The sequence below is a fragment of the Muscardinus avellanarius genome (assembly GCF_963383645.1).
Source record: "Muscardinus avellanarius genome assembly, chromosome: X".
Taxonomy (NCBI): Eukaryota; Metazoa; Chordata; class Mammalia; order Rodentia; family Gliridae; genus Muscardinus; species Muscardinus avellanarius.
Window position 1 is genome coordinate 54,020,336 of NC_137792.1, and position 144,179 is coordinate 54,164,514.

A 144,179-nucleotide genomic window follows, 5' to 3' on the forward strand; every position below is an offset into this window, starting at 1 on the left:
GCTTTGAAAAGGTGTTAGGATTTTCCAGAATCTCCTCTTTGCTCCTCTCTTCTGATTGCCATGTGGACATTGTAGTTTTCTTGTAATATGTATTCTAGAAGGCACATATTCAAGAGTTTAAGATAATGTTAATTTAAGTTCTACATGGAGACAACTATTTTAATCTAACTTTGTACAAATGCCCCAAATGAAAGTCAATGATTTCCTTTCGTTGGAGCTGCAATGCAATGTCAGGGCTCCAGTCAGAAGTGAGTCTGCACATGGGGCATCAGCTGTGAAGGGCTGGACGGCGAAGTCGGAGCATCAGCAAGCTTGGCAGAGTTGGCGAGCTGCAGTTCCTCCAGGCGCTTTATGTAATCATCACGCAAGGCCAGGAGCTCCATGTAGCGCTGCTCCACTGGATTTGGCTGCTGGACAGAACCACAGACATGCATTATGTGCTGGGCCAGCCATATCACAGGACTCATCTGCCACATCTGCCACAGCCACTGCCTTCTGAGTAAGCCTTTTCATCAAGGGCTAACATACACATGTACCTGCCTTAGATACTCTGCACCACTAACACACATGTAAGAGTACTCAGAATCCTCAAACACCTATCCATTTAACACCAAGAGATATTTAGTTACATAGAGCCTCATACACGCCATCTTTCAAAACTGATCAGTTGAGACACAGCTCTGGTCTCCTGTAACACCTGTCCCAGGCACATTGTCCTTTTTTGCTCTGATTAACAACTCTTTTCATATGGCATATGGTCTTTCTTCCTGTGCAGATTTTTGATACTTTTTGTATAGGCATGTATCCAGAGACAAAATATATCTTGTTAAAGTTTACATCACTGGTATTGTTGTGTATTTGTCATCTTTCAACCTGATTGTGTAGTGATTGTGTGTGTGTGTGTGTGTGTGTGTGACTTGTGTGTGTGTGACTTGGGATTTAAGCCAAGGGTGCTCTACCACTGAGCTACACCCCAAGCCCTTTTTATTTTGAAACAAGGTCTTTTTAAGTTGCTAAGGCTAACCTCATACCTGTGATTCTCCTGTTTGTTTCCTGAGTAGCTGGGATTATAGGCATGCACCATTGTGCACAGCAGTAGTACTGTGGTTTTTTAATTTGATCTTCGCTGAGTCCTATTGAAGGAATATACCAGTTGATCCATCTATTCCCACATGGAGGATAACCAGTGATTTTCAGGTATCCTCTGAATAACATGTGACACACATATGCAAACATTTCTTTAAGGAATCTTCCTAGGTGTGGGATCGCTGAGAAGTAGGGTATTGTCTTTCTGATTTGACCTCTCTGATTTTACCTCCCTCATAGTGGGGATATCACTTCATGCTCTTGCCAATGATACTAGGCAGTTCCTATGGCTCCCATATTTACCAGAACTTGGAAACCTTTTTGGTACCAACTTGAGGGCTATCCCATTATATGTCATGGTTTGCTCTGACATGCTATCTTTCCATGCACTTTCTGCCCACATTAACACATGACAGAGAACAGCAGCTCTGATACTCTGGCTTGGATGTGAATCTTGGTTTACTCCTTACCAGCTGTATAACTTAGTCTGTGTGCCTCTGCCAACCTGTGTATAAAATGGGAATGAAAGTGCCTTGACTTTAGTGTCATTGTGAGAGTTAAGTTAGTCAATATAGCCTGTTTTGCTATGATTCCTTTCATGGGGAAGTAGGAGATTGAGACCAGTATAAAGGCAGAAATTATGGTGAAGCGTGTACTAGTATTGGGAAGAAGTTTCAAAATGTATTAATGTACCAGTATTGGGAAAGATTTCCAATTTTGAAAATATATTGTTTGTGAAAGGCCGACTCCCCACGAATAAAGGCATGCGTATCATCATATCAGACTCCTGTGTGTATCTGTGTGCCAATGGGACCCGCCGCATTTTATTTTTTACAGTTTGTACTAAAGAAAGCCAGGAGTGTCAGGAAGAAGGGTCTTCTTACATTTCTAAAGAAAAGAAAGCCAGGAGCCAGAGAAAGGCCTCTTTACATTTCTAAAGAGAGACAAACTGCCCCAGGGATGGGAGGAAGTCCCAGATCCTGGAGAAGCAACTTAACACATCTTGGGAGGGTAATAAAAGGTGTGGAGGTCTGTGCTCCGAGACAGGGCTGCCCCCACTACCTCCAAGGACAGATCCAGCTGGGATGGAGACAGCAGAAAACTTGGCTAGAGATAGGGCAACATATCTACATATAAAAGGACCTGCTGCAGACTTGGTTGAGGATAAGAACATTCAGCATGCAGGGGTCTTTTGTGTGTATTTACTCGAGTTGCCCCCCACCCTCATGCCAGAATGGCATGGAGCTGTAACTGTCTTCTGTATTTGTTTTTAATAAACTTTTTAAAATCTTCAGCAACTGTCAGAGCTATGTATATTTATCCTTAGCTCAGGACAAATCCCCTCATATACTGAACATATTTCACCGTTGAACAGAGTGTAATGTAACTTTCCCTAGAATGTGCATTTTTTAAACTTTGGTTCTGAGATTTAAATCACAGAGAGTGTATGAATCTTACAACTGTTCAGCACAATGCATATCTACAGAAGTATGCACTTAGATAATCCATGTCCAGGTCAAGATATACAACTGAAGAACTCCATGGACAATTGATGTTTCAGAACAATCAGAACAAGCTTTCTAGAAGGCTGGAGCAACATATAAAAACATCAAGAAAAATCCGAAATGTCTACAAAAGTGGCTTTTTTTTGGCACATGTAGTGGCATCCAGAACTGTTTTGTTTTCCACTGCATTAAATTATCTGCCCAAGCTATAATCATCAAAAAGAAAACTATGAAAATAAGGTAATGATGAGGAAGGATAGAGCCATTTTTTGTGGTACTGGGAATTGGACTCAGGGACATTTTACTTCTGAGGCATACCCCAAATTAAAAATTTTATAATTTTTATTATATCTCACTAATTTACTGAAGTTGGCCTCAGATTTGCGATCCGCCTGTCTCAGCCTTCCAAGTATGAGATTATAGGTGTGATGCACTGTAGCCCATCTTAGATACAATTTTTTTTTGTGGGTTTGGGGATGGAACTCAGGGGCATTTGACCTCCGAGATACACCCCCTGCCCTATTTTTTTTTTATTCTTTATTTTGAAACCAGGTCTCACTGAATTGCAGAGGGCCTAAGTAGCTGAGGCTGTCCACAAATCTCTCAGCCTCCCGAATGCTGGGATTACAACCCAGCTTAGATCCAATTTTTAATGCTGAGAAGAATGGTCTCTATTAGAAACAGACACCCTCTAAGATATGCATCACAGAGGAGCAACGGTGAGCCCTGGGGATTAAGATTTGTATTCATTTACTGTCTCTTCCTTAAAAAATTGATACAAACTTGGGTGGCTTAAAACAACAGAAGTTTATTTTCTCATTGCTTTGCAGGGTAAGTGCCAAAACTTCATGTATCAGCAGGGCCATGTGTGCTCTAGAGGAGAATCCTACCTTGCCTAATCTAGCTTCTGATGGTTGCAGGTGTTCCCTGGCTCTAGTTTCTGCCTGTCTTTACATGGTCTTCTAACCTTTGTGTACTTGTGTCTCAAACACCCCCTTCTTTGTCTTACAGGGACATGCATCATTGAGTTTAGGGCTCACTTGAAATCCAGGATGTATCTCATTTGGAGATTTTAGACTTAAGCAGAACTGCAAATACCCTTTCCCCAAATAAGGTCATATTCATAGTATTTGGGTGGCTATAACTTCATCAGGGTTAGGTACCATTCAATCCACTACAGGTTGCCACGGAGGGAACAAGCTAAGTCCAGGTGCAAATATAACTGCATCCACATTTCTACTGGGATTGTTGCCTCTACTAGTCCTCTGGTTCAGAGGGCCATAGGTATGCAGAGGTCTTCTAATCCTATTTTTTTTTTTGTGGTTCTGGGGATGGAACCTGGGGGCATTAGACCTCTGAGCTACATGCCCTGCTCTGTTTTTTATTCTTTATTTTGAAACAGGGTCTCACTAAATAACGAAGGGCCTCACTAAGTACCTGAGGTTGGCCGCAAACTGCCATCCTCAGGTGTCAGCCTCCCAAATGCTGGGATTACAAGCGTGCACCACCACACCCGGCTTTCTAATCCTATTATTAACAGTAGTTACAGCCACGTTGGGTGTGGGAGTTTATAGTGTGAGGTTTGGGGAAAAGCATATGTGACATTGAAGCAGGAATGCTCAGTGCAGCACCTCACACCCAGTCAATGTTGCCCACTTCTCTCTCCATTCAGCTGTGGGCCAGACTCAAGGATTAGAGTTCATTTTCATAGCATTTGTCTTCCAGCAGGGGGAGACAAATAACAAACATCATCCTGTTAGTTACATATACAGAATGTTGGCAGGTGATAGGGAAAAGAAGAGCAGGGTAAGAGTAGGAAAGCATTGGAGTGCTGGTTACATTCTAAATTGGGTGTGTGGAGTGAGCCACACTGAAGAAGTTAAGGAAAGGAGCTGAGCAGATTTTTGAGTCTTTGCAGAAAAGCGGAGGCTACTGTGACTGAAGCTGAGTGAGAAAGTGTTGATATTATAGATGTGGTGTTGCATGCCTATAATCTCGGTATTTGGGCAACTGAGACAGGAAGATCACAGGTTTGAGTCCAGCCTCACCAACTTAGCAAGGACCTCACCAACTTAGTGAGACCCTGTTTCTAAATAAAAATGAAAAATAGGGCTTGGGGTGTAGTTCAGAGGATTCAATTTCTAGTATCCTCCCCCAACACATAAAGAAAGGGGAAATATTCCTGAGAAGTCCAAGTATAAGAGAGGTAAGGAGTAGGGTGATAGGTGTCACATACGGCATCAGAGGCCACTGTAAGGACTTGGGCCTTTACTCTGGGTGAGTTGAATAGTTGCCTGGGCAGTAGAGGAATGCTGCGATGTGATGTCTACTTAACACAGACTGTTTTGGCTTCTGTACTGTGAATAGACTCAGAGGAAGTAAGAGTAGCCTCAGGGAGTCCAGCTAGGTCACTGCCAGCCTGCAGCAGGGTGGTGATAGGGCTTGCTGAGAAGTGTTGGAACTCTGTACATATGGAGTGAGAGATAGAAACGAGACAAACATTTCCCTGAGGGTTTTAGCTAGAACACTTAGATGGAGTTTGCTGTGAACTGAAATGGGTAAGGAAAATACTAGGAGGAGGTTTTGGGGGCCCTTTTATGTGGATACATTAAAGTTTGATTTGCAGTCCCAACATCATTTACTGAATGACCAGTTTGTTCTTTCTCCTGAACATTACAGTGCCACCTTCTTATTATATCAAATCTTCAATCTACATGGGTCTATTTCTGTGCTCTGTTCTATATAAGTCTCCATGTTAATAGGGCAATATTCTCCATATTCTTCTTCACAATTCCTCTCAATAGTCTTCTCCCCAATTTTTTCAGTTATTTAAAAATCTCTTTCTATATGAATATTAGAATTTAGACCTGGAATTCAGAATCAGTTTGAATATTAGAATCTGTATGTGACAAATAATTAGATGAGAAAAATAAATGAGGTAACACAATCATTTTTGCAGATGGCATGACTGAATAATTAGACAACTTGAGAGAGTAAGCAGGAAAACATTTAGAAATAAAAATACAGCTCGGTGTGGTGCTGAGACCGGAGGCTCGTGGTTCGCGGACAGCTTCAGCTACTTAGTGAGGCACTCCATAACTTAGTGAGACCCTGTTTCAAAATAAAGAATAAAAAACAGGGTAGCGGGTGTAGCTCGGAGGTAGAATCCCCCTGGGTTTCATCCCCAGACCCGCAAAAAAAGAAATAAAAATACAATTCAGTTAGGTAACTCAGGTAATGAGTTCAAAATATATAAATGTTATTAACCTCTAGATGAACAAAAAAACCCCACTGAATATAAAAGAAGAGTCTATTTGTGTTAGAATACCAAGACAAAACCAGAAGTGCAATTTAAAGTCAAATGATTTAAAATATCTTATCTCAGATGCTTACCTGGGTATTGAGCTTTAAAGTATGCCAACTCAGCATGGTATGGGAGACAAGCAACCAGCTAGCTACAGAAGCAATTTAGGCTTCAAGCAATTTTCATATTCCTTTTAAATTCAATATGCCTTTAAACTTTTCTATCAGAAATGGCCTACTTACAATATAGGTCAGCCTATTAATATCTATTATCATCCTTTTGTTACCACTACAAAAAATTTGAACACGAGCCAGGCACAATGGTCCATACCTGTAATCCAGTATTTAGGAAGCTGAATCAGGAGGATAGCAGGTTCAAGGCCATCCTTAGCAACTTAATGAGATCCTGTTTCAAAATAAACCAATGAAAAGATCTGGGGTAATGAAAAGGTCTGGAGTATAGCTCAGTGGCAGACTGCCTCTGGGCTCAGTCCACAATACTACAAAAATTGAACATGTCCAATGGAACCCTGAATAATAGCTACATGGAAGGCAGTGGTTCCTAAAGTACAGTATGAGGCTCACTGGCAGCCCAAGTTTCAACTGTGGTATACAATGTGGCTAATTTATACTTTTGCTTTTGTCATGAATAATTTTCTCATATTAAAAGTATCAAATCTGCTTACCAATATCTCCTAGAGTGTAAGCATTGGTCTTTTCATAAGCACTGTTGAGTTTCATGTCATAGCAAGGGTTGGTGGCCTTTCCTTTTAAGGACACACTAATTCTGCCTTCACCAGGGTTTACAGTTCAACAATGGAAAAGGGTTGTATATACCTTTGGTTCTCTCAACACTTATAATACACTACTGTGTTGTGAATACTGTAGGTACTCAGTAATTGCATACCTCCTGCTTCACACAGATGAATAACAATTTAACTTTTTAGTGGTTAAGTGCATTCTTTTAGGTTTCCCATTATATATTTTAAAGGTCTTTTGTGATTCACTTTACTTCTGTATAAACTAATGTTCTACACATGCAGATCTCTAAGATACACCAACGTACTTAATTCAGATGTCTATTATCAGATTCATTCCTGTGCATTGTAATTACTGGCTTAAGTTCCTGGATTCCCCTCCTAACCTGGAGACTGCTGCTGACACCACCTCTTCATAACCTCCAATCTATCCTCCCCAGTGCCTGACACATAGGAATATTCAATATTCAGAAGACAAAAACAGTAAGTACCCAAATATATTAAGATGTGTATAGGATACTTCACATTCAGAAAATCTACATAGAGGACAAGATATTTTCATTTTGAGTAAATGCCAATGGATAATAACATAGAGCAATTATGTCACAAAGCAAAAACCTCTGCCAGAGAATGAGCATTCCTATCTTGCTTGGCTCCATTTTTCTATATCCTACGAGAATAGAGGAGATAAATGTATTATAGGATGGTCTTCTAATAATATGCCTTCAAATGTAACCCACCAGAAGGAAAAATACCCCCAAAATAAATTTGGCTTGTCACACAATCATCACTATTACCTTCATGTATGCAGAAATGCACTGCTCTAAATTACATGAATTTCAAAAATTTCTTCAGGTACAAGTGGGTGAGAAGAGATTGTAAAATTTGTACAGAAACTGACAAGAATTTCTAACTGCCAATAGTTAAAAAAACATTTTATAGGACAAACACAGTGCTCATTTATGTATTTTAATTAGAAAAGGAACATATAACAGCAGTTAAAACCCTGGAAAGATTCCCATTTATTCTTGCTATTCTAAATGCCAGAGCTACTTACTGCTAAGTAATATACTTCTCAAATCCCAAACCAAACAAGAGAATGCTCTTAAGCCCTGGAACCTGTCACTTTCCTGAAGTCTCAACCATTACTGAATTACAAAAAACATTCATGTAAGCAGCAGAGACCTTGAAATGAGGGTGCCAGCTTGAGATGGCATTTCCCCAATAAGAAGGGAGAGCACAGGCTGGCCTATGGCCAGTGCAATCTGAGATACAGACTGCAGCAGCCACAGGCTCCTGCCACTGCTGGCCCAATGCTAGTGGGAGTAAAGCTAGAATTCAGAATAGGATGAACTGTGAGAACAAGTAGTCGGCCATCCAAACTTCAGACAAATATGAAAACCTTTATTTATAATGCTTAGGAAAAATCCATAAGTGAAAGTACTTCTGAGCCTTTGCAAACAAGCTGTTTTCTTCTTCAGATTTTGGAAGGAGTGGGGATGAAAGAATGGAAAGCCCAAGTATCTTTAATAAAATTGGTATCTTTCACTTTAAAAATCTTTGTTTCTATTTTATGACTGATATATGGCCCATTGAATTTCTATCCATTGACAGATCCAGTATCTTTATTTTAGAAAGACAGACCCTCAGTAAAAGAGCATTCTGGTGTTAGCTGACCTGTGTATACCTCTGAACTAGAGTATAAAATCTTTTTTTTTTACTATGAAAGCATGACCTTAGTCATTTATTTTTTTAATTTAATATTTGTACTGGGGATTGACCCAATGAGTGCTCTATCTCTGAGCTACACTCCCAGCCCTTTCTCTAGTTTTTATTTTCAACAGGGTCATGCTAGGTTGCCAAGAGTCTCACTAAGTTGCGGATGCAGTCCTCGAGCCTATGATCCTCCTGACTCAGCCTCCCAAGTACTGGGATGATAGACATGAGACACCACACCTGGCTTATATCTAGTCAATTTAAAGAACTTTCTAATCACACATGCATATACAATGCAGAACTACTTCAAGTGATTAAATGAAACTCCCCAGCTATGAAATTTTCTAGAGCTTTAAATCAACTTATATTGTAATAAAAAAAAAATGCTAGCATTTCCACTGGCAGAGAAATTTAACTTTGAAATACATGGCTTTAGTAATTAATAACAATTTTAAAGTTAAAGCTGTTTTTAAAAAAAACAAGTATTTTGAGTCTGATGTTTTCCCCATACAATGCTTAGAAAAATACCAAATAACATTATCTAAGCCCAGAATCAACAGCCAGTTGTGACTTCACTTACTTGTTGCTTGATTCTGGGGTTCCATCTAATGTAGTAATTCACCCAGAGTTCCAAGTGACGCATACTTGCAACTGGATATAAAACTCGATTGATTTCTTTCGTATAGAAGGGGTTTTTGAATTTGTTTTTATTGACGTTGATCAATGACCATAATGAAACTGTTCTTTCTGTAACTTTCTGGAGAGAGAGAGAGAGAGAGAGAGAGAGAGAGAGAGAGAGAGAGAGAGAAAGGAAGGAAGAAGAAGAAGAAGAAGGAGGAGGAGGAGGAGGAGGAGGAGGAGGAGGAGGAGGAAGAGGGAGGGAAGAGAAAAAGTAAAAATCCTAAGTAAACACACAGACAAACCATCTTGCAGTCTGTAACAATGTAGTTCAGCATTAACTCCAGTCATACATTTACATTATCCCCATAATAGCTCAAAAAGCATCAAGGGCCAGTGAGTGCTCACAGCCACTTATGGATATTTGCATAGAAAATGGTCTAGCTAGAGAGCTGCTATTTCTGCCAGAAGACACAGGATGCTGCACCATTAAGTGCAATTCAATGACCTAAGAAGACTATTCCTGGCTAGGTAAAACATTTATAAGCTGAAGGACAGTACTCTCCTTTTAATTCAACAAAAAGAAAAATGATCGTAATATCCCACTAACTTTAAATTTTTGTTAGAACTATGAAATCTTCACTACTTGGCAGCAGACATTTGAACAGTTATTTTAATCTACCACCCAGATGTTTCTCTACATATCAGCATATCAGCATGCAGATATTTGAAAACATCTGGATAAATGACTGCACTGAGTCTTTACTTTTTTAACTTGGTATCCATTATCATAAAATTATTCCCATTTTCATTGTTTTTTATTACAGCTTTTAACCAAATTTTGACCATAAACTCTAGAAAAGCTGAAGCTGGAAAGTAAAAATTAAACAATCAAAATGACAAATGGTGAGATTTGAAACTGTTCCTAGTAATAACTTTAGTAAGGAAAGAACAATACCTTAAAACTGAAAGCTAAAAAGAGTATCTTCAAAACAAATGACTGAAGAAATTTATCTTTTTTTGGCATCTAAAAAACTTTTATTAGTACACTGTAATTATAAGTCATAGTGAGATTCAAACTGATATAACCATACATGAACACAGCACTTGGTATGTTTCCCTCCACATCCCACCCTGCTCTGGCTCTGTCTCTACCCATACATGTTAGTGAGATTGGTAGCAGTACCTTTATATTTTGCTATAGCATTATTTGCACTGTTCCCTACTTTTTTATAACTTATTAGTACATTGCAATTACACATCATAGTGTAAGTCCACATGTTAAAAACACCACACTGGATGTTTGCAATCCCGGCGCTTGGGAGGCAGAGACAGGAGGATCACGCAGGTTTGAAGCCAGCCGTGCTGGCTTAGGAGACCCTGTTTCCAAGTAAAAAAAAATATAAAAAATATAGGTCTGGGAGTGTAGCCCAGAGGTAAAAGGGCTTCCAGGAACCCCAGTACCACCAAAAAACAAAAGAAAACAAAACAAAACAACATACAGGCACACAGCTCTTTGCATATTTCCCTCTACAATTCACCTCACTCCCCTTCCTCAATTCCCGCATGAGTTAGTGAGATTGGTAATATAACATATTCACATATTAATGTAGTATTGTTTGAACTGTCTCCTTCCCCGGCCCTCACTTTTTTGTCCATACTGCTTGCCTCTAATCCTCTTCAATTAAATTTATTTAATATACGTATTTTGTTAATGTGAATGATGATAATGACAGTGTCATTATGCCTGCATTTGAATCTACTTAAAAGTTTATTTCTACCTTTCTGTTGCCCAAATTTATATTGAATCATGTTTATTTGCATATTATTTTGTTCTTAATTTATATATGTGCACAGAGTTTAAAAAGCAAATAGTTTGGAGAGTGTTGTTATGAATAAAAACAGTCTCTCACCTCTCACTAGAAGCAATTGTTTGCTTTTTACCAGCTTTATTACAAGGAAGGTCTTGCTAAGTTACTGCAAGCTGGCTCCAAACCTGCGATCCTCCTGTCTCAGCCTTTCAAGTACTGGGATTACAGATGTGCAGCACTGGGCCTGGCCAGATATTTTCCACCTTTATTGAAGTATGACTGACAAATACAAATTGTATTTATTTAAGGTACATGGCATAATTTGTAAGGTTGGCTTTTAAATTTTTAAACATTTATTGATTTTTTTTTAGATAGGTTCTCACTATGTTGCCCAGCCTGTCTCTGAACTCCTACACCCAGGAGATTTTCTTCCCTTAGCTCCTGTGTAGCTGAAACTAGTGACACATACCACAGTGCCCAGCCAACATGATGTTTTGCTATATGTATACATTGTGAAATAACCACAATCAATCCAATTAACACAAGTTACCATTTTTTGTGGTAAAAACACTTGAAATCAACCTTCTTAACATTTCTAGAATATAATACATTATTATTAACTACAGTTACCATGCTGTATATTACAGTACTTATTCATCTTTAACTGAAGTTTTGTACTTTTTGACCACTATATCATATTTTCCCCTACTAAGTCCTGGTACTATTCTGTTTAGATTTTACTCCTAAGTAAGATCATAAGTATTTGGCTTTCTTTCATTTAGTGCAATGTTCTCCAAGCTCTTTCATGCTACTGAACACCGTAAAATACCACAGTCATGAAATTCTTCAGCTTTTAGTCCAGTCACAGTATCATGGAGCTACCACTTCTATCAAGTGGTAAAACGTTTTCTATTGCCCCCAAATGGAAAAAACATACCCATAAAACAGGCACTCCCCATTCTCCCCTGCCTCTAAGCCCCTGGCACACAATCTGCTTTCTGTCCAGATGGATTTGTATATACATGGACTCATACCGTGCATGGCCTTTTGTGTTGGCTTCTTTTACTGAGAATAATGATTTCAAGGTTCATTCAAATAGTGACATGTGTCAGTGCTCCCTTCCTTTTTATGGCCAAATAACATTCCATCATATGTATTGACTGCATTTTGTTTATCAGTCCTCTAAGAAACATCTGGATTATTCCCATCTTTTGTTTATTATGATATATACAGTGAAAGTTTTTGTTTCAACCCTTATTTTCAGGTGCGTTTTTCTAGTACATACCTACAAGTGACATTTATTTGTGGGTCACATGATAATTTTATATCTTACTTTTTGAGGAATCACCAAACTACTTCCAAAAGCTGCTGAAACAATTTCTACCCTCATTAGTAATTTAGGAGAGCTTCATTTTCTCCCTGCCCTCACCAACAGAAGTTCCTTTGTGCTTCCACCTGGATGCAAGGGCCTGGTTCCAGATCACTGGGAGAGAACTGAGTTGTCACAGGGCAGCACTTCTCCATTAGCTTCCTTCTGGGAGAAAACCTCTGCTGGAGTCCTTAGGTCCAGACAGGAATGGAGGGAATCTGGGTAGCATATTCTAAACAGACCTTCAACTTAACCTTTTGTCCCAGACACCTACCTGGTAGAGCTCATCATGGAGTCATCCAGGGTTCCTGCAGTGTGGAATGGTTCCTTGCTTCTCTACTGCTGGTTTGAGATCTGGTTTTCTTTAGCTAAATTATTTACCACTTACCTCCTAGATTTACAGCTTCTAAAAATGTATTGCTATGTCTCCCTTCACCATTTCCCTATTCTTCTAGATTTATGCTCTTTCAATAATTGCCCCTTATTGGCATTTTTATGAGGTCTCAAGAGGAAGAACTTTAAATATATTCCCACACCTTGAGGGCAAAGTCAGTATCTTACAAACTATCATCTTCATCTTGTTTTGGTACCTCTGAGCTATACCCCCAGCACCTTTTCTTTTCAAATTTTGAAACAGGGACCCACTAAGTTGCTGAGGGTCTGGCTAAGTTGCTGAGGCTGGCCTCATACTTGCAATGATACTCCTCCTTAGCTTCCCAAGTACTGGGAAAGAGGTGTGTGCTACCATGCCTAGTTATATTTTTATTACATGCCAGATTAGATACGCTTTGGTAAGTCTTTACAGAAAAGATTAGTATTTTGTTCTTTTTGTTTTTTGTTGAACCCAGGGACATTTGACCTCTGAACTACATGCCCAGTATTATTTTATTTTTATTTGAAAACAGGGTTTCTCTAGGTTGATGAGTCTCACTGCTTGCTGAGGCTGTCCTTAAACTTTCAATCCTCCTGTCTCAGCCTCCCAAGCACTGGGATTAGGGGAATGCACTACCATGCCCGGCTAGGATTAGTAGTTTGACTCACCTGTCTTTCTCGAGCAGATTCACAATTGAAGAGAAAAGTACCAAATCGGCAACTATACAGATGATCCAAAATTGTAATCAAAAACCGCTCATTGAATTCAAAGGCTGTAGGGAACTGGACAAAAACAAGCAAAGCATGACAACTTGAAACCAATCTTTTACAACTAACTAGTTGCTGCCATAATGCCAGGCTTTAAGGAAGTATATCGCGGCTGCAATCTGCACACGTGTACTCTTGAGTTCATTTTTGGCACTTTACATAGGACCAAGAAGTTTAAATAAGTGTCGAGTATAGGAATAAAGAGGAATAGGTGGTCAAGAGGTTGATTTTCTGGGGTATGTTATTCAGAGTTAGTAGATAGCCCTATATACAAGTGCCACTGTAGAATGCATGTGAAAGACAACATTGATCTTCACTTAGTAGAGATAATGTATTTAAAATATAATTTTTGTGTGGTACTGGGGATTTAACCCAGGGTTGTTCTACCTCTAAGTTACACCCCAGTCTATTTATTCTATTTCATTTATTTCGAGACAGGGTCTTGCTATGTTGCTGATATTGGCCTCAAACCTGCAATCCTCCTATCTGAGCCTCCCAAATTGTAGGAAGACAGGTGTGTGCCACTTCATCTAGTAAAACTTCATTTTGAAACCTGCACTATGGAGAATTCCAGATTACATAAATAGCAACAGCAATAAAAAAGTGAGCCTTCTGTGTCCCAAATTTGGATTCAATATTTATTCATGCACAGTCAATTATGTTTCACCTATATCTCTGCCCTGCATTATTTTGAGGGCTACACCTAGATACTATTTAATAAAATAGTTAAAACATTAAGATGAGGCTGGGCGTGGTGGCACATGCTTATAATCCCCGTGCTTGGGAGGTGGAGACAGGATGATCGCGCGGGTTCAAAGCCAGCCGCACTGGCTTAAGAGACCCTGTTTCCAATTAAAAACGTCTAAAAATAGGTCTGGGAGCGGTAGAAGGGTTTCCAGGAACCCCAGTACCACCAAAAAACAAACAAACAACAACAAAAAACCAAAAAACAACAAGAAAAAAAATCATTAAGATGAATGCATTTTCTTTTCTTTCTTTTCTTTTTTATTTATTTTTATTTATTTATTTTTATTGGTGCACTTTATTCATACATCATAATGGGATAAAAAAAAAAAACTTTTGTAGACATACATGCACACATCACCCAGTTAGCCCCTACCCAATCCCCACCCCGTTCCTCCCCATCCCTCCTTCCCAAGCTTGGCTTAGTGGTTGACATCTAATAGTATAGCAATTTATCCAAAATTAACAATGATAATCTCACATAAGTTTCATTTGTCTGATATCAAGCTTTTGATGACTTTCCTTACCTGTTTTGACATCTGCCACACACAATCAATAAACTGGAGAAAAATAGGAGATCGGTCAGCATCAGCGTGGTTTTTGTCACCATGACCTATTCTCTGAAATGAATTAGTGAAGATGATTGGTTATGTTTCATGGGTATAAAACTGAGAAATCATGCCGGGCATGGTGGCGCACACTTGTAATCCCCGCGCTTGGGAGGCAGAGAGAGGAAGATTGTGCTGGTTCGGAGCCAGCCTCACTGGCTTAAGAGACCTGTTTCAAAATATAAAATAGGTCTGGGAGTGTAGCCTGGAGGTATAAGGGCTTCCAGGAGCCCCAGTACCACCATAAATAAATAAATAAATAAATAAATAAATAAATAAATAAATAAACAAACTGAGAAATCATATAACCCACAAAATGTAGTAATTGAACTCAGTAAAATGCCTTCTAAATGCAAAACAAAATTAACAGTAGATATTTCCAAGGAAATATAGGTAAATAATAAAATGTTTCATAATAATAAAAATTAAGTATATAACTTTTGTAAAATACTGCTAAATGCTGGGCATGGTGGTGCACGCTTGTAATGCCCACACATGGGACGTGAAGACAGGAGGATCGTGCAGGTTCGAAGCCAGCCTTGCTGGCTTAAGAAACCCTGTTTTCAAATAAAAATATAAAATAGGTCTGGGAGTGTAGCCTGAAGGTATAAAGGTTCCACCCCCAATACCAAAAAAATAAAAAAAATACTGCTAAAAGTTGGCAGATCATAGCTGGGTGCAGTGGTACATGCCTGTAATCCCAGTACTTGGAAGTCTAAGACCAGAGAATCACAGATTCAAGGTCAGCCTCAGCAATTTAATGAGTTTCTGAGAAATCTAGTGCAAATCTGTTTCAAAAACAAAAACTAAGAAATGGCTGAAGTATAGATCAGAGGTAAAATGCTTCTGGGTTCAATCCCCAGGACCCACCCCCCATACACAAAATTATTTGATACAATCATAGTTTTGTACCAATCCTGGACAGCTACAGATAGAATGGACTGGATTTTTCTGCACAGTATGGTACAATCATGTAAACCAGTTCTTTCAGTTTTGAAGGAACTAACCCCAATTTCAAGACTTGAAATCATGTGCCAAAAGTATGATTATTAGAAGTTCTTTCTTTCTTAAAAACAAGTCAAAACCAACAACCTTACAATGTATTCATTAGCTAAACAATGATTATTTCTACTTGAAAATGTTATTCATACTATTTATGAAATTTGGATGAAGGCTAAAAGCAACATTGCGGTGTTTCTAAAAGTGTAATCTATGGATTCCCTTTATGAGAATCAGTGAGGAGCTGAGAAAAATGCAAGAGAGAAAATAGGCAATAAAAGGGAATTCAGATAAATGAGGAGAGAGATCAGTAACATAGTGGAAAGGGATTGGGAGAAGGAGATGAGGACGGGAAAAGGGAGGCCTGGAGAAGGAAATAGTTCAAATAATGCTATGTCCATATATGAAGATATTATCGATCTCACTAATACGTATGGGGAGGTAGGAGGGAGAAGCAGGGTAGGATGTGGCAGGAAACATACTAAGTGCTATGTGCATGTATGAATATATCACATTGAATCTCACTATGATGTATAATTACAATGCACCAATAAAAGTGTTTCAAAGGGTACTTGGAAACAAGACCTGAGGATATGAACTTTAATAGGTTCTTTTGATGATTTAAAAATATATATATCAGGAAATAATAATAAAAAGTCTCAACTAAAAGCCTGGCATTTCTTTAAAATATATTTGGCCTTTGTAGTAGCTGTATTAGTTTAGAGAAAAGTATCATCCTATCATCCCTTTTGTGAAATGTCAATTTAAACATTTCTATGCAGAATCTCCATATTACTTTCAAGTGAAACTCTATAAGAGTGCAGGTGGAAAAACATGTCTCCTACAAAGACATAACAAACCTATCTACTAAAAACACCCAAGGTAGCCAGGTGTGGTGGCACATGCTTGTAATCTCTGCGCTTGGGAGGCTGAGACAGGAGGACTGTGCAGGTTCAAAGCCAGCCTCAGGTACTTAGTGAGGCTCTCAGCAACTTAGTGAGACCCTGTTTTCAAATAAAATATAAAATAGGGCTGGGAGTATAGCCCGGAGGTAGAAAGCCTCTGGGTTCCACCCCCAGTACCACAATAAATAAATAAATAAATAAATAAATAATTAAGAAAAATAAAAACACCCAAGGCACCACCTATTTTCAAATCTCTAAAGTGGTTTTTATGTACATTCCTCAGATTTTTATTTTAGTTCTGAATGTGTGGTTTAGCAACTAATGCTTCAATCCCAAATGACAGTCATCTGACACTTCTTAAAACTTAGCTTGTTTACTTACAGATGCAAATTTATGTCCAAAGCTTATCCATTCTTTTTGTATCAATATTTCAAAGCCTTCAATGCTCCTGTAGAAGCTATCCAACATCAGCATGGCCAGGGATGTCAGCTGAGCGGTCCTGTCCCATCCGTCACTGCAGTGTACAAGAACTGAGCTCTTCCCTGAAGAAACTTTGTCTGCCACTTGAATGGCTCCTGTCAGCACGAGCTGGCAGAGAAAAATATGCGAGTCAGTAGGGAGCGCTAACATATTGCATAAATTTAAAAGTATAATTTTTAACTTCAGTTGAAATCCTGCTTTAAAATTATCCATCAACAGAACAGAAAGAAATAGGAGAATAGACTACCACGAATGGAGGGATCTGTTGATCTTCCTCTGCCTACAAAGACTATGTTTGGGTGTGCCAAGATGTTAAAAAGCAAAGCTGAACTGCATTTCAATTATGTTCTCATGGATATAACGGTAATAGTTTGCTGGGACTGTCATAAGAAAGTACTGAAAACTGTGTGGCTTAAACCACAGAATCTGATTGTCTAACAGTTCTGCAGGCTCAAAGTCTGAGGTGTCATCAGGATCAGGCTAGTCTCTGCAGGAGTCCGTAATCAACAACTCTCCTAACATTGAGTTTGTGGGCCTGGGGCAACCAATCTCCAATCTTCACAAGGCACTCACCCTGCCTGCATGCCTATGTACAAATTTTCCCTCTTTATAAAGACATCAGTCATACTGAAGTAGAGGCTTACTTTATAAACCTCATCTTAACTCATTATATCTGTAAAGACCTTATCTCCAAATAACATGATGATTCAAGGTACTGGGGGTCAGGACTTCAACATATCAATGGAAGGACAACATTGAACACTTAACCGTGATTATATTCTGGATCTCATTGGCCAAACAGTAGGTCTAGTCTAGATCTTATAGGACTGTCACAATGGAAGTTACTTCTTGGCCATTAAATTGACAAAATATGGACTCTTATTTGGTTCATGAACAGCAGAATATTTATCCTACAGATAAAGAAATAGACTTCTAGTAAAAAGTTAAGACTGAGAAGCACCACTAAATTTATGGATACAAATTATGGCTATGGCATTATTTTTGATGATATAAGTATTGACAGAGGTATATTTCACAAACCATAGAATTTACCCATGATAAATGAGAAGTTCAAGAAAATTTAATAAACTTATACAACTGTGCAATAATCACCATACTCCATTTGTAGAATGCTCTATTACCCAAAAAGTTTCCTTGTGTCATCTGAGGTCAACCCTCAGCACCAAGCAACCACTGAATTGCTTTCTGTCTCTAGTTTTGCTTTAATAGGCATTTTATATACATGGAATCACAAAATATGCAGCCTTTCATGTCTGGCTCCTTTTCCTTAGCATAATTATCTTTATAAGCCTCATCCATTGTGTAGAATGGATCAGTAATTCATTCCTTTTTATGGTCTATAGCATTCTACTCTATAGACAAACCACATGTTATTTATCCATGCATCAACCAATAGACATTTGACTGTTTCTAACATTTTTTGTAGTACTTGGGATAGAACCCAGGGCCATTCTACTTCCTAGCTACACCCCTAGCCCTATTTTTATAGTTTTTAATTTGGAAACAGGGTCTCTTAAGCCAGTGTGGCTGGCTTCAAACCTGCGCGATCCTCCTGTCTCTGCCTCCCAAGCACGGGGATTACAAGTATACACCACCACGCCCAGCTTAGTCTTTATATTTTTTTAAAACAGGGACTCACTGAGTTGCAAAAAGCCTCGCTAAGTAGCTGAGACTGTCTGTGAACCACGATCCTCCGGTCTCTGCCTCCTGAATGCTGGGATTACAAGTGTGGCCACCATGGCAGGCCTATTCTTTGTTTTGAAACAATGTTTCACTAAGTTGCAAAGGGCCTCACAAAGTAGCTGAGACTGTCTGAGAACCCATGATCCTCCTTATTCAGCCTCCTCAGTACTGAGATTACAGTGTGTGCTACCACACCTGGCTTAGCATTTTTGTTTTTATAAATAATGATGCTTTGAACTTTGGCAAAAGTATTGCTGAAGGGACAACACATTTTCATTCATCTAGGGTATACTGCTAGTAGTGAAATGGTTAGATCACATGGTAAATGAATAACTTTTAAAGGAACTGATAAATTGTTTTCAAAATGGTTGTACCATTTCTTTTTTTTTCCTTTTTAATTTTTTTTATTGGTGCATTGTAGTCATACATATTAATCGGGTACAAGATGGTGGAGGCATACATGCACACATCACCCACTTAGCCTTTACCCAATTCCTGCCTCATTCCCTTCCCCTCCCTCCTCCTCAAGTTGGCTTAGTGATTGACATTGATATGCTTGTTAATGTACATCATATACATTAGAGAATTTCCCTCTTCCCTCCTCTCATCCCCTCAGTTAGGTCACCTTATTTGCTCATTTATCATATCTTATATCTTTTTCTTTGTCTAGAGTTCCTCCTATGACCCATTTTCTCCCTAGCTTCTGCATATGAAGAATAACCTATTTCTTATTTTTGTGACTGACTAATCTCACTTAGTGTAATGTTCTCCAGTTCCATCCATTTCCCTGTAAATGACATAACTGTGTTTTCCTTTATGGCTGAGTAAAATTCCATATATATATACACATGTACATATCCCATAGTTTTGTAATCCATTCATCTGTTGATGGACATTTTGGCTTGTTCCATAGTTTGGCAATGGTGAATTGTACAGCTATGAACCTAGGTACACATGAATTAGTTTGGGAGTCTGGTTTCCATTCTCTTGGGTAGATACCCAGAAGTGAAATTGCTGGATCATATGGTAGGTTCATTCCCATTCTTCTGAGGATCCTCCATATTGTTTTCTAAAGTGGTAGCACTAATTTGCAATCCCACGAATAATGTATTAGAGCTCCCAATTCTCCACATCTTCACCAGCATTTGTTGTTATTTGTGGTTTGAATTACTGCCATTTTAGTTGGAGTTAGGTGAAATCTCAGGGTAGTATTGATTTGCATCTCTCTGTTTGTTAATGATGTTGAACATTTTTTCATGCATTTATTGGCCACTTGGATTTCTTTTTCCATGAAGTGCCTATTTAGTTCACTTGCCCATTTTTTGATTCGATCATTTGTTTTGTTAGTGTTGAGTTTCTTGAGTTCTCTGTATCTTCTAGATATTAGTCCTTTATTGGAGGAGTAGGTGGCAAAATTTTTCACCCATTCTGTTGGCTCTTGCTTGAGATTCTTGACAGTTTTCTTTGCTGTACAGAAGCTCTTCAGCTCCATGCAATCCCACGTATTGATCTGCCTTTTAGTTCCTTGTGCCTTTGGGGTCTTGTTGAGAAAAATTTTACCTGTGCCTATATGTTATAGTGTTGGACCTATGCCCTCTTCAAGAAGCCTCAAAGTCTCTGGTCTAGTTTCCAAGTCTTTGATCCATCTTGAATTGACTCTTGTGCAGGGTGAGAAAATGAGGTTTACTTTCATTTTTCTGCGTATTGTTAACCAGGTGTGCCAACACTATTTGCTGAACAGGCTATATTTTTTCCAGTTTATGGGTTTTTTTATTTTTTTGGTGGTACTGGGGGTGGAACCCAGAGGCTTTCTACCTCCGGGCTATACTCCCAGACCTTTTTTATATTTTATTTGGAAACAGGGTCTCGCTAAGTTGCTGAAAGCCTCACTAAGTATCTGAGGCTGGCTTTGAAACTGTGCTATCCTCCTGTCTCAGCCTCCCAAGCGCGGGGATTACAAGCGTGCGCCACCATGCCTGGCCTCCAGTTTATGTTTTGGCCCCTTGGTCAAGATTAAATTGGCTATAAGTGTGTGGATTTGTTTTTGCGTCTTCTATTCTGCTCCACTGGTCTATGTATCTGTTTTTGTGCCAGTACCATGCTGTTTATATTACTATGGCTTTGTAGTATACTTTAAATTCAGGTATGTGATTCCTCATGCACGACTTTTGTTGCTGAGAACAACTTTGGCTATTCTGGGTTTTTTGTTGTTTCAAATAAATTTTATTTTGTTTTTGTTTTTTTTTTGGTACTGGGGATGGAACCCAGGGTATTCTACCTCTGTGCTACACTCCCAGCCCAACTTTTTATTCTTTATTTTGAAACAAGGTCTCACTGAGTTGCAAAGGGCCTCACTAGTAGCTGAGGCTGTCCATGAACCTGGATCGTCCTGTCTCAGCCTCCCAAATGCTGAGATTACAAGCGTGCACCACCACGTCCAGCTTGTTCCAAATACATTTAATAACTGATTTTTCTATGTCTGTAAGAAATGACCTTGGTCATTTAATGGGTATTGCACTGAATCTGTAGATCACTTTTGGAAGTGGTGGTTGTACCATTTCTCATTCCACTGGTTTTATATGAAGGTACCGTTCTTTTCATGTGCTTTTAAGCCATTTGTATATACTTATTCATTTTGTGTTTATTTATACTGAGGATTGAACACACAACACTCTACTACTGAGCTACTACTCTCAGCACATTTTTAAGATTTTGAGTGGAGGTCTTGCTGAGTTGTCCAAGCTGGCCTTGAAATTGTGAACCTCCTGCTTCAGCCTCCTGAGTAGCTGGGATTAACAAAACTGAACCACTGTGCCCAGCTTGAGTTGAATTCTGAAAAAAATCTTAGCCAGGCGTGGTGGCATACGCTTGTACTTCCAGCATTCATGTGGCTGAAAACTGGAGGATCACAGTTTGCAGACAGACTCAGCTACTTGGTGAGGCCCTTTGCAACTCAGTGAGACCCTATTTCAAAAAAATAAAAAGACTAAAAAATAGGGTTGGGGGTGTAGCTCGGAGGTAAAATGCCCCTGGATTCCATTCCCAGTACTACAAAAAAAGAAAATCTTATTGCATAGAGCCAGGCGTGGTGGTGCATGCTTGTAATCTCAGCATTTTGGAGGCTAAAACAGGAGGATTGTGGTTCTCAGACAGCCTCAGCTACTACTCATTGAAGCCCTTTGCAACTCAGTGAGACCCTGCTTCAAAATAAAGAATAAAAAATAAAGCTGGGGGTGTAGCTCGGAGGTAAAATGCCCCGGGTTCCATCCCCAGTACCGAAAAAAAGAAAAATTCTTATTGCAAGGAGCTCCCAAAATTCTATCAATCATACTTAGTCATGTATTGTGGTCATTTTAACTAATGCAAGGGAAATGAAATACTCATTTATCATTTTTTGGTACTGGGGATTGAACCCAGGGTCATTCTACCTCCAGGCTCTAACCCTAGCCCTTTTTTATTTCTTATTTTAAAACAGGATCTCACTAAGTTGCCAAGGCTGGCCTTGAACTTTAGATCCTCTATCTCTGCTTCCCAAGTTTTGGCATATATCACTATGCTTGGGTTGAAATACTCATTTGTTTAAATTAATTCAGGGAAAACTCAGACCATGTGAAAGCTCTGACCAAATTTTAAATGAAATGTAGCATAATTTTTATATAAATAGTAACAAGAGATAAGTGGACAAAGTGGTGCTGAGAAGGAAAGGTTAGTTAACCTGAGTATGACAGGCCATTAATTATCTATACAAAACTCACTGCTCCTAAAAGGACTAGTGTACTTTATTTTAAGCATCTTAAGTATTCTCCTTGTAATCCTGTTTGCAGCTTTAATTTGAGGTACTTCTGAAAAAAAGGCCATTGAGAAGTAGTGGCAATATACTTTATCACTTGAGTCTATGTTAACGAAGTTGTGGTTCTAATGCATTTTACAGAGGGCAACTCTTACCCCAGATACTTCTCTCCCAATAAAAAGGATGCAATCTCAGTCAATTATTTTAAAAAAGCTTATTAGAATTTTTCAATTAAACATGAATTTCCAGAATCATTTCTGACAGGAACAGTTATAATTATCTAATGAAACTAAATCAGTCTTTTAAAACCATTATCACTGAACATTTTAATAATCTGATCGCCTTGTGACTTGTAGGAAGAAATGACAACAAGCAGTATACTTGATGGTAATGATTAAGAGCACTGGCTCTACATCCAAAGGGCTGGGTTAAAAACCTCATTCCACGACTCTGGATATCTCTCCCCTTAGGTCTACTACACAGTCATGGTTTCTTTCTCTTTAATGCAGGGGAAGGAATGGCACCTCTGCACATTTGCTTCATACTAAAACACAATCCACCCAAAGTGTCCACATTGTGCCTAGTCACTAGTAGCTGCCCAACAGTGTTCATCCAAACAGCTAAGTAACATACCACATTGAAGTAAGAATGAGGAGCCGGGCGTGGTGGCGCACGCTTGTAATCCCAGCACTTGGGAGGCTGAGACAGGAGGATTAGGCAGGTTTGAAGCTGAGACAGGAGGATTACGCAGGTTTGAAGCCAGCCTCAGCTATTGAGTGAGGCTCTCAGCAACTTAGTGAGAACCTATTTCCAAATAAATTATAAAATAGGGCTGGGAGTATAGCCCGGAGGTAGAAAGCCTCTGAGTTCCATCCCCAGTACCACCAAAATAAATGAATAAATAAATGAATAAATGAATAAATAAATGAATAAATGAATGAATAAATAAATACAGTGTTAGTTCCTTCAAATTGCTTCAAGTTCTATTAAGAATAGATTATTTTTTCAGGGCTAGGCGAGTAACTCAGTGACAGGGCACTGCATTGTGAGACCCTAGGTTCCATCCCAAGCACCATAAGAAAAAGGAGTAGAGAACTTTTGATGCTTCTGTCAAGATAAAAGAATGAACATATAATAACACAAAACTCATTCCATAACTTTACTCAATTTGAGATTAATTTCAACCACCTCTATCAATGTTCATGGGGGTCATACCCAGTAATTGCTAGACAATTAATTGGCTCTTCCTAACTAAACCTGCATGAACAACTGGAGTGGAGTATTTACCACTGACAAGACTGAAAGAGACACTTCTAAAAACTCTAAAAATGCTGGGTGTGGTGGCGCACGCTTGTAATCCCAGTGCTTGGGAGGCAGAGACAGGAGGATTGCGCAGGTTTGAAGCCAGCCGTGCTGGTGTAAGAAACCCTGTTTCCAAATAAAGAAGAAGTATAAAATAGGTCTGGGAGTGTAGCCAGAGGTAAAAGGGCTTCCAGGAACCCCAGTACCACCAAAACAAAATAAAACAAAAACTCTAAAAATAAGCTGGGGGAGATGTGAAATCTTTAATTTAGTAAAGCAAATAAAAAAGAAATATAAAGCTCTCCAATGTAGAGTCTTCTACTACCAACAGTTTCTCTTTCAGCATTTGATTATAAATGCTTATGGAAAAAATCCTGTTTTATTAACAATGCTTTATGTTATATATACAAATTTAAAATATACTTGCCTTGATATGTTCTAACCAATGAGTAGACTCTAAACTGGACAACCAGTGTGATTCTTCTACATTTGGATAAACAATGTCTTTCACTTTTTTTAAAGATTCCCGCATAACATGAATGTTGTGAATGTCTAAGAAAGACAGCTCTGCATTATGATATGCATCATCACTTTCATATCCTCCTCCTGTTGCCTAAGAGCAATAAGACAGTTAGTTGAGTTTTATATATAATCAGTTACTTACCCAAATAGTTCAAAAGTTATTTGTCTTCCAAATTTCAACCCTAACTCAAACTGAAATAAATAATACAGGTGACTTGCCTTCCTCTGAAATACTGAGCCCCAACATTAACCAGACTTTTGTTTTTAATGGTATTGGAGATTGAACCCAAAGGTTTTTTAAATCTGAGCTATACCCTCAGACATTATATTATCTTTTGTTTTGAAAAACCAAACAAAAAGTTGCTGAAAGTCTTGCTATGGTGAGGAGGTTGTACTGTAATTCTCCTATCTCAGCCTTCCCAAGTACTAAGATATGACAGTTGTCATACCGCCACAACTGGCACATTAGTCATACTCTGAACTAGATGAAAAGATGGAAGGCAGGTAATGTCCTGGAGGCAAAAATCCTTTTCAAAATTCTCTGAAATCGCTGATTTTCTGGATCTGGAAAGGCAAAAGCAGGCTCTCAAAGGCCCTAGGCCTCCATCATTTTTGTAGCTATTCTTCAGGTGGGATGGAGGCAGCCAAACTGAGGGGGCAGCAGGTACTCCTAGCTTCATAACAGCAGGAAGAACAAAAAGGCTTGGAATTAGACAGACCTAGGCCAAAAGCTCAACTTCAGCCTCTCCTCACTGTGTGATCTGGGGGCAAGGTACTTAATGTCTCTGAGCCCCTCCTTTAAAATGCAGGAAAAACACTCTCTGAGATTCATAGGATTAAAAGATCCATGCTCTATCAGAACAGCTAACACCAGCCCATTTAATGAGCCCCTAAGATGTCTCAGGTATTATGATTCTTATTTTATAAAATTTTATCTCATATAGCTTCAAGAAAGGCATTACTATATTCATTTTGTAAACAAGAAAACAGAAACTCAGAGATGCTGCTTAACCATCCTTGAAGGTAATGGATGACATTTAAGACTAATCAGCCTTCAAAACCTCAACCTTTTTTACCACATCACTGACTACCTCTCTTCTATGTGAACATCAAGGGTGGGGCAAGTAGCAGGCTTTGGAAGACTACGAGGGGACACAATGTCTACCACCTTACTGCTGCACCTGTGAGGGTTACCTTGTCAGGTCAGCCTGCCACAGTATGGTGTAGAGTACTTTTTCCACATTGAAAACAGAAACATTTTATGGGTTTTGGTTGGGAATTTGGTGGCGTTCTGCTTAAATGTTTTGAAGTTCTATAAAACACATCGCTTCTGGGCCTTTAAGAAAAAGTTAAAAACAGTTCTGAGACTTGCAAAGAAAGAATCATTATTCTAAGTTCCCAACGGCTGTAGGAAGAGGACTGGGAAACACCTGCCTGGGACTGAAGAGGAAAGCGGAAGTCCTCATACAAATGTACCTTCATTACAATATGCCTCTTTTCTTTTCCTTTATAACAATGGAAAGAATATAAGCAAGGCATCAGAGTTAGCAGGGCCAAAGCAACCCAAGGATTTTTCTGGCGTTAGTCATAGAGGTTTCCTGCAGTAGAAGTAAGGCTACCAATTGAACTTCAAACCTAGAGACCAAAGTGGCAATCTAGATGTCTGCATCTCCAAGGATTCTAGGTGATAAAACATATGTAGGCAAAAAATATTTCTTTAGAGCTTGCTCTAATTAGCAACCAGGACACAGCAAACATTTGCTTTGCTGTTTTTTTCTTTTGTTTTACTGGGGATAGAACCTAAGGTCATTATAGCTCTCAACTAAACCTCTGGTCTTATTTTTATCATTTTGTTTATTTTGAAACAGGGTCTCACAAAGTTACTGAGGCTGGCTGTGAATCTTAAATCCTCCCGTTTGAGCCTCCCAAGTACTGGGATTATATGCTTGCACCACCACATCTGGCCTCTTTGCTGTTTTTAAAGAGCTATGAGTCAACAAATAACCAGATAAATGGACCATCTTCCTGTCTTCCCTGTTCTCTGTGCCTCTGTGAAGAAGCCAGAAATGTTCCTGTGTCCTGGTAGTCACTTTTGCAAACTGGAGGTACAGGACTGGGAGGAAAGGGCCAGCCTACGTGTTGCCTATCTGCAAGCCCCAAATGCAATGACACGTCACCCTCCCACAGACAGATGACCTGCTTCTCTGCCACATGTGGCTTTTAAATAATTATGGTTATTTTCAAAGAGGTCCTTGACACTGGAGGTCCTTTCATAAATAACTGAACATGATATGTGAAAAATAACAGGAAAAATACAATTTTTACTCACTGCCAAAATTTCTGGCAAAAACAGACATTAATGTGCTTCCACTTTAATTCATCACCATGTACTGTCATAAAAATAGAAGTAGCTTGGTGCTGGATGTTAGTGACCCCTGGGTTTTGTTTATTTAATTTAAAATGAGGTGATGTTGTGGGTTATACCTGGGGTTGCTGATTTCTAAATATGCATGAAGGAGGAACAATTAGGGCCAAAGAGAGTAGAGGTCAGAAAGGGTAAAAATCAATTAGTCAAGCACAGTTGGATTTCCTTAAATTCAAATTCTCCAACTCTGGTTACTTTTGAAGTCTTCTCTTTGGTTTTCCTTCTGTTAACAGAAAGGAACAACCCAAATTATCTAGTACAATGATGTAAAGAGCCAAGGGCCTGTTGCTATGGATTTAGACAACTAGTAGAGAGATACAGCCAGGTGGAGGGGAGCCCAATAGTTGTTTTGAAAAATAACCTCAGAGTTCTTTTAAGACTTAGGCTTTTCTCCCTTAATATTTTGCTTCCCTTCATTCCTACAAGGACTAGAAACAGAGGTTTATTTCCTAGAGTGTTAAAAATGCATTTTAACACTACTGCTATAATGAGCTTAAGATTAATATAATTAAGGCATTCATTTCAAACATTTCAATTTTTTAAAATATTTTCTCTAAACATTTCACTTTAATTTCACATCATTATTCAGGCTAACTTTATGTGGAAATATAGCATGGATACGGGTATTGACTGAATTCTATATGAAGTCTATATGAAGGATAGAAAGAAGATATTTATGTTTAATTCATTAAATATTTTACTTATAATTCTTAATTGAATTATCATTTTCATTTCCTAACTGTTTTACAAATAAGTTCAAAATTGTTGATAAACAAAAACCCAGTGTGGTAACAAACAGCTAGTTTAAGAGCATGTATGTGATGGTGGGGACTTCCTGGGATTAAGTGTATAGGACAGATGATTCAGGTGCAAATAATGCAGAGCTGAGCTCCACACTTGCCTACAGTCTGACACACTCATTCAGGAAGCTGCTCTAGCTCTCTGGGCTGATCAAGGGCTTGCTTTGCTTTCAAGTCCATGTTGTGTGTTCTGAATAACTGAAGATGTCATATAAATGACTTTGGGCTAGGCAAAGTATTAAAGATGATAAAATTTAAGCCTACAGCTGATGAGAAACAATAAATCTGAATGGCAGAACAAGAGTGAGCAACTCAGGCCAGGTCCACTGTGAGCATTTGGAGGTGAGAGCTGGCTATGATAGGAGAAGCAAGACTAGGAAAAGGAAAAAATCAAAGGAAAAAGGCCTACCAATTCAGGGCCATTTAGTGCCAGGCAAACAGCTATCCAACTAGCAACAGTTTGAGGAAACCATACAGTCACTGATATTTCAGGGATCACTCTTACCAGCTGCAATCACATTTGGCATAGTCTTTTTTTGGGGGGTATTGGGGATTGAACCCAGGGGCATTCTACCTCTGAGCTATACCCCAGCCCTATTTCATTTTTTATTTGGAAACAGGATCTTGTTAAGTTTTTGAGGCTGGCTTCAAACCTGCGATCCTCCTGTTTCAGCCTCCCAAATACTGGGATTATAGGTGTATACTACCACACCTGGCACATTCTGCTTAAGAAGAAAAAAAAGACAACAGAGACAAGCTTCTTTGAAAGCATTAAACCTTTGTTTTTGTGTGTGTCTGGAAAATATGTAAATATGGATCTATTCATTTCTTGAGTTATTTTATATAAATGTGAATTTACATTTATAAATATATATGGGTATGGAGGAGTGAGTCTACATACTGAATATTTTAATAAATTCAGCTTTCCACAATTCCTTAGAGATGCATTATTAATCCACAGCCAGAAGAGCTCCAAAGAGATTCTAACTTCTGCCTATAATTCTGGATAAAATCCAAGTTCACTACAGTTTAGACATGCCAATTTACCTAAAGTTTATTTTCACTGGATTTTAATGTGTTATTTTTTAATTAAAGCTACTATTTAAGAAAATTAGTTTTTTCAACTATTTATTCAAACCCTCATGACTCTAGTTCCAGCTATTAAGGAGGATGGACAGGAGAATTATTTGGGCCTGTGAGTTCAAGACTGGCTTGGACAACATGGTGATATCCTATTTCAAAATGAATAAATAAATAAAAAATCAAAATAAACCCATGTATTGATGAACCATTCAACAACATTCATAGGAACCATTGTGTTCCAGAGGTAGTAAGCTAGGTTTCTGTCATGTCATCAAATGCACTCACCTTGTTGGCAACTGCATTTACACTGGGTCTTGCATCAAATATGGTGAGTTTAGATATTTGTCTGTTAGTCTCCCTGATTACGTCGAGATACTTCTCATCATCCTTATTTCGTTTACCACTCATACCAACAAGAGGCTGACTGCATCGCACAATGACCGTCTTGTTTTCTGGATGAATCCATGACAGCACCTATGGTTGGTTTGGAAAGTTTAAGCTATCAAGAAAATAAGTCGCAAGAAAATAATTAAAACTAAAAAGTACAACTCTAAAACTCATGAAGAAGTGAGTCTGATTGCACTGAAAGAGAACACTTATCACTGGCAATTTCACTGCGTGCCCAGAAACACAGTTAACACTTAGGATTACCCACAAACAATCAGAACAACTAATTGCTTTACTGGTCTCTTCTTAATTAGCACCACTGCTAACAGAAGTTAGATGCTTACCTCAAGATAGTTTTATCACTTTAAAGAAAATAGGAAGCTTCTGGTATGATTTTCATTCCCTAGCTTGTGCTAGATTTGTTTTATGGGAATGACATTAGCAAAACTTGAGAGGTAAAGAAAATCTCTGATATAATGTCCTGTTCATAGTAATTCACAACTGCAGGTCATTTCCCCAACAGTTTCAATTCTAGAACTTAACACCGGTGTAAGAAAACCCAAGGGACTGGACTGTTTTGGACTTAGCTGTTTTGTACTGCCAGTCTCCATGGGTGAAGCTTGGGTCCTTGATGCCAGAGAGAGTTGGTCAAACCCTTCCTCAAAATCAGTCTGCTCCGATTTATTAATAAGTTTAGCCCATGTGATGCCTAGCTCCCCAGCTCACAGCACAGGCAGAATTATATATATATAAAAGGTAGATCATAACATAATATTCTGAAAACTACGAAATTGTACCCCTGTGATGAGAATCACTCAGAATGTGAAGTAAATATCAATAAAGCTATTGAAAACAGAGGGAGAGACCTACCTTCTATGTTGTCTAGCATAGTGGGAATACTAGGGAAAACAACAATTAAATTGAATATTTCAAAGTAGCTGCTAGAGAGGATTCCAAAGGTCTCTAACACAAAGAAATGATAAAAGTCTGAGGTGACAGATATACCAATTAGTCTGATCTTGTCAGTATACACTGTATACGTATATTAAAATGCTGCAGTATGTTCTATAATATGAACAATTACTGTGTCAATTTAAAAAGAAATGAAGTGTGTGTGTGTGTGTGTGTGTGTGTGTGTGTGTGTGTGTGTGTAAATGGGGAACTGTAAAAGTGTGGCACAGAGGGATGACAATGTGTGTTTTGGGGTCAGGTGACAGCTCTGATGTGGCTTTCACCTCATTTAAATCCTGGCCTCTCTGGCTTCCCTTTCTTCTTTGATCAAATGGGGAGAAAAACAATGACCTCAAATGGCTACTGGGAGGACTGAAGGAAGCCAAATAAATGCAGGCTGCCACCAGTTTCCAGAGGCAGACCCAGTAGTCCATAAAGTCAGGTCCAAACACGATGAGATAGATGCATATATGACAAAGAAGCATAACCATATAGAAGACCAAATACTCTCATGTCTCTGAAGTCGCCCCCTTCATGACGGCAAGTGACAAACATGGATATTTATAAAAGCTGATGTTTATTATAATGGCAATGAGCATCAGAAGCAAAATCATTCTAACTCCTTGCACTATGATAGAGACCATTTAAACATTAATGTAGCCCTGTCCAAGAGTGCAAAGGCTTGGGACTAGGAAGTCTGCCTTATACCTCCACACCAAACCTATGGAGCAGCACAACACCCACCCCACTTGCCTCCTTTGGCCCTTGTAGCAAGAAAGATGAAGGACATGAGGTCACTTTTAAAAAAGCAAATTTTGCACATACTAGACATTTTCTATCTAAGAAAGAAGAACCTTGTCAGATCTTAAATTCAAATTGGGTCAAAGGGACCTCCAGAAAGATGGCGACCAAGAAAAGCAGCATTTACAAGTCCTACTAAAACTCGATCTCTATTGCCACAAAATCAGTGCTTTTCATAGCCAGAAAACACGAGCAACAGAGAGAAAAAAATGTAAACACAAGAGACAGAGAAAAAAAGACTAGAAGAACAACCAGAGACCAGGAAAGAAATTAAGCCCACAATGCTGCGGCAGAGCCACAAGGGCACCATCTTCCCTCACTGCACCAGACTCCAGAGAGGAAAGGTAAACAAGGAGCTGACGTGAGCAGCTGCGGATTATTCAAGTGTAATTCAGCAGTTCTTTCAGCGCAAAGAACGCCTAAAACCCCCAGTGGCCAAGCTCATCACGCCTTCCAGGGACTCAGATTGGAGCTCAAAACCAGAAAAGAAATATGCCAGCTTCATGGCCGAGGGCATGGCAGTGACCCCATATTGCCAGCAGCGACAGTGAGTTCACCACGCCCCTCGACAGCTCCTGATCAGCATGCACAATAACCGTGAGAGAAATTATGGCCCCTAAAGGAGAAATCCCTGTACTGCACTCCCAGGGACTTGTGCAGCTTTGATAATATCCTTGGGTCTGAGATTTTGCTGTCTAACCCAGTGAAGGAGCAGTGGTGGCAGAGATACCACACCCTAGTTGCAGCTCCCCGTGGGAAAACGCCCAGCCTGGCACCCCCACGGTCTCACGGAGCCTTGATTAACTCCCTGGGTCTGAGACTTTGCGATACAACCCGGTAAAGGAGTAGTGGTGGCTGAGATTACCACAAACTCGAGATCCAGAGCACCCTAAGTGAAGTCATAGTGACCCAGGGAAGGCACAAATTCTGAAATCATGGGAAAGAGGAACAACAATAGAGCAATAAACACCCACAACTCCATATTATCAAAACCTGATAACACAGAAATTCAGAGATCGCCAGAAGATCAAATCAGGAATATAACTGTAGAAATAATACAGGACCTGCGAAAAGAATTTAGAGAGAGTCTATAAGAAACAAAGGATGAATTCATTGAGGTAAAGGCCTCAAATCAAAGTATAAACAATCAATTAGACCACATGGAGAATAGAATCTCGCTCCTAGAATATGATTACTCCAAAAATGAACGCATAATTTATAACTTAGAAAAAAAAATCCAACAGCAGAAATCTGACAATGAAGAAATATGGGCCCATTTTAAGAGAGCTAACCTAAGAATAATTGGAATAGAGAAGGAAAAGAAGGTGAAACCAAAGGGATCAATAATATCTTCAAGAAATAATAGCAGAAACTTTTCCAAACACAGAGCAAGAGGTCGATACACAGGTCCAGGAAACTTATAGAACTCACTTTAGACAGTATCAGAGAAGAGGTTCCCCATGCCACATAATTGTCAAAATGACTAATGTGGAAGCTAAGGAGAGAATCTTAAAGGCAACAAAAACAAAGGGCCAAGTGACATTCAGAGGCAAACCAATTAGAATCACTCCAGACTTCCCAAACCAAGTCATGAAAGCCAGAAGGGCTTGGAGTAACATATTCCAAACTCTGAAAGAAAACAACTTCCATCCAAAAATTTCCTACCCAGCAAAACTATCAAAGAAGAAATAGGTAATACACACCAGAACCAGAGAAACAAGATTTTCCATCCAGCAGACAACTAAGATTGGTTATCTTTGGAGATTCATTATTTATTTTAGTCTTTTATCTATTTCTAAATTGTATTGTTTGCTTTTATTGTTCCTAATTTTTAGGATTTCTATTTGGAATATTAATATATTTTCAGATATAGCATTTGGAACTATTTCATCCCATTCTATCAGTAACTTTTAACTCTGTTTACATTGTCTTTGGATGTACAATATAATTTTTTATTTTTTAGGAAGTTTGTTTATTCTTTTGTTGCCTGTGCCTTTGAAATCAAATCCAAGAAATCACTGCCGATTTCAATGTTGTGAAGTTTTATGACACAGGTTTTCTTCTAAAAGTTTATAGTCTTAAGATTTACATTTAGGTCTTTTATCTATTTTGAGTTAATATTTGTATATGGTGTTAGGTAAGGGTCCAACTTCATTCTTTTTCATGTAATTATTATTTTTCAACAATATTTATTGAAAAGATTATTATTTCCTTCACCAAATGTTCTTGGAAACCTTGTCAAAAATAACTTGATCGTATCTGGAAGAATTTATTTCTAGGCTTTTCATTTTACTACACTGGTTTATATATCTGCCTTTAGAGCAGTACTACACTGTTTCAATTATTGTAGCTTTATAAGGTTTGAAATCAGAAAATGTACATCTTCTAGCTTTGTTCTTTTTCGAGATTGTTTTGGCTATTTCGAGTTCATATTTCATGTTAGATTTTTTCTGAAAAATAGATAAATAAATGTATGATAGTTTCACCTTAAAAAAAGAAAAAAATATCCTCTGGTAAGAAAGAAAGCAGAAAGAAATATTGAAATGTTATCTATAAGTGATCAAAAGCTTGATAACAGACAAATGAATCTGTTATGTGAAATTATCATTAATTTTGGATATATTACTATAATATTAGATGGCAACCACTAAGCCAAACATGGGAAGGAGGGATGGAGAGGGAATGGGTTGGGGATTGGGTAGGGGCTAACTGGGCTATGTGTGCATATATGTCTACACAAGTTTTTTTTATCCCATTATGATGTAGGCATACAGTGCACCAATAAAAAATAAAAAATAATAACTGCCCCCAAAAAAAACCCAAATTGGGTCAAAGGCAAGATAATGCTCTCTGCCAATGTCCTACCTTCCTTACTATTCTTCTTTCTGCAGCATCATGCTAAGAAATGCCACTCTTAAAAGTTGTTTTAGGCAGGCATGGTGATGTACACTTGTAATCCCCGTATTTGGCAGGCTGAGGAGGAGGATCACAGGTTTCAGGACAGCTTCAGCAAATAGTGAGACTCTCACTAATCTAGCAAGACCCTGTCTCAAAATAAAACTTAAAAAATAGGTCTGGGGATGTAGCTTGGAGGTAGAATGCGCCTAGGTTCAATCCAATTACCATATGCACACAAAAGAGTTCTGACTACTTTTTATGTTGTATTGGGGATTGAAAGCAGGGAAATTACACCTCCAAGTTACACTCCCAACCCTATTTTATTTTAAAATTTCAAAACAATGTCAGGCTAAGTTGCTAAGGGTCTCACTAATTTGCTGAGGCTGACCTCAAACCTGTGCCCAGCTGATTAACTTTTTAAAAGAATGCTTGTTGGAGACCTGGATAGGCACAAATAATGTTCATTTAGCAGTATCAACTATTGAGTCCTCTAAAAGTATATGGTACTGTGTTGTTATTCTTTTTGTGTGTATGTGGTACTGAGGATTGAACCCAAGGATGCTTTATACCTGAGTTACATCCCCACACCCATTTTATTTTTAATATTTTGTGACTTTTTTGTGGCATTGGGGATGGAATCCAGGGACATTCTACCTCCAAGTTATACCCCCAACCCTATTTTTTTATATTTTAAGTAGGGTCTAAGTTATCAAGGGTTGACCTCCAACCTGCAATCCTTCTGTCTCAGCCTCCCAAGTACTGGGATTACAGGCATGTGCCACCAAGCCTGGCTACTTATACATTAAGGACTTGCATAAAACTAAGACTAACATGTTTGAAAACAAAGGAATACACATCCATTAAAAGAAACATTAATGCATATGTATTAACTCATTACTCAGTTATATTTTATTATAGTTTGTATCTAATTTATGTGCAAAATAGCAAGCTATTTCTCACAATTCTTTGTATTTTTATATGCACTTTGTAAAGTACTGAAATCTGATGATACAAATTTTATTTTTTTAATTTGTATTGGTGCATCATACTAATACATCTTAATGGGCTACAAGATGGTGGAAGCATACATGTACACATTACCAAATACTAAAATTCCAAATTAAAGCCACATACATTTTCTGGGTGAAAGCTAAGAGATTGACATTTAATATTACAGGCTTAATAACATCTAATAGCATATCATTTTAAATATATAGAGGTACTGAACAGCTTAGTCTTAAGTATTTTCTTTTAGGAAAAGTAAGGTGGTAGCTACCACAAAGTATGAAGGATCAATAAAATGGCTAGATAAAAAGTTAGAAAATTCTATTTGCTCTAGAGTGGACTCTAATTCATTGAGAATAATAGGGACTGTGGAGTGAAGATGGAGGCTGACCACAGTGTGTTAGGCACAGTTGCCTCATTTCCTCTCCTGCTCCACCTCCTGTGAAATTCACACAATGCATGCACATAAATCTTTGACACAGAAGATTTTCAATAAGTAATGAATAAATAATTGACAAAACCAATCCAGTTTATATTAGCAAGATAGTAGGATATAATAGGGATGCAGTTCACAGCTCCGGCACAGAAAACTGCAGAGCACAAGAGAACTAAATTTGTAACCTTTGCTTTATGAGCACTAAGTGTTAACAAAATGAACTGAAGAACATACTTTCAATTATAACATGTATTGTGAAGATATGAACAAACACCAATAATTTGAGAAGCCAGAGAATTTTAAAAGTTATAACTCATGTTAGGCTGGCGGTATACCAAAATTTCCCACAAATATCCTTTTAAGGACAAGAACTTCTAGACTTGGAAGTTAAAGGTGAGATGAGATTAAATCTGAATTTCTCCAATCCTTGCTTTTAAAAATCAACTACTTTGAAACAAAATCCAATGTACTTATTATGACAGACTCTATTAACAGGGATTATAAAAAACCTCTGAATTTTTAATCAACAAAATTTATGTAGAGTACAGGGTGTGACATATCCATAAATATTTGAATACTAAAAGGGTACTCTGTGAATAAGATTCAGTGACATGGTAGTCACGATGTCTGAAATAATATGTACTTGACTCCAGTTTGACAGGGTTACTGAAGTAGCCTGCAAATGGGATGATGACAAGCTCATAGTAATATTAGAGAGGGGATAGAAAACTGGTCCTTATATACTCTGTGACATAAGATAGTGTGTTCTTTCTGGCCTGATTCATCTGACACCTATTGAGAGCCTATGGCATATTAGGTATTGTGCCACAAAGAAGAAACCCACAAGGAGCCTCTCTGTCCTTACTTCCTGACTAATTTACGGATGCTTAGCCTATGCAAATTTGACCAGCCAAGGCAGATCAAGTCAGCCACTTTGGCTAGGAAATAGTCTGGCCTGGTCCCAGACTCGGGCAAACATGGAGAGCCCAGCACAGGAATCTTGTTTCCCAGCCTGTTGATCACCAGAGATTGCCTTACCTGAGTTCTTCCTCTGCCCTTGATTATAAGCTCCTGGAAAGCAAAGTGTGGTCTTACTTCTTTTCCTGTTTGACCCAGTGCTTTCTTTGTACCTGAAGGAACTTGATAGTTATTCATTGGAATGAAATTCCCAAAAGTAGTATTTCTCTGAATTACTTGAGAGAAATGTTCACTAAGTACTCACTGGAATTCGATTTCGGGATCGAAAAGCTGCAACTCTCCTGAGGTCATCATCAGAGGCACGATAAGGCACCACCAAAAGAGCAGGGTACGTGTCACAGAGCTCGTAGCATTTATTAATAAAAGTTATTCTCCAATGGTGATTGGGCAAGCCCTGAAGGAGAAAAGAAAGTCCAAGTCAGTGTGGCATGACTTCACCTCTGGCTTTAGCCTTGGGCCTCTTTTCTCCTTCCTAGCATGATTTGCACATGTTTCTTTGAGCACAGAGTAATGATAGCCTACCTATTTGTAATAATGATGCCAGATCAATAATCCAGATAATATAAGAACATGAGACAAACCACTGGTGCTTTCCACAATTCAAAACTAACTGTTGTAGATGCAGCTTCTCCTGAATTTGAGATCTTCCTTTATTTTGCATCAATATAGTTTTTACTACTTGTACAACATAGATGAATCCAAGTGCATCCCCAACCATGCGCTCCCCGCACCCCAAAGGAAAGTACCATGTGTAATCTTAATCTGTGTCTCATGTAGGTCAGGCAATGAACCCTCTCTGCTTGAAACAGAGTGAATGTTTCAGTCTGCTCCCAAGAGGAAAGAGGCTAGGCTAACAAAGAAAATCACAGAGGGGAGGAAAAGGAAAACCCCTCTGGGGAGGCTCATTTCGCCACCTCCGATGAGATTTTTAAATCAAGTTATTGGGGATTGATGATTGCCCTAAAGAGGTTGTGTGACAGTACAGTCAACTGCATTTTAAGCAGACTGCTGATGTGACAGAGAGACATAGAAGACACCTCCCAACCTACTGTCCACCCACAGAATTGTATCTAGTATGGACAAGATGCAGAGGTGGTGGAATATTCTCTCCCCATATTCACAAATGCACAAATACACACATGAAAGTGATCTAGGTGGGTGTTTGCTTTGGGGACAGACAATGTACCTTTTCTTTAGGTCTGGCCCTATGTACCACGGACCAAACAGATGTTGATTCTGATGCTGAGTCCAATTAGAGAGTTTTAAGTCCCATCAGAAAGTTACAAGAGAAAGAGATTGAATGTAATGGCAGTCTAGAACAAATTACCTTCATTGGTTCATATATGCATGCAATATTAAAAACAGGAACTGTTTTGTTTCAAGCTAGACATTTTTAACTAAAGAAAAGTCTTAATAGTGCCAATCACACTCCAGAAATAAAGCAAAATATTTTAAGACAATTTTATAGAGGTCTCCAAAACATGCAGACTGTTATAATAATGATCATTCTTCCATCTCAGTAGCTGATCCACAACAGAGGTTATTCAAATAAGAGGTGTACACAACCTCTGAAAATTTAAGTCTAAACCTGCTTTATGGAACTGATAAGACACACAACCTCACATGTATTCTAGAGCAAAACTCCTGCACCCAAATTCTAGAGCATCTAATCTGTTTATGAATGTTTTAAGCACTGAATATTAGGTATTGGAAAAAAAACAAGTTCATGGTGGGAAAGTAGTGGCTAGAAGATTCTCAAACCTATGGTCTTATGATTTTACTTTATGTTCATACAAAGTATCTGAGCTTGATCTGATTCTCAGAGCTTATTCAATGAAATTTTCCAATTATGTAACGTGTTTTGTAGAAAAATTATGAAAAATTTCATTTTCAAAGTCCTAGCCATTCAACAGATTTGGTCAGATTGTGGCTCTTGTTAAGTAATATGCCCTTCATGGTATTCACAAAAATCCTGTGAGAGTTGTACCTGAATAGCAACATTATACCAAGCCTCTTACCTTTATGATCGCAAGTAAACATTAACATAGGCAAGGTTTACATAAGAGAGCATTAAAGGCAGTTATGATATATACTTATCTAAGCTTTCATAGAAAAGATATCATTATAGGAAAACAGTTCTAATTTATTTTAATCTGCCATTCAGAATGAATATAATTTAAATATAATGGCCAGTGACAGTTAATCTCATAATAACATTAGCTTCTAAAATGTAACATATAGAGATTTGACTTTTCTACCCCCTAAGTATTTGATTCATTTAATAAATAACACAAAATTGATGTTCTTAATTTGGGAATGAAATGAAATTTAGCCCTCCAGCTTTCCATGCAGCTGGAATATGGCTATGGTACAAGCTCATAAGTGTCATAGTAATACAATGAACTATAGTTTACAAAATGTGGCTAATACCACTTGTCATTAAAATTATATTTAACAAAAGACATTATTGGTTCTCAGAGAGTATGACCAATGACATATTGTCACTGTGCATGATTGAGACTGAACATTTATTAGACAACAGTATCTATCAACTTACCTGCCTTCTGTATTCTTCGACTGGATTATAAATGGACCACCCATCAACATTAAACTTCTCTTCATTCAAAAATGCAAATAATGGCTAGAAAAGGCAAAAAAAAAAAAACCTAAATTTAAGGTTTAATGTGAAGGAATAGTCTTTAATAGCATAATCTTTGACTTTTTGCTAAATCTTACCAGTCTGCTGACGATGAAATTATAGCCCAAACTGAGACTTGTAACAAAGAAACAACCATAGCAAATTTAGTAGAGACATAATATTTCTATCTTGAGTAATGATTATTTTTAAAATCTCAATTTTCTATGGCTATAAACATTCATTTTTTCTTTGTATGTAGTACTGGAGATTGAACCTAGGGGTCCTCTATCACTGAGCTACATCCCCAGTCCTTTTACTTTTTATTTATTTTGAGAAAGGGTCTAGCAAAATTGCCCAGGCTGGCTTCAAACTTGTGATCCTTCTGCCTCAGCCTCTCTAGTCATTAGAATTATAGGCACAGTTCACACTACCTGGCTCAAACATCTATTTTTTAAATAATGCTCCAGAAAAAAAATCAATTTTTAGGCTAAAAAAGTCCAACCAGTTTTCAAGAACATTAACTGATCAGGTAAGAGATTAAAAAAAAAAAGAAAACAAATTCAGGAATTAAACAGTACAAGTATCTCAAGAGTACATTGGCACATTTATTTATCTGGAGACAAAACATTAGAAAAAACACTTAATTAACTGCTCTCTGAATTCCAAATCAACGTGCTGACTTCTATAAAAAGACAGACTTCAGACCTCTCATTCCCCTCTCTCAAGGCACTATTGATAGACTTTCTAGCTTCAAATACCATCTGGATCCTAGTGACCACCAAGTATCTAACACTCTGTAGCACTCCCCTGAACTCCAGACATGAAAATCCTAGCACTGACTCTACTGCCCCCATTCTAGGCCACTTGGAAGGCATCGCAGGCCTCTTAAGTTAACACACTACAGCTAAACCCTGACCCAACCTCATCAGTTCTGCTCTCCCCCATTTTGGCCAACGGCAGTTACATCCTTCTCCTTGACTAAACCCGAACCTTGTCACCAACCACTTGGCTACACCCTGGTATGAGCCTCCATCATTGCTCACTCAGTTTCTAACAATAACTTCTAGCTGCTCTCCTGTTTTTGTCTTTACACCTCTAAAGCCAGAGCAACAATGTCACTATATAAGGCAGATCATGTTGTTTCTCTGCCAAAATCCTCCAGTGGCTTTCCATCTGGCCTGAAAGAAAAGTGGAAGTCCTTCTAATGGTCAATGTGGCTGTCTGCAATCTGGCCACGTCCCCTTCCTCACATATTTGCTAATTGCCCTGCCCACTCTACTCCAGCAGCACTGGCTTCCTGTGCCACCCCTTCAAAGTACCGAACATGCACCAGTCTCAGGGCCTTTGCACCTAGTTTCCTCTTTCTGGAATCCTTTTCACCTGTACCTGCCATTGTTCACATTTCTGATAAAAAATAACCTTAATAAGTCTTTCCGATAGCTTATAAAAACTAATATGCTATCCTTACAAGATGACCCCCTAGTGTCCTTCCTGTTTTACTTCCCCTTATTACTTATGATCATTTGACATGTATTCTGTGTGTGTGTGTGTGTGTGTGTGTGTGTGTGTGTGTGTGTTTGGGGATAGAACCCAGAGGCATTTGACCTCTGAGCTACACCCCCTGCCCAATTTTTTATTCTTTATTTTGAAACAGGGTCTCCCTGAGTTGCAGAGGGCTTCACTAAGTAGCTGAAGCTGTCTGCGAACTGCAATCCTCCGGTCTCAGCTTTTTGAATGTTGGGATTACAAGCGTGCATTACCACGCCCAGCTTGACATGTATTCTTGCTAACTACTTCACTGTCCCCTTCCTAGAATTTGTGCTCTATGCATGCAGATACTTGCTTTGAATCTCCCATGCCTAGTAATGAGGACACTGCCAGGCCCATAGGTATAGTAGGCAGCATGTGTATCTGTTGACTGAATGATAATATGCAGCCATTTATCTGAAGGTGCTAGGTCTGGGCACATTTCCTCTAGGCATTTTCCTCCCTACATATTTTCCTCTGTTTTCCTATCTCTTTGAATACAAATATTCCTTGCCCCTACATTAAGGGGAATTTCTGGAAAAGCATCAGTTAGCAGCAAGGATTTTCTGTATGTGAATGACAAGAAGTTTAAGATAAAGACTGTTAAGAACATGCTGGAGTATACTTTCTTGAACTTTCCCTAGCATGCTGCACCCTCTGCAGGTCTCCTCTCTGGCAATGGTAGGCCTAAGTGCTATGTGTTTCACAATGAAAAACACACTGATTACACATTAATAATGACAATAACCTAACTAAGCAATTCAATGAGGCCCTAGCCTGACATTGAGTTCACAGTGATGCTCAATTATTCACTACCACTGTGAAAAAGAAATGATTCCTGCTAGCTGAAGTTAACTAGGACAGAGAGATGTGGGGGGAAATAGCACTAAAACATTAAGTATACTTTTTATGATAATACACAGAATCTACAGGACATACTTAAGCACTCTCTTGCTAATATATCACTTTGAACATCTGATACTACATTGGTCAGTACCTGGTACAGGTTAAAGTTCAATGTTGCTGAATGCTGTGCTGCTAATATATTTGTAGATGGCAGATGGTCTGAGGCAGAAGGGTAGAATCATAGACTTTAGAAGAGAACCTAGTCCTTGACCTCAATATGATTTTTGTTCTTTTGCTTTGGTAATTTACATCTTTCCCATGAAACTCAAGAGAATATCGCAACTTTTAAAACAAAAAAATCATATTCCTAAATCAATAGCCCAAATAAAGCTTTTTCTCCAGAAAACCCATCAAGTATAGTAGTGTTATCAGTGGTTTTTGACTTGCCAGCAGCATTTTCAAGGTAAATTACTATTTCTCAATTGCTAATATTAGAGTACCATTGTTTGCCTCAAGCATTTTTCTAGTATCATATCTGAAAATTATCAATAAGTATAGTTTACACATTTTTATCAGAATATGAAAGTCATATGGGCAAATACAAAATTATCTCCACACTTTCCTTAATATGCTTAAGACAAGTTCAACATCAGCAGAATCAAATTGTTTTGTCATCAGTGTAAGAATGACACGAGGGCTGCATAGTAGCTATGTATCAGGTGTTATGAATGACTTCTAGACAATGACACTTTCCACTGTGAATGAGGTGCAGAAGGAGGCAAAGAACTAGTATCCTTTACACCTGAAACATGCCCATGACATCTTGGTGACAGAAATAGCATCCGTTTTACTCTTGATGATAAGAGCCAGGTTTAAATATAACTATTTCTCAAAAATTTATAAATCACCTTCCAGATACTTCTCATCATGAAATGAGATAGCAACACATCTACTATTACATCAAAGCTTAGGATGGAAAATTCTAGGTGCTGAACATAATATCTTCTCCATCCAAATAAATTCACTTACAATGATAGGACAGGAAAAAATTAAAAAAGCTTTTCAGATATTTTAATACTTTTGTTTTCCTTAAAGATTCATAAAAGAGAACAAAGCAAGATTTTTAAAATGTAAGCTCTTAGTGGAGTAATATAAATGCAGATTCTCACAATAATAAAAATAAACATTAAACATTAAAAAACCCCATTCATCTGTATCTCATTATTATAAAGAGTGCAAAGTTCCCTACAAGCAGTAACTTGTTACAAGCTTAATTAAAGCTACTGTTGGAAAACTATTCAAACCAGAAGCTAATGAGCTGCATGGCTTGAGGTTTTTAGCTGTCATTTGTCTTCCAAACACTACATTTTTTAAGTCTTTGAGTTTTTTATTACTTTATAAGTGCATATTTCAACACTTGTTCCTAAATAACCTTAGGCAGGTCAATTCTGACCCTCAATTTAGGAAATGGAAGTCACATGGACAGAACTTGTTCTAGAGCATCTGCCATTATAGACAGCAAGCAAGGGACCTTGTTTGACAAACAGGGAATAACAGAGTTGATTCTATGAACTGCCTAAGCTCCCAATTAATTTCTTTGCCTATGGAAAACTCAAGAATATTTTGGCCCCAATCTAGTAAAGTCTTAGGGCAGAGGGTGTTTTTCTGAGTATTGATGGTCAGTTGATATTCAGCGTACCTTATTAGGCTTCCTTCTGGGGCGTGGGCTTTCCAGAGTGCCCATAACTGGGCCTGTCTGGGCTAGGGCAGGGTTTCAACATGCCGGTGGAGAGCTGGGCATGGTGGCTATAATTCCATTGCTTGGGAAGCTGAGACAAGAGGATTGTGGGTTCAAGGCTAGTGCACAGTAACTTAGTGAGATCCATTTTCAAAATACAAAAAGCTGGGGATATAGTTAAAAGGTAGAACACCTTTGGGTTCAATCCCCAGTACTACACACAAAAAAGATGTTAATACTGAATAGAATTTCTAGGGGGTGAATTATCTCCTGCTCTGGTCCTGTATGGGCCACCTGGGATACACAAGAACACTAAGGAATCTGCAGTCAAGTTATATGGGGGCTTCATTTCCTCCTATTTAAAGCTATTTTGAAATAATCATAAAAATAAAAAATTAAAAAAGGAATAATCACAGATTGACAGGAAGTTGCAAAGAAATGTATAGAGAGAAACTGTGTACCCTTCAGCTTGCTTCTCTCAATGTAAACTTCTTTTATAATTGGAGTACAAGCAGACAACTAACATCAGAAAATATACACTCAAATGCCCAGTTCTGGATTCCTTAAGTGAGCAGGTCTTCCTTTATTTTGCTCTATATTAATATTTTTGCATTTCATCAATTCTTTTCCTGACTAGTCAAGAGATAGCATGCACAGAGACAAAAAAAAGCAATCGTGCAATTTTTCTAGATTAAAAATAGCATGATGTAACATTTGAAAAATGTTAAAGGACAAAGTTGAGATGAAAATCTCTAATTTCACACTGGGGATAAAAACAGCTTTGACATAGGAAAAATAACTTGTCATTTTAATTTAGCTACATTTAGCATTGTTGTGTCTTGTGGGTGAAACACTCTGAAATGACAACAGATTTCAACTTTCAATTAATTAGGCATTATTTTTAAATGGCATCTATATAAAAATGTACCAATTTTATTGAAATATCTAGACTGGAATTTTAAAATTTCAATCATGGTTCAACCATAAATGTTGAAAAATTTATGAGTTTCATATGAGGAGGGAGAGCAGTTTGTCACTGACTCAGCACTCCTCCACTTCATACAGCCCCTTCCTCAAAAATGTGGTGACTCAGCCGGGCGTGGTTGTGCATACTTGTAATCCCAGCGCTAGGGAGGCTGAGACAGGAGGACTACACAGGTTCGAAGCTAGCCTCAGCCTCACTCAGTAGTGAGGCTCTCAGCAACAAAGCGAGACCCTGTTTCCAAATTAAAAAAATATATAAAATAGGTCTGGGAGTGTTGTCCGGAGGTAGAAAGCCCTGGGATACATCTGCAGTACCACAAAAAATGTGGTGGCACAGAACTGGATGTCTGAGAGCCAGACTGGTAAAAATTCAATATCCAATGGGAGATAGTTACCAAAGAACATCATTTTCACAGTATTCAGAAGAATAAATTGATAAGCTACATACATTTTTTGTGGTACTACGAGTGGAATCCAGGGACCTTCTACTTATGGGCTGTATCCCTAGCCCTATTTTATTTTTATTTGGATATAGGGACTCACTAGGTTGATGAAAGTCTCATTACTTGTTGAGGCTGTCCTAAAATCTGTGATCCTCCTGTCTCAGCCTCCCAAGTACTGGGATTATAAATGTTTGCCACCATGCCCAGATAGCTATGTGCATCTAGAAGTGCTTTCAAATAATATTCTTTGCACACAATAGCATACTCATAAATAGGACTTTCAGAAAGATCAGAGCCTTCTTATGTAGCAAAGAATCCTATGCCTTTGAATACCTAACCTTAAAATTTCAGGGAATGACTCCTTCCCTCCCTTCTCTTCCTCCCTTTAAGCTACAACCTAAGTTCTATTTTTCTATTTTGAAACAGTCTCCCTAAGTTGCTAATGTTGGCCTAGAACCTGCAATCTTTCTGTCTCAGCCACCCAAGTATTGGGATTACAGGTATATGCCACCATGCACAGCCTCTTTCCTTTCCTTTTTTTTTTTTTCTTGTGGCACTGAGGATTGAGCCCAGAATATTCTAACTCCACACTATACCCAACACTATTTTTAAAATTTGGAAACAGGGTCTCAATACTTGCGGAGGCTGTCTTTGAACCAGTGATCCTCCTGTTTCAGTCTCCCAAGTACTGATATTACAGGTGTGTGCCACTGTGCCCAGCTAAGTGCTTCTTTTCTGAGCTTTGTTGACATTTGAACAGGAATTTAAGTGAACATTTTTATCACTAATTTTTGAAATTGAAGACATTCATACCTTTTTAAAGTTTCCATCTACCACTTAAGGGTACAGCAATGTACAATAATGTCATTTTCATCTTTTAGATTGTGCTTAAGTAACAAGACCCTCTCATGTAAGAAAAATGATTTCATTAAAGTTTGGAGGGGAGACCTAAAATTTTAAACAACCATAGGATGTACTGAAATGTGGCGAACTCTATAATTCTAAACCTTAATGCAAGATAATGCTGTCAGAGTATTTCGCAGGACTTCATATAGTATGTTCCTTTAAATAAGTTGGTCACAGTTATTGCAAAAACCTGACAAAGGTTTCATAGGTCCAAAATGGCTACTGCATAAATTATCATTTATACTTATGTTTGCATAAATGATTATCCTAATCTATTTCTATCGTTGACTAAAATCTATAACCCCCAAGAAAAGTAGCTTATTACTCTTGCTCATGGTTACTTTTATATATAAATATATTTATTTATTTATTCACAAAAGGACCATGAAAGTATATTTGAAATGCCATTTAAAACCATTCTAGAAAAAGATCACTCTTTACAACTCATCCACAATCATAATCTAAGGCTGACATTTCTCAAAGTCCACCTGCTGCACCTCTTTTCACTGCAATTCTCTCTTGGAAATGTTGGCTAAATCTAAGAAAATGCAAACGATCATATCCAGGCCTACCAAATAAAGTTCTGCCCAGCCCAGAGTCTAGCATCTATGGAATCACCTCCCTCCTAGATTCCTACACCTGGTTGTCTCAGATACACTTGTGACTCAGCAGATTGCCACCTCTTCATTGTATACCCTTTCTCAATCACTGACCCCCACCATCAGCCTGGTTGTCCACACTGGACACTTCCCTCACTTCCCTTCATAACTATATTCGATCACCAAATTCTACTGATCTTATCCTCTAGATTTTTCTGAAATATCCCTTGCTGTCCCTTCTCTGCCTCATTTTATCACAGCCCAAGGTGACTAATGGAGATACCCAGAAAAGCTGTCCTACCTTTTTTCGTGCCCCCCCTCACCTACCTACTGTGCTCCCTAAGTCATCTTTTTGAAATAGAAATTATCATTACACGGTCCTGTTTGAAACCCTTACATGGCTCACTCACTTTCAGATAAAAGCAATACTTCTAGATGAGGCAGGATAGACTCTTCTGGGTTTAGCCAGGGATTGCCCAGCAGCACTCTCTCCTGCTGCTCCCCCTCACCACACATACACACTGTGGCCTGGACACCAAATCCCAAATAGGTCCAGTCTGTTCACATTCATACACACTTCTCCTTCAGTTTGGCATGTCCTCTTCTTCCTGATGAATGCTCCTGCTCATTTTTCAGGATTTGGCTCCTTTCAGAAACCTTCCTCTAATGCCCCCAAGATGTCCCATGTAGCATTGTACTATATGCATTATGTTTTTACACCACCCAGGAAAATGCCATTCCCTGGGTTCTATCCAGTGGGTATCTGTTCTGGATCCATGAGCCTCATTATAAAGTAGGCATTCTGTAATCCTACTTCTAATAATTTAGTCTAAGATATATATTAATACATATAAAGTTATATGTACATAAGGCTACTCACTACAATATTTATATAACAGTAAGAGAATGAAAAATATCTAAATATCTATCAATAGAGGGCTTAATAAATTATGGCAAGGTCAATGGCATACTTTATAGTCAGAAACAAAGTGAAGAAGTCCATTGGTTAGGCAATCTCTACTGGTGAGTTAAAAAAGTAAGGTATAACATAGTGCATATAGCATGTTACCATTAGAGTCAACATGGGAAAGATTATAAATAAGTTGCTTGATCAGGTGGAACATCTCTAATTTCAAAATCCCCAAAGCCCCCAAATCTGAAACTTTTGAGTGCCATTTTGACATCCACAAAATTTCAGATACTGGAGCAATTCAGATTTCAGATTTTTAGATTATGAATGCTCAACTTGTAAAGTCTATGCAAATGTTCCTAAATCCCAAAATAGATCCAATCTGAAACATTTCTGGTCTCAAGGGCATTGGATAAGTGGTCCTCAATGTATATACGTCTAAACTATCACCATGTGGCCACACAACAGATTGAATGAAGACACTAGTTCTCTTATCTGAAATTTCAATCAGAGGCATATAATAGCTATTTAAAAATTAAATTAAAAGCAAATGATTATTGAATACATTTTCTATATAGCATATTTTTTGATGGCTTGGTTGCTAATGGTTCCTATTTACTATTTACATTAGGGTATTAACTTCATCAGTAGTTAGTGAAGGTCCACTATTAACAAGGTATTGATGGAGAAAGAGGAGAAAGGCATAGCCACTGTCATTAGGGAGTAAGAAATTCTTCAAAGGAAAGAGGGCACGACCATGAGTGACATTGAGGAAGGCAGTACATGTCTCAAGTGTGAGAGATAAAACATAGTGGGGCTTCAGAGAATGCCACAGTTTACATTTGAGGGACACTGATGGCATTTGTGGTACCTTGGTAGGATAAGATGACTTAGATAGGATCACAATGATAACCAAAAGACACAAGTGGAATGCCCCTCTCACAAACTTGAGAATACAGGGCCATGAGCAATATCTCAATTTCAACACAGGAGGATAGGATGGGAAAAAAACACAAAATATCATAGAGGTGGGGTCACCCTAGGGAAGAGACAGAGGTTTGTGTTCATGCCAAAAGAGAGGGAGAAAATGTGCGGCAAGGGATGGAGATAATCAAGGCTGTATCCCAGGAAGCTGACAGAAGCATGTGTCAGGGTGAAGAGAAAACAGAATGGAGGTAGGAAAACCAGCTAAAACATCCTTCAGAACACAGGGCATTGAGTCCTGAAAAAAAACATGCCAGAAGCCCTTAGAAGCTGGGTGTGGTAGTACACACCTGTAATCCCTGTACTTAGGAGGCTTAAACATGAGGATCCTTTTGAGGTTAGCCTTAACTACTTAGCAAGATCCTGTTTCAAAATAAAAAGTAAAATAAGGGCTGGAGGTGTAGCTTGGAGGTAAAATGTCCCTGGATTCAATCCCCAGTACCAAAATAGTAATAATGAGAAGAACGCTTTGAACTTAGTAAACCTTAGGAGTATAGAAAACCCTTATGTCTTTGATTTCAAATGCCAGTGTAGAAAAGAAAGAGTGACTTAAGGAACACAGAAGTGTAGATTTGGGGGGAATATTAGAGAGTCATTTAAAATAAGCATTGAGGTGTCACCTAAAGTTATGTAGTAGCTATGGAGAAATATGAAACTATAGACTTGGAAATCATGCTCAGAAAGGTGATGCTGGTAGACATGAATAAGTTTGCCAAGGGCATAGCATAAAGTAAGTGCAAAGACAGACTTTTCTAGAAAACTCATTTAGACGGGAGAAGGAAGGAGAAAAAAAAGTGAAAGGTAGAAAGAGCGATCTAAATGTAAAGTTTAAGAAAAAATAGAGGGAAAAGTGTCTGAGAATGTGATATCTAGATGGCTTTATAAGATTTCTTCTGAACACATCTAAAAATGCTGGATACAACAGAAACATTTCTTAAATGCATTAATGAGCCCGTGAGGGAAGAATAAGTACTCAGAGGCCAGTAACTAACCATAAACAGGAATGCAGAGAGCAAGATAACACACAGGCTTTCTGTTTCAGAAGGGCAGCCACACAACTGGTTTCCATGGTCTCTCAGGGTACTGGAGATGGGACATGAAATCCTGGGCCTCCTCAAGATGGAATCAGATGGGAAGCCTGGCCTCCTGAGTGCCAACACTCAGGAAAAGGACAAGTGGGAAATAAACACACTGGATTAAGATTACTGAGGATGAGTAAGGGAGGAGGCCAATCTCTCCCACAGTCTGCCACTAAGATTTTGTAGTCACAAGCCAGCCCTTCAGTAGCCTGTAGCTAAAGTTATAAAAGCTGGATGGTCCCCTCAACATCAAGTGGAGAATTAATTTATAACTCTCCCAAACTGGTAGTGACATAAAATGCCTAATAGATGGAAATGCCAATCTTCTTTCAATAAAGCCTCTTTAAACGTGGCCTAGGATTATTCCACAGACAAAGTCCCAAGAAACAGGAATTTCTATGTTATATTCAAACAACATATCAGGAAACTGAGTGTCACTATTGTAGAAAAAGGCCACAAAGACTTTGGGTACTTGTAATGGTAAGATGCCTGCTTTATACTCTGCTTAATGTGCTTATGAACATAAAAGAAGGGATAGAAAATCTGTGTTGAGATGAAGAGATTATAAATAATGGCCAGAGCCAGGCATGGGGGCACACACTTATAATCCCAGCATTTGAGAGGCTGAGACAGGAAGATTGCAGTTCATGGCCAGCCTCAGCTACTTAGGCCCTCTGCAACTCAGTGAGATCCTGTTTCAAAATGAAGAATAAAAAATAGGGCTGGAAGTGTAGCTCTGCGGTAGAATGCTCCTGTTTTCCATCCCCAGTACGGCAAAATAAATAAATAAATGCCAAACATATTTGAAAAAATCAAACAGAACTTTTAACACTGACGAATATAATAATACAAGCTCAGCAAATAAATCTCAGCAGATTAGGCATAAGTGCAGAAGACAAAACAGACAAAATTAACCAGCATGCATGACAGGAATCAAAGAGATGCTCCATCAATCAATATTATCCTATTTTACATGTGTTTTATAAATATTCTTCAATATCTATTAAATAGTAAAATGATACAACTTTGAAAGGAAGAAGCAGTTAGAGTCAAATGGTGGTACAACTGAAGAGGAAAAGGTAAAGAAACCATCAGGTTTTATAACTTGTAAGGTACTGAGTCACTTTCAGAATAGTTCCACTCAAGCAGTAGGGCCGGAAGCCTGGATGCAATGACTTTTGGTGTGAGTAGACGCTATGCAGGTGGAGGTGGGCAGGGAATTCGATTCTTCCAAAGCAAGCAGCATATCTGGGGGAGTCCAGATAGAATAAAAACTCTAGGGGATGGACGATGGGTAGAAGAAACAAACATTCAGAGTCTCAGAAGGACATGGCAGAGGAGAGAGAGGGATCAAAGAGAATGGAGGGCGAAGTTTCCGATGAGGCAGGAATATTTAAAAGCATGATTAGTTCCTCGATTAGCCAAGTTTGCTGCTTATTCAAGAAAAGTCCTGGCTCAAAAATATATAAACTAAGACATACTCTAGTCCTGGTCACATCTAGGCTGAAAACAAGAAAGGGTATGCAGGCACTTTGCATTTCCATTCCTATGTGAAAAGAGGTTATTTTTTATCTTTAATTCTATGCTCAGCCTAGAATGCCAGGGTTTACTAAATCTCAATCTCATCTAAAACTTCAAATGCAGTTAAGTTTTTTTTTACATTTATGAGCTGAAAAGCAAAGGCACTTCTGCGGTCAAAGACACTGCTTCCATTTTTTGAATGTAGCATATGGCATGATGCCATCAGTCTATGCAGGGTTACTTTCCAAAGCCTGGTTCTTGCAACTCATTTGCTTCTCTCCTGAAATTACAGCTAACAAGTACAAATCCCCTCAGCTGTGCCTATCTTGATCAATGCAAAAGAGTCAAATGAACCAATCAAAACCAAAACCTGCAACTATATGACTGATAATTGCCTCAGAGAATAACACACAAGGAATACTGCAATGCTAAAGAGCTTAATCCAGAATGTCTCAGAAAAATGCAAAGTGTAGAAATGCAAACGTGAATGGTACCTGTTCCCCTGAAAGCAGTAAGCTTGATCAGGCGTCAAAGACAGAAAGAAAAAAAAATGGAAAATTACTTCAGAACAATTCATTCACTATATGATTCTGGTTCCTGTATTCTCAACTTCTAGTTGTGATGCTTTCTGGATTTCATATTGTGAAATTGCAGCCTTTTCAAGAAAACCTTTCTCAAAGTACAGCCCATAATTTGTTATTAATATTACTAATTTTTACACAGCATCTTTCTTTTTAAAGGGCTAATGGTGTTGCACATATTATCACAATTACTTTGCTAATAGTCTTCGGGGAAAGTGTGTTGGGGTAATCGTCCTTATTTCTTACACCTGCTGGGAAAATGGTGCACTAATAACAAAACAGCTGACATTTATTGGGCACTTAGCACATGCCATGCAGTGTTGTAAACACTTTACATTTAATCCTTGCAAAAACCCTATGGGGTAAGGACTGTTATTATCCCCATTACAGATGAGAACACCGAAGCACATAAATATTATGTGACTTCCAAGGTTCCCAATCAGGAATATGACTGCGTCAGATTCAGACATGGGCCACTGGACTCCATGGCCTATGCTAGTAACCACATCCTGGAAGGACTCTGCAAACAAGTCTCCTCCTGAGTCCCTCAGTCAGTGACTGCTGTGAGCCTGGCATCTGGGTCTTGGACTTCATTTCTTAGCTCTAGACTTCCCTTATGTGAGTTTGCATCCCACTGATATACTGATATTCACTTTGACTTAAGAATCCCATGTAGGTATATAGCTGTAAAGATAGATTTGAGTTTATTAATGCTGAAAATAACTTATAATGCATTTTATTTTACATATACTACTACTATCTAAAATAGTGGCTATCAAATCTTTTTGACTATAATTAACAGTAAATAATTCACTTTAACATCATGACTCAAAAGCCAGGCATGATGGTGCACACCTATAATACCATTACTTGGAAGGTTGAGATAGGAGGATTGCAGATTTGAGGCCAATGCATAACTTAACAAGACCTTGCTCCAAAAAAAAAAAATTTAAACGGCTGGGAGTGTAGGTCAGAGGTAGACTGCCCCTAGGTTCAATCCCCAGGCTCCCCACAAAGAGAAATCATAATCCAGTACACATACACATTATACACACACTTGAAAGAAATTATTCACAAAACTATACTTAACCATCTTGTGTTATGCTCTTCACATTCTCTATTGTATTTCATTTAATAGTGCTGGTTACAACCTAGTAGACTGATTTTATGACTTACTAATAGTTTGTGTTAGACAAGTTAACATATCCTTATCTAAATTTTATATCTGATTGCAAAATGGGAAGATAATAAAGGAAATCAATGAAAGAACTCTGACACTGAACATATCACCTCAATGAACTATTTTTTGTAGTGCTATCAGGTTGTGTTCCTATGAATACATTTTTGTTTTCTGCCTCTAAAAACAACTGCCATAATATCAAAAGGATTGTAACATTTCTTACAAAAATGAATCTTTTACCTACAATGAGTATTGAATTAACATGCAATTGTTGAGAATTCAGTACAATTTCTAGTGTCTGGAAAGCAACATAAAGATAAAATAAGAAAATAAATGCTTTGGCTCAAATAGCCAATATTATCTGAAAAACCTGCACATTATACTGATCAACATAAAACAGAAACAATCAAGTTAATGGTTTGGGGTGGACTCTGTGTTGCTAAATAGCTCAAGTCCAATTTGAAGTTTAAGTCCAAACTTGAACACATTGAGCGTCAAAAATACTAATGGGAAAGGAGGCTAGAGAGAGAGAGCCAAAGGTCTGAAATAAGAAAGTCCACTCATAGTCCATTCATTCCACGGCTAGATTTGGAGTCCAGCTTTCTTGGCCTCCAGACACCATTTCATGGATAGAAGAGCAAGTTTACTTCTGACTTCAAATGGCAACAAAAATCATTGCAATAATCTGCAGCAGGTCTAAGAGTTTCAATATTAACAGAATGATATTTTCAAGTGGGGGCTTTCATATTGTTCAATGCAATCAGGTGTAGATTATGCTTCCAGGGAATCTCTTTTTGGCACACTCTCACATTCCCCACTGTGGCAGTTTGGAAACTTTTCTTTTTCGCCTGTCTCAGAGAAATAATTTCCTTTCTAAAAACTGCCCTACAAATGTCACTTGATTCCATTCCCCTCTGCTTTCTCCAGGACCCTGTTCTAGAAAGGATCCATTTTCTCTCTTGCATTGAAAAGTAGAAAGATTTCTTTCCCTGATCAGAAATGTATTCATTCACCTTTTCTCAAATGCTAACGAAGAAAACTTTCATTAATAAGCATCTTTTATTGAACCAGTTATTTTCCCTTTAAGGCTCTGCAAACCAGCTTCTGTCCCACCCACTCTGAGACTCTTTCCTGGATACATCGAAGTTGAACAAACTTAAACCAGGCATTGGGCTTGGCACTGGGGAGATGCAGATAACAAAAGAAGGTTCCTCTTCTCTTCCCCTCTTCACCTGTTTCCTGCAATGACATCATTTTCTGACTTCCTTATTCTGTCAACAATACCCTACCCTTCTCACCATTTGAGCTCCAAACCTGGGAACCAAGGCAGATTTAATCCTCTTCCTTGACCTCTCTTCTGATAAACCTGCTGTCCAAGTCTGTGGTGTCCCTTATCCCACCCCTTTCCATCCATATGCTGCTTCAGGCCCCATAGATCTGCCATCTAGATCTCCAATGCATCTTCCCCTCTTATCTGATCAGCCCATCAATTGCTTCTGTGCTTTCAATAGGTCCCCATTATTTCCTGAAACACAAGTTCACCACCACAGCTTCACCAGATGACCTCAGATCTCTTTCCCCATTCCAGCCAAACACCACTGACTTTCTTCTTAAACACCGTGCAATACTGCCAGCTCTCTCTCCTCTATGCTGTGTGTAAGGTCTCTGTCTGAAATTCTACTTCCTCCACTGTCCTTGCCTACTGGAAATTATATCCATCCTTCAAGGACCAACACTAACTACAATCAAGTCCATGCAAGCTTTTCCAGTCTCCTTCTTGTGAACTCCCAGTGGACTTCCTCTGTACTTTTCTTCTACAATTGAATGGAAATGATCCTATGCTGGGGCTATATGCATTTGTCATATCACTTCTGTTAGACTGTCACTTCTCTGAGTGAAACTAGGTATCATTCATCCTGCACTGCTTCTCCTCAACTTCTCTCATTACTTCATGACACGGCCCAGTACAGGACTCTAAAGTGAACTCAACTTGGGAAACATCTACACCTGCTGCTTTCATATCAGGGACTTGGATTTTGAAAGCAGCATCCACAGCTGATTGTGTCAAGCTGCATCTTGTATAATGTTGGTGACTGATTTAAAGTTTTTAAAGGATGACCTACCTTTCTCTTGTCCTTCCTTCCTTTGTTTCCTTTCCTTTTCTTTTTGTCTATGTGTGATACTAGGACCTGAACCTGGGGCCTCATGCATGCTGAACAAGTGCTCTACCACAGAGCTACATCCTCAAATCTATGGATGATTTTCAGTGGTTAAAACTTAAAAAAATGCAATTTCCAAAGTTCAGTTAATTTCCTTTCTTTAGTGTGTTACTTTATTGACCTCGTAAAGGAAGACTCAGGGATTCTTAGCACAGATGCACAAGCTATAGCCAAGTACCACAGCCTTGAGACATGAAACCCTCTGTGGAAGACTCCAATGACAGCAACACAGAGTGATCAGTTCTGGTACTAAGTCCATAGTATTCAGAAGCATTCATTTTGCTTGTTTCCATATAATGATTTTCCCATTACTTTCACTAAACTTGAATAATTAAAAAGCTATCATTATAAAACTCTCATGCAGGGAATGGGAATATAGTTCACTGGTAGGGTACCTGCTTAGCACACACTAGGTTTCGTCCCCAACACTGCAAAACAAAAAGAGAGACAACAAAGAAAACCTTCCCATAAAGAAGTCATTCTGCTGAGGCTAGAGAGGTTGATAAATGTGATCACTGCCTTGATAAGCTTACAGGGTAGGGGGATGAGAGGAGTTAATGACAGCAGACAATTGCAACATAATTAGCACAGACGGCAAACCCGAGATAAGTGCTGTAACAGAGGGTCTAAAAAGTGAGAGGTAAGATGAGCCCTCAAAGGAAGTACACAAACAAAAGGAAAAGGACCTCAGACTGAACAAGATGTTGAAGGGTGGCTATGTGGAGGATGGACATTAAAGAGACAAGAGGGTTACAGGTAAAGGTGATTGCAAAATTCAAACCGAGACAAAACTGTATGCAGAGGACGGTAGGGCAGACCATTAACAGTTGTAGTGTACTGTATGAGTCATGAAGCATCACTATGGGGTTTTTTTCTGTGAGAGAAGAGTGACACAGTGACACAACTGTATATTAAGTTAAAAACAAAAACAAATAAAAACAAGAACAAAAAAGACTGGTAACATTGTACAGGATGAGTTGAAAAAGGTAGTAACTGTAAGAAGGGAAGCCAGATTGGAAGCATGGGCAAATTAGTAAGCACAAGTGAAAATGGGAAGAAACAGTTCTTACTATGAAGTAGAACTTTCAGGAGTTAGAATACATGTGCCTGGATGCAAGGCAGGGGGAGAAAAAAGGTGACTGAGTGAATGACATCCTTAAATTTGCATGGACTTCCTGAGGAAGATATTTGAGGGCTGGATTAGATTCACTCAAGGACAATATCAAGGCTAGATAGAAGTCATCTGCTCAGTGTTGACAAATTAAGTTGGGAGCAAATGAAATCATCCAAGTAAAGTGGGTAACATGGAAAACAGACTAAGAGTGGAACACTGCTAAGAAGTATACACTGAAGGAAAAGGCAGAGGCAGTGGGAACTGGGAAAGAACAGTCCAGATGGGCCAGAAGCATAGAGGCCAAGACTTTTCAAGAGGGTGGTCAGAACTGGTAAATGCGGAGTAAAGATCAAACATAATGAAGATGGAAATGGGCCACTAGTTTTGGCCAGTAAGAAGTCTCAAGGTACAAAGCTACCAGCAATAGAGTTGGGTGCTGGAACAGGCTGGAGGAAGAAATGAACTGGAGATGAGGACAGGCTAGAATATTCTTTTCAGAAATTCGGCACTGAAGTGAGAGATGGGATAGCAGTTTAAGGAGAAAGGCTAACCTAATAACTGTCTCTTTAGAGGAATAAATCCTAAAAGAGATGGGAGGTACCAGGGAAAGAAGATGGCCAATGGCATAAGATCATGTAGAAGACAGACTGGGGCCTCAGCTCCTTCAAACATGCTGTGACAGCTATTCTTTAAATTTCTGATAATGCAGGGCCAGACATGCATCAACTAAGATAGAACATATTTCCTAACTGAACTTTCATATATTTCATTCTCACTTTTGTAATAATGTAGATATGTTCCTCTAAAACTTTCATCCTAATACAGTTAAAAACATTCAATATTGAAATATTTTACTTAGTTTTATTTAAAGTATTTTTATTATTTTTACTCTATTAGTAAAGTTGTATATTAATAAAATATAATATCTTTGATGTTTACTGATATGCTAGATACTGTGCTTAGCCTGTTTCATAATTGATCTCCTACCATCATGAGTCAAAGTTATCACATTCATTTCCCAAATAGTGAAGTTGGAGAAATACAAGGACATTGACAAAAGTTATGTAGCAGCTAAGAGTCATATCTGAGATGTGAAATTACTCTTACCCACCACAATATTTTTAAATCACACAATATTTTAAATCACACAGTATTTTTAAATCAGAAACTTAGAAAAAGCTGAAAATGAATTCAACAATATGATAGTAAGTGGATTTGTTTCCAAGCATTACATTTTCACTTGCAATCAGCACAAGTCTCATGACGAGTATTTCATATCTTACTAATCTCTATAGCCTCTGCAAAATGCTCATCCTGCCCACCAATCATGAACTTCCTGTGACTGAAAATCGCTGGTAAAACTCAGGGAGAGAGAGACCTTGTCTCACTGGGAAAAAAACCTCTCAAACTTCTGTTGCCAAAAACACAACATCTCAAACTGAAAAATCTCCAAACATATTCTTTTAATGTCTTTTACAGATGTCTTTTACAGCTATAGGAAGAACTGCTGTAATACACAGTAGATCTACTGCTTGGCTTCTCTCATCACCTGCAATTTAGTCAGCAGTATAATTATCCCCTACTTGAACTAAAAGTGTTTATATATTCTTTTAAGAATAAATTCCTTGCTCTCCTCCTAGCCAGAATTCACCTGAGTTATTTTAGAGTCCACCACACGAAGAGAGGAGTAAACAGAAGCAATCAAGGAATGACAGAAAAAAGGAAGCCAAGACCAAGGCAACATATAAAGGATTGTTTGAAGAGCGAGGCTCATCAAAAGGTTTAGCTCAGAGCTGGGCGTGGTGGCACACGCTTATACTCCCAGCATTCCAGAGGCTGAAACCAGAGGATTGCAGTTCTTGAACAGCCTTGGGTATTTAGTGACGCCCTTCGCAACTCAGTGAGACCTTGTTTCAAAAATAAAAAGACTAAAAAATAGGGCTGGGGATTTAGCTTGGAGGTACAATGCCCCTGGGTTCCATCCCTAGTACCACACACACACACACAAAAAAAAGGTTTAACTCAGTTATGTGGTCAAAGTAATCTTACTCCAACTTTTTGGTGCAGAAGAAGGAAGTTTTAGGTACACATAATATTGGATTTCTATTCTGGCTTGGCTCTGGAGTGTCTTCCAGTGGCTCTTGTGTTGAAAGCTTCATCCCTGAGGCAGCAGTGTTCAGAGGTGGAGCTTTGGGGAAGTGACTGGATCATGAGGGCTCTGACCTATCAGTGGATTGATCTATTATTGTATAATTGGAGGCAGGGCCTATTTGAAGGAGTGAGTCCTTAGGGGTGTGCCCTTGGGAACTATTATCTTGTCCCTGTATCCCCTCTTGCTCTGCTTCCTGCCTGCCATGAGCTGAGTAGCTTTCTTCTGCCATGCCCTTCTGTCATGTTTGGCCTCACATCAGGCCCAGAGCAACAGAGTCGGCTAACTAGGAACTGAAACCTCTGAAACTGTGAGCAGAAATAGATCTTTTTCCTTTAAGTTGTTTATGTCAAAATATAAAAATATTTAAAAATTTATTAAATCCATTATTAATTTTTTAAATCTGTATTTCTTTTTTTGTCATTTGTGGTCAAAGTGACAAAAGGCTGACCAACACACTGGATTAACTTTTGGGCTAGGTCATATACTAAATGTTATCAAATGACATTTGAAATGCCACTTTCGAACAAAATAAATCTTCTCTATTCACTACTGGCTGTAGTACCTATATAAAACATCTGTATTTTAGGAGCACCTTTGCTTAAATGGCTTTTGGGCCCAGAAGATCCATTCCCATTTATAACTGGATTTATCATGCATTATGTAACATGCATTACCTGTTAGCATCAAAGCGAAGAACAATGAAGTCCAGGAGCTGACCTCACAGTCTTGGGCTAAACCACCCCATCCTCTTGCTATCTCCTGCATTTGAAAGGGCATGCTCAGGGGCACACTCAGTGCTGGAGAAGAGTCACTCCAGGTGAAGCTCCCAGACCTACCATGAGTCTCCAGATGAGGATCAGTCACCTGGGGCAATCCATCTCACTCCGACTAGCAGAACAGAGACTCTCTCCCTCTCAATGTGATTAAGTCATATTTAATAAACGCCCCCACATGCACATCACACCAGGAAATGCAATGCAGTGAGTAAAAGAGAATCTCAGCCCACAGGCAGTTTATGCAGAGGAGGCAGTTGAGAACCTTCTGATGTTTAGCAGAGCCCTGGAATTTACCAGACTGTGGGCCAGAGGAAAGGCGTATCTTGTGAGGATCTCAAACATATCTCTTCTGCTGTGGCCTTCCTGTTTCAATGCAAACCTCAGGTTTCTCATATCCTAGGGGGCAAAAGAGAAATTTAACAGTTTAATCTACAAACAAAATCATGCTCATTAGCAAAAAGAGGTCCCATTCAATAAAGAAAGTAGAATATTCACTTACCTAAAAGGGCAATTTATCTAAACTATTAAGAAAATTAATTTGTTTTATATGGTATTTTGAAATATCCAGTTTAAGAAAACCTGAAAATATTTCCATTGTAGCCATGAAAGTAAAGACAAGACAAAGCAATATGTACCAAAAAGAAGAGACTGCTAAGTATCACTTTATTAAAAAAAGAAATCAAACTTTGCCTTGTATATTATCTATCATGTCTACATTCCATGGTTTCCAAGGCACTTATCAAACAATTTTATTCATGCAACTTTTCAAAAGAGTACCTGCTATCAAGCACAATCTCAACATTGTTAGACATGTCATTGAAATACAGAAGTTCTCTCCCCAAATGACTGTCATTTTAAGCTCCAGTACCAGTAATGTACATAATTTTTACATTGTACATATTTTCACTTTCAGAGTTTGCATATAAACCATGTTATAGAACCTCATATTAGCAGTAACTTTACTTTCAGAAATTATTGATCAAAACCAGATTGTAAAAGCAGCTTCCCACTATTATGTATAATTATAATGCATCAATAAAAATATAATAAAGTTAGCTTCCAATAGAGATCTCCTTAATAGGCAGGAAAAGTTTTTTTTTAATATTTTATTTTTTGCCGGTCTAGGGATGAAACCCAGGGGCATTCAACCTCTGAGCTACGCCCCCTGCCCTATTTTTATTCTTTATTTTGAAAATAAAATTAGGGTCTCACTGAGTTGCGGAGAGCCTCACTAAGTAGCTGAGGCTGTCCGCGAATCGTGATCCTCCAGTCTCTAAGCCTCCTGAATGCTGGGATTGCAAGCGTGCACCACCATGCCTGGCTGGGAAAACCTTTTAAACTGAATCAAAAGGAAATAAGCTTCTTTACATGTCAATTTATATTATATATAAAATATAAACGTCTATGTTATTGTCAAGGCTAAAGTATATTTTTAGACTGTCTCTTTTTAATTTTTTTGTAGTGGGGATTGAACCCAGGGACATTCTACCTCCAAGCTACACCTCCCACTGTATTTTCTTTTTATTTTGAAACAGGGTCTCTATGTTGCCAAGGTTGTCCTTAAACCTGTGGTCCTCCTGCCTCAGTCTCCCAAGTATTAGAATTACAAGTACCTGACTTAGACTGTCTCTTTAAAACAACTAATTCTGGTACTGTGATTGATTGGCTAAGCACTGAAAACATACACTTCAACAATTGGACTTTTAATTATTCTTTCAGAAAAATTAGCACTGTGCCAGACCCTCTAGCTACCTCAAGAACAAGATAGACCCAGTCCCCGCTCTCTTAGATATCACAATATTTATATTGTTCAAAGTGCTTTTTCATTTATTATCTTAAGAGTAATCTTAACATTTCATAAGCCTTTGATCTGAAAGGTTTTGCCATATACAAGACATCCCAAAGGGAAACAAACTGTTTGCTAGCTCTAAAACCTCTAATGAGTGACCTGAGATTGGTTGTGCTGTGTACAGATGGCATCTACTGGTCTTTACCAACTCCAGGATTCTGTGACTTTTTTCTGGTGCTAGGGATTTAACCCAGGGTCTTGCACACACTGGGCAAATGCTCTTCCCCTGAGTCACACCCCATGCCATGCTTTTATCTTTAGAGGCATATAACAAAGCAAACTCCAACAAACAATTTATACCACATCCCAAGAATATTGAGGCATTAGTTGTTGGTTCATGATACAAAGCAGTAATCAGGTGAAGGGAAAATCATTTCAAAGGGATGAGACATGCTAAAAGGGTTGACAACCAGTTATAGGCACAACATCAGATAGCTGTGGACTCTTAAGGTCAAGGACCTATGACGAACTTTTTTCCTAAGAGCCATAGGTCAATGGTAATTCTGTAACATGAGTTTCTTAAACACCTGGCCAGAAATTAGACTATACCTAAGTTAAAGATCATTCAGATCCATCAGTAGTTGAAACAAATTCTTTTCATATGTCCAAGTACAAGTGATTCAAGCCACTTCTTTCTGCCATCTGATTCAGATGCAGTTCAAGGCAGAATGATTATCCACCGAGAAAACTGGAGTGGAAAAGCCAAATGACTCACAGGTGGCAGATCACAAAATCTCTAAGAGGTAGGAGCAAATACTGACTGGTAAGTCTCACCTGGTTTCCTCAGAGTTTTACTCATCAGGGAAGAGTACCTGGGAAAGATCCTTGTGGCCCTAGAGGTTCCAGGTCTAATCCTCAACCTATTTATTAGATTCCTCTTATGGTGATGTTCAAGTGATGATTATACTGAAACACCATTTCTATAAAGCATTTCTAAAGAAACAACACATATCACTGCCAAATTCAACATACCACACTGTCTTTTAAACCAAGTAAACGAGAATTAGGGGGCAGGAGAAAGAAGGATTTGGACAGTACTGATTTGCTGTGTGTGTGTGTGTGTGTGTGTGTGTGTGTGTGTGTGTGTGGCATTGGGAACTGAGCCCATTACCTCTGAGCTACACTACACCCTCAACATTAATTTACTTTTTAAATTAAAAAACAAGATCTCCATAGGTTGATGAGAGTCTCACTACTTGCTGAGGCTATCCTCAAACCTGCAATTATCTTGTCACAGCCTCCCAAGTACCAAGATTACAGGTATTCACCATGCCTAGCTTTTTTTTTTAATTTGGCACTGAGAATTGAATCCAGGGGAATCCTACATCTGAGATCCACCCCCATCCCTTTTATTTTTTTATTTTAAATTAGAGTCTTGCTAAATTGCTGAGTGCCTGAGTTCCTGAGGCTGGCCTCAAACATGTGATTCTCCTGTTTCTGCCTCCCAAGTACTGGGATGGCAGGCTTATGCCATCATCCCTGGCTGCTTTGCTTTTTATATTTTTTTTAGACTCCAAGTGGTTTGAAGTACTGTTATGCAGCCAGCAGAGTAAGAATTCCTTTATTCAGAGCTTCCTTCTCCCCCAATGATGAACAAGCTACCTGGCACTTATATCCACATGAGAACATCATCATGAGCAAGCAGAACCCCATGTGCACATCTGGGATGGCCAAATGTGTCAGGGTTGTTACTCCTTCTTTGAGGACAGAAAGTCAGTTGTATTATGATCACTGACTGCAGGTGAAAAGTAACCTATGAGAGAAAGGATAACTAGTATTTAATCCCACTGCAGCAGATTCTCTGTATATCAAATCGGGTATGTTATACTGAGAAAATGGAATATGATTCTTATGACTTTGTGTATCCCAGGAGATAATTTAGCTAACAGGTTGTGTTAAAACATTTTCTAGGCCAACATCTTTGGGCACAGGGTAATTCCAAGAAATATACATATGTACCATTTGAGAATTATGCCGGGTGAGTTGCTCCTAAGGCTTCTGTTCTTATAAAAACCAGTCAAAAGGTAAGAATGTGCTCTGTCTTACTAATTTGGTGTATTGATATTTAAGTAAAAGTTTGCATTTTGATAAGGCAGTAAATAGGATTTAAAAAAAACGGTACATTGGAGGGACTCCAGACAAAGGAGGAGAAATCTTAGATGAGTAAAGAAGGCAACCTGAGGAAGATGGGAGGAGAAAAAAAGGTAACACCTCAATGGACATGATGTGCATACACAAGCTTATCAAAGTTAACCACTATACTGAGCACAGGAAAGAGGAAAGGGGGAGGGAATAGGGTGGGAACAGGGGAAGAAGGCTAAATGAGTGCTATGTGCATGTATGATTACAATGCACCAATTGAGCTTATGAGTTGGGTGTGGTGGCACATGCTTGTAATCCTAGCACTTGGGAGGCTGAGACAGGAGGATCGCACAGGTTCCAAGCCAGCCTCAGCTACTTAGTGATACCCTGTTTCCAAATAAAGTATAAAACAGGTCTGGGAATATAGCCCAGAGGCAGAAAAGCCCCTAGGTTCCACCCCCAGTACCACAAAAAAAAGCTTATTAGAATGAAAGTCAATTAAAAATCATGGAAATATCAACCACATTATCCCTTGGTTTAAAGAAGTACTCTGAGCTACTCCCCCAACCCCTATTTTTTTTTATTTTGAAACAGTCTTGCTAAGTTGCTGAAGGTCTCACTAAGTTGCTTAGGCTGGCAGAAAGCCTGTGATCCTCCTGTATCAGCCTCCCAAATACTGAGATTACAGTGGTAATATGCTACGGATTGGGAGAATATGGTTTGGGAACCATATTCTAGGGTCATACCATTTACTGAAGGTCTATTTCCCTATTAATAGAGTGAAGGATGTGGACTGGCCAGGGGGTCAGCAAACTTCATATGCTAGGGTCCCAGACACACTTACCCCCAACCCATAACAACCCAAAATGACCCCAAACAGAAAAATACATGGATTCTTGTCCTAAGCTAAGACTAAATATGCATAGCTTGGACAGTTGCTGAAGATTTAAAGAAGTTTATTAAAAAGATAGAAATACAAGACATAGTTACAGCCCTGTGCCCGAAAGCGGGCGGTGGGGGGGCAATTTGAATGAAAATGCCAAAGAACTCTAGTTTACTTAGTGTTTTTATCCCGCCCAAGTCCAAGGCAGGTCCTTTGATCTGTAGATATGCTACCTTATCTCTAGCCCTGGCTCTGCTGTCTCCAGGTGGATTTGCCCCAGAATGGGGGGGGGGGGCGGCCCCATCTCTGACCACCTTTTGTTCCATTTCCCAAGATGTGTGAAATTGTTTCTCCAGGATCTGGGACTTCCTCCCATCTCTGGATCCAGCTTTCTTTCCTTTTCTTTAGAAATGTAAATTACAAGTCCCTCCTTTCTGCTAGTCCTGACCTTCTTAGTAGAAAGGATATATTTTTAAAATTGGAAATCTTTCCCAATACTGATACACTAATACATTTTAAAACCTCTTCCCAATACTAGCACAGTAATCTACTATATTTTTGTTTTGAACTGAACTACCTTCATACCTTATCTGTTTTTTCAGCTACTATCTACCCTCTGAAGCTTAAAAGTATGGAGATTTTCTTTGAATGATTTTTGCGTTTTGCATAAAATAATTCATGGGAGTAGAGCATTTCATTAAATCACAAAAAATTAAAATATCAACCTCATTATCCCTTGGGTGCTTTAATCCAAACATAATCCTCAACTTAGAGGAGGGTGGCTTTTTAAATCATAGATCATGAGGTTAGACAAAGGAGAAAGGGTTCTAATTCTGACTGGCTCCTTGGATAGTCCAGGTAAATCATGCCATTTACTGAAGGTCTATTTCCCTATTAATAGAGTGAAGGATGTGGACTGGCCAGGGGGTCAGCAAACTTCAGCCCAGATCACTTTGCACAGTTCTCAAACCAAGAATGTTGTTTTACATTTTAAAGGGGTTGAAAACCCTACGTGGCTTATAAAACCTAAAATATTCCCTACCTGGCTCTTTATGGAAAAAAGTTTGCTGATCCCTGCACTGGAGTGATGGGTCACAGTCACCTGAGAAACTTGGAAGCATCCCAACCTCCTGTGTTATGGCTTTGATAGATTATCTTACTGTGGGATCTAAGGTAGAACTCAAAGATCTATATTTTAAAAAGTTCCCCAGTTTATCTTGTTATAGATCTAGGTTTAAGAACTACTGGGACAAATGACCTCCAAATCCCTCCCAGCTCTTTCTAGAATTGGGCATTATGCTACAAATGATAGTCTTTTGATACCTAATACCTGAAAAGTGGGTTTTCCTTGCCAGAAGGCTCAGTCTATTGTTTACAAAATGATTACCTCACTGTACTTGCAGACTAGCTTTGCTATTTGTCAGAGAATCTCATAAGTTACCTAATGCTTCTGAGCCTCAGGTTTGACAACTATAGTCCTTTTCTGAGGGCTGTGTTGAGAATTTAATGCAAACAACCTAACATGTGTTTGGATGGACATAGCTGATCAACAAACCATTATTACTGGTTATATTTTATTACCATTAAATTGTTTGCACTTACCACCCCAAAACAAAATATTTGATCCTACATTGGAAAACCAAGCAAAAATTACAAAAGATTTTATGGGTAACAATATATCCTGTTCATAGAGTGAAAAGTCCCTTCTATTCCTTTTCCTTTTATGGTATGCAGTTATCTAAGATGGTAACACATGATATAAAGGGCCACCCAGAACAGACTGGAGCAAAAACTAAAAAGATTTCAGAAATTTTATCTATAAAATTCTACTCAGAGAAACAGATCAACTGACCAGTTCCTCTCTAATCCTCATGCTTGATGACCACAGAGGATCTCTTGAATAGGAAGTCTCTCCAGGGACTTGTGAAAATCTCAAATCATAAGAGAAGAACCATTTCTAGAATGTCATATGAACAAGAGATTTTGATATTTTTAAGCTCATGTTAACTTTCTACTATCATACAATGCCAATACATCTTTTTCTTTGTGTAAGAAAGTACTGAATCTCTTACTTTACAAGTAATATCTAGACCATACGAATTTTCTCCTCTACTTGTTGCGCCTCCCATTTTTTCAATTCTTGAGATCACACCCAAGGGAACATCAAGTATTAGAGCAGAATCCTGTAATGGACAAAAATACAAAAGTCAGTATTTCTGTTGATATAATTATAAAATTAAAAACATGCACGAATAACCATAAGCTTACAAGGTGTTTTTTACACAAACTTGGCCCTTTTACCCCTTTAAAAAGCAAAAACATGATATAGCTCACACATGAAAGAGCAAGCATTTAAATAGTCAAGTATAGATTCAAAATGCATCCCCAAATGTTTTCCACTGTGCACTGCCTACCTGACAGTGACAAAACTAGACATGTATTTCTAGGACTCGTGATGTCACTTGCAGCCTCTCTCTCGGCAGTTTCTCTACCATAACATTCTGCCAGCTATGTGAGCTCTGTCCCCATTCTTCACTCTTTTTCTAAAATCAGGCCATGTGCTATGCTCAAGGTGCTCCCTTTGTCTAGGATGATCTATCTTTCCCAACTACAAGAACTCTCCCCATAGCTGAAGCTCTGGCTCAGCAAACATCATCTCTAATAAAGCCTTGCTTTCCAAGTCAATCTGGCAGAATTAACCACTTTCTCCTCCACACTTCCACAAGATTTGAGTCAGACTCCTGTTATGTCACTTGCTTCACTTTGCCTTGTAGCCAAGAAATGTACCTGTCTCTATTTCCCCATTAGAACCCAAGCACCTGGAAGTAGTGCTTGTCTCAAACATGGACACACTTCCCAAAGTAGAAGAGCTTGAATGCATGGCAATGCTTTTGCAGTGTTTGTTGGCCATAAGACTGCTAGCATGATGGAATCATGTGAGTGAAGGAAGGTGGTAATCATCATGGCAATCAGAATAGTCAGTATATACAAGGACCTTGACTGTGCCAAGTACTTCCACGGGTTTGTGCACACAGTCTCATTTTATCCTCACAAGCTATCTAGCTCAAAGGTTAAGTAACCATGTTTCCTGATGTAGTGACCACATCAGGAAAACAAAAAAAGCTTCAGTAACTTGCCTAGTAAATATGGGGCAGGGTTGAAATTCAAATAAAGGCCCGGGAACATAACCAAAGAACCATAAAAATAATCCTTTACTTTGACCCAATCATTTCATTCCTAAGAATGTATAGCTAGCATTCAGTAAGAGGGATAAAAAGATGTGTGCATGAATGTTCTGTGGAGCTAGAGAAGGCTCTAGGATGAGGAATATTAGTTAACTCGATGGAAGAGGTATGCAGCTATTCAAACAATTGTGGTATGTGAGAAAATAAGTTCAAGTAAAGTAAAGCAGCATACAAATACACTGTGACTACAATAACAGAAAATATATATTCATACTGATAAAGGCATGAAGGGCTGCAAAATTTATAATCTAAATTTTTCTTTAATATTATGTCTAGGTGAATTTTACAATAAAAAAATTAAATGTTTGAATTTTGAATTTTGATTATTTAAACTACACTGCATCAATAAAAATTTTTTTAAAAAGTCCTTTTGAGGGATACAAAGAAAATGCTTCTTTCATTTTAATCCTCTTTAAAAGATGATATGGAGATGAAGCATTTCTTCATAAAATATATGTATAGCTCATAGATTACCTAGAAATTCAAAAAGTTTTAAGACCGTGTGTGATACATGCATACACAGAATACTACTCAGCAACAAAATGATATGAATGAAAGATATATGCTGCCCAGAAGAGCCTTAGGAGCACCATGCTAAATGGATAAAGACAATCTCAAAAGGTCAAGTTCTGTATGTTTCTATTTAGGTCACATTCTTGAAATGATAAAATTGTAGAGATGAGCATAGAAAAGTGGCCGCCAGGGATTGAGGGGTGGAAAGATGTGTGTTACTGTAGAGTTCTTTTGTGGTGATGTACTGGCTTCATATCTTAGTTGTTCATGGTGATCATTTGGGAACAAGTGTCACAGAATTGTGCATAAAACCATACAAAAAGAGGATATGTTTATAAAAACTAGTAAAATTCAAGTATTATCTGAGTCTGGTTAACTGTACTGTGCAAAACAATTTCATAATCTAATAAAACAGCACAGTGATTATGGGGAACTGGGCAATAGGTGGGCATGACTTCTCTATAGTATTTCTGCAAGTCCTTGTCAGTTTGTAATTATTTCAAAATAAAATGTAAAAAATGTGTTATATAGTTAGTTACTATGTAGAGGAAAGAGTATAAGCTCTTAACATGGATATAACTAGTTCAAATCTGAGTTTTGACATTTATTTATTTATTTATTTATTTACTTATTTATTTATTGGTGGTACTGGGACTCCTGGAAGCCCTTCTACCTCTGGGCTACACTCCCAGACCTAGTTTTACATTTTTATTTGGAAACAGGGTCTCCTAAGCCAGCGCGCGCGGCTGGCTTCGAACCTGCGCAATCCTCCTGTCTCTGCCTCCAAAGCGTGGGGATTACAAGCATGTGCCACCACGCCCAGCAAGTTTTGACATTTATTAGCCAGATGATACTAGCACTATGATCTCTCATCCATATTTACCTGTAAAGTAGGAGTGATTAAAGATAATAGATTCAAAGTACCTGGCACAGTATCTGTTAATGTGGCCAGAAAACAATGCAAGTTGTTCTTATTATTATCATAATAATAATATCAAAGAACATCTTATTATCGGGAAAGCATAACTGTGCTCTGGAAATATAGCAGATTGGTATGCTCCAGCAAGCATCTAACAGATCTGTTTGTTCCTATAAGGAAACATTTTTTAGCTGTTGCCATGAGGTGAGACATTTCACTACATGACTAAAGTTGAAATGTTCCATAAGAAAAAAAAATAGTAACAGTGTACATATACAGCTACATATTGTAATGTACTTCCTTTTCACTACATCTGGTTATTAAAAAACATACCTTCAGGCAGTCTGTTATTACTCTCAGATTATATTGAGACTTATGAGTATCAGTTAACTATATTCCCAATTGCATGTGTATAGCTAAGTTTGACAAACTTACAGATAAAATAGACTAGACACTAAATAAAAGTCTCATATTCTAATCAACATGGAAGCAAGAATGGTTTTATAAAAGCAGGAGAATTAAAACTGAGAGAAGACCTTGATGCTCTGTTCTTGTACAGAGGAAATTCTGTCGCTCTGACTGCCCCAGGCAAATACAAAGCAGAAAACAGGCCAGTGAAAAGAACCAGCCAGCTTCTGTCTAAAGTCTAATGAGGCTACTTGCCATGTTCTCCCTGAATGACACTTTCAAGATCTGATAGCTCAGCAGGCCAAACAGGAAGATCCAGGAATAGGAAAATCAGCCCAACTCTCTGGAAACCTGACTCATCACTATCTAAATATCATTAAATATTGAAGGAGACTCAAAGGTCCAGTCTAACTGAAAATTCTGTGCCTCTGTAACTCTAAGCATCTAAAAGAGTTGAAAAATATATATGACAAACAATCCAAAACAATGCATTAATTTCCTTCCTCTCTCCCTCTCTCATGTATGCTGAGGAAGAGAAACTGTACATAGCACTGGGGTCCATGAAGGTAAGTTGTACATTTGCCCTCATGGAACTCAGAGCCTACCTCTCCGTGATAAGGCACATGGACCCAAGTAGCTACAATGCCAGGTTGCACGTACCAAAAGCCACAACAAGTACACACACGCACACACACACACACACACACACACACACACACACAGTGTCCAAACAAAACAGAAGGGGAATTCAGTAAAGGGCAAGGTGGTATCTTATTCATCAGATCCCATGAATGTTCTGTGGTGACAGCATTAAAAATGGTCCCTTCGCAAGTTCTAGGCCAGCCTGGGCAACTTAGTGAGACTCTGTCTCAAAACATAAAGCAAAGAGGATGCACATATACACACAAAGATGAGCCTTAAATTACAGAAAACAGTGGTTGGGGATTGGCCTTCTAGAAAAAAAGTTAACAGTCATGTCAGCTGGACAAGAGGGAAAGCATGGAGATTTTGTAAAAGCACAAGTGGCCCAGGCTTCGGAGCTGGATATGGGGATTCCCTGAGGATTATGGCAGGGATAGGATCATGGTAGATGAGATCTCTAGAATATTTTTTCAAAAGAGAAATACCCTGATTAATTGGTGCTTTCTGGGGCAGAATCAAGATGACTCGGATTTAGGCCCAGATATCTGGGATGGATGCTAGTGGCCCCACTGAAAGAAGTGAAGAAAACAGGAAGGGGTAGCAGAAAGATGAACATAGATTTAGACACACTTGGTTTGGAATTATTATAAATTAATCAAATCAAGATATTCACGAGGCAGCTAGAAATAGAGAACTAGAAGAGATCTCAAGGATACCTCCCACTCAAAATGTCCATAACCACATGCATGATTTTCCTCTCTCCAAAAGAGGCTTGGAGAAAATTCTTCCCAGGTTTCCTACTTTGGTGACAGATACTCCACACCCATCCTAGTTTCCAAAGCTACAAATCTGGGAGTAATCTTGACATAACTTTCTCTGCTCCCCTTGACACAACATTGCTTGTCTGTCTTGTATCACTGTCAAATCTGTCAACCTCTCTCCAACTCCACCAGCAACTTCTCTGTAGTGGTCTCTTTGTACTACTGATCCTCTTCTAATCTGCTTGGAAGTTATCATTCCTCTACTTATGCCCCTTCAAAAGCTTCTCATTAGCCAGGTGCAATGGTACACACATGCATTCCCAGTACTTGGGGAAATGAGACAGGAGGATCACAGGCTCAAAGCCAGCCTCAGCAACTTAGCAAGGCCTTGTTTCAAACTAAAATATAAAATGGCTAGGGTTGTAGCTTGGAGGTAGAATGCCCCTGGGGGGGGTTTCAGCCAGGCATGGTGGAACATGCTTATAATCCAAGTACTTGAGAGGCTGAGGTGGGGAGGGGTCGTAGGTTTGGGGACAGCTTGAGCAAGTAGTGAAACTCTCATCAACCTAGTGAGACCCTATTTCAAAATAAGAATAAAATAGGGCTGGAGGTATATCTCAGAGGCAGAACACTCTTGGGTTCAATCCCTAGCACCAAAAAACAAAACAAAACTAAACAAAAACAAAAAGAAAGCTTCTCATTGTTTAATCCTAAAAACCTAAACCCTATGTGTTTGTGGAATGGGGGTATGGGGTGAGAACTTGGCCAAAGGATAGAAAAGTTCAATTAGGTAGGAAGAATAAGTTTAAAAGATGTAATGCACAGCATAGTGATGATAGTTAATAACAATGTGTTGTATTCTCGAGAAATTGCTGAGAGTAGATGTTGTGTCCTCACCACAAAAAAAGTGTGTGAGGCAATGCATATGTAAATTGGTTTGAGTCATTTCATAATGTATACCTATTTCAAAACATATTGCGTGTGATAACATGCAATTTTTTCAATTTAAAAATTAATTAAATAAGAGTAAAAAAGGAGAAACCCCAGTCCTTTAAGAGAGTTTGCAACACCTAGGTAACCGCCCTCACTATTATCCCCCAGTCTCACTGTACTCCTATTTCCATGTGTCCTCTTGTATCAGGTCTTGTTGAAGACTGCTCTCTCTGCTCCTTGTCTCCCCAGCCCCTGCCTTGCATTTAGGCAACTCACATTCAGTCTTCAGACCACAGGTCAAATGTAATTTTCTCTGGACAACTTCCCAGGCTCTTCAAACACTCATACTTCTGTTTTATTACTCCCATGCAGCCCAAGCACATCCTGTTATCAGGTGTTGCTGTGATCACTTGAATAACATCCATTAATCCCATTGGAACCGGAAACACTGGGAGGGAGAAGCCATGTCTGCCGTGCTACCCACTCTATCCTAGTCTTGGGTATGTTGTTGATATGCAGGAGACTCTCAAAAATTCCGTAAGTTAAGAATGGAAGGCTGGGACTGGAGTTATAGAACTGGGATACAACTGAGGAAAGAGAAAAAAGAGAGTGAGGACAGGGGAAAACAGAAATTTGGGAGGTAGGAAGGGAAAACAGAACTGCATAGAAGGCCAATGTCAGAAGTGTGAGAACAACTAAGCATGAATGGAGAAAAGGACAAGAAATGAATGAGAAATGAACAGTATCGAGCTCTACAGAGAAGACGTCAAGGACTTAACCAAGGCCTTTATAATTGGTCAGGGACCCATAAGCTTCAATAGGAATAGGGAGCAGAAGTCAGATCATGAGACAATTGAGAGTCAATAGTCCAAAAGTGGAAGCAAAGAAGGAAAATAGACACTTCAGCAGATCTGCAGAGTCAAGGAGACCAAAAATGATGAAACCCAAAAACATAAGACACATAACAACTGATGGGGCACTAAGGTCCAGAGAAGGGAAAAAGGAGTGGTAGGGTATAGCTCAGTGGTAGAGCACTTGCCTAGCAAGTGTGAGGCCTTGGATTCTAACACAAGCATGACCAAAAATAAATAAATAAATAAAAGAAAGAAAGAAAGAAAAAGAAAGAAAAAAAGGAAAAATAAGAAAGGGAATTTGCTGTGAAAAGACTTCTTGTTCTATCCTCACAAAAATACATAATTAGGTGGTAAGAAAGGAATTTATGGGAGCTTGGAAACTGATTTAACTAAACAACAGCACAATAGACAAGGTTAACTAAAGAGCATATGTCAGCAGGGTGTGGTGGAGCATGCCCATAATCCCAGTACTTGGGAGGCTGAGGAAGGAGTATTGCAGGTTTGAGGCCAGCCTCAGCAACTTAGCAAGACCTTGTTTCAAATTTAAAAAAAAAAAGCCTGGGAGTGTAGCTCAGGGATAGAATGCCCCTGGGCTCAATCCCTAGTACCATAAAACAAGCAGACAAACAATATTTGTCACTGAAATTGATGGGGATGTAAGAAGTCAATTCCGAGGTTAAAAGAATTATCAAAGCAGTGATGATACCCTTTCTGAGGTCTTAAAACCTGACTTGTAGTAGAAGTAATAAATTACACTGATTATATGATTTTCAACACCAGGGCTCAGTATACCACAAACTCTCAACTTGGCATTAGCATAGGAACAAGGGGCAAAGAAATCCATGGTATTAATGAGAATTTTCTTAAACTTTAAACTACCATTAATGTTGTAGCAGCAATATAAGTGGATAATTTAAGATTACAAACTTAAACGAATACCTATTGTGGTTGAGTGCCCCAATGCAACATGCTTGGGACCAAAAATGTTTCAGATTTTGGAGTTTATTCAATTTTGGAAGACTGGCATTAGTCCATACTGGTTTATTATCCCTAATCTGAAAATCTAGAATTTTAAATGCTCTAACACCTGACTTTTTGAACATCATGTCAGATTTCAAAGCATTTCAGATCTTGGCTTTGGAATGCTCCAACTGCACTAGGGATCCTATGTTCCAAAGTGATGTTCCCACTTTCACTAGGATGTTTTATTACTATAGTCTACTTATGCATAGGCCTAATATCCAGAATATACAAAGAGCTCTAAAGACTACACTAGCAAAATAAATAACCCAATTAAGAAATGGGCAACTGAACTGAATAGACACTTCACAAAAGAAGAGATACAAATGGCCAATAGATAAATGAAAAGATGTTCTACATCATTAGCCATCAGGGAGATGCAAATCAAAGTAAGCCGAGATTCCATCTAACCCCAATCAGAGTGGCAAGTATAAAGAAATCAAATAACAACAAATGCTGGCGAGGATGTGGGGAAAGAGGAACTCTTTTACACTGTTGGTGGGAGTGCAGACTAGTTCAGCCACTATGGAGATCAGTGTGGAGATTCCTTAGAAAACTGAGAATAGACCCACCATATGATCCGGCTATACCAATCCTGGGTATTTGTCGAAAGGGGTTTAAATCATAGAGCTACAGTAACATCTGCATACCCATGTTCGTAGCAGTACAATTCATAATAGCCAAAATATGGAAACAACCTAGGTCTCCATCAACAGGTGAACAGATTGCAAAATTATAGGAAATACACACAATGGAATTCTATTCAGCTATAAAGAAGAACAAGATCATGTCATTCGCAAGAAGACGGAAAGACCTGGAGAATATTATGTTAAGTGAGATCAGCCAAACACAGAAAGAGAAGGGACATGTGTTTTCTCTAATATTCCCAACCTAGGGAGTATTAGGAATACCAGAGGGACTCCAGATAATGGAAGGGAAATCTCAGCAAAGCTAAAATGGAAGGATAGGAGAGGAATAAAGCTGAGGTTGATTAATGGAGGTGCTACCTCCAAATATGTGTAAAGAATATAGCATCGTTAACCTGGACACTCATTGTTGGAAGAGGGGGAGGGGAACTGGGCGGGGCTGGGGAGAGGGCACCAAGCACAGTCTGAATGTATGTCATTTTCAATATGTTCCACATAATAATTAAAAATTAAAAAAGAAGAGATGAAGCTTGTAGAATAAAACATGATAGATTCTATAATAAAGTTGTATATAAGATAAATAAATAAAAAGCAGTACCAAATGCACTAGACAGAAGGACCTACAAAGGGCAATATTGAAAAGTTCCCAACATATTCTTGAAGAGAAAAATCCTTTTTGCATGTGCTTATAATGAAGCTGGTCGGCCTTCCCTTTGGGAAGGATGTAGGCTTGGCTTTGAAATACTTATAGTGTAAGTTTGGTAAACTTTGCTTCCACTTCTGGGTTTCCCAGGGCATCCAGCTCCAGTAGTAGCCAGTAATATAGGTGAAGGAAACATAGTGCAGCTGTACTTGTTAAGTGGCATGGTACCAACTTTCGGGTGACAATCATTTCAAGAGAAAAGGGAGCAGAAGAATTTCTTCAGCTGGGTAGTAGGTGTCTATAAGTATCCCATTTAAATATTTCTGTATTAGTAATTTTATTTTTAAGTGTGAAACAGGGTCTTGCTAAATTGCTGAAGGTTTCTCTAAGTTGCTGATGCTGGCCTCAAACATATTATTCTACTGTCTCTGTCTCACAATTATGTAAATGTTTCAAAATAAAATTTAAAGGGGTATAGGAGGAGTCAGTGGTAAAGATGGGTTGGATGGTGAGCTTGTGTTCCAGGTGGAAAAAATGGCCTAAAAAATTACACAGACATGAGAAAGCATAGGGAGGAAACCTAAGCAAGACACAGGAAAGAGGCACATTGGAAAGACTGGTCAGGAGCAGCTCATAGGGGACATGGATCCTCCTAAGTCTCTCATGGCTCTTTCTTCTTTTCTATCTCCATCAGAATTGCATTAGGCCCTTCTCACTTATCTGGAACACTAAAACAACTTTCTAGTGAGTCTTCCTGCCTCCAGCCATTCCCTCCTTTAATCCATCATCCACACCGCAGCCAGAATTCTCTTTCTGGCATGCACATCTGGTATGTCATTCTCCTTGCAAGATGAATGCTGCTTAACTGTGACTTATGAGGGTCTTGAGGCTGCTCCTTCTTCAAGCCTCATCAACTTCTGTCTCCCACTACCACTTCCACTCCCACAATTATGTCTTCCACAGAGCACCTGTCCCTCTCTATAGCATGAATGTCTATAGAGCAATATGGAAAAATACCTTGTGCATACAAAAACCAGCTGCCGAGCTGGGCATTGTGGTGCATGCTTGTAATTCCAGCGCTTGGGAGGCTGAGACAGGAGGATCGCACAGGTTCCAAGCCAGCCTCAGCTACTTAGTGAGGCTTTCAGCAACTTAGTGAGACCCTGTTTCCAAATAAAGTATAAATTAGGTCTGGGAGTGTAGCCCGGAGGAAGAAAAGCCCCTGGGTTCCACCCCAGTACCACCAAACACAAAACAAACAAAATACAAAAACAAAAACAAAACAAAAACAAAGAAACCTGCTGCCTACTAAGTTCCTCCCTTTCCCCTGCCTGACTACTACCATTTTTCAGCATCTCAGTTCAAATATCACCTCCTCTACAAAGCTTTCTATGACTCATTGCACTCTGTTAATCATCTTCTCTCTTGTGTCAGCATTACGTGCACCACTGTGGGCTGTGTCGTATTTCACCACAATTACTCATCTCTATAGCCTGTGAGGCGATGTTGGCTTTAACATATACTGTTATTTAACTGTCATAGTATTTGATTTGCCACGGTGCAAAGTGAATGTTTCTGGTGGAAGGCAAGAGTGCGTGAACGGACAAGGGCTACACTATCTTTCTCATCTCCCACAGTGCCTGAACCCAATGTCCTCTGCTAAACAGGAATCTGGAAGCAGTCTTCTTCATCCTAGCCCACCAGATTAAAGGATATCACGTGTCCACAGAAGCCCCTTCTGGGGTGGGGGGGGTCAATATTTTAAGCCAAAGCTAGGTACTTTGGCTTCCCAAGGTCAAAAGTTGGCTATGGGATTTTTCGACTCCAGAGGCAATGCTGGTAAGTGAGATGCCACAACTTAGTAGGTCAACACTATGGTCAACTCCATGACCAGGTCTTTACAAACCTTACAGAAGCACTGACAACACAAGGGCCGGGTCCCTCCTCAGTTCAATCACTGAGCACCTGCTCTCTGCTGGACACTGCAGTAGCTAGGCAGGGAGGACCAAAAGAACTCAGCATTTCACGACATGGCAGCAAGCAAATGAGATGGGCAGAATTCATTCATTCAACACACACTGAGTGAGCCTCAACTAAGAATGGAGAGAACACCAATAAACAAATAGAAAAGCATCCCTGTCCTCAAACAGACAATACACAGGACAAGCCAGAGAAATGTAAAAGAGGAGATAGCAACAAGTGCTCAGGAGAACAAGTGAATGTGGATGAGGGGTATGAGAGAGTGAGCTATAGAGGGTTTCACAGTGATGAGTGTTAGTAGAGAGGCATGAAGAAAGGGCTGCAGGGAGATGAAGAGGGAATCCTTCAAGGAGAACTGGAGAAGGCTCCAGAGAGGATTTGACTTTTGAGGTACATTTCAAGCACAAAGAACTGCTTTTGAAAGGGACAGAGTATGAGGCATCTGGGTTTAGTGAGAACAGCACACACACGATGGGAAAACAGAAGGAGTTTTGCAGAGTTTGAGAACAGGGTTGTTGGGGAGGAGGGATGTGAGTCAAAGCTAGAGAAGTGAGAAGGATTTTATACCATACAAAATAAAATAGCTTGTATTCTGTGGGAAACAGGGAGCCAATGATAGTTTTAGAACTGAAAAGCTATCTGGTGAGACTGGCTTTTAGGAAAACCACTCTGGAGGCACTGTGCAGGGCAGACTAATGCAAGGAAGGCCAAAAAGAAGGCAGCCGCCATGACAATCTAAGGATGCGACCACCATTTCTGGACTTCACTGGAGAATGGGAGGCAGAGAATCTGCCCTTTACATATGCCATATACATCTTTCAAAATAGGAGAGCTGACTCTGAAATCAGAAAGCACACATCTAGACTCCATTTCAGTGTTTACATAACTGAAACAAACAGGTGTCCACTTCAAAATGCCAATGAGATGACAGCTCTTTGTCAAACACACAAAAAAGTTTTAACATTTTGCAGCAGAATCCATAATTAATGTTCTTTTTTAGGACTTTAAGTGAAAAAAACACTATGATGACTTTTTTTGTGGTACTGAGGTTCCTAGAAACCCATCTACCTCTGGGGTACACTCCCAGGCCTATTTTATATTTTTATTTGGAAACAGGGTCTCTTAAGCGAGCAAGGCTGGCTTCAAACCTACGCGATCCTCCTGTCTCCACCTCCCCAAGCACGGGGATTATAAGTGTGCACCACTATGCCCAGCTATGATGACTCTTTTTAGGTTCCTGAGTAACCATTTAAATAGCATTCTTTACATGTTTTCTGCTATTAGCCACTTCCTTTTGAACTTGCACTAAATATTGTGGCCAGTTGCTTAAAATGTTTGGTATGCAAAACTTCATGGAAGAAGAAATAAGTTAGTACTCATTGTCAGAAGGGCATTGTATTTAAACACTCGATGCTAATCCCCATTCTGTGGGGTGACATATGAAAACAAATTAAACAAAACTTTGCTATGTGTTTCCATAGCTATAAAAGTAATATATGTTCATTCTACATATTTGAAAACTATTGACACGTGAAAAGAAAACAAAGCATGCATAATTCTACTCTATATATCTCAAGTGCAAAAATGTTTGGCATATTTCATACTTCTAGGCTCTTTTCTAGAGACATTTTTATTCATGTTATGTAGTTGAGATTATACTATCTACATGATGATCTTGTTACATCATCGTAATTAGAATAATTTTCTCAGTTCATTACCAGTGATAAAATAGAACAGAACCAGGCACACGTGCCTCAGCAATAAGCCAAGAGTTTCCATGGTGAAAAGGATGGTGATATTTACTTTATTTCTAATTTTCAACCATTCTCATATATATTAGCATAAAATTTTCTATCCCGATTGGGCCCTTGGGAGCTGTACAGAACAAGTCTAATCCTTACTCCACAGAAAGCCACTTCAAATATTCAAGGACAGCCATCATGCTTCTCTTTACTCTTTCTTTGCAAAAAGATCAACATTGATTTCAATCACTGCTCCCTTCTCTACCTTGGATAGTTTGTTAATGTCCATCTAAAAATGTGGCACCTAGATTTGAAACCATCACTTCGAATGAGGCTACCATTTCATTTTATCCAACTGTTATACTTCTGTTAAATGTCCTAAAGGTATATTAGCTGTTAAATCAGTCAGGTCCAATTACTGGTTCAAAAAACATTTTAGTCCTCTGTTAAAACAACCCTCCATATTTTAATGATACAATTGATTTTTACTGAGTAAATGCTATCTATAATAATTTTATATGTTTTCTCTAATGTCCTAGCCAATTCATATAATTTCAAACCCCATTTCTGTCATCTACCACTTGGTATAGTTTAATGCTTCTGACATATGGGCAATGATTTGTGTTAGACATGTTGGAAATGAAAGGCCCCACAAAGAAAGATGTTAGTGACCACTTTGTGGCTGATACTGAGCCTTATTAATAAAGTCTATCACTCCATTTACGTGCACCTACCACACTACTCAGCCCACATCTATACTGGTGATTGCCTTGATCTATACTGGTCTGTGCCTTGATTCTATCAAGATAATATGTCAATAACACTCCCATGGGTTCTTTCTTTTCTAGGACCCTAAGCCAACTATTTAAAGTGATCACTTGTAGAGCATTTGCCAGTTGTTGCCAAGGGTTGACATCCAGCTCCCTCCTTCTCATTTCCAGAATCTTTCCCATTTGGAAAATGAAAATATTTACTCATTTCCAGTCTTGCTTAGAAGTCTGAATCAATTCACAAAAATAAAGTGCCCTATCTCAGGCTACTGTGCCCTGATCTGTGTCTATATCCCTATGAGCATCGTGTAAAAAGTTGTAGTAGCTATACAAGTAAGGTCCCATGGCAAAGGAAACAAGGATCATAAGTAGCATCTTTCAGAATTCAGACATGATAAAAGTATCAAAAGATACAAAATATTCTAAATTAAAACACTCTGAAAGAAATGGGGAACTAAGAGCATAAAACGACAGTCTCAACGTCTCTTACATATAGCCACTTTTCTTTTCTTCAAGTACTCTGGACATGCTCACTCTTAGTCCATCCCATGAAAATATACCTGCCCCTTCAGGATGATGTGAGCAAAGAAAACCTATCCCATCTACCAGAAGTTTTGTGACAGCAAAAGCAGCTACACATTCCCACTGCCCCTTCTGCTTCATGTCCCCATTCCATCAGTGGAACATTCCGTGAAACTTCATGGCCATGAGTTGAAAAGGCAGAGTTGCAGTGAACCATACCACAGTCATCCTAGTTCTAGACTGCTACTTACTGCTTTGTAACTGAACACCTTGAAAGTTCTAGTGGGGTGGAACTTAACCAGGGATTTACATCGGCATACTCCTCTGTGCTTAGACATTCTGATGCAGTAAATCTGGGGCACCTGTCTCACTTGTTAAGCTCAACAAGTGTTTTTCATCTGCTACAACCTCTCCTCACTGTTATAGAGATAAAACTTAACTTATTGGGGATAGAAAATAAAATCTATTGAGCACCTACTACACATTGGACATGTTAGGCATTTTCACACACATTTTCCTATGAAGTAGGTACTATCTACATTTTAGAGATGAGGAAATTAAGACAGAGATTGAAAACTTGTCTATAAAACTCGTTTTTAAAATGTATTTTATCCCCTACATAAACAGGTGTTAGTGTTAAATGAATTTTGCATAAGCAAAAATTACAAATTGAGAAGCAAATATATTCCCCATGTTAATCTGACCCACAGTCAATCTTGCAAGGGAGAAGAGAAACAGTTTAGCATAATCTTTAACAGTTAGGGTCATCTGTATGGTCTTATATTCTACTTACCATTTCCAAACTTCTTAAATAAAGACGGTAATTTGTGATGTAAACTCTTCCCTTAATGGGGCCATTGAAAGGACATATGTAAATAACTTCTTTGTCTAGTAAGATAAAAAAAGGACCCTAAAATAATGGAAATATATACCAAAATACACAACAAATGGCACTAATTTAATATATTTGGCTAAGAATAACTATAATGAAAAAAATTGACTGAAAAGGTTGACAGCGAGCACCGGCAATGTTTCCATGTTACGGTGCTAGGTCAAGTCAGGGCAGTTGGGGAACCTGCAGGTCCTAGTAGTGCTTCTCTGAGCTTGCCCACCATGCTGTCACTCTTTGGGGTAAGGTGACAATAGCTGGAAAGCAAAATGAATGAGAATGCTGCTGCTGCTACCACCCTCAATGGTTGTAAAATAACTATGAGAACTATTTCAACCATGGGATGGCAATTCATGTAGGACAGTCTTGTGGATTAACTGCTAGATTGGGTATTGAGGTTTGCCAGCCTCTGACCATGTAAACATTATGGTATTTTTAGCAGTAGAAATCTGGCTATAGTCTATTTTTCCCTTTTAATAATCCAGAGAAGTGTAGCTAGACTCATATCAAACATGTAAGTGATAAAAACAAATGGCTAAAAGAATAATACATCTTTGGAAGATGATGTACTCTAGGGAAAACTAAATGCCAATCTTTAGGAGAAAATAAATCAGAATAGTCAATTAATTATAACAGAAATAGGTTTTCTCTTATCTTTTGAGGATGTCCTTGAATGTATTTGTGGCTTTTATTTTTTTAATGATTTAAAAATCCCTTTTTCCCTAAATGCTACATGAAAAATACCCAGTAAGACTACTTCATGCCGGTTCAGTTAGTTATTACTCTGGTTAAGTTTTGGGCACTGATATCCAGCACCAAAATTTCACATATAAAGACTACCAAAAGTAAACTATATTCTTTGCTCTTATCCAGAAATGAGAATGGAACTATCCCATTGGTTTTTGTTTCAAGAACAGAATTATGTGTGCAAATCTGTGGCTATGGAATAATTTCCCATGATACATGACTAAATAATTCACAAAGGTATTGTGTCTATGGTTCTCAACTAGCTAGCACCATGTTTTAGCCATTTAAGTTAAAAATCTATATCTCAGTCAATAAACTGAAAGGTTTTCTAAAGCAATGGTAACCCATCAGCTCCAATGCAAGAGGAGGGTGTTAACCCTAATATAAAATTTAAATGCCCACAACATTAGTACTTGGCTCAAAAGCTGTCAGATGCTTTTGTACTCGTAAGTCAGAATGATCTGGCCTTCCCAAAGTAGACATTTTCATCTTAATATGAATTTATCATGAAAAAATAGCATGTCAAAATGTTACCCCAATATTATTTTCTGACAAACAAAAGATATTTTAAAACAATATGATCTTCTATTATCTCCAAAGACAATACTTAAGCCTTTAAGCTTATCACTTGAAGGATATATCAAAGACCAGAAAACATAATATCATTTTGTTTTTATAACCTTCAACCATGTGAGCCTATGTCTCCAGTAACAGACTTTTATGAGATAATCCACTATTTTTTCCTAAATCATTCTGGATCTTTGGTACACAGACAAGAATATAACTATCCTTATAAGCATAAAGCTTTTGAAAGAACTGCCTGATTAAGAAAGGAATGCAGAGTTCTCTGTGTTATTGCTTCTAAACAAAACTAGCCTATTTGTCTCTCTGCCTTATAGAGAGTAAGGGAGCCTAAATCCACCTGATCCTGCCATGCTCTCATTTAGTTATGCAATCTTAGTGTCAGAGGGTCCTTACCAGTAATTAGCGTTTCTCCTGGGAGTCCAGGAACATTCTCGCTGAGATCCTGATTGACTCCATCTTGAGATGTCTGGGAATGAAGCAGAGGCATTAGAGGTCGTGGCATTACCTTTGTACAGGGTCTTAAATCAGCCGGGAATGCAGCAACTAGACATATGCTTTATTTTTTCCTCCTGTGGTACTGGGAATTGAACCCAGGGACATTCTACCTCTAAGCTATAACTTAAGTCATTTTTACTTTTTGTTTGGAATTTTTTGTTTGTCTGAGGTTTCTCAAAGCTTTGCTAAGTTGCTGAGGCTGGCCACAAACCTGTGATCCTCCTGTCTCAGCCTCTTAGGTACTGGGGTATACAGATGTATACCACAACACCCTGCTTTAGACATTTGCTTTTACAAAGAAAAAATCAGAGACTGAGGATTTGAGAAAATTGGCACAGAAAATTCAAACTGAAAAATATAATCTGGGCTAGGAGTGTGGCTTAATGATGGAGCACTTCCTTAACAAGAATTAGGTCCTGTGTTCCATCACCAACACCGCAAACAAAATGAAAAGAAAGGAATCTGGCAACCACATTAATTAGATGTGTTTATTTCTAGTAGGCATTTAAACCATGTTAGCATCTTTTGAATGTTAATTTTTAAGTTAACATTTTCAGGGAAATGATAAAATATAAATATGAAGCATAGTCTATAGATACACATATACTACAGTGACTTTCTTTTCTCATACTGCATATTCACTCATCCTTGGTCACCCAGCTAGCTCAGTTGTAACCATGAGACTCAAGGAGTCAGTCAACTTTTGTGAAGAGTAGGAATTAAAACTTCAGCTCCAAGGTGCCTTAACTGAACAACAGTAGAATAATTGGTCAGAACCTTCTTATTATGCCAGAAAATAAGTGTCACAACATACTTTGATTCTTATTTTATTAAGCTCCTTCCTTCCTTCCTTCCTTCCTTCCTTCCTTCCTTCCTTCATCTTTGCTAAGAGACTTGTCCTCTGTAATAGAGAGTAATGGTCTGTCAAGAACTTTTGAGCTGGCAAGGGCCTTCTGAAGCATTTGTAACTTCTCCAATTAGTTTGCCACTTCTCTGGACCTTCCTTTCGGAGGTATTCCCAGGCATGTGCCCCATTCAATCACTTCAGCAGCTCCCCAGGCAGGCAAAGTATTAAACACAAAAGCTCATAGTCCAATTCTGAAGATCCAGTTTGCCAAGGAAGACATCCACTGTGACCTGGTTACCCAGTAAAAACATCTTTCCAGTTGTTCAGCCACCCTAGTCTATTGATACTAATGTTGCATCACATATTATTGGTTTTGTGACATATGAGGCATATCTCTGATCTCTGGAAAAAAGTTGTTTTCAGCAGTATTTTTCTTTTAATTTTTTGTCTAGTAGTTTTCTAGAACTACATGGCAATCATTTAGTGTATAAAGTTAGAAATGTTTCCCTCAGAGGGTTTTGCAAATATCAAGTAAAATAAAATGTACCAGCAAATCTTTGTGAATTATTAGGAGCTATGCAAGGATTAATTATGAAACAAGAGAAATGTGAATTGTATATTTAAGTGAGGTCTAAGCTGTTAAAGTGGAGTGCTTTCCTAGGCACAATGGCACATGCCTGTAATCACAGTACTTGGGAAATTGAGACACAAATTCAAAGCCAGCCTTGGCAATTTTTGGAGGCCCTGTCCTAAAATTAAAAAATATAGAGGTTGGAGATATTGCTTAGTGGTAGAGCACCCTTGAGTGCTCTACCACTAAGCAACATTTAGCTCTGATACCAAAAACATTTAGCTCTGATACCACTAAGCACATTTAGCTCTGATACCACAAAAAAGTGAGAGATTTACTGGATCTTTAAAAGTTTTGTCTTTTTTTATTCAGACACAGAATTAAAATTGCTAGCCAGTTTTGAACCGTTTTTCGTGTTTGTAAGTTATGTATTTTAACTGGGGTGTGGCAAGGCCAACTGTTCTCAGCCAGGAATATCTTCCTCAACAAGAAACAAAACCACACACCTTATATAAATGCTAAGACTGAAAAGAAATCATTAACCTTTAGTGCTGCCTCTTACTAACTACAAACAAATATAAGGGGCAAAAGTCATATTCAGCATGCCATATTTTTTTTTAACAACAGTTAAGGCTCAGGAGGAGAAAGCATAATCCAAGCCCCAAATAAGAAGGGGAAGGTTTAATTAACACAGGATAATATGGAATTAATATAGGATATACTTTATATCAGAGCAGCATTACACAAAGATTTATAATTATATTTTGGAAGACACTGGAGATTGAACCCAGGAGTATTTTATCACTGAGCTATACTCCCAGGCACTTTTATTTTTATTTTGAAATAGGGTCTTCCTAAATTATCATGCACTGGCCTTGAACCTGTGAGCCTCCTGTCTCGGCCTGCCAAATATTGGGATTACAGGCATGGACCACTGTACCTGGATGTTAATTAAATGCTTTAAGTTACTTTCATGTTTAGAACTGATTCTTGTACCATAAAAACACTAAGAGAAAGTAAACTTATATAATCTTGGGAATGAAGGATGTCCTTGGACATACTCAAAGCAAAAACCTAAAAGGCTGATCAATGTAATTACATAAAACCTTTGAGGCATGTTCCTCATGGGCTGTAGGGGGCATGCACTGTGCGGACCTTGGCACCTCAGGGGGCCTGTGTAGTGTGATGTGGCTGGGATACATGGAGAAAGAAGGCCAATCTGCGGGGCAGCCCTGAGCCTTCAGGTCCAGGTCCCTCTGCCAGTGAGCCTCCCTCTTGCCAGGCTCTCTGTGTTCAAGTGTCCTGTGGCCGGGCCCCATTAGTGGAATGGTTGCCAAAGCCCAGAGTATTGGGCTCCCATACACCCTGTGAAGGAAACTGGCGCACCCCCCCCCATCCCGTGCATAAAGCCCCACTTTGCCAGGAGCAGCTGTAGTCACTGGCAACCAAGATCGACATCTGTGGTCACAGACTTGCGGAACTTTTTTCTCTCTCTCACTGATCTAGGACAATGTGCAATACCAACAGGTCTGTGTCTCCCAATGGAGCTGTAAGCACCTCATAGATTCTAGCATCAGAACAAGAAACCCTGGTTAGACCAAAGCCATTGCTCCTGAAGTTATTTAAGTCTGTTGGAGCACAGAAAGACACACTATGAAAGAAGTTATATTTTATCTTTGCCAGTGTATTATGATAAAACGATTATATGATGAAAGGCAACACCATATAGTCACCATTTGAACAATAATTCAAATGATTTTCTAGGAGCTTTGTTTGGAGTGCCAAGCTTCTCTGTGAAAGACCACAGGAAGATATATACAATGGTCTACAGAAACTTGGTGGTAGTCAATCAACAAGAATCATCAGATTCCAGTGTATCTGTGAGTGAAAACAGGTGTCAACTTGAAGGTGGGAGTGATCAGAACGATCCTGTGCAAGAGCTACAGGAAGAGAAGCCTTCATCTTCCAATTTGATTTCTAAACCATCTACCTCATCCAGGAGAAGAATTAGTGAAACAGAAGAAAATTCAGATGAATTATCTGGTGAACAACAAAAAAAGTGCCACAAATCGGTAGTTTCTCACTTTCCTTTGATGAAAGCCTGGCTTTGTGTGTAATAAGGGAGACCTGTGAAAGGAGCTATTGCTGTGAGTCGATGGGGATGCCACCACATCTGGATCTTGATGATGGTGTGAGTGAACATTTAGCTGATTGGTTAGATTGGGACTCAGTTTCAGATCAATTTAGTGTAGAATTTGAAGTTAAATCTCTTGATTCAGAAGATTACAGCCTTACTGAAGAAGGACAAGAACTCTCAGATGAAGACAAGACAATGAGTTATATTGAGTTACTGTGTATCAGGCAGGGCAAAGTGACAGATTCATTTCAATAAGACCCTGAAATTTCCTTAGCTGACTATTGGAAATGTACTTCATGCAACAAAATGAATCCTCCCCTTCTAAGACATTGCAACAGGTGTTGGGCTCTTAGTGAGATTTAGCTTCCTGAAGATAAAGGGTAAGATAAAGGGGAAATCCTTGAGAAATCAAAACAAGAAAACCCAACACAGGCAGAAGGAGGTTTGGATGTGACGGATGGTTAAAAAAAAAAAAAAAAAAAAAAAAACTACAGTGAATGATTCCAGAGAGTTATGTGTCGAGGAAAACTATGACAAACCAGTCACACAAGCCTCGCAGTCACAAGAGATTAAAGACTATTTTCAGCCATCAACTTCTAGTAGCCTTATTTATACTACCCAAGAAGATGTTGATGAAATTAAGAGGGAAGAAACACAAGACAAAGAAGAAAATATGGAATCTAGTTTTCCCCTTAATGCCATTGAACCGTGTGTGATTTGTCAAGGTCGACCTAAAAATGGTTGTATCATTCATGGTAAAACTGGATATCTTATGTCATGTTTCACATGTGCAAAGAAGCTGAAGAAAAGAAATAAGCCCTGTCCAGTATGCAGACAACCCATTCAAATGATTGTGCTGATGTATTTCAACTAGATGACTTGTCATAAAATTAGAATTATATATTTCTAACCCTAAAAATTTAGACAAGATAGCTTTTATTTTTATTTACATTTATCAAAGCAAGAGAAGTATCTCCCTGCGAAATTCTTTGTGGGAGTAGGAATGGTAAATATTCACTTGTAGGAATAATTTCTACTTTCTCTTAAAAATTGAAGTAAGATATTTATATGTGAATTAATACCTTTCATGTAAGAAGAAAAAACATGTATAAGAGACTCAATATCTAAATTTTAGATTATCCGAAACTCTCCAATCCTTAGTTTCTCTGTTCTTTCAGAAGTTGGTAGCTATATTTGGTGCTATGTAAGTAAAAATGTACTCCCTATTCTCCAGCTTCTCTCATATAGAGTAAGGGAAAGATCGTAACAAAGTTTTCAGTTGAGAATAGCTATTATTGACCCTCAAGACAGTAAAGTGTGGAATTTTCTAGAAATAACCTAGAACATTATCTTATACAACTAATTTTAGGATTTGGTGGAATCTATTACTTCCTATAAGTTGGAAGACAATTCTGAGATACTTTGAAGCATCTTCTTGGGCTAGACATGGTTCCTGAGAATTCTCTAGATTCAGACCCTAGCCAACAGCCAGTTTAAAAACCAGTGAATTTAGAAAGATTAAGAAATCCAATACACAGAATTGTTCATCTTATTACTTTTTTAATGGTAGTGAGGATTGAATCCAGGGTGGTCTACCACTGAGCATAGTCCCACCCCCTCCCTTTTATTTTCTTTGAGAAGGTCTTGTGAAATTGCTAAGGGGGCACTGAACTCAATCCTCTTGCCTCAGCCTCCTGAGTTACTGGGATTACAGGTGTGTGCTACCACACATGACAATTGTTCATTTTAAAAACTAAGTGGAAAGGTTCCAGCTTCTCGCTCTCTAGAAATGATGCATTAGTTTTCTTCAAGAAAGACAGGGTCAAAAGATGCATTCTAAAATGATATAATTATGTGGGTTAACTTCTTGATTTAAGAAGAATCTTGAGAAAAATAAAATAGTCACCTTGATTTAAGACCCCAGTGTTTTCTCCCATGTATGATAGTTATACATATTCAAATGAGGACAGTACAATTAACTGGTCTGTAAGTTTAGAATGGGGATCACAGGGCAATTTTGTATAGCATGTTACTAAGAGTACATTGTTGGTTTAAACTTCCAAAGTGCCACCTCCTCATGACTTTCCCATCTATACATTTTTATGTAAGAAAAAAATGCCTGAGAGATCGCTACTTTAGTTTTGGCAGTCCTCAAATATAATGAAGTTTTATTAATTTGTGATTTACAGTATTTTGACTAAGAAGAGAGGATGAACTAAGAAGAATCCATCCTTTTTGGGGCGAGTTAGTAGTAATAGGTTATGCATGGTTCTACATATGCAGTGAGTGCTGTATACTCAACAGCATTACAAATGGGACACTAAGGATGTCTGTAGCGCCTACTGTGGAGTCAACATTCAACTGCAAATGAAGCCCAGTTTTACAATCCATAAGACTACATTAGTTAATGTAGTCTTGTCTAAATTTTAGGATTAGTATACATGTTATTTATTGATTTACAAATAAATGATTTGTTAAATTATTAAAAAGAACCTTTGAATCTGTGTATCTCAAAATCAAAACAAACTACCATAAATAAAAGTAAAATGCTGCCAGGCGTGGTGGCTCACACTTGTAATCCCCATGCTTGGGAGGCGGAGACAGGAGGATCGTGCAGGTTTGAAGCCAGCCGCACTGTCTTAAGAGACCCTGTTTCCAAATAAAAGTATAAAAAAATTAGGTCTGGGAGTGTATCCTGGAGGTAGAAGGGCTTCCAGGAATCGCAGTACCACCAAAAAAATAGAGAGTAAAATGCTAACATTGGACTAGAAAAGAGACTTGTATGTTATAAAGTTAATTATCATAATACATATAACATTTGTAAATCAGTAAGAAAAATCCTCCCAAAACATCCGAAGGTAAATAGGAAAAGACATCAACAGCCATGTCAAAAAAAGAAATAAAAATGGATGGATGACAAAAACACTCTTTAAAAAAAGTTCACCTTGTTAGTAATCAAGGCATACAAATAAAAAGATATTTGCTCCTTCCATACTTCTTGAACAGCCTTATACACTGCTGGGTGGGAGTATAAATTAACCTTCCTGGTAGATAATCTTAAATCCTTACAAGGCCATAAATAAAGCTTACTTTACATTCAACTTCTTTTGACATATGTTCCTAAATCTCCTTCTAATTGTACAATTTTCTCTTGGCTACTCTGAACCATTTTATGTTAAAGTTGTATTTGTTTAGGTTATATAACTCTTTTATCATCATAATTAAAAATAATGCCAATGTTAGAAAGATACAGAAATGTTCTCAGTGGGCCTTGGCCTTCCAATATCTTCCAATATCTCCTTCCCAAAGATTTTTGGGTCAAAGGATTGCCTGGTACCTGAAATGTAAGGTCTGGCTGCAATCCATGAGATAAAAGCGAAGTTACATGAAAGGATTTACAAATGAAGAACTCAACACATATAAGGCATTCTATCTAAAATTGTTCCTGAGCTGATTTGGGAATATATATATATATATTGTGTGTATGTGTGTGATACTAGGGATGGAACCCAGGGGCATTGTTCCTCCGAGCTACACTCCCAGTCCTATTTTTTTAGTCTTTTTATTTTTTAAAACAGGGTCTCACTGAGTTGCGAAGCGCCTCACTAAGTAGATGAGGCTGTCCACGAACCACAATCCTCAGATCTCCATCTCCCAAATGCTGGGATTACAAGCATGTGCCACCACACCTGGCTATAAATAAAATATTTACTAATGTATTTATACTGTGTGAATGAATAGTGAAATTCATAATTCAATAAGCCCCAAATGACTACGCAATATTTAAATATGAAAACAAAAATGTAGAGAGAGGGATACAGATAAATCTGAAATTCAACTTACCCTCTTAATAGATTCATTTTCCAAGGAGTGTGAATTATACTTAGAAGTTGATGCAGAGGCCATACTGGAAACCCTAACAAGAAAGATAATACTCTCTATTAACTCAATTTGTATTGCAATTTCAAACATATGTAACACCAAAGATTTACATATTTCAACTGAGAGTACACAGTATAGGACCTATTTCCATACTAACCCCTAGTGGAATGACACATACAATGAACCAGAGCTGAATAAAGGTTTATGGAACCCAGAAGAACAGAAAAGAGAAGCTAAGTACAAAAGGAGAAAACTCAGAGAAAGATGCCACATATTTTCCAGGAATTTTTATTCATAGTGCTCAAACTGTCATCTATAAAAAAAACTCTGATGTTTATCAGTGCAACAGGCCTCAAATTTCTAAGCTTCTTAATTTTGAAAGATAATTTAGAAGCAGCCAAGCAGAATGATAAAAAGGTGGATAATTTAACTTATACTATTTTCCCCTTCAAAAATTCTGTTTTCTCCAAATTAAGGCAGTTTAATGTGACATGGATTTGACTCAAATCAAATCTGCAAGGTTTGATTTAATCATTATTTTCTAGGGAAAGTATATACTTCATTTAAATAATGTATATTTATTATAAATCAGACATGAATGAAAGCATCAAATTCAAAACATAAACAAAACCATTTTAATGCAAGTATTTATTTAGATTTATGAAGATTATAGCAACAACAGGAAACTAAGTAATTCTTTTTTTGTTTTTGTACTATTGATTGAACCCAGGAGCATCCTACATCCAAGCTACATCCCCAGCCCGGTTTTATTTTTTTATTTTGAGACATGGCATCACTTAGTTGGTGAGGGCTTCACTATATTGCTAAAACTGACCTTGATTCTGTGATCTTCCTTTCTCAGCCTTCCAAGTACTGGGATTATAGGTGTGTGCCACCACGCCTGGCTTCTGTAGTTACTTTATCAAAAACAATAACTAATACATATGAAGTTGTTGGGAGGTAATCTATATTTAATTCAAAAAGATGATTTGGGGTTCCCATGGAACCATTTGGACAGACTATGTTAAAAAAGCAGTCACTCCCTAACAAAACTCAACATGGTGAATATCAAAACAAATCCTAGTGAACTGGGGCTGGAGGTATAGCTCAGTGGTAGGGTGATTGCTCAGCATGTGTGAGGCCCAGGGTTCCATTCCCAGCACTGAAATAAATAAATATATAAATAACCCATCCTAGTAATTTGTTATCTTTACTATGTTTCCTGTCTTTAAGAAAAGCCTACAAGATGCAGATAAGGGGAACCACCAAGATGAAAAAGTGGAGCCATAGCCAGGTGAGGGCAATCTTAAAAGACTAAGACTGTTAGGCTGCCCACACAAGAGATCAACTCTACAAGGACAAGGCTTGTGTCCACTTAGTTCATGACTGTATCCTGACATACAATAACATTCATAACTATTTAGTGAATGAATGACTAATTGTGTGGAAAATACTCGATACCATGAAACATCATGATAGAGATAACTAGAATATTAGTTCACCCAATTCCAGAACACTGGAAGTAGGAAACTATTATTGAAGCTTAAAACTGAATGATTATCAGGGCATAGCATCACATGCCTATAGTCCCAGTTGCTCAGGAGGCTGAAGCAGGAAGATCAATTGAACCCAGGAATTCTGGGCCAACCTGGGCATCATAATGAGACTCTATACTCACACGCCCCCCCCAAAATAGAAAAAAAAAAGAAAATTTGAGACAAAATACTTAGTAACAGAATATTTCAAAAAACTTGAAATTACTAAGTTAGAACCTAAACAAATAACTTTAAATAAATTGTGATTATCTAATAACTGAATGAGATTTAGACAAAATAGTACATTATGCTTTGAAAAGCCCCTCTAACCTTAAGTTCATGTCCAAGAAAAATAATCCTTTCTCAGAGACAGCAGAAATGGATGAGACAAACTAAATAGAGTAGGCCAGATGTATTTGTTCTAAAATTATTTAGTGATTGAACAAGAATACATATAGGGGGAATTCTTTAGTAACATATGTGAAATTCATTTTTCACAAGATATATTAATACCTAATAAGTCTATATTTTAAAACCAAAGTTATCACTTTCAGATCAATAGAGAAACTTTAAAGTGCTGGGTTATAAGGTCTACCGAGTCTTCACTTTTCTGTTCCTATTTGTTTATAAACCATAAAAAAATGATGAGTCTTCCTGTTGTCTTCAATCCACATGAAAAAACTCAACTGAAAATAAATATTAAAAAAAGAAAATGAGCCAGGAATGGTGTTGTAAGCCTGTAATCCCAGCGCTTGGAGGCTGAGACAGGAGGATTGCACATGTTCGAAGCCAGCCTCAGCTACTTAGTGAGGCTCTCAGCAACTCAGTGAGACCCTGTTTCCAAATAAAGTATAAAATAGGTCTGGGAGTATAGCCTGGAGATAGAAAAGCCCCTGGGTTCCACACCCAGTACCACATACACACAAAAAATGAGTATAAAGGATAAGGTCCCTCATTTCCCCTTTATTTTAAACTTTTCTGAGATATAACTCACATACAATATAATTGCCCTTTTCAAATGTGCAATTTAAAGGTTTTTGATTTATCCAGATTTATACAACAATCACCACAATCAATTTAAGAACATTTTCACCACCCCAAAAAAACCCTCATACCCACTAGTCACTACTCCCCACTCCCTGGTGCCCAAGCCTCTCAGCAACCACAAAATTGCTGTCTATCTCTATAGATATGTCACTATGGACATTTTATATAAATAGAATCATTTAGTGTGAGGTCTTTATGTCTAAAGCTTTCACTTTTTAACTCACACCAGACATTGCTACTGTCCAAAAGTAGATCAAATATGAGCCTGAGAAATCTGAAGGTCCAAGTGGCATATGTCAGCTTCAGGATGAGCCAGCTTTACAATCTCATTGACGAGCCTCTGTGTTGAATGGTTTCAACTGAATTCTGAAGTCTGCAGAAGCTGGGAGAGTGTGATATGGAAAGCTAGATATTGGTGTAGCTCTATTCATATCCTAACTCTGCAACTCACCAACTATTTGACCTTGGGGAGGTTATTTAACTTCTCTGAGCTACTGTTGCTATTATCCCTATTTTAATTCACCATTTTTGGGCAAAATGAATGAGTTACTGTACATGAAGAACTTAGAACCACATCATGTATCTATTAACAAACTGTCAGCATTTATTAATTATGGAAAGATAATTAGTAAATGCTGACACTGTAACCAATTCTTCCACAAATTAGTCCTGACCTTAGAAATAATTGGGATAAAGGTAACTGTTACAGAGATTATGCATAGCTGGTTGTGATTAAATTATAAAGCTTTTAAAAAAAAGTATAAGGCCGGGCATGGTGGAGTATGCTTGTAATCCTGGCATTCAGGAGGGTGGAGACCAGAGGATCGTGGTTCGCGGACAACCTCAGCTACTTAGTGTGAGGTCCTTCACAACTCAGTGAGACCCAGTTTCAAAAAGTAAAAAGACAAAAAACAGGGCTGGGTGTGTCATTCGGAGGCACAATGGCCCCGGGTTCTATGTTACCAAGCAAGGAAAGTTTCATCCATGTCTTTATCTATAAAAAACTATGTTGGATTAAATGCAGTTCAATAATAATTAAAAGCTATAGTGACATTTACAAAAATTAGCTACCCTTCTGGCTTACAGGGCACTTTGTCCCAAAACCCTAACAATCAAATTTCAATTCTTTTTATTAAAAAGAAAAAAACATTGATTTTTAGCTACCTTAGCTTTAAAGCAAAAATTGAAACTTAATTCTCTCTATATATGCTAATTACAGGACTCTAAACCAAGGGAGACTATCATCATTGTTGATCCCCCAAAAACCTTCCTGATGATTTATATGCAATCCCCTCCTATGAGAGAGAAAAGGAGGCCCTAGAGCAAGTTAGTGGCAGGGCCAACTCTAGCCTAAGTCTCCTGACACTGAACATCCTTTCCACATAGAATTGTTTTCCAAGCAGTCTCTTGAAACAAACCAGGCCTAGAATGACTGGTCCAATCTTACTGAGGACTTTTTTTCTTTCTTTTTTTGTGTGTGGGGGTACTATGGGGCGAACCCAGGGTGTGCTATCTCTGAGCTACACCCCAGCCCTACTTGATTTTGAAAAAGGGTCTCACTAAGTTGCTGAGGGCCCAAGTTGCCCAGGCTGGCGTGGACCTGTGATCCTCCTGTCTTAGCCTCCCAAGTACTGGGATTCCAGGCATGCATCATCACGCCTGTCTAATAGAGAAATTTTAGGCTAAGAAATATAGTTAAGAGAACTCAGGTCACCCAGACAAGCAATTTTTGAAGCCTGTAAGTCCTGTAAAATAAAGATACATAAAGGTGGTATTGAATAAACCAGATTTTTAAGTCATGACATGAACTTAGGAGTCTAAATTCAATGCATTATCAGTGTTTCCTCCCTTTTCAAGTACTTATCGCCTTTTAGCTAACAATTGTTGTTTCTGTTTACATCCACACAGGATACATACCCACCACAGTAATATAATCCCCATCAGGATATAAACTGTGCAGACAAGAATTCTTGGCTGTTTTATTTACTGTTGTATTTTTAGCCTGGCACCTATAGATATTTAACAGTTATCTGTCAAGTCAATGAAGAACTTGGCAATAAAGACTTGAAGGAACTTAATGGTTGTTTTCCAATGTTTCATTTAAACCAAGAATACAATGCTGGGTGAGGCGGGGCGCATTTGTAATCCCAGTACTTGGGAGGCTGAGACAGGAGGATCACACAGGTTCAAAGCCAGCCTCAGGTACTGAGAGAGGCTCTCAGCAACTTAGTGACACCCTGTTTCCAAATAAAATATAAAATAGGCCTGGGAGTATAGCCCTGAGGTTGAAAGCCCCTGGGTTCCACCCCCAGTACCACACACACAAATAAACAAAAAACCCCAAGAATACACACACACACAAACACACACACGCATATATATATATATATATATATATATATATATATACGCATATATACACATGCATATATTTCATTGGTGCATTATAGTTTCTATATTTATAAAGGTACAAGTCTTTGGCTAATCAGGATGTTCAAGGCATGAGAGCTCTGGGCAGCAGAACTGCAACATTAACTTATACCACTATGAAACAATTTGCAACAAAAAGAACTTGAACAATACTATCCTTCATTATAGACTTATCACATGAGGCAGACATTTCATATCAAGCTACAAAAACCACTTCCCCCACACTAAGAACTGTTTTTGCCCCAGACAAAAAAAACTGTTTTCTACTTTCTGTTGAATATGATGAACAGATAACACAAACCACCTGGAACAGACAGAACAAGAAACACTCTAAACACAATTGGGGCCAAATTTATCCTTATTTTCAAAATCCAAAGGCAGCAGAATTAGAAAGTAATTTTGACCCTTGTCTCACAGGGCCTTTGCTAGCAAAATCTAAGCCTGGAGGGGAACTCTATTTCCCATGGTCACCTGATTCGAGATCAAAGGCTTTTGTTGAGTGTTTTTGCTGAACTTTCTTGTGTACAAACAAAACATGACAAGAGGCATGCAGGCTTTCGCTTTTGATCCTCCTTAATGTGATTTATTACTTTGCCTTGGCATTTAAATTAATTCAAACACCCTCTTTCTCTTGACGCTCCCCTGATGGCTATGTAGACGAAATCAGTCTTAAAACCCAACTTCTAAAGCCTGTGGTCGAACAAGAAATTATGAACAAGTAGTCTCTGAGCTGAGAATCCCAGGCTTTTGAAAGTAGCTCGCCTTACTTGGAAGCCTGTTTTGGAAAGAATGCCAAATTCTGATGGCAATGGTGCTTAATACCACCAGACTCAATACTCTGTTATGAAACAAATTTATAGAAAACCTGCTTTGTTAGCTTGAAATGACAATCACATATACTATCAATCTAAACACAAAATCTATATACTTCCTTGGGCGGGGGGGGGGGTGTCCTGGGACTGAACCCAGGGGCATTCTACCTCCAAGCTATACCCCAAGCCCTTTTCATGTTTTATTTTGAAACAGGATTTTGCTAAGCTGCTGAGGTTCTCATTAAGGTGCTGACACTGGCCTTGAAATTACATCCTCCTGTCTCAGCCTCCCAAGTACTGGGATTACTGGCACATGCCACCATACCTAGAAAGGAGAGGGATTTTTATGACTTTTTTCATGTGTTACACCTAAACCCAACACCCCATAATTTCCAATTTGGCCTCTAGGGGGAGTGTTACCCCCCCCCACCCGCTCAACTATGAGGACCATTCTCAGAGCTCTGCTCTATACTTGGAGTAACAATAAAATATTTACTAGATTCAATGTATTTTAACTTTTTGCATTAAAGTCAAGGTTACTGTAGTATACCTAAGAGGTAAGAAAATTTAAACAATATCTTGTGTGATGTCTCCGAACCAAACACTCTCTAGAAAAACAGAAAGGAACGTTCAACATCCAAGCCATTTTGAAGCCACAGATAGACATTATTGATTTATTGTCCATGTTTGGCTTACTTGGGAGCAGGTGTGCTCAACCACATGAAAATAAAGTCTTATTCGTAAAATTAGGAGCATATTACATTTTCCTCTGAACAAGGTTCTATAAGCTTTGTGGGCCATACAACTTTTCTATAATATAACTACTTAACTGCATTGTGGCAGCCAATCTGGGAAACATAAGTGAATGAGTGTGCTGTATTCCGATAAAATTTTATTTACAAAAACAGGGTGCTACCACCATGATTTCAAGTATTTAATTATTTCTAAATGAACTTTCTTCAGCCAAAGCAAAGAATAATCATGTACTTTTAAACTGCAAGCCAGGCAAGGTGGCACACACTTGTAATCCCAGCATTTGGGAGGCTGAGACAGGAGGATTGTGGTTCGTAGCTAGCCTCAGCTACTTAGTGAGGCTCTTTGCAACTCAGTGAGACCCTGTTTCAAAATAAAGGATAAAAAATAGGGCTAGGGTTGTGGCTTGGAGGTAGAATGACCCTGGGTTCCATCCCCAGCACTGAAAAAAAAACCCCTGCAAAATAAGCAATTAACCCCAGATGCAAAATATATGATATGGTTGGAAAAATAAATAAAGGATTCTGTATTCAGACAAACTTGGGTTTCCAATCACAATTCTATCATTTAATAATACTGGTCATGTAATTCTAGATAAATCGCAGTTCCTTGTCTATAAATTGGATGTGATAGTACCTAGTCATGTGGAGTACTAAGGAGAAAAATGTAAAATGATAAGCATAGCAAATGACATAACAAAGGTGTTCAAGTACCATTCTCCTTCACCCCACCAGAAATGCTTTCGAAGAACTTTTAAGTCATTCCTCAAACTACTGCTAATACTCTAGGGTAGACTGCTTGGACACCACACAACATCTCTGATTGCCTAGTCATTCTGCCCACATGTTTTCTAGAATGATCAACCTAATCCCAGTGAGGCTCTGAGAAGTATTAAAGCAGTTTACTTTCAAAGTATACCTACTTCTGCCAGGCGTGGTGGCGCACGCTTGTAATCCCCACGCGCTTGGGAGATGGAGACAGGAGGATCGCGCTGGTTCGGAGTCAGCCTTGCTGACTTAAGAGACCCTGTTTCCAAATAAAAAAATGTAAAATAGGTCTGGGAGTGTAGCCCAGAGGTAGAAGGGCTTCCAGGAACCCCAGTACCACCACCAAAAAAAAAAAAGTATATCTACTTCCACTAAAACAAGCACACACACTTGACTCCCAGACCAGAGAAACATCCCATGAAATCCCTAATGCTGAGATCTCATTTCATTACCTTCTATTCTGACTCAGGTAATCTAGAAATAGATTTACTCTAAGAAACTTCTAGGCTAACTCACACAACTTACCGACTTACTGGCCAACCTATAAGCATTAGAGCTTCTCCATTGGTCTTGGTCACTTCAAATGCCAGGGTTAAAGTTACTTGGTTTGATTATGAGTCTTTGGAAAATAAAAAATGTTAAATAGTATTTTACTTCACAATCCCTGTTTCTTTTTTTGTGTGTGTCATACTGGGGACTGGACCCAGGGGCATTTTACCTCCAAGATATATCCACAGCCATTTTATTTAGTTCGTTAGTTAATTTTGTTACTGGAGATTGAACCCAGGGGCATTCTGCCTCCAAGCTACACCCACAGCCAGTTATTTACTTACTTACCACTTATATATCTACTTATTTATTTTGGAACTGGGGATTGAACCCTGACATTTTAACTCTGAGCTATACCCCAGCCCTATTTTATTTTATTTTCAAACAGGGTCTCCTTTAATTGCTGAGGTTGACCTTAAATCTGCAATCTTCCTGTTTAATCCTCCCAAGTACCAGTATTACTGGCATGTGCAACACTCAACTCCACAGCTCTTTAAAAAATGTTTTGTTTTTTCATTGAAACAGGGTGTCACTAAGTTGCTGAGGCTGACCTTGAACTTGTGATCCTCTTTCTATCATTTTGGTATTTATGTCAAAGACACATCTACTTTTGCTTCTTTATATGTTGGCTAAGGTTTTAATCTTTGGTTAAAACCAGCATAATAAAGTTACACTGGATAATGCATTCTGAATAATTTTCTGGTGGTTAGTGATGGATTTGGGCTGATCCATCCACTCTATTTCTTGGTCCGTTAATGACAAACACAACTTCAAGATTGCTGATTGTCTTTAGTGCATGAGCTGTGGCCATGGAACAGGGTAAATTTAGAAATCCTTCATAAATTAAAATTGGCATGGTATACTAAAAAGTAAGCTACAAAAGCTTATTTTTAATGTACAAAGGCTATTAGCAACATGGCAGAGAGTTAAACAATCATTATATTCACGAATGGATTTTGTAACTATCAAATACCTGCCAGTAAACAAAGTTTTAAAATAGAAACAAGATCAAGTTTCCATCCACCTGCCAATTCTAAAACTCATGAACCCAGCTGATCTGCTCCAAGACAAAAATACTATCTTTGTTGATTTTCTCCAGTGAGAATGACTTCCCTAAAGCACATTTAAATATATGTGCATTCTTAAGCAAAGTAAAAATAATTTTTGAGGGGTGAAATTGTACTTATTAACTATTACAATAAGTGTCAACTCAAAACATGTCCTTACATTCCAAGAACCTTCTCAGCTCTGGGATAAGAGATGGGGAAAACGTGCCCAGGGATTTGGCAGTAATGACAAAATCACTCATGGTGGTATGGGGAAGAGAGAAGAAATCTAGAGAGGATGTGCACTTGCTAGAAAAATAAGAGGTAAAAATACTGCAGATGGTAACCTGCTATTTGCACAATTTTGCTAGGTAGTCTCACTCAAAGGGCACTTTACTGGCAAGAAGTGTGCTCATTAACCTACTTCAAGACAATGGAAGCTTTTCCCAGCCTCCCTGTGCATATGTGCTTATGTACACACTTTACCTCTCTGTCTGCGGCATGATTTTTTTTTTTTACCCTGAGGACTAAACTCAGGGTCATTATACCTCCAAGCTACACCTCCAGACCTTTTTTTTAAAATTTGTTTGTTTGTTTGTTTGTTTTGAAACAGGGTCTCACTAAGTTGCTGATGTTGGCCTTCAATCTGCATTCCTCTTGTCTCAGCCTCCCAAGTACTAAGATTACAGGCATGAGCCACTCTGCCTGGCTTGTATGCTGCACATATTTCCTGTATGTCATGTTTTATGCTGTACATATTTTCCTATTGACATTTTATGTGTCATCTGTTAGAATTCTAGAGTTTCCTAAGGGCAAGTGTTATGATTTCTACTAAGACACCAGCATTGTTTGGGTATTTTATTCTTAAGAAAGAAATGAATACAGCATTACCCTCATAAACTTACATGATGGTGGAGTATTCCAACTCTATTTGGGTGTTTGTAATTTTTGCATATCTTTATCATTTTCTACACATGTACATGTCACTAAAAAGTACACAGATTTTATTTGTTTATGAGCTTCAATGTAAATGGAATCATTCCATACTTTTCTGACCCCTGCTTTTCTTACACAGGTCATTATGTCATAAATGTAGATGATAAGGCCGGGCATGGTGGTGCATGCTTGAAATCCCAACATTTGGAAGGCTGAGACAGGAGCATTGTGGTTCATGGATAGCCTCAGCTACTTATTGAGGCCCTCTGCTACTTAGTGAGACCCTGTTTCAAAGTAAAAATACAAAATAGGGCAGGGGGTATAGCGCGGAGGTTGGATGCCCCTGGGTTCCATCTCCAGACCCACAAAATAAATAAATAAATAAATAAATAAATAAATAAATAAATAAATAAATGTAGATGGTTGTCACTATACTCTGCTCATTTCCACTGTTGCATGGTTCTGCCCTTTTCTCCCTTTTCTACTCTTTGGTCATTTAAACTGATTCCAAATTTCACTATTACAAGTAACATTGTTAGAAGCATTCTTGTAAATATGTCCAATCCTGGCACACATTTGTAAGAACAGCAAATGCTATTTGTGGGATGAATTTTCCTATAGTTTTACCTGATCTAGCAGCAAATATATTTTAAATCAAAGTACATGAAGAGAGGTAATAGAGATGTATACAAATGTATCATTGAGTAAAAATTAATCCCAGGCTTGTCAACACTAATCCATAGATTCCCATAGAGGCTTACCACCCTCTTTTCTTGAAAAAAGACTTAGTGCCCCCCACACTTTCACCACCCCTTATTTAACTCCCCCAACTGTACCTGAGGCTACTACTTCCCTCTAAGATCAGTCCAGCATGCCCCTGGGGCAGTATCCCTAATGTTGGAAGAAAAATCTATGCTCTAAGTAATCAGGCAGTGTTTCTTAAGGCTGCTATTACAAAGTACCACAAAATGGATGGCTTAGAAAAACAGAAATGGATGCTCTCACTGTTCTGAAGGCCAGAAATCTACAATCAAAGTGTCAGCCAGTATGGTGGCATATTCCTGTAAACCCAATATGTGGAAACCTGAGACAGAACGACTGCAGGTTTAAGGCCAGCTTCAGCAATTTACAAAGATTTTGTTTAAAAAAAATTAAAGTGGGTGTGGTGGTACACATCTGTAATCCCAATAATTGAGAGGCTGAAATAGGAGGGATGCAAGTTCAAGGACAGCCTCAGTAAGTTAGACTCTTAGCAACCTAGAAACCCCTTTTTCAAAATAATTTTAAGAAAGGAGCTGGGAGAATAGCTTGGAGGTAAAATGCCCCTGGGTTCAATCTCCAGTACCAAACTCACAAACAATAAAAACAAAATAAATAATAAAAAAAGACTAGGGAGAGGTGGGCTGGAGGTAGAATGCACCAGGGCTCTATCTACAGTACCAAAAATAAAATAAAATAAAATAAAGGTGCAGGTCTCAGTAGCTTCTGGGGAAGATGCTTTCTTGTCCCCCACTCTTTTAGCCCCTGGTAGTGGATGCAATCCTTGGCATTCCTTGTCTTAAAACTATATCACTCCAATCTCTACATGTGCAGGTGCATGGCCTTCTCCCTGTGTGTCTATGTTTTCCTGTATTGTTATCTTCTCTTATTATAATGACACCAGTCATGTTAGCTTAAAAGACCTACGTTTCTCTAGTATGACTTCAACTTAACTAGCTACATCTGTAATAATACTTTTATAAGCAAGACCATTCTGAGATACTGAGGATTAGTACTTCCACATAACTTTAGGGGACCCACTTTACCCCAAAACATACAGAAAGTTAACCACAAAAATTAACAATCTGCAACACAGTCATGTCAACATATGGTTACATTTAGAACAATTTAGTCAATCTATAAGCATTCAGTAAACACTAAATTAAGTCAACACTAAATAATATAGTTTCTTGGATGAAATTATGAAATGAAACCAGGGTAATCATCTCCTAGACATCTTTTACTCAGCATATATAATTACTTAATCCTGTTTCCAAAGAGATCAAAACATTCAATAAATGAATATTAGGCAACCACTCTGGACCACAATGGGAGATTTTAAAAAGTATTTGAAGCTGGGGGTGGTACATGCCTGTAATCCCAATACTTGGGAGGCTGAGACAGGAGGATCGTACAGGTTCAAAGCCAGCCTCAGCTCTTTAGTGAGGCTCTCAGCAACTTAGTGAGATCCTATTTCCAAATAACATATAAACTAGGTCTGGGAATGTCTGGAGGTAGAAAGCCCCTGGGTTCCACCCCAAGTACCACCAAATAAAAAGAAAAAGTATTTGAGATCTGTCTTCAAATAGCTAACAACTGAGTTGGGGGGATAATGAACAAATATAAGACACATTAAATAGCAGTAAGAATAATAAATAGGTATAAAAAAGGAATAAAGACAACAGTAGATACTATACAAGTGTAGCAAAATAGAATACCTGTTTACAGATAATGATCACATCTTTTGTTTATTTATTCCCTGCTATCTAACAGTTTAAGTCATTTAATCTCCACCAACAATGTTACACACAACTAGTTCTATTATCTTCATATTACAGCAGACAAACTTGAGGAATAGAAAAGTTAAACAACTTATCCACTGGTAAATGTTGAAGGTAGAACCCAGATAGTCTGGCCCTCCTACCTGCTAGCAGATGTCTATCATTTTAATGCTCTAGTAGATGATCAAATAAAAATGAGGACATTATAACTCCAGCGTGAACAACTAAATTTTTTAAAAGGTGGAGCTTTTGGGGAACTTCATCTATGTAATAAAACCTGACTGTCACAAAGAACTCATTTGCTTTCAAATGAGTAAACAGAGACTTCCCTCACCCAATCCATGTCTGGGAAGCACGGAAACAGTAAAGTTCTTGTTTATCCACTGCAATATTACTTTTGTCATGGAAGACTTCATTAAAACAAAAAGGAAAATGTCATTACTAGTGGGGAAAAAAACAGAATAAATAAGACAGGAGTTGTAACTATGATGTAATGAGACATTTGTTAAAAATCCTGTCAGAGCCAAGCGTGGTGGCTTGGAGGCTAAGACAGGAAGATCACAGGTTCAAGGCTAGCCAGCACATGGTTAGTTAGTAAGAATCTGTTTCAAAATTTAAAAAGGCTGAGGGTATAGATCTATGGTAAAATGCCTCTTGGTTCAATTCCAGTATCTCTAGTGTGTGTGTGTGTGTGTGTGTGTGTGTGTGTGTCTGTCTGTCTGTCTCTCTCTCTCTCTCTCACACACACACACACACACACACACACGCACGCGCGCGCGCGCCTATGAGAGCAGATGTAGCTAAATGAGTTATTCTTCCAAGTAGTTTTCTTCAATGGGGTACACTTATTCTGGCAATGTTGTCACTGTTCAGAATATTCTTCAAATTCATCCTTTGAAACTGACTTTAACAGTGATAGCTACATAAAACATCATCTCATAATTTTAACCATGTCTTAATATTTAAAACTAACACAGTACTTCTCAAAGCACCAATGCCCAATTTGTATATGTAATACATGAGCCTCATGGTGATTTGGGTCTAGAGTCCAACACACTCAAAGACTGACCCCATTGAAGATAGTTTTGAAGATGCCATGGTCTCTAAAGTCAATTTCAAAGATAAGCTCAAAAAATGGGCTGAATGATTTTGATTCACTGTTTCCTGACCTTCTTTTATGTGGGGTTTTGAGACTGTGCTGCCTATGGTCTCTTAATTGTTAAACATGCTGGGCTTGTTACATCTTAATTAAACCTAACTTCCAAGAGCAGGTTTACCATGTAAGTTAGTAGAGATCAGCAATAGGAGCCAGGCACCGTGGTGGCGCCCACTTGTAATCCAGTATTTGGGAGGCTGAGACAGAAGGATTCAGGTTTGTGGCCAGCCTCAGCTAACTTAGTGAGGCCATGTTTCAAAATAAAGATAAGAAAACAGGCTGGTGGTATAGCTTGGAAGTAGAATGCCCCTGAGTTCCATCCCCACCACCACAAAAAAAGAAAAGAGAGATCAGCAATAGGAACAATAGTTTGCCTAACAGGCAGGTTGCCATAGTGGAGGAGTGTCTAAAGGAAATCCTCAAAGATTAGCAATTAGAATCTTAGGAGACTTAGAAAGAGAAATATTTGCAGTGAACCAAAGAAGATGGATAATAGTCATCTTCATCTTCCTACCTGGGCGGTGACTTAATAATAGTCTTAAATCAACCACTCATCTTTGTTACAGAAGAAGGGGGAAAGGACTGAACTCACATAATCCTAAAATTTGGCATTATTGGCAAAGAAGAAGGTCTTCAGATATGGAAGAAATAATCTAAAGGAAAAGATGCAGAGGTAAAATAAAAAGGAGATGGAAGGGAACCCAAAACAATGTCAATAGAATGGAGAACAAGAAAGGATGAAGAAACCCCAGATCTAAAACAATGATACATATGAATCTGATAATCTTCATACCCTTTGAAGGAGCAGTATATGCTTCTCTGAGAGAAATAAAGAAATGCCTAAGCTTTAGATGGAAATTCTGTTATCAACACTAGAAGAAAAAGCTGGGGAGTGGTGGTGAAGAATGGGTGTGGATGTGGTAATATCAACTATGCTATAAATACCATCTTTCTGAAGACTGTATCTGAGGCTTGAATTCTACAAAGATAATACAACATCCAATCATGCTAACAAAAAACTTTCAGCAAAGAAAGATGGCACTGATAAAAAACCTATAATGATATCACATTTAATGGTGTGAATTAAGTAAGCAAGAATAAGGCAAGGATAGACCCTTTGACCATTTGTACATCTTTTAGAGATCCTAGCAACTTCAATAGGTTAAGAAAAAGAAATAAAAAGCATAATATAATGTAAAGAAGTAAAACTATATTTTTGACAACATGGTTATGCATATAAAACAATCTCAGTTGGGTGCAGTCATACACACCTGTAATCCTAGTACTTTGGAGGCTGAGACTAGAGGGACAAAGGTTCAGGGCCATCCTTGGCAATTTAGTGAAACCCTGTTTCAAGATAAAAAATAAAATGAGGTTGGGGTATCAGGCATGGTAGTGCACGCCTATAATCCTAGTGCTTGAGAGGTTAAGACAGGAGGATCGCAGGTTCAAGGCCAGTCTCAGCAACTTAGAGAGAACCTGAGCAACTTAGTAAGACCCTGTTTCAAAATCAAAAGCAATGTCAGGCATGGTGGCGCACGCGTGTAATCTCCATGCTTAGGATGCTGAGCCAGGAGGAACGCACAGGTTCCAAGCCAGCCTCAGCTACTTAATGAAGCTTTCAGCAACTTAGTGAGAACCTGTTTCCAAATATAAAATAGGTCTGGGAGTATAGCCTGGAGGTAGAAAGCCTCTGGGTTCCACCCCCAGTACCACCAAAAAAAAGTCAAAAGCAAAAATGGGCTGGGGGTGTGTTTCAGAGGGAGAATACTCTGGGTTCAATCCCCAGTATCCTATCCCTGAAATTCTAAGAATAGTATAGAAAAGCTATAAGTAAATTAGGTAAGATAATATAATCCACAATGTCAATATAAAATAAATTTGTACTGTTAACAATGAACAGCTTGGACTGGTGGCACACACCTGTAACCCCAGTATTTGGGAGGCTGAGACAGAAGGATTTCAGGTTTGAGGCCAGTTTCACCAACTCAATGAGGCCCTTAGTAACTTAGAAAGACACTGTTTCAAAATATAAATAAAATTGGACTGGAGCTAGAGGTCAAAGGTAGAAAACTCCTGGGTTCAATCCCCAGTACCACACACACAAAAAAGTGAACAAATGGATTATTGAAATGCCACTTGCAATAAATGAAGTATTTAGGGATATATTTAACAGAATGTGTACAAGAAATCAAACACATAAAACTGTGAAACACTACTGAGAAAAATCAAAGACTTAAGTATATAGAAAAATATCAAGCTCAAGGATCAACACTCATGACTGCCATGTCAATAAATCAATTGTCATCTAAAAATTAATACGATCGCTATCAAAATACTAATAGGCTTTGTTGTAGGGACTGACAGGATGATTCTAAATATTCTGTGGAATGGAAAAGGACCAAGAATAATTAAAGTCTTGAAAAAAGTGAACGAAGTTGGAACACTTCCACTACCTAATTTCCTAACTACAATGGTTTCGATTTAGAATGTCCCCCTAGCCCTCATGAAGCAAGGTAGACAGGTCCCTGGGGATGTGGACTTTAGAATTATATGGTTCCTCCTCCCCCTGCTTGCTTGCTTGCTTGCTTTCTTTCTTTCTTTCTTTCTTTCTTTCTTTCTTTCTAGCCTCCATGTGAGGAGCAGAGCCTAGAACTCTCCCTCTCTCTGCTTCCTGCTGCTACATCCTGAGCTCTGCGGATCAGGCCTAACACGGACTGAACATCCAAATTTCCAAAAACTGGGGGCAAATAAATCTTCCTTCTTCTAAGTTGTTGTGGTCAGTTGTTTTGGGTCATGGCAGTGAGAATGTTGACCAAGACACTGACTGAATACTTTTGTAATCAAGATAGTGTAGTACCGGTATAAGGATAGCTCAGTAGAAATGAACAGAGTCCATAATTAGACCTGTCTTTTAGAGATCCTAGCAATGGTCAATTGATAACAACGATACCAAGGTAGTTCACTGGAAAAATGGTAGTGTTTTCTGTAAAGGATGCTGGGATAATTTAATGTCCATATGAAAGAATAAATGAATCTTGACATTCATTTCACATCAAATTAATAAAATAACTTGAAATGTAACAGATGCATTCGCTTTATACTGCTATATAAGAAACTTAATAGCAATAAACAACACACATTTATCATCTCAGTTTCCATGGGTCAGGAGTTCAGGCATAGCTTAGCTAGCTTCCCTGCTTAGGGTCTTACAAGGCTGCAACAAGGTGATGACCAAGCTGTATTTTCAACTGGAGGATCAAATAGTAAAAATCTGCTTGAAATAGTGGACAGAGTCCTACTGACAATTCTTGGAGACCACCTGAAGTTCACTTCCTTAAAATGAACAAGCCAATAAAGGAAAATCTCACCTCAGGAAGGACCTACACCTTCTTTTGAGGGGTTTATGTCAATAATTTAGGTCCTCCCCTAGGATAATCTCTTCTTGGACTAACTGGGACCCAATTACTCCTAACCTTAATTATATCTATGGAATCCCTAGCACTTTTTCCATGTTCTAGAAGCAAGTATCATCCCCACTAATACCCAAAGTTAGGGATACACAGTTATATCCCTAATACCAGGGATATAATACTAGGGGCTAGGAATCAGAGGGCGCTACCTCTAGGGTTTGTCTGTCATAACAGATCTAAACATAAAAACTAAAACTAAAATAGTTCTAGAGGGGAACCAAGGGGAAATTCTGTGAACCTTGGTTGAGCAAAAAGATTCCTTAGAAGACAAAAAAAATACAAAACAAAAGGGGGCAGGGAATAAACAGGACTTCATCAAAATTAAAAATCTTCATCAAAAATAAAAATCTCCTCTATAGGATCTCCTCACAACCTGAGGGGAAGGGAGGGGAGAAGAAGGAAACTCTCTAAAGCACACTGTATAATTAAACATATCAAAGTCAACCACAAATCCAAGCATGGGAAGGAGGGATGGGGAGGGAATAGGGTGGGGATTGGGTAGGGGCTAACTGGGTGATGTGTGCATGTATGTCTACACAAGTTTTTTACATTATGACATATGAATACAATGCACCAATACAAAAATTAAAACAAAAAACAAAAAAAACCCACAGAAACTGTCAGAGTGGATAAAAAGGCCAACTATATGTAATAAAAATTAAAATAAAGTGAAAAAAATTAAAAATCATTGGCATAGTTAAGAAAATGAGAGAGCAAAACAGCTGGAGGGCAAAAATATTTGGAAATCACATATGTGATAGAGGGCTTGCATTCAGAATAAAGAATTATTACAAATTAATAGGACAGACAATGCAATTTAATAAGAAACAGGCCTCAAGTCCAGGCAAACACTTATCCAAATAAGAAAAACTTAATGGCCAATAAGCTCATGAAGATGTACTCACTATCATCAGCTCTTATTCATTATCATTAGCTCTTAGGAATATGTAAATACCACAATGAGCTATCATTAGATGCCTACTCAAATGATTAAAGTTTCCAAGGATAGACAACAAATATTGATAAGGATGTGCCCCAATGGAACTCTTACTTTGCTAGTGGGAGTGTAAATTGTCACAATGGCAGGGCCCCTTTTGAAAACAGTATGACAATTTTTGGAAAGTTATGCGTACACTATGCACATGGCATAACAATGTTTGCCGATATACAGTATTTACCCAAGACAAATGAAAAACATGAATCCACACAAGGACATATATGAAAGTGAATATTCATAGTATACTCATAATGGCCCCAAACTGAATCCACTTAAATCTTTATCCACTTGTGAACCTTATATCCAGAGTACAAAATACTATTTAGGAATATAAGGTCAGGAACTATTGATACATACCATGTAAAAATGAATATAAAAAGCATTATGCTCAGTGAAAGAAGCTAGCCACAAAAGACCACATAAACCTACCCATGACAAAAGGAAAATAACTATTTTCATTCACCCCATATTCCCAGGCCATGATGAAGTTAGGAATCCATTTTGAAAATTCCTAGAAACTATAATTGCAAATTTAAATATATTCTTAAGTAGCTCACTTGTAAATGAATTAATTACAATGGAAATCTGAATATACTAGAACTAAACAATAATGAAAATACTATTTTTGAAACATCCAAACAGAATAAATCCAAAGAGAAAAGGAATAAATGATGAGTAATTTATGAGATATATTTTTAAGTGAAAAAGCAAGAATTTGAATAGTATCTGAAGTCTGCTTTAAGGAAAAAGATAACATGCAAATATGTGCAGTTGTGCTTTCTCAAATTTGCAAAAAAAGAAACAAAAATGAACTAATAAACTGATTACAGGATGGAGAGAACAGCATGTCTTTCCAGAGATAGGGAAGAAAAAAGCCTTTATTGAATATGATTTGCTACAAATTGACTTTAAAATAATGTAAAGTTTTAATTCATTAAAAGGAATGTAGTTGGGCACCTGTGATCCCAGTAGGTGGGAGGCTGGGATAGAAGGATTATAGGTGTAAGGTCAGCTTCAGTGACTTAGAAAGAAGCCGAGGCAGAAGGGTCACAGGTTTGAAACCAGCCTCAGCAAGTTAAGCCTTCAGCAACTTACCAAAACCCTGTTTCAAAATTTAAAAACTAGGGCTGAGGGTATAGCTTGGAGGTAGAATGTCTCTGGGTTCAACCTTCAGTGCCACAAAAAAAGAAAAGGAAAGGAAAGGAAAGAAAAACTCTGCTTCAAAATAAAAACTAAAATGGCCTCAGAGGTAGAAGGTAAAATTTTAAAAAAACTAAAAATGGAAATAAATGAACATAATCATTATCAAGTTCTTCCAATTACCACAGCTGACAAACCTTTGGTAGAACTAACCAAGAAAAAGAGGGCACAAACCATAAGAGGATGTAGAAATGTAAAGACAGATACCACTGCAGACATGGCAGACACCAAGTGGTAGTTCAAAAATCTTCCAGGCTCAGGTGGCTGTAGGACCAACTTCTATTAAAATTTAAGGAACAGATAACTATAATCTTATAGAAACTTCAGAGAACAGGGAAAGGGAAAACCCTAACCCACTTAACAAAGCTAGCATAATCATACACTAGACAGAGATAGTACAGGAAAATTAAGCAAAGAATCACTGACAAATATAGATATGAAAATCCTGCAGAAAATATTACCAAACCCAGTAGTTAAGAAAGATCATCCCAGTTGGGCGTGGTGGCACACACTTGTAATCTTAGTACTTGAGAGGCTGAGACAGGAGGATCCCAGGTTCTCAGCCAGCCTCAGATACTTAGGCCCTCCACAATTTAGTGAGACCCTGTTTCAAAATAAAGAATAAAAATAGGGCTGAGGTGTAGCACGGAAGTAGAATGCCCCAGGGCTCAATCCACAGTTCCAAAAAAGGAGAGAGAGAGAGAAAGACAGACAGACAGACAGACAGATCATCCCAACAATACAAATGCAGTTAATACTAAAAAGTTATATTGGAAAATCACTTAGAAGAGCCCACCTGTGAGCCTCCTGTCTCAGCTTCTAAAGTACTGGAATTAGAGAAATATGCCACCACGCCTTGCTCAACACCCATTTATGATCTCACAAAGATTCAGTAGAAGTGTGTCTACACAAAATCTAAACTAAACATAATACTTTATGATGAAATGCTGAAAACATACACCTTCTCAAATACAGATCCTTGGCCCCAGCCCAGAGCCCCTGAATCAGAAACGCCGGGCAGGATGCCAAGGAACTCATAGCCTATAAAAGCCCCTCAGGGCATCCTGATATAGCTTGCTACTCAAAGTGCGACCCACAGATCAACAGCCTGGGCATCACCTAGTAGTTTGCTGAAAATCAGACAAGGGCCTTTTCTTGTACAGAACCATTGAGGCAAATTCTGCATTTCTACCTGCTGCAGTTGAGGTGGTCCATAAGATAGTGAAATTGGAGTGGGACCCAAGCTCTATACCACAATCACAAAGGAAGCCTTTTAGAAAACATCTGTGTTAGTTTCACCCCAGATTAATTAAACATGAATGTCTCTGGGTGGAGCTCAGGCAGCAGGTATTTAAAATTCCCCAGGTGGCTCTAATGAGCAGCCAGCATGGCAAAACACTGATCTGTGTAGTGTTCCCAAGACTAGGAAACTTCTATATAGGGACTCTGTACCCTCCCTGAAGAGTCAGAAAGGATAGACATACTCCCTGGGCTTTTTGACATTTCCCTCAAGAAGAAAGCACACATTTCTCACATATACGAAACAGTGCCTTTTTAATATGGCTTACAAAACTGTGTAGTGGTACACAGCTATAATTCTAGTACTTGGGAGGCTAAAACAGAAGGATCAAAGGTTTGAGGACAGCCTCAGCAACAAAACTGACATTGGGAAGAGACCTTGTATTTATGAGAGCCGCAGGAAGGTGTGGCAGAGGCTGTGAAGCCAGAAGTCAGACACTCCTGGATTTGGATCCTGACGCAGCTGCTTCCTGAGTGCCTCACCTCAGACCTAACCTATCTGGAAGAAATTCTGTAGGAATATTACTAGTTTATACCTCAGTGATGTTGTAAGGACTCAACTGAGACATTATGTAAAAGCAGTAGGCTCAGGGCTTGGCAAATATTATGTTGAAGGTTAATGTAAGTTATACTGAGGAGGCTGGTTAGGCACTGACAACAAATCTGACGAAATCATCAGTAAATCAAGGCCCAATGGTATCTCTCAAAGCCATTCTGTCCAACATTATAGCAACTAGTATGTGGAACTCTTGAATACATGCAATGTGGCTAGTCTAGATGGAGATGCTCTGTAAACATAAAAAGACATGCTGAATTTTTACAACTTAGTACAAAAAGGGGAATCTTGTCAACTACTGTTTGGGAAGATACTAAGGATTGTACCTAGGGGCATTCTACCTCTGAGCTATAGCCCCAGCCCTATTTTCTTTTATTTAAAAAAATTCCCCTGGCTCCCTCCCATTTTATTTTTTATTTTGAAACAGGGTCATGTTAAGTTGCCCAGGCTGGGCTAAAACCTGCCATCCTCCTGTCTCAATCCCCCAAGTACTGGGATTACAGTTGTGTACTACCACACTTAGTAAGACATTTTAAGTTACATATATTGTTCACATTCTCTTTCAGTTTTGTTACTGATGTTGTTACTAGGGGTTGAACCCAAGGATACTCTACCTCCAAGCTGCACCTCCAGCCCTGTTCATTCTGAAACAGGGTCCCATTAAGTTGCTGAGGGTCTTACTAAGTTTCTGAGAATTTGATAAATTGCTGAGGCTGGCCTTGAACCTGTGATCCTATCTCAGCCTCCCAAGTACTGGGATTACCGACACGCACCATCATGCTTGGTTCACATTCTCTTTCTATTGGCTAGCGTTGTCTCAAAAGCTCGGGAAGACAGTATGTGAGGGATACTTGGGTACTCAGTACTCTTGGATCAGTCTTTTCAAATTTTACTTTACATACAATCATATGGGGGTTCATTAAGATGCAGATCCATTGGGCATATTATGCAGGGGTTCTAAGTGGATGTGAGATAGGCCTGAGATCTGCATTTCTCACAAGCTTCCGTGAGTAGCTGCTGAAGAGTAAGAGTATCCATACACTATCCATAAAGAAAAATTGTTTCCTGACATACAAATGAAGAAGGTATCTGAGGAAATTATTAGAGTTGATAAGAGGAAGCAAGTAAATGTCCTGTAGGATTAGACTCAGGATCAAGCTAAACACACACACACACACACACACACACACACACACACACACCAAGTTATCTAGAGGTGGGGGTAGCCCAACAGGCCTCCCTCTGAGGGCAGTGGGATGCACTTTCTTTCCCAGACTCTGAACCACTGATGTGTACAAAGAACACCTCAGAACTAGTAAACTCAAAAGTGGAATATTGGCTAGGGTTCCCTTAGATCTCACTGGTCACAAAACTGGCAACAATGTCAGCAACTTCCCAAGGTTTCACTGAAATCATGGGCAATCTTTGCTTCTTGTTGTTATCACAAACAGTATTGAATACCACATATACTTTAAGTCACAGTCAGGGTCACTGTTATACAGGCACATTTCTTATATCAGTGAAATGGCTGGAACCAATTCCAGGACTGTTGAATTACATGCAGTCCCCATTCTCCTAAATCCCCACCTAAGTAATCTCGGGGCCATAAAGGAATATAAAGGTCATGTATGGGAATTTAAAGCACCACCACCCAGTGCTAAGAATGTCCTTTATAACCCACATCTACCCCAGTAGCTCCCAAGAAGGGGATAGGAGGGCACTGATGTAGCAGCCCATTCCAAGAGGCTCAGGGAAACAGTTGTCTTTTCACCCAAAGTTGAAGGACATGATATCAAAATATAACAATTATTGCACACTGCAGAAAGGGTACCACTATGTGTTCTCAAGGTTTGTACAAGAGGATAAGAGCTGAATGTGTTATAAACAAGTTTCTTTTATTTTTTACTTTCAATTATTATCCTTCAACTTCCCTTAATGCTTTCTTACCCCAAACATAACAGGAAGCACAGCAAAATCTATAAAAGTGCTCATGGCACAGTCCAAAAATCAAGAATCTGGGAAGAAAAGAGTGGCAAGGCAATGTGTGAGACCTCTCCATTTACTGCATTCAAAGAACTTACTTATTCATTTGCTGTTTTACCATGGAAAGGAAGGCTAAGCATGAGCTCCATTTCATTTTGCAGACAAGGAGTATGATCTCCAGACATACAACAGAATTATTAAACTGAACATGTCTGAAAGGTTCTAAGCTATCCCCACCCCATCCATTTCAAGTCAATTAATGTTTACTAAATGTCTACTGTGTGCACTGACTCCTACTTTAGACCTATTTATTACAAGTTTGTAACATGGAAAAAATAATGAAATATGTAGGTGTTACCTATCAAGACAAGAAATCAAGGAATAACAATACTAACCAAATATAAGTAGGGGAAATTAGAAAGAGCTCCTTATAGAGCCATTTCAAGATACTGAGAAACAAATTCAAATAACAAGAAAAGGGTACTCTGGGCCCTGTCATATACAAGAAAGGTTGCCTTGTTATCTAATTGTTGGAGACACAGTACTACCATTTTATGAATAAAATAGAATAAATAAAAATAGAATGAATAAAATGGAAATATAAAGGGTATGCCAATGGCTTCAGGTCCATTTGAACAAGGTAATAAACACTTGCATAGCTGGGTGTGGTGGTACACACTTGCAATCCTACTTGCAAGGCTGAGATGGGAAGATGGCAGGTTCAAAGTCAGTGTGCGGTAACTCAGGGGAACTTTGTATCAAAATAAAAAAAAAAGAAAAAGGTTGGGGGCATAGCTCAGTGGTAGAATGCCCCAAGGTTCTATCTCAATACCATAAAAAACACTGTATATTTCAATGCTGACAGAGAGGTACATTGAGGTGGAGAGTTTATACCTACAACTAAGGAGAAGATAAGCCAAGATCAAGAAGAAAGACTGTCCTCATATACCAGTTATCCAAATAGCAATGGCTTCTATAACACATGAGTGTAGTAATGGTAATATTGCATGGTTTACAAAGGGCTCTGATGCATATTTTGTGGGGGCAGGATACTGGGCATTGAACCCAGGGGTGCTCTACTACTGAGCTACATTCCTGACCCTTTTTATTTTTTTTTATTTTGAAATAGGGTCTCATTAACTTGTCCAGGCTGGCTTCAAATTTGTGACCCTCCTGTCTCAGCCCCCAATGTATTGGAATTATAGGCATGCACCATTGAGCATACACCTCTGATGCATATTTGGTTCTCGTAAGAACTCTGGAAGCTTAGAAGGGCAGGTTTTATTAGCTCTGTCTTACTAATGGAAGAGCTACCAGCAACGAGGTTAAATGACTTGTCCAGTGTCACTGAGTTAAGGAGAACTGGGACTTGATCCTAATTCTCCTAGGAAGAGGAGAAGCTTCTTACCAAAAAGCTGCTTACCATCACATATGCACATGTTTGTTTACCACTTGTAGTTCCTCTGGTAGAAATAGAAAGAAAGCATTTGTGCACAATGCCAATTTTCTAAAAAGGTGGTCCATATTCATGAAAAGGCTGAGAATGTCAGGTTAGTCATCTGGAGAATCAGAGTGCAAACATTTCCCTTGAAGGACCATCCTTCAACTTCAAAGAGAAGAACTGGAAGGCCTCCATTACTCTATTATTTTTGGTAACAAACAAAACACAGCCCCACATAATTTCTAAGTCTACCAGTAAAGGGAATATAGTACTGCAAGAAATGAGGACACTGCTAACAATTGGCATCTAAAATTAAAAGCTCATGTTAATGACGAAATGCAGAGTTAATGTCTAGACAATACAGTGTAGTGGATTTTCAGAAGTTTCTTAAGACATTGTTAAGATCATTGTTTTCCTTGAGAATAAAAGAAGTCCACATAGTTCAATTTAGTTACAAATAACTTTTCATGAGTGCCTACTACGTGCAAGGCCTTTCTTTTTTTTTTTTCTTCTGATACTGGGGACTGAAGCCAAGGGACATTTTACCTCTAACCTACACCCTCTAGCCCTTTTTAATTTGGAAATGGCCTCACTAAATTGCTGAGGGTCTCTCTAAGTTGCTGAGGCTGGCCTTAAACCTGCAATCTTCCTATCTTGGCCTCACAAATACTGTGATGACAGGAATGTGCCAACATGCCCAGCCTGTGCAAGACTTTTCTAGGGACTTAAGGTAGAATGGCTACTTAGTTTTCCCAACAACACTTTGAGAACATACTAATATTATTATTTTCATTTTAAATATAAGGAAACTGAGGCACAGAGGTAAAAAATCCTCCAGTGTCACAGAGGGAGTAGTAGAACCAGGATTCAAGTCTGGAGAGACCGCCTAAATCCAGATTCCACAATGACAGTCCTGTTCCCCCATCTGCCAAAAAAGAAATAAATGAACAGAGAAACAAGAAAATAAAGAAAAACTATGAAGAGGTCAGAAACAGGGAAGGGAAATTACTAAAGAATAATGAAAGCAACCTCTTATTCTTTTATAAAATTGAATAAAGTTTACAAATAACTAGAAACTCCAGTCTTTGAAATCCTCTGGCCACTGGTTAAAAAATGTCGCCTACTGAGAATTGAAGAGTCTTCTTTTCTCTTTATTTTGTAGTCCTCAGTAAGGGCCATGTGTTTTCAGTAGTTTCTAAAGTAAGTGCATCTTGTAAACCCTCCTCTCATTTTGGAGAAAGAATATTGGGGCACTTCTTGTAACTTTAATCATTTTCAGATCCTGTAAAATATTTAAAATTTGCTTTGAAGCCACTGAATATATAGAATATAAAAGAACTGAGTGGCACAAAACACATGAACGTTTACAGTGCATTGTAATTAATATCATTTTATTAGTGAGTGTTCTTGTTCCTAAAAACTTGAGTGATTCTTTTCTCTGGAACTATTTCAAAATGAACTAGTTTCTTTACAAACCACACAACACAAAGATTGACGATCATTTCTGATAACAGGTTCACAGTACAAACCAGCATGCAGGAAGAGAAAGACTTGTGTAAGGTAGCCCGAGAGGCTAGCAGACACTGGTATGAAATCAACAACTAATACTGACCTCGGCAGAGTCAGTTGTAGTTAGAACTGTCTATGGGAACAGTAAAGAGTATGAAAATCACCTTTTTAGGTACTTAAAATTTCTTGCAATGGTAGGGGGAGGAATATAAGTAAAAGTGAAGTTGTGATGAGCTTATCCAAAAGGCACTCGTGAGAGAAATAAGAACACATAGAATTTCTTGGATCCAAACAGAATTAGTTTTGGACTTACTTGCTTTCCCAGAGCAGCAGCTGACAATCTAAAACTAGCAATTAAAAGTGTTGCCCAAGTCATTCTCAATCATGCTGGCCTGTTTTACAATGCTCACCTCTACCAGAAAAATATATCATTGCTTATTTTTTGTCTGCCTCCCCATACATAAACTACATGAGACCTCATCAGTGGTGTTCTAGCTATTTGTTTAAGCTTAGTACCCTAACAGGTACTATGTTTGATGAATGAATGAAACCACCAACAACTTGATAAATATAAATCAGAACTTTAAGGTAAGGAGTCATATCATTTAGTAACTATAGCTGAATTGATAAGCCCCAGTATATGTTATTCACCTTCAAGCATGTCTGGAGCCTGCTGTATACACTGATGCTGCAGCTTTAAATCTCCTGCATGGTGTGTAATCTCTTAAGGGTAGAGGGTTTTTTTTCTTGTTGTTTTGTTTTGTTTTGTTAAGCAGATAGAAGTCATTCAGTGTCATATCTGACAAGTATCAATATATAGGCTAGATCAAAGCAAAGGGTGTTTATAGAATAACAAGCCTGGTTGTTTCATTTGACTAGTAAACTATTTTTGAGGAAAATCCAAAATGGTTTGAACTATAGTAAAACTTCTGGCTCAGTCTCAAGACTCTAAGATGGATACTTCATAAAGAATAAAACTTAGCTGTGGCAAAATGAATCCAGACTAGACAGATAACAATGTACTACTAGACACCTGGCTTGTGGTATTAGATTTGCCGTTAGGTTGCCTGAAGTCTGGGTCACGTTAATTAGCCTCTCCGGGTCTCAGTTTCCCCATCTAGGAAACAAGTTAATTACGTGAACTTCAAGGTTATAATCAATTGTAATATGTCATGATTTTGTTCTTGGGAAGATCTGGTTCAAACACTACTCACAACCCATTCTGTCTCATACCTTGTATACATCCATAAAGCCCATACTATATATTTTTTGCAACAGATTCACTTTTAGTGTTTGCTTATTAGTTTTCACTTCCTGAGCGCAGTAGAAGACAGTTAAGAGAGGCAACCCCGCCAAGGGCGCTTGCTCGTGCCTGTGCATACTTCCGACTGCGTATCAGGGAACTAACCGTTCCTTCCCAGATCGCCCCTCAACTGTTGCAAAAGCAGATAAACCTCCCGTGCATGACACAGAAACACTGGCTAAGAACCACAATAAAGGCATCTTGGCCAGTGCTGGGCTGTGACCACTCCGCAGGGCCCACCGGGGATGCGGCGGGTGTTCACTCAGCGCAGAGGGCCGGGGCAAGGACCAGTAGCTTGCCACCCCGGGACAGGGAAGCAAAGTACAGAAGGCAGCTGCGACGTCCATTCCCCGCCTCCCGGCAGCCAGCTCTGAGTCCCGCCCGACCTTCGCCCGTCGCGGGCTCAGGTCCTAGGATAAGGAGAAGCCTGTGGAATCAGAGGCACCTGCCTGCTGTTCCCGGCCTCAGCCTGGCCCGCCGGGACAGCGAAGACGCTCGGTTGAACCCCACCCCCACCCCCGCGAGTGCGGGGAGGCCCCGAGCGATCCGCCTACGAACAGAGTCCCAACTTCTTCATGCGGGCGTCCTCATCAAGGGTCTCCGCAGCTAAGTGCTCTGAGCCAGGCCAGACTCGAGCGCGTACCCACCTTGGGCTCCTGGCGCCAGCGCCGTTGCCAGGCTGCTCAGCTCCCGGTCCTGCTCCGCCCCTCCAGGGCCCGCTCCGCCCCCGGGGCTTCTCCGCCCCCGGCCGCCGCCTGCCGCCCTCCTCCGCGAGCCGGTTGGTGGGAATGGGTCATGTGACAGGGCGGGGCGGGCGGAAGGCTCCGGGTGGACCTAGGGAGCCACTCCAAGGGGCGGAGTTCTCCACTCCCGGGGCTGCTGGGAAACCCTCTTTGGAGGGTTCTGGCGTGGAGAGGCAGCTGGGAATTGTAGTTATCAAAGTGTTGCTGGAACTAGGTAGGGCCAAGATGCTAGGGACCAAATGGAAGTTGGAGTCCTCCCTTAGCGGAGGCCGCTGGGCAGCATAGTTACAGGACTTTTGGTTGTTTTGTGTTTGCTTTTGTTTGTGGAGTACTGAGGATTGAACCCAGGGGCATTCCGGCACTGAGATGCACTCCTAGCCCCTTTTATTTGCTTGTTTATATTTTGAAACAGGGCTTTGCTAAGTTATACCTACTAGCCTCAAACCAGTGATCCTCTTGTCTTAGCCTTCCAAGTACTGGGATTACAAGTGTGCCTGTCTCAGCATTTTTGTCTGGGTCTCATTATTTTTCTTCAATAAAGGGGAAATCCAGAGGAAAAATGCATGTACATGAAACTTTAGCAGCTCTCGCTAATTGAGCTATTATTAAGGACATCGGGTCGGCTGCAGAAATTAAGACACTAAAAAGGAAAAATAAACATTTCGCTGACTCTGGTGCAAGATCTGCAATTCACAAATCTAGTGAATATAGTAGGGGTGTTCTCCCTGCTGTGTTCTTTCCAAGAATGCTACTGAGACAGTGAAAGGAAACATGTTGGGTCAAAAGTCCTACTTTTTGACGTTTGGGTCAGATGACCATTAGAACAGGAAATAGACAAATTTCGAGAAGATAGTGCAGTGTGTCATCAAATAAAACAAAATCTGGCACATAGAAGATTGTGTATAATATCCTTCGTGCTATGTAATAATTATACACAAGCTCTAAGTAAATAAGATTACATTGTCATGATCTTTTTTCCTCATATTTTTTAGTTCTCCGGCATCTAAAACCTGCCTGATACCAGTATAAGACACATATGTACATACACGCACACACACATATATTTACATACCATTATATTGTAGTCCCTTAATCCTTAGTTTTGCTTCCTGCAGTTTCTGTTACCCATGTTCAGTTGGGGTCCAGAATATTAAGTACAAGTTTCCAGAAGTACACAATTCATAAGTTTCCAACTTCACAACATTCTGAGGTGATGAAATTACTCACTGTCCAGCTCAGCCATCCCACCTGGGACATGAATAATCCGTTTGTCCAGCATCTCCATACTGTATACACTTTCTGCCTCTTATTCACTTAGTCATGGTTATGAGAGTGATTGTCATACATAGTGTTGGCTACTTGTGTTCAAGAAAACCTTAATAATGGCCTCAAAGCCTAAGAATTGTGGTATTCTAATTTAATTTCAGAATATTGTTATAACTATTCTATTATTAGCTACTGTTGTTAATCTCTTATTAAGCCTAATTTATAAAGAAAATTCGAGCTGTTGGGGGGATGGAGTCTAGAGGCATTCAGAATGATCCAGCATTTGATATATCATCATAGGCTTTCCTGCAGTACAGCCTCTAACCAAACTAGGCTGTCCAAAACCCCTGGTAATAGAATTGTCTACCTTTATACCAAGAAGGTTGGGAAAGCACCAAACTCTGCATTTGGTGTCTGCTCAGGCTGGCTTCATCTGGTGGGTGTTGTAAGATCTAAGGTTCCTATTAGATTTTCTAAAAGGAAAAAAAAATATGTCAGCAGGACCTATGGTGGTTCCATGTTTGCTGAATGTATCTGTGACAGGATCAAGTTTTATGGAGGAGCAGAAATTTGTTGTGAAAGTGTTAAAGGCACAAGCACAGTCAGAAAACTAAATAAAAATAAAGCTTTTTGAGTAATTAAAATAGAAAATTTGGGGGAAAAAGAAAACTCGGCCATAACTTTGTATAGGGAAAAAACAATATCTATAAAGTTTGGTCCCATCCACACTTTCAGACATCCACTGGGACTCTTGAACTATATCTCCCGAGGATAAGAGGAGAATACTGCACATATACATGTGTGTACTATTGAAGAACCCATACTTCTTAGATTACAGGCCTTCTGAATCCAACCCAAGCCACTCTTCTCCCAGCGTGCATCTCTCTTTACACAAGTTCTGGTCTAGTCACAGAGACCTCTCTGTTTTCTGGATGTTCTAGGTTCTTTCTTTTCTCCAGCCATTTCTACTTGTCCCCTCACCACGCTAGCCCCTGCTAGCCAAGGTCCTGGAGACTCCGCAGAAAGACATTTGCTTCAAGGCCAAGCAGACTCAGAAGCTCCTCCCAGACCCCTTCTTATTGTAGAGGTCATCACTTGCCTGCCTGTCTGGCCTGCCAACTTCCCTCCCCAGACTGGAACTTCTTTAAATCGCTCTCACATTTGTGCTGGATTTCAAAACATGCTCATTAAATTTGCATGCCATTGAGGCTCCCTGGGGGCTACTGAATAACCAGATTCTCAGTGTCTGAGAATCTTGGGGCAGAGGAATAGAGAAAAATGTGGATGGTTGGAGGGAGGGCTGCAGCCAGGTAGGAGACCTTGTATACAGTAGACATGAGTTCAAGTACTCAAGGATGAAGCTGAAATCCTTTCTATGAGCAGGAGGCTGGGGGGAATGGTGGAGGTACAGAGTAGAGAAGGTCCTCATCCTAAAGAGGCATGTGTTAGTTTTTCAATCCTGTGACAAAACACATGAGAAAAAAATGACTTCAAGAAAAGGTTTTTTTGGGTTCGCAATTTCAGAGGTTTCAGCCCATGGTTACTTGGTGCCATCACTTTGGGCTTTTGATGAGGTGCAACATCACAATGGGGAGCAGGTGGTGAGGTAAAGCTGCTGGCCTTGTGGCAGCCAGGAAGCATGGAGAGAAAAGGGTCTGAAACAAAATATAGCTCCCAAGCATCTGCTCCCTTCAACTAGGGCCCACCTCCTCAGTTTCCATCACTTCCCAATAGCCCATTAAATGATGACTCTATCAGTTGATCAAACCACCCATGAAGTTCAGAGCCGACATGATCCAATTGCCTCCCCTCTGAACACTGCTGCCCTGGGGGCCAAGCCTACATAAGCTTTAGAGGAACATTTCAAATCTCTCCAAGATCCACCCGGGTCCAGCTCTAATTCAGCCCCTCCTCTCTGATTGGATCACAGAGATTGCTCCTCTCTGGTTGGATCACGGAGATCCAACCAGAGAGGAGCAATAGAGAAGACTCACCTCTGGCCTGGTAAATGGAGACAGTGAATGTTCCCGTGCTTGCCTCACAGGGTAGTTGTAGAGAAGGAATAAACCAATGTGATGTGATGCCATGAAGAATCTGTTAAGGGTCCCTTGTCATAGAGAAGTTGGCACTTTGCCCTTGCCTGGTACCTTGTGTTCTTAACAAAATCCCACCCTCCTCCAAATTAGGGCTGCATCCCATAATTTGAAGTGTCTGTGTGTGTGTGTATGTGTGTGTGTGTGTGTGTGTGTGTGTGTGTACGTGTGCGCGTGCGCGCGCGTGAACTTGAGACTTCTTTACATTTTACAAAAACACTTTCCCAACTGCAGTAGGAGGTGCTGTAGGAGATAGTAGGCATCCTATTCTGGGAGTCCTGGACAATAGAAATAGCAATAGATAGGACAAGAGAATCAGGCATGGTGTCACACACCTGTAATCCCAGTACTTAGGAGGCTGAGACAGGAGGATCATAGGTTCCAGGCCAGCCTCAACAACTTAGTGATGAGACAGGAAAATTACAGGTTCCAGGCCAGCCTCAACAACTTAGCGAGACCCTGTTTCAAAATAAAAATTAAGTTGGGCATAGTGGTGTATGCCTGTAATCGCAGTAATTGGGAGATTGAGACAGAAGGATACAAGTTTGAAGCCAGCCCCAGCAACTTAGTGAGGTCCTCAACAACTTAGTGAGATCTTCTTTCAAACTAAAAAATAAAATACAGCTGTAGCTGTAGCTCAGAGGTAGAACACCCCTGGATTGAGACCTTGTTTCAAAGTAAAAAATAAAATATGGCTGGTGCTATAGTTTGGGAGTAGAACACCCTGGATTCAATCGCCAGGACACACACACACACACACACACACACACACACACACACTTAAAATAGGGCTAAGGGTTTATCTCAGAGATAGAACAACCCTGAATTCAATCTCTAGTACTACACACACACACACACACACACACACACACACACGCACAAATGCACACACTTGCACACCCATGGATGCACAATAGGACAGGAAGGTGATTCCTAGATAACTTTTCTGGGCTGCATATTTTATACCTAGTGTCTCTTCCTTTGCAGATTATCCTGCTTTTGCTAAGACACAGGCTGGAAATGACTCCTGCCTTCTGGAGCTTCATAGTGTTCCCTGAAGTTGGAGTGGAGAAAGCAGGACCTGATACAGCTTGTGCACTGGTTTTTGACATGGTGCTCTCTCCCAACTTTAGAAGCAGAGAGGGAATGACAGCTTCCTGCACCTCCACCATCAGCCTTCACACACTCAGCACCTGGGAACCTGCACTCTCTTCTCCCTATTTCTACTCTGAGGCTCCAAAGAGCCCCAGGATGGAGGACAGCAGCAGGAAGGGAGGGGTGTCCTTATGAGAGAAGAATACTGAAGAAAGAAGTGATCAGGAATGAAAGCAACTGGGGCCACGGCACAAGTCTGTAATCCCAGTATTTGAGAGGCTAAGGCCAGATGATCACAGGTTGGAGATCAGCTCTAGCAATATATCTAGACTCTGTTTCAAAACTAAAAATAATAAAGTAAAAAAAGGGGGACTGGGAGTATGGCTCAGTGGTAGTTTGCCCCTATGATCAGTGCACAGTACCAAGAAAAAATAAGTAATAAATAAGAGTGTAGCTGTGGGATACTATGCCTTAATATAGCACACTTGAAACTGGAAAACCTGAATCAGGTCCCAGCAATTCTACAGGCAAGCTGCTGATCTTGGGAAGGCCATTTCACTTCTTTAATCATTGGTTGTGTCTCCTGTAAGAGAGGTCACAAGCCGCTTCCCAAGATTTTTGTGTCCTCGCACAGTGAGGATAAATGTGTCAAAGTGGCAGCATTTCTAAGATATCAGGATGGTCACTGGTGGATAGAGATGAGAGGAGGCAGGGAGTAAGCCCCTGGGCATTGTCATGAGGTCCCCGCAGTTCAGTCTGAGCTCTTCTGTTTGATTGGTGTATCACTCTGGAAAAGTATATCTTCTCCAAACCTTGATCTACTTCTCGGTAAAGTGAGGATATTAATATCTATTTCATTCATTAGCTTGTTGTAAAGAATAAACAATGAATTCCTACAAGTAACTTCTACTTTAAGGAGAACGTGGAGCCAGGCATGGTGGCACATGCCTGTAATCCCTGTCCTTAGGAGGGCTGAGATAGGAGGATCGCAGGTTCGAGGACAGACTCAGAAACTTAGGAAGACCCCTATCAATTTAACAAGACCCTGTTTCAAAATAAAACTGAAACAAAACAAAACAAAAACTACACCACCAGGAGAAGTTGGAACCAACCCCATTGAGCTGGCACAAGGAATACCTACCTGAATGGATGAGGTTTGGAAATCTTGCGCAAAGAGAAGCATTTTCCTCCAGGGTCCAGAGAACAGAACTTTCCCCCAGCTTCTTTCTGAGATCTTGAACACCACAGGAATCGACCTGGACTCTACTTTTACATGCAGATGAAAGGCTATTGCTTCTTGCTGGTGTTTTGCTGGTGCTTTCTCCTAGAACTTGATTCTGAGTTGGGGCCTACTTGGCAAGGTCAGCAGGTTCTGTTTTCCCAGGTGCTAAATGGAAGTTCAAGCCAACTATTATTAATGGACATGAAAACATGCACACACAAAAAGAAACTCAGTTTCTCTGTCCCAGAGATTAATGGCCAGATGCACAGGCTTATTGTTGTGACATCACAAGATTTCTAAGGGCTCACCCCATCTGCCTGGTTCATCACTAGGAATATGTAGCGTGTTTTTCATGAAGGACTTTAAGGTCTAGTGCACAGCAACAAGGTGAGAAAAGTGCCCCAAAGCTCAGTCACAAATCAAACCAAAGCCACTCAGAAAAAATGACAACTCGAAAGATCTCATTTTTGCCTACATTTGTGAGGGTTTTTTTGTTTTTTGTTTTTTGCTTGTTTTGAAATCTCAGTTTCTTGCACTACATGTTTTGAGGAAGTGAGCTGTATCAGGAAATGTTTCATGACAAGCTCAAATGTGTTTTACTCAAAGTAGATTTTGTAAAAGAAGCTTTATCTTTTTATTTGCTTTATTTCGTGATGAAGCGGGCAGTAATGTTACTTTTTAAACACAGAACAATTTGGATATCTATGATTAAAAAAATACAAAAAACTGAATGTCAGCAAATATTTGCTGGGAATAAACTTACTTAAAAAGAAAAAAAGACCTGTACACTAAAAACTATAAAATGTTGAAAGAAATTTTAAAAGACAAAAACAGAAAGACATTTCATTTCATTGATTGAAGACTCAATATTGTAAAAATATAACCACCACCCAAAATGATTTATAATCAGTTCAATCCCTATCAAAACTCCAATGATATCCAGGCATGGTGGTACTCTCCTGTAATCCCAGTACTTGGCAGGCCAAAACAGGATGATTGCAGATTCGAAGCTAGTCTCAGCAACTTAGAGAGACTCTCTGCAATTTAGTGAAACGCTGTTTCAAAAAAAAAAAGAAAGAAAGAAAGAAAGAAAGAAATATGGCTAGAAGTGTGGCTTCAATGTAGAATTTCCTAGGGTTCAATCCCTGGTACCAAAAATTAAAGGGGAGTTCAGAAATAGAAAAAAATTCATATAATTTATGTAAAAATCACAGGATGCCAAAAAGCCAAACAATTGAAAACAAAGACCATTCAATGGGGAATGGGCATCTTTTCAACAAATGATGTTTGAAAAAGTAGATATCCACTTGCAAAAGAAGGACATTGGATTCTTACCTTGCACAATATATGGCAATTATCTCAAAATGGATAAAAGACCTAAATGTAAGAGCAGAAGCTTTTTGACATATGAGTTGGTAATGTTTTTTCCAGCTATGACACACACACACACTAAACATAGCAACAAAGTTAACGTTATGGTTTGGTGCCCTTAGAAAGAAGGAAAGCTAGAGCTTAGAGTAAAGCACCACGCCACAGAGTGACATAGTGGGATGTCCCAAAACAAAGTCAGCCCCACGTGGGCGCCAAATATGTTACAGTTAACTCGCCAAAGAAACAAAACAAAACAAAACAAAAAAAAAACAGAAAAAGAGAAAAAGATAGAAATACAGAAGATAGTTACAGCCCCGTGCCATCCAGAAAATGGCACAGGGGGGCAATTTGAGTGAATTTACCAAAAAACCCCAGTATGCTGAGTGTTCTTATCCTGACCAAGTCTGAGGCAGGTCCTTTGGTTTGTAGATATGTTGCCCTATCTCTAGCCCAGTTTTCTGCTGTCTCCATCCCAGCAAGATCTGCCCCTCTGAGGCAGGAGGGGCAGCCCTGTCTCAGGGCACAGACCTCCACACCTCTTGTTACCCTCCCAAGATGTGTTAAGTTGCTTCTCCAGAATCTGGGATTTCCTCCCATCCCTGGGGCAGTTTGTCTCTCTTTAGACATGTAAAGAACCCTTTTTCCCTGGCTCCTGGCTTTCTTTACTTCTCTTTAGAAATGTAAAAATATCCTTCTTCCTGACAGTCCTGGCTTTCTTTAGTACAAATGATATATTTTCAAAATTGGAAATTTTTCCCAATACTGGTACATTAATACATTTTTAAACCTTTTCCCAATACTAGTACAGTTAAGATAAATTGAGCTACATGGAAAGAGAAAAACAACACTTCTGTTCATTGAAACAAGTGACAGTGGGAAAAGGCAAACAGTATTAGGAGCAAGTATTTGCTAATCATATATCTGATAAAGGATTAGCATTCAGACCATATAAAGAGTGCCTGTATTTCAACAACAACAAAATCTCAATTAAAACCTGGGCAAAGCCTGGCATGGTGGCACATGCTTGTAATCCCCTCGCTTGGGAGCCTGAGACAGGAGGATCACACAGGTTCGAAGCCAGCCTGAACTATTTAGTGAGGCTCTCAGCAATGTAATGAGACCCTGTTTCCAAATAAAATATAAAATATGTCTGGGGGAATAGCCTGGAGGTAGAAAGAAAGCCCCTGGATTCCACTACCACCACCAAAAAAAAAAAAAAAAACCTGGGCAAAGGACTTGAAAACACATTTATCCAGTCAAGATATGTGAATGGTAAATAAGCGTAGGGAGATGCTCAACATCATGAATCATTTAAGAAAATGTAAATCAAATCATAATACCCTTAATGTAAACTATGGATTTAGTCAATTTATGTTCATTTATTGTAACAAATTGAGGAATGTTAATAGTGAGGAGGCTTTATGTGGGGGCAACAGGGGGTATATGGAAATATTTTGTACTTTCCATTCAATTTTACTGTGAACTTAAAACTGCTTTGAAAAAGAAGTCAATAAAATAACATGCACACAATCTAGGTCTAGTGGCTCATGCCTATAATTCCAGTACTTGGGAGCCGGAGACAGGCAGATCACAAGTTCAAGGACAGCTTCAACAACTTAATGAGGCCCTATTTCAAAATGAAAAATAAAAAAGGTCTGTGGGTATAGCTCTGAGGTAGAACACCCCTAAGTTCAACTTCCAAGACCAAACACACACACACACACACACACACACACACACACACACACACACATACCATGGGCATGGTCACACATGCCTGTAATACCTGTACTTGGGAAGTGGAGACAGAAGGATTGTAGGTTCAAGGACAGCCTCAGCAACTTAGCGAGACCCTCAGCAACTCAGCAATTCTATGTTGCAAAATAACAAAAATAAAAAAATAAAAAGGGCTGGAGGTACCCTAAACCTAGTGGATTAGGTAACAGAAATGAATACCCTCCCAGTTCTACAGGCTTGAAATCAGAGATTAAAGTATTGTCAGGGCCACATACCTTCTGGTAGTTTTTAAGTTTATGGTTACATAATTTCTGTCTTCACATGATAGTCTCTCTCTGAGTGTCTGTGTTCAAATTTCACCAGTTTATTTTAATTAAATTTTATTTTTTTGGTACTGGGGATTTAACCTAGGGACATTCTATCTTTAAGCTACATTACCTGCCCTATTTTACTTTTCTTTTGAAACAGGGCCTCATTAAGTTGCTGAGGGAGTCACTACGTGGTCGAGGCTCGCCTTGAAACTGTGATCCTCCTGTTTCAGTCTCCTAAGAACTGGGATTACAAGGTATGTCCCTCCACATGCAGCTAATTTTAATTTTTGTATCAATTTTTTATTTATTTATTTTGTTTTCAAACAGGGTCTTGCTAAGATGCTGAGGCCGGCCTTGAACCTGTTATCTTACTGTCTCAACCTCCCAGGTACTGGGATTACAGCTGTGATCACCATGCCCAGTCTAATTTTTTTCAATTTTTTGAGGTGGAGTCTTGCTAAATTGCCCATACTGGCTTCGAACCTACAATCACTCTGCCTTTGTCTTGCAAGAAGCTGGGATTATAGGTATGTGCCACCTCACCTCTCTTAAATTCCCCCCATTTATGAGGATACCAGTCAGATTGGATTAGTGTTCATCCTAATTACCTCTTTTAACTTGATCATCTGAGAAAGGCCTGTTTTTAAAATAAGGTCACACAGGTACTTGAGTTTGTACCTTTGAGAGAGACACAATTTAACCTTATCAGTGGAGTAGAAGATGATTATAGCTGTGGAAGAATGATATGCTAAAGAGTCTAAACTCTCTTGAAGGTCACAGGTCACTGCTACCAATTGCTGAGCTGGAGTATAGCAAGATCTGTTTTGACATGGTAACCTTAATAGCCAAGCCCTTTGATGAGATGGACAGGGATTTTTTTCCTCCTTATATTTACAATAATACCTGTTTTAGTATTGCACTTCCTTTTTGGAAATCAAAGAAAGCAAAATATCCTAAAAACAATGGACTCCCTTTAGCTCAAAGGTTATTTCCTAACTCTTGAGCCATTTCCACGACCCCTAGCTTGCAAGGTAACAATTGCTTTCTCTATTGGAACATACAGTGTAGGCTGACTTTCAGTAGTGCTTATGAGGCAGAATAAAATACCATGTCATCTAATGGAGTCACTTTAGGGATGGTTGTCAGTGCTCTGGTGCTGCCTGGGATACATCATAAGCACTTAAAAATCTCATTTGCCTTTGATTTCTGTCTTCAGTGAGGGTCTCCATGTGGTATTCCAGTGCTCTAAGGTACAATGTTGCCCCAGGATATGCACTAGGACTGCCCAGAGGTGGACAAGGCAGACTTGAGGAGCTTGGCTTGGACTGATTTTACCCTAATCACATTTGTCTGGAAAAAATGCCTTGTACTCTTTTTGTAAAACGTTGCGAAAATCAGGGAATTTGTGCCTGTGGCCAGCTTCTCCCAGCCTTAGGACACATCTATTTGGTGATTAAATGGAGTTTGTTGTATTTGTTTAACTATTTAATGAACACCTACTATATAGCTGACACTGTTGGAGAGACAGCAGTGGGTAGGAGTGTTTTTCTGTGATTACCCCTTTGGCAGGGAGTATGGTGACAGCTTTCACTTGGAATCACACTTTTTTTCCTTGATCAACAATATTTTTATGAGTACCTGGATTTGCCCACTTTTATTTGCTATAACAAAATGATGAGGCTGGCAGTTTTTTAAAGAAAATATGTGTATGTGCATTTGCATGCATGTGTGTGTATGTGTCTTACAATTTGGAAGTCTGTAAGTTCAAGATTGGAACCTCAGCTGAAGTGTGTGAGAGAAGGATCCAGTGGCATAACAAGAAGTCACATGGTGGGGAGAGGCTAGTCTTGCTCTTGTATAACAACCCTCTTATAGAAACCCTAGTTAAGGGTCCCTAAGAACTATGTTAATCCCTTTCAAACATAGTGCCATCAATGATCTAATTACCTTGCACTAAGCCCTTCCTACTAAAGGTTACACCACTCCCCATTACTACCACACTGAAGATCAAGATTATAATGCCTGAAATCTCAAGGGTCACATTCAAATCATATCCAAATTTTGTCAGTACCTAAAAAAGGTCAATTTCCAAAATTCTTATATTGGTCAAGAACTCAGGAGAGGATAGCAGATTCAAAATTCATGTCCTCCCTAACCCTCAGAATAGGACCTTATTTGAAAGTGGGGTCTTTGCAGATGTAATTAGTTAAGGACCTCTAGAAGAAATTAATTTGGGTTTCAATTGTCCCTATATCCAATGAACAGTGTCCGGATAAAGAAGGGGATGACACAGAAGTCCAGGTGAAGATGAAGGCAGAGCTTGGAGTGATGAAAAACAAATCAGACACCTAGGGCTACTGGAATCTGGAAGAGGCAAAGAAGAATCTATCCTTAAAGCCCTGAGACCTTGGCCCTGCTATCTCCATGATTTTCGATATCTTGCCTCTAGAATTGTGGGACAACAAACAAACAAACAAAAAAAATGCCTATGATTATTTTTTGCATTACTGGGGAAGTAACCCAGGGGCATTCTACCTCTGAGTTATACCCCCAGCCCTATTTTTTTATTCTTTATTTTGAAACAGGGTCTCACTGAGTTGCAAAGGGTCTCACTAGTAGTTGAGGCTGTCTATGAACCGCCATCTTCTGTCTCAGCCTCCTGAATGTTGGAATTACACAGTGCCACCATGCCATGCTCCTATGATATTTTAATCCTTAAGTGTATAGTGCTTAGTTTCAGGAGTCCTAGAAAGGCCTCCCATCAAAGCTTTCTGGACTACCTAGGAAATAGAGGAAATGGCTATACAGTCTCCATATGCTCCCAGATGTAATACAATAGTAGGTATGCAGTATCCCAGAAACTTCCCACTTTCTTGCTTCCTTGTCCTCTTTTTCACATGCCCAGAAAGGGATGTGGTGAAGGAGAAATCTAGGCAAGGAGGAGCAGGGCTGACCATTTCTTTTCCCCACCACCTTTCTCAAGGCCAAGGTATCTCATGTAGTGATTAACGCAGTATATGGTCTCTCTCCCCACTTAACCAGACCAGGCTGGACAGCACAGCTTCTTTAAACAAATGTTAAGAAAAGAAGCCCCTGCTCACCCAATTCCCTCTAAGACATCTGTTCTTTAGGCTCTGTCTTAGAGCATCCAATAGGTTTATGGGAATTTAAATTCTGTCAAGCCCACACCAACTGTGTCTTAGTTGTTCCAACTGTGGGAGCTTTTGTTTGAAAACCACTCTTGATAAATCCATCTTAGCGAAGTGTAAGAGTAGTAATTACATGAATTAAATGCCTCTAGCCCAATTCTCACACCTGACAAAATCAGGGCTATTTGCCTGCTCCTGTCTTGCCAAGACTTCCCATTTCTTAGACACTGAATATATCTTATCTTCCCATATATGGTATTCTTTCGTGGTACTGAGGCTTGAACCCATGGGTGTTCTATCTCTGATTCAAATACCCATCCCTATTTTATTTTATTTTTTTTAATTTGAAATAAATTTTCTGTAAGTTACCAAGCTCTGCTCGCCTCAAGCCTTCAATTCTCCTGTCTTAGCCTCTCAAGTACTGGGATTACAGATGTGTACCACCATGCTGGGCTTCTTATAGTATCTTATTGAATCATCATAACTGCCTTACAAGACAAATTATTATTATGTTCATTTCAGAGATAAGGAAATGGAAGTTCTTCCTGTTATGGTGAAATATGTTCAGTGTGTGCAGGGAGAAATAATTCCCCCAACACAACCACACGAAGAGAAAACTGCAGGTTCTTGTCCTGAGCTCAGGATAGGTATAAATAGCTTGGACAGTTGCTGAAGATTTAAAGAAATTTATTAAAATGATAGGAATACAGAAGACAGGTAAAGCCCCGTGCCATCCAGAAAATGGCACAGGGAGGCAATTTGAGTGAATTTACAAAAAAAAACTCCAGTATGCTGAGTATTCTTATCCTGACCAAGTCTGAGGCAGGTCCTTTGGTTTGTAGATATTTTGCCCTATCTCTAGCCCAGTTTTCTGCTGTCTCCATCCCAGCAAGATCTGCCCCTCTGAGGCAGGAGGGGCAGCCCTGTCTCAGGGCACAGACCTCCACACCTCTTGTTACCCTCCCAAGATGTGTTAAGTTGCTTCTCCAGAATCTGGGATTTCCTCCCATCCCTGGGGCAGTTTGTCTCTCTTTAGACATGTAAAGAACCCTTTTCCCTGGCTCATGGCTTTTTTTACTTCTCTTTAGAAATGTAAAAATATCCTTCTTCCTGACAGTTCTGGCTTTCTTTAGTACAAATGATATATTTTCAAAATTGTAAATCTTTCCCAACACTGGTACATTAATACATTTTTAAACCTCTTCCCAATACTAGTACACTTCCCAATGTCTCATGGTTCTTAAGTGGAACAGAGATTTGAACTCAGATTTGACTCTCTGTTGCTTTTTGCTTTGCTGCACCCCAGTTTGCAGGTGTGTTTTGCAGAGGGCGACCTTCAGCAACATGCATGTATTCTTCAGCCACCTCTTCTTTTTTTGCATTGGTTTCTACTTCTAAAATCAGTGGGTTTCTTTGAAAGGCTTCTAATTCCTGCAGGAAATTTATGGGCACTGAGAAGTTGGCATTGACTCAACCCTCTTTGGAGATGCCTGTGTCAGGAGAGTTCAGGAACTTAAAAATAATTCCCCCAAAATGCCTCTTACTTAGAAAAATGCAAACAAAATAATTGCTAATTTGAAATTGACTTCCTATTTACAGTAGTTAGCATGTTTATTTTAGGCCAAATTAAGTTCTGGTCTTATGTGGACTGTGTACACTTTGTACATCTGGAGCCTTGCACAATCTGTGTCCACATTCTGTCAGGGCTCACCAATGAGCTCTGGTGCCCTCCCCATTTTTGGCAAACTTGGGTGGTATAGATAGCTGCTGGGTCTGGGATGTGGGAGTCATAGCTGTGGTTTGGGGATGCTGGGCTCTAAGTAGAGAATCTCCAAGGTGGGCAAAGTGCAAGCCACTGTTTCATAGATGGTGTTTCCAGTTTCCATTGCTATCCCTCCAGGAGAGCCCCTAGAGAAAGTTTCTGATTTCCCCAGAGCATACTCAGAAGGAAACAGAGGATGGGTCACAAGGAGCAAGAATACTACCCATTAGGAACTCTGTCTTGGATAACAATTCCCAGGAGCCACACCTACCCCTAGGGAGCTCCAAGATGTTGCTGGGACTGAACTGGTCCAGATTCCCATCCTCTGCTGACCTCTGGGTAGGATCTAGCTAAACCCTCCTGGATCTCTGCCCTCTACTCTCTGGGTCTTCAGGGATCATCCCCCTGTGGAGGCAGCCAGGCAGCCACTGCCTTCTCAAGCTGGAATAATGATGAATTCCACAAATTCAGTGAGCTCTCCGGATACTGGGTGCTGGGGTAAGATTTTGAGCCTCTATGAGAAGCCCTCCCCAGGAATCCTCTAGCCCTCAGCTTTCATTCCTGAGGTGGGAGACTCATCCTGGTTTTTATCTTGTCCCTCTCCTGCTGAAGACTCCCCTTCTTTAACAAAGGCCCCACCCTGTGGCCAGGTTAAGCAAAGAATAGGCTAGACACCAATTGCCTGCTCAGGACTCTGGGATACTCTTTAATCTGAGAGGAACCAAGACTGGAAAATCTAGCCAATAGGGCCTCTGCTTCTGTCCATTCCTAAACCTCACTCCCACAAAGTTGCTACAATTGAAAAATAACAATCCAGGATACTCAGGTACATTTGAATATCATGTGAACAGTGAATTTTAGTATGAGAATTGAAGATGAATAGAAGAAATAAAGAGATAAGTATACAATATAGCTACTATGTAAGCTTAGTGCTAAAGTTCCTTATATATTTATTCTCCAAACCAGTTTCTCCCTCCCAGGCCTGTCTCTCCCAAATCTATAAATCTTAAAGTTAGCAACAACAAAACTCTAATTACTCTGGGCTCTGTTAATAAGACAGTTACAATATCTTGAGAAACCTATAATTTAGGGAACTTTCCAGCATATCTATTGATCAGATGATAGGGATCACAATCTGCCTAACAGTCCAGTAGATTACTAGACCACCCTAAACTGGCTTGTGATCACCAGGCTGATGTTATCCTCACATACCTTCCCATACCCACCCTTCACCAAGTTTCCTATAAAAGAAGGGCCATGAACCCCCAAAATGCACCTATCACTCTGGAAATTGCCTGCATTCTCCCTCAAATGGGTATTTCTTGCTTTCCTAAATAAATCTCTGGCCATGTCTCTTGACTGGCACATGCTGAAATTCTTTTCTGTTTTGTAAGTCAAGGATCCCATCAATTCAAGAGTTGCATTCCCCTTGCTCCACACTGGGAACTCTTCTGGGCCCTTCACTGAATCAATACCCCAGTGACAAGTATGCCCCATGCAATGATCGGGGTATAACAAAAACAATTTTCTGATTGTAATTCAAATGTAACTGGACATCCTGTGTTGAATCTGGCAGCTGTCTTCCCACACCCAGCCCAGTGATTCACCCTGAACTGCTGTTTGCTCAAGACAGCTAGTCAGCATCTCAATCAGGGCTGGAGACCAATGAAACTGGCTGTTGCATCAACAGACACATCAGCTCTCCTGTGCTTCTCCAGTCTTGCCTTCTGCAGATTGCCTGGCTCAGCTGAGACTGCATAGTCCTCTGTGCCCACAGAGTCATGCCTCAGCCACAACCCTTATTGGCTTCCAGTATAATTATTGCTTTTCACATCTCATACTCCACTGGGCTTTCTTTGCACTTCTTGAGGGTTGGGACTGGGATGGATGAATCTTTTCTCCCCCTCTTTATGGTGCCCAGGGTGAGAAGAGGTCAGAAATGGTATGATGGGTAGATACATGCATACATAAATAAGTCAATGCCTCTGATGGTATCTAACTTCAAAGGGCTGATTTGTGAAGGAAAGGCTGGCTTTATTTTGCTTTATCCACTAGAATGGTGAGTCCCTGGGAGCAGTAATCTTATCTGGTTTTCCTCCTTGTTCTATTCCCAGTGTCTAGTGGTGTTGACACCCAGCAATTGCTCACCCTACATACAGTCCTTGTGTGAATCAGCCATTGTGTTCATAGTTGACTGGGCCTATCCTGTTTCCTACAGTAGATATCTTTTTTCAACTCCTCTAAGATTTCAAGGTGCCAGTTCCTGTCCTCCCACAGAGGCAGTAAGTTGAGTGGATGGACAGTAAACAGGGAAGGGAGGGCCAGGGAACTTCAAAGGGCAGGCAGGACAGCAGGAGGGAGTTCCTCTTTTGGCTGGAGGAGACTACAGGACTGGCAGAAAGAAAGGAGAGAAGGGTTCATTTAGAAGGGGAATAAGCTGAGCACGATGGTGCATACCTGTCATGCCAGTACTTAGGAGACCAAGACAGGAGGATTGCATGTTTGAGGCCAGCCATAGCAACTTAGTGAGGCTCTCAGCAACTTAGTAAGGCTCCATTAAAAATAAAGACAAAATAGAGCTAGAGATATATTTATTTCAGAGATAGAATGTTCATATGTTCAATCCCCAGTGCCCTGTTCCACCTCTAGAACCCACCTAAAACACATCCCAGCCTTGGAGGACAGTATTTTCCATTGGCCTCTGCTTGAGTGAGGTGAGACCAGCGGGTAGTCCTCCTCTGGGAGAGTCCAGAGGGAATGGGACACTGCTTCAGAAGCTGGGCTGTCCTGGGAAATTCTGGGATGTATACCTACTGCCCTCAAATGGCCACCGGTGGAGGCCCCTCCTTTCTGTCAGGAAGGCTGCTTACTCACCATCGGCTCCCGAAGCTTGCCCTTGTGTTGTTCAAGGTGCCTGCTTTCTAAGCATTCCACTTGCCCTGTCCAATATGTCTGGAGTCTGAAGGAGCATCAGGAGAGGTCCCCAAACCTTAGAGGATGGTTAGCAAGGGCCCCTAATGAAACGGGGGTTTCTTCTGAGCCCCCAAGATGAAACGGGGGGCTTCTTGAGAAGAAACCTGGGTTTCATCATAGATGAAATGGAGTTTCTTGAGAAGAAACTCGGTATCTCCGTACAGGGTTCTTGTCTACGGTGATCAGGAATGACACCCGCACACTTCAGGAAGGGGAGTAAAAGGTTTATTGGAAGCAGCAGGGAATGGGGAAGGGTGGCTGAACACCCCAAAGGGGCTGGAACTCTGGGTCCAGCAGCTGACTTCAGGACAATACTTGAGAGTAGCCCAAGCCGAATTGCCTTCAGTTGTAGGCTGCTTTCTTCCAGAGTCCACGTGATCTGCCAGAAGAGAATAGGAAAAGCAGCAGGACACCACTCGGGCTGGCGGGTCTTCTGGTGTCCAGTAGTTGCCTTTAGGTCACTACCCAAGTGTCGCCTGAGCCAAGTGCTGTCAGTTGCAAACTACTTTCTCCCAGAGTCCACACGATCTGCCAGAAAAGAGGTGCAGGTCACCCCTAGGGGCCCTGGTCAGCCTTGATGTCCAGCAGAGGCCTTCAGGTCACTACCCAAGAGTATCCTGAGCCATGTGCCCTCAGTTGCACTCTGCCTTCTCTCAGGGCTAACACGACCTGTGAGAGAGAGAACAGCTCCCCAAAAGGGGAGGGGATCCCGAGAGGGAAAAACCCCAATTTGCTGTCCGACTAAGGCAAAGGCCTGACCGGTTGAGAGTCTTTTGGTTAGGGTGACTTTGGGAATTCTGGGAAGCAGCTTTCAGGACTTGCATAGGGTATTTGCAAGTCCTTGAAGAATCTCCTTTCAGCAGTGCCAGACTTGTTTGGTGTGTTTGTTGATTAGTAAACAGATGGCTTTTGTGAAGCTCTGGACCTTCTTATCTCTGAGCCTTTGGAATTTCAGGTATTTGTCGCCCCTCAGGAAACTCAGGAAATTAACTTTTTCTACGGAGGCCTTTTCCTTATCTGCCTATTTCCTTTATATCTCCTCACTAACTTAACTTGGCATCTCACAGCCAGCAGGTGCTCAGGATAAGGTTGCTGCTGAAGCAACACATGGGTGGATGAAGCAAGCCTGCCAGCTGTTGGTGAGGGTGAGCCTTGGTCTTTTGGGGAAGACCTTCCTAACCCTGGGTGTCAGGTTTCAGGGTTGTGACCTGTGACAATCCTTTAGTACAAGACCATGGGAAAGGAAGTTGTAGTCTTCTACTGACAAATTAGGGTGGGACTCATCTCCCACTTGGGTAGATGTCATAAATCTGAGCAATATGGTAAAATAATCTCCTTGTCCCCATGTCCACTCCTTCCAGTGATGTTGTCCCGTGGCAGAGCTGCCTCCATTTCTACTCTGGGGACAAGCCTTGGGTCCCTGGCCCCACATCTTCACATCTTACTACTGTCAAGGTCCTTCAGCTTGGAAAAGGCAACTGTCTGTCCCTACTTCTTCAGAAAGCCAGCTAGCTGCCTCCTTGAATCAAAGGTGACAAACCCTTTGCTCCCCAGGATTTTCCCCCTCACTGAGTGTTGCTGTGGTTTCACACTCTGGGCACTTCCCATTTCCTGGAGTAGGAGGAACCAGGCTTGAAACTGCTCCTGTCCCCCCTCATGTTATTTAGCCTCTTTATGTGCATCTTTAAAATGGGAGGAACACCAGGATTAAGAGGCTTGACTGAGCCTGGTGACTTGTATAAAGTCACTGGCACAGAGGTGGTTCTTGGCAGATGGAAGATAAGCAGTTGTTGGAGAATAGGGGCTACATTTTGCTCCACACTATGTCTCCCTTGGGTGCTCAGCAGATGACCTGGTATATGATAGGCACTCTCGGAAAATATGATGAGTGAGCTGCAGTTGCATTGCTTTGCTTGCCAGGGCTGAATTTTCAGACTGCCCATGGCACTGGGGGAATGAAGGTAGGGGCTGAGGGGCTGGGAGCATGGTCCAGAAAGTGCCTACCACCAATATCAACCACTTTGGAAATAGGCTGTGGAGAGGGATTGACTCCCTTGGGCTGCTTTTGTGGTTCTACAAAGAGAGGATTCTTTGTGATGCTGCATTCTACAAGATGGCTGCTTCTGGAGGTCCAGACAGAGCTCAGGCAGGCTTTGTTCTCCACCCACTCCCCTGCAATTTGCCTAGTAACCCAGATTTGTGGCCAGGCGCCTTGCATGGTTTGGCTGGTGCTAGGCTTTCCAATTTTAGCAAATAAAGATACAGGATGCCTGGTTCAATCTGAATGTCGGCTAAACAATGAATAGTTTTGTAGTACAAGTATGTTCCAGGCAATCTTTGGAACATACTTACACTGTGAGATTATTCCTTGTTTAGTTGAAAAACAAATATAACTGAACTCTGCGTTTTCTCTGGCAAGCTTAATTGGAGGGTGTCCAGACACTGAGGATTGTAAGGAGATCAACCTTGGGGGGTGGAGTGGGAGGGGAGACTCCCACCGAAAGCACTTTGAATTGATGTCAGAACAATGGCATGGGTTGTTTTGTTTTTCTTTGCATAGAGAAAGAGCATTCCATGTTGCTCAAAAGAAAACAGAACCAGAATGGTAAATTTCAGCTCTCTGCCTTGCTCTATTGATGACCCAGAACATGCCTTGATTCTGAAAAGGATATTGACTATTGGACAAGTGGTCCTTTCATTTGTCTCTGCAACACTCCTTTTGTGCTTGGTATCCACTATCCTCTGTCTCATTTGGAATACACTTGGAATGAGATGTGCATTGGTGTTTGCCTTTCTAGAGGATACCGTTCTGTTGGAATGGTTAGATGCTCCAGTAGAAAGGATATTTAGTGAAATCTGATATGTGTACTATAGATAAACGATTCAATTCCTGATGTCAGTTTTCCACATGACACAGCCTCTAATCCTCACACTGACACTAATAAACCATATTATTATTCCCATTTGGTAGATGAGAAAACTGAGGACCGGTCAGGGTCTTATGCAGAGTTGTACAGCAACTGAGGGGCGAGGCCAAGGTTCCAACTCCATTCTCTTTGAATCCAGTACCTAAATGCTTTCCCATAATCCTGCTCTGTGACTCTTATACTGGGTATCAGGTTCAGTTCCTGCTTCTGGCCTCGGTTTTCCCATTAAGAATAGACAAGGTGCCAGGCGTGATGGCATGGCACATGCTTGTAATCCCCATGCTTGGGAGGTGAAGGCAGGAGGATCATGCAGGTTCGAAGCCAGCCTTGCTGGCTTAAGAGACCCTGTTTCCAAATAAAATATAAAATAGGTCTGGGATTATAGCCTGGAGGTAGAAGGGTTCCATCCCCAGTACCACAAAAAAAAAAAAAAAAAAAAAAAAAAAAGAATAGACAAGGTGATTCCTGAGATTCAAGCATTCATTGATTCACACTTCCCTTTCTTCCCTGGGCTGATTCTAGTATTTCTCAAAATCTAGCTCAGAACCAAAGTAGTGGTGCATGCTTATCATCCTAGTCCTTGAGGGGCTAAGACAGGAGGATTACAGGTTTGAGGCCAGCCTCAGCAAATAAGCAGGACCCTGTTTCAAAAATTAAAAAAGGGGTGTAGCTTGGAGGTATAATGCTCCTGGGCTCAATCTCCAGCACCCCTCACCCCCTAACCGCAGCCAAAATAAAAAAGAAATAAAAGAGCCAGCTCAGGAATCATTCACATGGTTCTTCCCCACTCTCCCTGGTTCACCCAGAGTTCAGCAGCTCTGTGCCTGTCCCTCTGGGAGTGGTTACTCTGCGGTCTCAGCACATCTGACCCCCCCAAACTGTGAAAATTGCATCCAAGTCTTTTGCATCCTGTAACACTGGAGTGCTCTTCTCCTGGTTCTTTGCATGACTAGCTCATTACTTCCAAGTCTCAGCTTAAACGTCACCTACTTGTAGAGGGCATTGTTGATCTTCCTGGCTAAAACCAACTCTACCTCATGCTGTTTATTGTCTTCCATTGCCTACATAGCAATGATCAGATTATTGTTTTCCCTTGTCTACATAGCAACGATCACTGTAAAAAAACAAACAATATGTTTGCTTTTCATTGAAATGAAGTTCATAAAACATAAAATTAACCACTTTAAAATGTGAAACTCAGTGACATTTAGAACTTTTACAAAGCTGTGTGTGCAACTATCATTTCTATGTAGTTCCAAAACATTTTCATTACCCACACCCATTAAGCAGTCACTTCACATTCCTCCCATCCCCAGTCCTTAACAAGCATTAATCAACATTCTGTTTCTATGGATTTGGTTATTCTTGACATATATAAATGAAGTTATAAAATGCATTGTCTTTGTGTCTGGCCTCTCTCACTGACTATGATATTTTCAAGGTTCATCCAAGTCATAGTATATACAAGTACTTTCTTTCTTTTTATAGCTTAATACTATTCCACTGTGTGGCTAAGCTGCATTTTGTTTGTCGCAATTCATGAGTTGATAGATATTTGGATTACTTTGCCCTTTTTTGTGTGTGGATCTGAGGATAGAACCCAGAGGCATTTGATCTCCCAGCTACATCTCCTGCCCTATTTTTTATTCTTTATTTTGAAACACTGTCTCACTAAGTTGCAGAGGGCCTCACTAAGTAGCTGAGGCTGTCTATAAACCAAGATGCTCCTCTTTCAGCCTCCCCAATGCTAGGAATACAAGCATGTGCCACCATGTCTGGCTTTATTTAGCCTTTTGACTATTCTGTTGTGAATGCTGCTCCTACAAACATGGATATACAAATTCTGGTGTGAACATGTTTTCAGTTATGTGGGTTATATACCTAGGAGTGAAATGCCTAGGTCAATTAATGACTCGATGTTTACCTTTTGGAACAACCACCAAACCATTTCCATAGTGGCTGCAGTCTTTTAGATTCCTACCAGAAATACACAAGAGTTGGTTCCAATTTCTCTACACACTTACCAACACTTTATATATTATTTGTCATTTTGATTATAGACATTCTAATGTATATGAAGTGATATCTCATTGCGGTATTTGTTTGATTTTTTCCTGGACCTCTCTCCTAAATGTGGAATCCATGAAGTTAGATATCACACCTAGCAGATCCCATGGTATATCTCTAATACCAGCCCCTTGGTACCAGGTAGGTTTACCACACATGGATATTGAGTCAAGGCTTGACTGAGTGTGTTCTCACTGAATCCTTGGTTCCCAGCCCAGGGAATTCCACAGGGAAGGGCCTGCAATATGGCTATGTGCTGTATGTCCAGACCCAGTGGCCTTAGGATGCAGTCTAACTCCAAGAGAAAGAGGTCATCAAGGCCACTATGATTGTTAACCTGAATGTGGGCAGCACTGTCAACTAGCTGGGGAGCCAGATGGAACAAAGAGTGAAAGAAGAAGGAAGCAGTGTGAAAGGAAGCTCTGTTATTTATTGGTACAGATGTGTCTGTTCTTGCCTGGGGATACTGAACGTCAGCTCCTTCGCTCTTCTTACTGGACTCTCACTGATGATTCTTCAGAGAGTTTCCAGGCCTCTCAATTGAGTCACTCCTATTGTGGAACTCCAGCTCTTGAACCACTGAAGCAGCTGCTGGTTCCTCCAGCTCTCCAGGTGCAGGTGGCCACTTGGGACTACACAGCTTCTGAGGGTAGGCTGATTTGATAAATCCTCCTTCATCATATACATATATCCTGTGAATTATGTTACTCTAGAGAACTTTGATAAACATAACAACCCAAAGGGTAGGATACCAATCATGTGGTTTGGGGCTCAGAGTAGTCATCTTCATGGGACCCAGTGTAGGGTTTCCGTGCATGACAAGAGGGGTCTGGAGGGAGGTGAGCAAGCAAAATGGAAGCACCTTTTGGAACACTCTCTATGACTCCTTCTGTAGCCTTAAGAACCTCAGTTGCTTGCACATATGGAAATGGGAAGCCTCCCGATCCACTGTCTAGTGGTAGAGGAGATGGTTTGGTGGGAACTGATGGTCTTAGGTTCCTGTTACCCTGCCAGGCTTGACTCTTCTATTCTCTAGAGTGGAGCATGGTGGAGCCTGCAAGCTACAGATCCTGAGCTTCTGGGGTCTTTGCTTGCTGGGAAGTGCTATAGGTATCATTGCACATTCTATAGGCATTTCCAAGGCAGCCCTCAGAAAACACTTGGATGTTTTCTCAAAATTGAGCATATATATATATATATATATATATATATATATATATATATATTTTTTTTTTTTTCATATGACCCAGCAATACCACTCCTAATTATAGACCCCAACGAATTGACACAGATGTTCAAACCAAATGTCACTTCCATAGCAGCAATATTCACAACAATAAAGAGGTGAAAACAATCCAAATGACCATCAATTGATGAATGGATAAACAAATTATGGTATTGTCACACAATGGAATATTATTCAAGCTATAAAAAGGAATGAATCAATGATATATACTATAACATGGATGAAGCTCAAAAGATTATGCCATGTATACTAGTCAGCTTTTCATCACTATGACAAAATACCTGAGAAAATCAATTTAAAGGAGGAAAGATTTAATTTGACTCAGGGCTTTAGTCCATGGTCACTTGACCCCAGTGCTTTGGGTTTAAAGCACTGGGCTTGAGGTGAGGCAGAATATCATTGCAGAAAGGTGTGGTAGAGAAAGCTGCTCATCTCGTGGCAGCTGGGAAAGAGATGCGGGAAAGAATCTAAGCTAAGAGCCAGGGACAAAATATAGACACCTCCAAGGACACACCCCAAGGACCCACTCCTTCCAGCTAGGATTCCCCTCTTTCAGTCTCTCCCACATCCCTAAAGTGTGTTCAGCCATGAATCCATTGATGGCTTAATCCACTGACAAAGTCAGAGACCCATGATCCAATCACTATCCTAAAGCCCCACCTCAGAACATTGCTAAATTTGGGAAGAAGCTTTCAACACATGAGTTTTGGGTGGATACTAAATATCTAAACCATAACATTAAGTGAAATAATTCAGATAATTATTTAATTCCACTTACATAAAAGATCCAGAAAAATGCAAATCTATAGAAACAGGAAGCAGATTAGTAGTTGTCAAGGGCTAGAGGGTGGCATGGGAAAAGGCTGATTAACAGGTACAGGGTACAGGATGTTTTTTTGGGAGCTAGTTTTGAAACCAGGTAGAGATGTTGTTTGCATGACACTGAAATTGTTCTAAATGCCACTGAGTTGTACCATCTAAATGCTAATTTATACTATATGAATTTTACCTCTACTTTTATTTTATTTTATTTTATTTTAGTACTGGGGGTGGAACCCAGTGTCATTCTACCTCCGAGCTACCCTTCCAGCCCTATTTTATTTTGTTTATTTTGAAACAGGGTCACACTAAATTGCAGATGGCCTCACTAAGTAGCTGAGGCTGGCTTCGAACCTGTGTGATCCTCCTGTCTCAGCCTCCCAAGCGCGGGTATTACAAGTGTGCGCCACCATTCCTGGCTTACCTCTACTTTTTAAAAATAGAAGCAACTCTCTCTACTGAATGCCTATTTAGTCCTCAGGACTGTAAGCCCTCATCAGGGATCAGTTTTAGGCAAAGGCAGAAAATGGTAGGTAGCTTTATACCAGAATCATTCACTGGGTCTTGGTGTAAAAGCCCACCCAATGCACACAAGAGCCTGCTCTAATAACTTCCTTGGCATTATTCCAATAACTTATACTATATCACCCCTCCTATACCAGTGTCCCAAAACTATGTGATTAGAGATTCCCCATGTTATTTTTGTTTATTTGATGGAACTGGGGACTGAACCCAGGGGCTGTGAGCTATATCCCCTAGCTACCTCTGAGCTAGACCCCCAGCCTTTTTGTCACTAAGTTGTTGAGGATTTACTAAGTTGTTGAGATTCTCAATAAGTTGTCCAGATTGGCCCTGAACCTGTGATCTGATCCTCCTGTTTCAGTCTCCCAAGTAATGGGATTATAAGTGTGTGCCACCACTTCCAATTCAGAAAGCTCTTTTTAAATCAAGAGAGTAGGCTGGGCGTGGTGGCGCACGCTTGCAATCCCCATGCTTGGGAGGCTGAGACAAGAGGATCGCACAGGTTTGAAGCCAGCCTCAGCTACTTAGTGAGGCTCTCAGCAACTTAGTGAGACCCTGTTTCTAATAAAATATAAAATAGGTCTGGGAGTATAGCACGGAGGTAGAAAGCCTCTGGGTTCCACCCCCTGTGCCACCAAAAATAAAATAAAATCAATCAATCAATCAATCAAACAATCAATCAAGAGAGTATGAGGCTCCCTAGCTGGCATTCCAGATCATTGATGGATTCCAGCTCACTCAGAACAGCTCCCACCACTTTCTGGATACTCCATACCTCCTTTCTACCACCTCCCAAACCAGAGGGGGTGATATTTCAACCAGTGCCTGCCTTCTGGAGTGGAGGTCTGGGAGTTGGCCTTGGTGAGCCAGGCTGTGGAGTCCCGAGGGGCAATGAGGGAAGTCACAAGGTTTTTGGGAGACAAGACCACGAGTAATTCCTAACAACCCAGGCCCCAGGACAGTAGGCTGGGTTCCCAAAACCAGAACAGGTGTACTCCAGGTCTTCCTTGAGCTGCCCACAGTGGCTTGGGTGTGGGCCTTCTGGCTTTTGCTTTGTAGCATCTTGAAATCACCACCCAGGCCCTGTCACACAGCTGACAGTCTAATCCATGGGACTTTTTCTGATCTTTGTCAGTTTGGTTTTTATGCCCTTAGTTATGTTGTTACACTATTTATTTATTTATTTATTTATTTATTTATTTATTTATTTTGGTGGTATTGACAATTGGACCTAGGGGTGTTCTACCACTGAGTCACACACCTAACCATTTTTTTTTAAATTTTAATTTTAATTTTTATGTTTAAGACAGGGATTCACTAAATTGCCCTGGCAGGTCTTCAACCTGTAATCTTCCTGCCACAGCCTCCCAGGTACTGGAATTACAGGCATCTACCACCACACCAGCTTTTACATTTTAAACTTAATAAGGAAAGTTATTGATTTGTATAACAGGAAGTCCAAAGATACAGCAGATCCACCTCTCATGGAGCACCTGGGTTTTTCTGCCTCTCTTCACTGCCTTTCCAAGCCTTCCTTAGGGCACACTGATTCTCCTGTCCCTAATATGGCTGCTGATGGCAATTCTGAACACACACACACACACACACACACACACACACACACACACACACACACATATATATATATATATATATATATATATATATATATATATATATATATATTTCTTTTTTTTGGCTAAAATTCTCTGGTCAACAAAGCCAGCAGAGGTCTTGATGGGCTTTGTAGATCACCTACTCACTACTGAGTCAGTGACTGTCCCTAAAGGAGATGCCATGTGCTATTCAGCTTAACTCTGGAACTGTGTGCCACCAGGCCCTGTCCAGCGTGCATACCAGGCAGGGTCAGGGAGTCCCTTTTTGGGCCTGTCCAGCTGCCATGCTTTCTTTGTCATGGCATTGCTGCCACTGTGTGGTCACTGAGGTATTTTTACTGTCAGTTCTGGGAGGACAGGGGTTGTTATGGGTGCTCTGTGGCCTCAAAGACCAGCTCTGAAGAGCCACTTTGCAGTCTTTGATGAATGAAGGGGAAAGCAAGTGTATGAATGGGTGGGTGCTACTACACCCTGAGAGGTGTGGGCCAGGTGGGCGAGATGGGATGCAGTGGGGAAGCCAGTGCTGCAGGCCTAGTAGGTGTGCATGGACTGAGTAGAAGCAGGGTATATTTCGTGAGTGTCAAATCAGCCCAGCGTCTCTCTTCCCTCTTTCCTTCTCCCTCCTCCCTCCTCCCAGTGGGATCCCTGACACTATACTCTGGAAGCCAGCTTCTTTAAGCAGGTGGGTCCCACTGGGCCTACCCCATACTCTCTCTCTCCTTCCCTTCTCCTGGCCCTTCCTGTGTCTGTCTGTCCTTGTCTCACCTCTGGATTTAACACACACTGGTGCCCTCTGTCTGGTTATTAATAACATTCAAGAGTCACGCTAACAGTGCCTGCTGCCAGAGCACTCTCTCAGTTCCAGGCTCTGGGCCAGCGGCTACACTAAGCATTGTGGCTCCTCCCAGACACACAGTGACATAGAAATGATTCCAATTTCTAGAGGGGCATTGGTCAGGGTGTGGGCAGGGTTGTCCTTCCTGAGGGTTTGTGGCTCCCTTGTTGTGTAAGTAGGGGGGCAGGCCCTTAACTGGAGCCTAT

General features: G+C 39.5%; 1 protein-coding gene and 1 pseudogene across 5 annotated transcripts; one reads left to right on the top strand and one right to left on the bottom strand.

The window, feature by feature from the left end:
* Nucleotides 1-242: 242 nt before the first annotated feature.
* On the bottom strand, nt 243-88,914 carry MTM1 (myotubularin 1; the record flags this gene model as incomplete). 4 transcript variants are annotated; one of them, XM_080718588.1, is made up of 14 exons in its annotated part: nt 243-410; nt 8,949-9,125; nt 13,208-13,321; nt 14,578-14,670; nt 16,944-17,150; nt 24,266-24,451; nt 28,954-29,142; nt 36,369-36,518; nt 38,682-38,765; nt 58,616-58,717; nt 65,208-65,318; nt 79,528-79,622; nt 81,349-81,421; nt 88,849-88,914. In XM_080718588.1, the coding sequence occupies 14 exons, from the start codon at nt 88,909-88,911 to the stop codon at nt 243-245; spliced, it is 1,812 nt and encodes a 603-aa protein (XP_080574714.1). The 4 variants fall into 4 exon arrangements, with proteins under 4 accessions (XP_080574714.1, XP_080574711.1, XP_080574713.1 ...); XM_080718585.1 differs by having other exon boundaries at nt 243-407; nt 88,849-88,911; XM_080718587.1 differs by lacking the exon at nt 65,208-65,318 and having other exon boundaries at nt 88,849-88,911.
* On the top strand, nt 84,376-85,879 carry LOC308278711 (E3 ubiquitin-protein ligase Mdm2-like; annotated as a pseudogene). Its single transcript has one exon. The product of its transcript is annotated as an E3 ubiquitin-protein ligase Mdm2-like (transcript).
* Nucleotides 88,915-144,179: the final 55,265 nt, after the last annotated feature.